Source organism: Panulirus ornatus, chromosome 58, assembly GCF_036320965.1.
Source record: "Panulirus ornatus isolate Po-2019 chromosome 58, ASM3632096v1, whole genome shotgun sequence".
NCBI classification, from domain to species: Eukaryota; Metazoa; Arthropoda; class Malacostraca; order Decapoda; family Palinuridae; genus Panulirus; species Panulirus ornatus.
The window spans coordinates 27,563,356-27,707,534 of NC_092281.1; the positions used below are offsets into that span (position 1 = coordinate 27,563,356).

At 41.3% G+C, this 144,179-nt stretch overlaps 2 protein-coding genes across 2 annotated transcripts in view; one reads left to right on the plus strand and one right to left on the minus strand.

The window, feature by feature from the left end:
* Positions 1-5,141: 5,141 nt before the first annotated feature.
* Positions 5,142-68,024, plus strand: LOC139766690 (sorbitol dehydrogenase-like). Its single transcript, XM_071695611.1, has 8 exons — positions 5,142-5,258; positions 18,717-18,750; positions 33,094-33,258; positions 46,580-46,742; positions 47,238-47,422; positions 51,566-51,741; positions 52,651-52,772; positions 67,816-68,024. The coding sequence occupies exons 1-8, from the start codon at positions 5,211-5,213 to the stop codon at positions 67,964-67,966; spliced, it is 1,044 nt and encodes a 347-aa protein (XP_071551712.1). The 5' UTR covers positions 5,142-5,210; the 3' UTR covers positions 67,967-68,024.
* A 20,957-nt stretch (positions 68,025-88,981) lies between these two features.
* Positions 88,982-144,179, minus strand: part of LOC139766693 (hippocampus abundant transcript 1 protein) — a 237,412-nt gene continuing 182,214 nt past the window's right edge. The window contains exons 4-12 of the mRNA XM_071695614.1: positions 123,548-123,675; positions 114,113-114,290; positions 113,074-113,232; positions 111,179-111,292; positions 105,897-106,022; positions 105,608-105,764; positions 100,219-100,349; positions 95,791-95,956; positions 88,982-92,364 (exon numbers count right to left, since the gene is read on the minus strand). Of these exons, the coding sequence (XP_071551715.1) occupies positions 92,267-92,364; positions 95,791-95,956; positions 100,219-100,349; positions 105,608-105,764; positions 105,897-106,022; positions 111,179-111,292; positions 113,074-113,232; positions 114,113-114,290; positions 123,548-123,675 (1,257 nt within the window). The 3' untranslated portion in view covers positions 88,982-92,266. The remainder of the gene's footprint in view (positions 92,365-95,790; positions 95,957-100,218; positions 100,350-105,607; positions 105,765-105,896; positions 106,023-111,178; positions 111,293-113,073; positions 113,233-114,112; positions 114,291-123,547; positions 123,676-144,179) is intronic.

Here is a 144,179-nt window from a genome sequence, read left to right on the forward strand (position 1 = left end):
ATGATTCGGCTTCTAATCCTCTGCCCCATTTCCTTCCACTCAAAATATGGCATCTGTATTTTACTTGTGCAGGGTCTTCCATAAAGCATATGGCATACCCCTTCCGATTCTAGGGGAGTGCGCCTCTGAGCCAGCCTATTTCGCCTCTTTCTAAAGACCCCAGACTTTCTCTCCCGCTTAGAAGCATGCCTTGGTAGAGTCCATCCCTAAAAATGGAGACCGTTCTAACCCCTCCAACTATCATGCCTCACTGCTCTCATTTCTGCTTTCTCCAGTCTTTAAAACTCTTACTTTCACAAACACTTACAATCCCAATCTCTCCGATTAACAGTATGGGTTCCGCTGTACTTGGTGTACAGTAGATCTTTCCTGAGACTCGCTTTTTGTCGTAGCCATAAATATCCCCAGAGCATTGGGCAGGTTGTGGCAAGTGTCCTTGTTTTTTAAAGTTCCTTCCCTTGGCTTCACTGTGTCTCTCTATTCTCCAAAGCATAGTTTCCTTTCTAGCTGTTCCAACGCAGGAGTCATCAATGACGCAACTTGGCCCTCCTATCTTATTAATAATGGTGTTCCTCACGATTCTCTCCTATCACTCACTCTCTTCTCTCAATAAATGATCTCTCATACTTCTAATGCTATTCACTTATGGTCATAATTCCGATTTACATCCGCCATTATACCTTTCAAATCTATGTAGGTTTGTCTGCATTACCCATGTCCTTATTCAATTTGTTCCATTCATCCACCACTTTCATACTATACACTTTTTTTTTCATGCTTTTTACGTTTCTTACTTAATATATTATTTTCTCGGGTTGAACTTTACATTTCACAGAACTGTTCACTGTCCGTTATCGATTTCTCTTAAAAACTTAAAGATTGTGATCAGGTCGCCCCTTACTCTTCTCTCTTCTAAGAAGAGTATATTTAAAGCTTAGAATCCTTCCCCTGCAACTTGGATCTTCATTCTGACACCAGCTGTGTTGCCCTCTTCTGGACTTTATTTAGGTCTTTGTGCTTCTTTAATGTGCGGTGACCAAACCTGAAAAGCATGTTTTTATTCTGGCCTTATTATGCAGGATATGAATACCTCTCTAAATTTCCTAATGCATGATATTGCTTTAAGGCTATTCTGATATTTGTCAACAGAAGATCTCATAGCATAGATTTTCTCCCTCCATCATCCTTATCTGGTGTGCGACCATCTTCCAAGCCAAAGATAATATAATCAATGTTTAAAAGATAATATAATCAATGTTTAAAAGATAATATAAATGTTTAAAAGATCATATAATTAATGTTTAAAAGATCATATAATCAATGTTTAAAAGATAATATAATCAATGTTTAAAAGATCATATCATCAATGTTTACATCAACCAGCTTCCTGCTTTGCTAATCTAGTTTTGTTGCCCGCCACTTTTCAGTGAGATCCCTCAGTATGGAGGTACCAGCCTGTCTCTAACTTTCTCTTTTAGCCAATAAACACGGGTCCTGTACGCTCTCTACTTTTCTAAACTTTCTATCAATTAGCTCATAAACTTACGTCATTGCTTTACCCCTTACAGTGCATACTGAGTTCCTTTTTAACCCTAACTTAAAAAGAACACGGACAGAGCGGAAGGAGTACACCGTCGAGCTGTACGATTCTTGGACCGAGAAACAAATCCTATGAGAGCAGACTAAACGACTTAAATCTATCTACTTACACTAAAAAAAAAAAAAGAAGGTTGATACTAGTACTCAAAGCTATCAGAGGCTTTGATAATCCTGATCTAACAAACTGCTGTACATTAATTTAGTCTTTCACTCGTTTTACCTCCAGTAGGGCGAAGTAATTCTTCTTGAACAGGAATGTTACGAATATGGCTAAAAGCAGTACTATAGATATATGTTTAATTGATTTGATAAATATTTCACTTCAAGTCCACGACTTAAACCAACTGCGGCTTCTTAGTCACAATGAGAGTGGCATGTTTTTATCTTTGAATTATCTGCATGCCTTCCAACCATTGCCACACTAATGTTTCTCGGATCTTCCACTAACATAAAAAAAAAAAAAAAAACTTGGAGGGACCTCATGGCCTCTTCAGTTTCATGTGTATGATCACGTAATTTCCTGTGTGGCAACCTTTGCCTCACCCCAAAATTGCTGCCGAACTTGTTCCTTATGAACTTTCCTGCTTTCTACTGTCATCAATCTATGTGTGTATGTGTGTGTGTGTGTTCTTTTCCGTAAATGAACAGCCGTGAGGAATATCAAACTCAACGCAAGAATGAGAAATGGTACACAGACTCTTTGTAATGAGCAATCGTGTTCAAGGTCTCAAGAGCATGATGTCAGCCGGTCAGCGAACGCCTCTTCGTCCCGAATCTCACGACACGTATCCGAGTTACGACCTCGGCATAGCAACAACGGTAAGCCTCGCTACTATAGACCCCTGAATATAAAAAAGTTAACCGTTGGGTGTGTAACATACATGGCTACCAGTGAGTGTGAGCAAAAGGTTCCAGTGGCAGGTTAGCTAGCATTTGCCTTGTTAAGAGAGTCAGGGTTGGTGTTGCTAGGCTTGGGATTTTTGGTATCTAGAGTGTGTTGAGTGTTTGCGCACTTACTTGCTTAAGCCTCTCTGCTAATGATAATGCCTACATACTGCCTGCGTTGAGACGTTCTACTTGTTTCCATGTGGGTGCCAAGGAGCGACGATTTCACCGAATGTTAGACTGCAAAAACTTCGAGAATGTTAGACTGCAAAACTTCATCTTACAGGTTTTGTGTTATCACTTCGTTCCCTGGAATGGAGGTCAAGTAGGTATAATCTCTCAGGCTACTCATACATATTATCAAGACATGTCCGAGTGTGGGAAAGTAAAATGCAAAATTTCACATCTAACACAAAGAGTTTCTTTATTAACAACACTAGGCTGACTGAATCATTGACACAAAAGTTACATCCATTATCCACACGAACCCCCATCCACAAAATTGTTTCCCGTCACCCGATCTGAAATAATTTCTCGAGCTCTCATCTTCGTCTAAAATGTCTTTAGCCCTAAGTCACTTCACTCACTTCAGTTGTCCATCTTTTCTGCGGTCTATCTCTTCGTAAACTGTACTGTTTATCTCTCTCTTGATCAGTCTGTTATCTGCTAACCTTGAACATAACACAGCTCAAAAAAATCGTTCAAATAATCTATTCACTACATATTTTAATCTTAACTCCTGTTTCTTATACTAGTATGTACGTTACCCATCTTTACTGCTCTTTTTTTTTTTCAACCTACCCTGATCTTTATGTACATAGATTTCAAATCCATACATCAAAACAGTGACAGTCCAAACTTTTTGAATATTTATTTTTCATTCAATAAAAATTTCAGTGTACCTCCAAAATCCCTTGCAATCAGTCCTCCTCCCCTCTCACCTTAGGGTTTCTACAAACATCCATTCTTAACTTTGCTCCCATATATCAGTTCATCAACAGCTCCCAAAGTTCTGTATCATATATTCTTCTGTTACATCCCATTTTACTTCCAAAACTAGTTTTTTTTTTTCTCTCTCTCTTTAACATTCACTCTGACCATCCTCCTCGGACATGTCAACAAAATGGCCCACCTAATATTATAGCCAGCTCTCAGGTTCAGCTATCAGCCACAGTATCATCTGCGTTTCTCATACCAGAGAGTGGTGGATAAGGCAAAGACCAGAACCCAACACGACATGAAATGAGCCAAAGGGTGGAAGAGTGGTCGCAAGTTCTGGGGACACTGAGGAATGTGTAGACGTAGAGGTCACTATCTGTGAGGGCAAAGGCAGGTCTGTTTGTGAGTATAGTAGTCCTAGCGATGTTATCTATATGCGGGGGGTAGGCCTTTGATCAAACTGTACAGAAGAGGGTGGATGTGCTGGAGATATATGAGAAAAGGTGGTATGAGGAGGGTTGATCGAGTAAGTGAAAAGGGTGGTAGTTAGGGAGACTGGTTGTGATTAAATGGTTTGGATATACGAACAGGATGACTAAGAGGGTAGGTATACATGTCGGGAGAATGAAAAAAAAAAAAAAAAAGAGGAGGTGGAAGAATAGAATGAAGAATGCTTTGAGTGTTCTGGGCCTAAACGTTTATGCGGGAAGGTGTGACTTGAAAGGGAACGGAACACATTGGAGTAATGTATACAAAGAGCAATGTGATGTTAGGCGCCAAACAGAGGCATACGAAGCGGTCGGCGGACTCCATAGAAATGTCTGTGGGACCTGGTTATGGACAGAGGGCTTGAGAGTGGATGAGGTAATGTATGATGCAGTTCGTATTCTCTACAGCAACTCTCCAACAGCTTGTTAACAGGTGTCAAAGCGCATGAAGATGGGCATATCAAATGCAAAAGTCGAAACAGAGTTCATGGTATTTCTTCCGCAGAAATATATATATATATATATATATATATATATATATATATATATATATATATATATATACAAGCTGTAAGATTACCCTTCGCATAATTTCGTGTTTCATCTGCAGGTTCCCGTAATCTATGAAGTTGCAAATAGTCGAGATACAAGTATATATATATATATATATATATATATATATATATATATATATATATATATATATATATATATAATTTTTTTCTAAATCGATAGCCTTTCAACTGACACGAATGCGGAAATGGACTGGTGGGCTTCGGGCCGTCCCACTACCAGGATCATAAAGAAACAGCGGGAAAGGACAGGTGGACGAAGCACGTAACCTAATTGAGGACGTTTATTTCGTATTCACACATGGCAACTGGTACCTGGATACATCATGCAACAACACCTTTTTATTTTGTATACCGTTTCATAAATATTTTGAAGATAAATACTTGACCTAGTAACCTGTGCAAAGTACAAATGCGTTGATACACATGTGCCCCGTTGTCCTAATCCCACCACTACTCCTCATATATTCAGATCAAGTAATAACTTATTTGTTATTGTACTTCGAGTTTTTGGTTTGACGTTTAAACGATAAATTTCGACCGTCTTTACCATATACGCAAATCAAACAGAATACCTCTAAACAAAGAAATAGTTTTGGTAAGATATCGTGGAAGATGCAGACACGGAATCGGACACGATCATCACATCACCCACTTCGGGAGGTAAAAATGACATGCAACATGAAGAGCTCAGCCAGTCTGTGCTGGCGAGGGTACGAGAAGCAACATGGACAACACCTTCGTTGTGATCCAAGGTATCGGGAAGTTGGGATTGGTAAGTACAAACTGCTCAACCACTTACACTGAAGTGTAACATTTGGGAGGTGGTCAAGTCAAATTACAACCTACGTACGCAATGTTTCGGTGACTGTTTTGTGATGCCTAACCCCGCGCAACACAGTGTTGCGACTTATTTTGCAGGCCACCAAATTACTCATGTAGTATATAAGCCCTACAACGATATGCCAATGTAAAACACACACACATACACATACACATACACACACACACACACACATACACACAAACATACACATACACACGCACATACACACACACACACACACACACACACACACACACACAGACACACACGCACACACACACAGACACACACACTTTTTCGCCTTCATCCATTGCCGACGCCACCCTGCTCCAAAGGACACATCACAAGTGCATAAAGAGAAATATATAAAAAAGATATACATTCTCTTCTCCCCCACATCTGATCGCCGTCCCCTGCGTCGGTGAGGTAGCGCCAGGAAACTGACGAAAAAAAAACCCCACATCCGCTTTCTAGTTGTCAAGTGTAATGCACCGTCGCCACAGCTCCCCGTCCAGATCCAGGCCCCACAAACCTTACCATGGTTTACCCCAGACGTTCCACATGACCTGGTTCAGTCCACTGACGGCACGTCGACCACATCGTTATAAATTCACTCAATTCCGTGCACACCTTTCACCCTCCTGCATGTTCAAGTCCCGATCGCTCAAAATCTTTTTCATTCCATGATTCCATCTCCAATTTGGTCCCCGCTCTCATTGTTCCTTCCACTTCTGACACACATATTCTCTTTGTCAACCTTTTCTCACTCACTCTCTTCGTTCGTCCAAACCATAACACACCCTCTTGTGCTTTCTCAGCCACACTCTTTATAACCACACATCTCTCTTACCCTTTCTAATATTACTTACTCGATCAAAACCACCTCACACCACATATTGTCCTTAAACATTTCCAACACATTCACCCTCCTCCGCACAACCCTATCTATAGCCAATGCGTCTCCACCATATAATATTGTTGGACCTACTATTCTTATATAAACATACCCATTTTTGCTCTCCGATATACATATTCATCGCACTTCGCCTGCTTGAGCTTGCATTGCAAAAGAAAGGTCACCTGTGATGAGGCTGTATCATTAGGAGTAAATGCACGTCAAAGAACTTCTCACTCCAAAAGAGGTTTACATTTCCCAGCTACTGGAAGCAGCACAGCCCTGGGCTGCACGAGCCTTTAGAAAGAAGTCCTAGGTAAAACCAGGAGTCTCACACAAAAAATGGATCTGGATAGTTAGAAATAACACACACACACACACACATATATATATATATATATATATATATATATATATATATATATATATATATATATATATATATATTATCCCTGGGGATAGGGGAGAAAGAATACTTCCCACGTATTCCCTGCGTGTCGTAGAAGGCGACTAAAAGGGGAGGGAGCGGGGGGCTGGAAATCCTCCCCTCTCGTTTTTTTTTTAATTTTCCAAAAGAAGGAACAGAGAATTGGGCCAGGTGAGGGTATTCCCTCAAGGCCCAGTCCTCTGTTCTTAACGCTACCTCGCTAATGCGGGAAATGGCGAATAGTTTGAAAGAAAGAATATATATATATATATATATATATATATATATATATATATATATATATATATATATATATATATATATAATATATTGTTACGAATTCAAATATAATATATTCGAGCAAGGTCGCCAGGAACATATATTTGTCACATGTAATCTACTAGTCCTCGCCTTCGCAAGGACGCTAGATTCGTTACGTTTCACAACGGGATAACACAATCAGAAAGTGATGGGATTGAATAAAAAACCAGCATTACAGTAAATCTACTTATAATGAAAGAATGCAGGTGTACAAAGATAAACACATAAATCAGGCACGAAAAATTTAACACTGAACATGAAATTAACATTGAACAAGAGTTAAAATTCCAGATAAGATTTCAAGCCAGGAGGTCTCTTTCCTCTACAACAATTTGTTCGATAACACTACACTTAGATAGACCTGACGCGACACAGTAATATCATCGTCGCACTTAGCTAAACCTGACGTGACACAGTAGTAACATCTTACAAACTGGGGCAGCGGTGGCTACAGGGTTCGAGACATGGAAAGCTCACATTACCTTTGCTGGGCTCGACTGCTGAAGGAATCGAGTCCCAGACGATCGTCTGAGCCTTTTAATTGAGGGACCAGCAGGGCAGGAACAGCTAGCCACGCCTCGACCCACCTTGTTACCCTATGGTGCCACCCTTGATTGGTTATGGGCCTAAGGCCCACTGAGGATTGGAGGAGGGTGGCTCCAAGTGCCACTCCTACTTGGCTGGAGGGCCACTGGTACGTCGGTGATTGGAGAAGGTGTCATCCGTGAACCAGCTGACTGGCTGAAAGGGGGTTAAGCCCGTCCCACAACTGCTTAGAGGTTCCACCTCCTCTTGTCCTGACAGCGACGACACTGTATGGGGCCGTAGGTTGACCCCAACTTGACCTGGTGCCTCGGATGAGAGGCCCATAGTGTCGAGGTGGACTGGACTGATGGCCCGGCGTGGCCATCTGGTTTCCCTCTCGAAGGTATGAAGGAGACCTCAAAATTCATGGTTTTGATTATGGGAGTGAAATCCGAGCCGATAATGGAGCGAAGGCCTTGGCCCTCGCCCTAACATGGAAAGGCACGTAACATACTATAAACAAACATAGAGACGAACACCCATGTTCGTAACAATATATTGGAAAGGATCACAATTTTGCGCGTGATCAAGATGTTCCTATGAGTCCACGGGGAAAATGAAACATTTTCCCCGTGCTCATATATATATATAATATATATATATATATATATATATATATATATATATATATATATATATATATATATATATATATATATATGTGTGTGGGAGTGTTATGCCATTCTTTCGTCTGTTTCCTTGCGGTACCTCGCTAACGCGGGAGACAGCGACAAAGCAAAATAAATTAATATATATATATATATATATATATATATATATATATATATATATATATATATATATCATATTCATATATCATACTTAGTCGCTGTCTCCAGCGTTAGCGGGGTAGCGCAAGGAAACAGACGAAAGAATGGTCCAACCCACCCACATACACATGTACATAATACACGTACACACACACACATATACATACCCATACATTTCAACGTATACATATATATACATACACAGACATAATTCATACTTGTTGCCTTTATTCATTCCCGTCGCCATTTAATTTTCCAAAAGAAGGAACAGAGGGGGCCAGGTGAGGATATTCCAAAAAAGGCCCAGTCCTCTGTTCTTAACGCTACCTCGCTAACGCGGGAAATGGCAAATAGTTTAAAAGAAAGAAAAAAAGATATATATATATATATATATATATATATATATATATATATATATATATATATATTATACTTAGTCGCTGTCTCCCGCAAGGAAACAGACGAAAGAATGGCATAACCCACCCACATACACATGTATATACATAAACGCCCACACACGCACATATACATACCTATATATTTCAACGTATACATACATATAAATACACAGACGTAACATATATACACATGTACATATTCACACTTGCTGCCTTCATCCATTCCGTCGCCACACCGCCACACATGAAAAAACATGCCTCGCAACCGTATAAAATTGTTGGAACCACTATTTCTTCAAACATACCCATTTTTGCTCTCCGAGATAACGTTCTCGCCTTCCACACATTCTTCAACGCTTCCAGAACCTTCGCCCCCTCCCCCACCCTGTAACTCACTTCCGCTTCCATGGTTCCATCCGCTGCTAAATCCACTCCCAGATATCTAATACAAGTCACTTCCTCTAGTTTTTCTCCATTCAAACTTACCTTCCACTTAACTTGTCCCTCAACCCTACTGAACCTAATTAATTTGCTCTTATTCACATTTACTCTGTTTTCTTTTCACACACTTTACCAAACTCAATCACCAGCTTCTGCAGTTTCTTACCCGAATCAGCCACCAGTGCTGAATCATCAGCGAACAACAACTGACTTTCTTCCCAAGCCCTTTCATCCACAATAGACTGCATACTTGCCCCTCTCTCCAAAGCTTTTGCCTTCACCTCCCTAACAACCCCATCATAAACAAATTAAACAATCATGGAGACATCACACACCTCTGCCGCAAACCATCATTCACTGAGAACCAATCACTTTCCTCTCTTCCTCCTCGTACACATGCCTTACATCCTTGATAAAAACTTTTCACTGCTTCTACAACTTACCTTCCACAAAAGCATCTCTATCAACTCTATCATATGCCTTCTCCAGATCCATAAACGCTACATATAAATCCATCTGTTTTTCTATGTATTTCTCACATACATTCTTCAAAGCAACCACCTGATCCACATATCCTCTACCACTTCTGAAACCACACAGCTCTTTCCCGGTTTGATACTCCGTACATGCCTTTACCCTCTCAATCAATACCCTCTCATATAATTTCCCAGTAATACTCAACAAACTTGTACCTCTGTAATTTGAACACTCACCTTCATCCCCTTTGCCTTTGTACAATGGCACTATGCATGCATTCCGCCAATCCTCAGGCACTTCACCATGAACCGTACATACAGTGAATATGCTTGCCAACCTGTCAACAAGTTACTCCCTTTTTAAATAAATTCCACTGTAATACCATCAAAAAACCCACCGCCTTGCATCTTCCGCAAAGCTTTCACTATCCCTGGGGATGTGAGAAAAAAAAATACTTCCCCTGCATTCCCCACGTGTCGTAAAAGACGACTAAAGGGGAAGGGAGAGGGTAGCTAGAAACCCTCCCTTCCTTGTATTTTAACTAAAAAGGGGAAACAGTATATATTTTTATCTATTATACTTTGTCGCTGTTTCCCGCGTTAGCGAGGTAGCGCAGAATATACATACATACATACACACACATATATATTATATATATATATATATATATATATATATATATATATATATATACACACACACACACACGAGTAGAAAGAGAAGCGAGTGAATGTTTTCAAGAGAAGCTTCGCTGGTCTGCGGCAGGGATGTGTGATGTCACCATGATTGTTTAATGTTTATGGATGTGGTGGTGAGGGAGCTAAATGAGTGTGTCTCGTAAACAGAGGCGAAGCTGTGGGGGATGAGAGGGCCTGGGAAGCGAATCATTTGTTCTTTGCTGATCATACAGCACTGGTGGCAAATTCGACTGAGAAACTGCAGACGGTGTTTGAATTTGGAAGAATGCAAGGAAGGACAAATGACCTGTTCTATCTCCAACACCTTTTTTTCCTTTTGTCAACGATTTCCTTCTTTCGACACAGATAACTAAATGCATTCATATGCTGACGACTCAACTCTGCATTCCTCTACTTCTTTCCCTTCTGCTCCTCTCACTTGATCTGCAGCTTGTCTTGGCACGACTTCCTCAATAAACTCAGATTTGAATTGGATATCTCATTGGAGAAGAAGAATTGTGGTTAAATTCAATGCCTCGAAGACCCAGTTTCTGCCATCTTTCTACCGAAAATTCCTCAACTTTCATCTCTCCTTTGGCGGTTCTGCAATTCTACCTTTTGACTCAATAAACATACTTAGTATTACTGTAAGATCCACTGTATCTTGGAAACTCCACAATACGGAAATGGCAGAGTCCACTTCTAAGAAACTGGTAGTCTGTTTAGATGTCGAAATTTTTGTATAGACAAAGGTCACATGACCGTCCTGGTCAACCTTTCCATGTTCTTTAGGGCAACTGCTCCTTGTTTCCTCAGCTGTAGTGAAGTCTGGTTTGGTATAACTTCTCTAGTCAATGGTAACCGCTTCCTTAACAATGACTTGATATATAGTGGAAAGCTTAAAGCTTCTGTGTTTATTTTCCCAGAGAGTTTACTCATATACACATATACGAGAGTCTTGGCGTTACAAAGGACTTCTTTCTAAAGGCTACCGTAGCCTAAGCTGCGCCACATTCAGTAACTGGAAAAAAACGATGGCTTCTTTGGAGTGGGAAGTTCTTTGACGAGATTGTACTTCTAATTATACAGCATCGCCAAAGGTCTTTTCACTCGCGCTGTAACATGAAGCGTGTGAGATTTTCTTCTTTATCAGTAATCATCTTTGCTAATTCCAGCATTCCAGGTTTTAAGGGTTGCAGGCATTCACTTGCACTCAGTGAAGACACATACTGTAACACTTGGGCAATGTCTGGCAAACACTGATGAAGCTGTTTCAACTCCACTACAAACAATATGCATCTTCCTCGAATATCCCTTTCATCAGGAAACTTAAATCGTGTCTTCTTTTCAAACTCGTACTCCAAGTACGGATGTAAGTAGTTCTCAACTGAATCTCCTTCCTTTAAATTTCTGCCTAGGATGAGGACCTTACAACTTATGGAATCAATAAGTTGAATAAATTCACTTTAGCAGTTTGGTTGGATCCTGTACCTCCGCTTCAAACATCTCATTTACACGCTGAACTTCTCCAAGAATAAGCTTCAGGAATATCAGTAAGGCATAGTTTTCTTGTTACAAAACGTCATAGAGGACCTGAGCTGTGTAACACATTTCATCATTTCTTGCCATTTCAAAGTGAGTCTCATGTTAAGCCCACAGTGCAGTATTCTGACACTTGCTGATTCAACTAACAGCCATCGAGTTTGGCTTAGCTGTATTAATTTCAATGGAACGACCATCACTGATCACAGAAAATATCTTGTACCTTGCTTGGGGAATGGCAGAGTAGTAGAAACAATTTTATGTCTCTCTGATCTTAAAATCCAGGTTCCTAGGAAGACACTCTGCTGCAGCATGAGACACAGCTAGCTGTGGAGAATGACACACACACTTGATCAGGATCAGATGAGGAACTTCTAACTTGAATTTAGCATACACTCTACTGTTAACGCCTGTCATCTCAGAAACATTGTCGGTGCCAGCTGCATCATATATCCCATTAGCATTACAGTCAGTCAGCTCAACAAGGTCAAAGAAAGTCACAACAATCTTCTTAGGATAGCGATACCCAGTAATTTCGTTACAGGAATGTCATTACTCTCATCAGTTTAGAAACTAAACTGATTCTGATTGTCTATATTCCTTTTCAAGTCACTCTTAAAATGCGGGGCAATCACATTGCACACAAATGCACTACACTTTGACCTTTTTAACTTGAAATTCTTGCATCCTTTACTGTCTGCATATCACGCTTTGAGATGATCAACAACACGTAACGAACAGTGTTCTGCAATGGATGGTGATACATTTCCTTCAGTCTCCCGTGCGTATTCACTCACTTTTTCAAAGAGAATTGTGGTTTGTCTGAGTACTAACGAATGGCTCTTCAGCTTTCTTGTGTTCTGTTGGCTCTTCAACTTTCCTGTGTTTAGCTGTTTTGTTGCTGTCAATGTAACGAAGTTTGGCAGACAATGGACATGGGCAGTACTTGCAAAGACAATTTGTGTCATCCCCCTCTACTTTTCTTAACCGATTTGGGCCCCGTCTTTCAACCACTCTGCTCTAAAATGTTGAATAGATTAATTACTCATTGTTGTGTTCGTTAAATGTAATGGCTTGCGCGCACACAACCAGTAATGTTACTGTCCTTCATGGCCCACAGATAATTCTGTCACTATCAAGAGTCAGACTGAACCTGAACTGAAAAGGGGACTTCAAGAGGGGGAGCCCACGGAATACACCCGAACTGAACCTGTTCAAAAAAAATTCGAACATGTTCACTTCGATGAAAATGAATTACATGCAATATTTGTATTATTTTTCTTATTTTTTCATGTTTCGATTAAACTTTCAAAATCACATTAACATGTTGTAATTGAATACACAAGAAAAGGAAAGAAAAAAACGCGCCGAAAGAAGTTTTAAGGTGCTAAATACGAAATTTAGACGGTAGATCTCAATAAAACGCGCTACATCCAGCACCAAAAGCGTCAAGTTGGCAACTCTGAGTGTCCTCAACCCCCTCTCACACAAAAAGTGTCTTTTACTTGTGGCCCAACAGTTCATAATGAAAAAAAGAAAAACAAAAAAAAACTTAGGTTTCCTACTTGTAACAGCTATGTATTGACGTTAAATGGCATTTGCCATTTACTAGACCACTCAGCGATTTTATCTAGATCCTCTTGTAATTTTAGCCTATCCTCATTTAATATGGCACTACCGATCTTTTTCTCATCTGCAAATCTGGACAGTAGGTTATCTAACCGTACGTCAATATCGTTAGTAACCGCTGCCCACGGTGATGACTCCCCATTCATTAAGACTCTCTGTTTTCTATCACGTATACAGGATTCTATCCAATTTCTTTTGCAACCAGCAATCCCCAAGGCCCGGACTCTGTGCATCAGTTTTAATGTCGGGAACTTTGTCGAATGCTTTCTGGAAGTCTAGAAAGAGTTGCGAGAGTCATGTGTTATCATATGTTATGCAGGACAAGGAAAAATTGTATGTTTGTGGACAGGGTACCAGCAGTCCACGCGAGGGTGAAGGTGAAAGAAATGACAGCTACCTGGGTCATAGGAGTGCTAACTCAATACGCAGCAGTAACATTGTAACCCTGCCGCTATCCAGGCCCGCAAACCACTACCTACCAACATTTAGATATGTTACAAATGGCATATCTGATACTTCCGTTTCACTGACATTATGTGACGATTCAATAAACAACTACAATGGAAAGCAAACAGCAGTTAACTTGAATTCTTTCAAGACTTAAAAAAAAAAACAATGAGAAATGCCTATGAACGTGATATCAGCAAAGACACAAATGATAAAACTCGTAGACTTGGGTCAAAATATTTATCCGTTTTCAAACACTGCTTTCAACTACTCTCATTCTCTCTACGTGCCCACACTCCTTTTGAGGAAAAGGCACTTTTGCTTCAAAGTACAATAACCCGTAGGTGTCAATCCATCGATCTTGGCCTACTCGGTAGTACAATTGTGACAGAGTAATGGTGGTTTGTAACAGATAAAACCTGTCAACGTGACATTGTTTAGTGACGCATAAAACTGTACTTACACACAAAATATTACTCATAATCAATCTAACAATAAACAGGGTTATCTACACTATACGAGAAAAGTTTGTTTAATAATGTTTCCTGGGTCGATGGAGACGCGAGCCATGCCCAGAATAATTGTCAACACATCTAGAACAATCAATCCCGTACCAAGAATAACCAGCATTGTACCTAGACCCTGGACAGTGCCCAGAGCAACTACCACCCTACACAAGAAAAACCAGCACTGTACCTACAACCACCACCACTATACCAAGAACAACCGATGCTGTACCTACAGCAACCAGCACAGTACCAAGAACAATCACCAGAACACGAAGAACAGCGAGCACAGGACCAGGAACAACCAGTGCTGAACCAAGAACAACCAGCACAGCACCAAGAAAAACCAACTCAGCACCAAGAACAGCCAACACAACATCAAGAAGACTCGATAACATGAAAATATTTACAATTGGTAAATGCAGAGGTAAGACAGGACATGAGCATAAACAACTGTTGGTGGTCGACCAGAGTTGCCAAATCTGTAATGCCACTGAAAGAATGAATTTAAATGGTCCTTCAAGTATTTTACTTAAAAGGCCACCTTAGCATAAATTATTGCTCTCAGTGGTAAGGCAGAGTTTCTGAAAAAAAAAAAAAAAAGGTTCCTTCGATGGAGGTTTTCATATCCACAGCTGAACCAATTTTGAACTCGTAATGATGTGGAAAATACTAATTGCATAACAACAGTGAATTCACCTCAGACAACAGGAAAGGTTTCCATATTAGACAAAATACAAAACTAACATTCTGAAAACCTCCAAATAAAGATGCCTTTCATGGCAACAGACCAACATTCCTCTTGATAGTTCCAAGGTCATGGACGAGGTGGTTGATTACGGGCCACTAACAAGTCCCAGGTGCATCTGTTACACTGATTAGAGAGAGGTAGGTGTGCCTCTGTGCAGAGGGCGTGAAACAACACTCCTGCCAGGGTACACTCTTGACCGGTCTTGGGTGACAATAACAGGTGTGGAACAACGGCCTTCAGTTGCCACTGTGACTAGGCCAATGGTGAAGGAACCAGCTAGTGGAAGTCCTGTTACCAATGCTTTTGTGCGGTGTGGAGATCTCACATGCTGTACAACTCGTCCACCCACAAGCACCTGAAACCCTGCAACGCAGTCATGTTCTAGGGGAGCCCAAGCGATGACCACCCCATCTACACCAACCCTACGTGTAATATGGAGACCTTGTGGTCGTGACACACATGTTGCTTCTACTTCTGAGGATATGCTACCCAAAGGTGATCTTTCTCGCCATTCAGGTGCTGAAGCACAATCAACCAGCACAGCCCCAAGAACAACCAGAACGAAGACCAACCAGCAAAGCACCAAGAACAAACAGCACAGTACCAAAGACAACCAACACAGTACCAAGAACAACTAAAACAGCATCAAGAACAACGAGTACTGGACCAAGATCAACCAACACAGCACTAAGAACAACCAACACAGCACCAAGAACGACCACACAGCACAAAGAACACCAACGCAGCACCAAGAGCTAACAATACTTAGAACAGCTAGCCTGGTACCTAAAGTCACCGTACCGAGAAAAATCGGCACCGTATCTAGAACAACTAGCATTATACCTATAACTGGTACTGTACTTAAGAACAACAGACACCATACTTAGAAACAACTGCTCGTTCGATGAGGTTGTATAATCAGCAAAAAAAAAAACAAAAACAAAGGGGCACCGCCTCATCGAGGACTTTCTCTCCAAAAGGAGCCCACCATATCCTGCACACCCCATAAGGCTGTTCAGAATATGAGAATGAAAGGAGAGAAGTTGAAGGAAATGGAGTGTCTCAGATGCCTGGGAGTGGATACAACAATGGCTACGGAAGCTGAAGTTAAGTCACAGGGTGGGTGAGGGGTCAACATGCTGCCAATGAACTGAAGCATCCGGGGTAAACCATAGGTCTGTGGGGCCTGGTTGTGAATAGGGAACTGTTATAGTACATTACACATGAGAGCTGGAGAGTGGATACAAGCGGATGTGGCCTTTCTTCGTCTGTTCCTGGAGCTACCTAGCTAATGTGGGAAACACCAATAAAAGGATGATATATATACTGTCTATATACTGTCTTTTGGAGCGAGAGGTTCTTCAGCAAACATCTCCACATACTGATATAGCAGGTCTTCTAATTTAAATGTCAGCACAAAAAGGCAACCCTTACAAGTACAACTAGGGTTTCTACAAGACAAGATATCGTCAGATGGGTAAATGACATTCAGAATTTTTTCTGGGTGTTAATTATGATTGCTTGTAACATAAGGCACCCCTAAATACCAATAAAACACACTAAAATTCTAATGAGGGTGGAAAGAGGAAACCCATGCAAGTATGGATAGAATCCCTTTACATTAACCTGTCTCCAAGTATGGATAAAGTCCTTTAGAGGTGAAGTAAGGCATTATCTTAGTTGCTTTTCTCTGGGCCCTTTCACTTCTTACAGTCCAGTAAATAGACTTGAGAGGCATGATCCAGTTTGGTTCCAATACATTTTGTGAACAGTTTACACCCATTTCCTTATCCATAAGCTATACTTATATGCAATCATTACATTTACCAGCAGACAGTTTACCTCTCTACCAATTCTGATGTACAGCTCTGGCAAGAGGCTTGACACAATGACAATTCCTAGGTTTTCTTTCACTGTGTTCTCCCCTTATTTTCTTTCACTTGCTTGGACTGAATTTCAACAACCATTCATCAAACCAACTTTCAGTTTGTCTAAATCCCCTTTTAAACTGGTGCAATTCATTCACACACAAGTTCAGGTAAGAGTCCAGTTAGCTAAGTAAGTAACTATATAAATCTGGAACAGCAGTGGGCTCAGGACTAAACCCGATGGCACCCTACTGGAGACCCCAACCAATTATGAGTGTACTGTACTTATCTAACCTGCATCCTTTGCTCTCTTCTGCGAAGATGATCTATCCTTGCCTGTAGATATTAATCAACCGCTAATGGGATACAGGTTAAAAAGCTTTCTGACAGTTATAGAATCCACAATCTACCCATCCATTTCTCTGATCCTAGACTGAGCTTACCCTGTCGTATAAGTCTGAGATTTGTAATGCATGGTTTCCTTTCACCGAATCTGTGTTGTCTCCAAGGCAAGTGTTTATCCTCTGCAAGTTTGCAAGTAGTCCTCCACTTGCTTTCGTGTTATCTTTTCCAGTGTTTTACAAGCCACACTTTGTGAGGAAGACTGATTGTAGTTCACAACAATTTCCTGATAACTTTTTTAGCCAAGGATCATTTGCCCCCCTTTAATATCACTGGAAGTACTGCCTTTTTTAGTGATGAATAAAAAAATATTTTGACTGGGCAAGTTTAATTGCTTGATTATGTAAGTAATAGTTTCTATACCTTCCAAAGCTTCTCACCTATCCCATCTTGCTGATGCTGGGACAATAGCATCATCCACTACAAAAATACTTTTAAATCTAGCATTCAGCCCCTTACATACCTCCTCCTCATTCTCAATAGTTCTTCCCATTTGCCAGATCAGTTGCTTTTTAACTAACACTTTGTTTCAGATGAAGTAACAAAAAAGGTCTGGAATGTCTTTTGCCTTCCTTTTCCACAAAACTCTTAAAAGATTTTCTGCTACCCCTTCCTTATCTTGCAGTATTCATTTCTTGATCTCATACTTTTCATATGCTAGGCTGACTACACTGTCATCTATATCTCCTTCACATTATATCTCTAGGCTGACTACACTGTCATCTATATCTCCTCCACAGTCCAATCTCTAAGCTCTCATTCTTTTTGACATTCTTCACTTAGCCATGCCTCTCTCCTTTTTGACCTCTCTCCTATCTTTGCATCCAGTGGCAACCTTGTTCTGACCCCTTCATTTTAGATTTCACAGAATCTTCTATGTCAATGGCCTGTACTCTGGCTACTGAGCCACCTTTTCCAATTCATAATCACATTGAACTTTCTCACCTTTAAGTAGATGCCATAATTACATTTCCTATATGGATTTGTCCCCTTCTCTGGTCCCCCTCTTGTGTTCTCTACAACCATAGAGTCAAAATAAAGCATTACATATGTGATTATTGATATATTGTTTCTTCTGTGGTCTTATTGATGACTTCAGTAAATATTGCCTTTATCATACTGCATCACTGTTCTAAAAAAAAGTGGTGGCACCAACATCAGATCTGTTTTTGTCATTAAGCCAACTTCCATATGATCATGTGAAGTTTTTCAGTTGTGATACTTTAAATATTAAGCTTTCCCTGTAACTTACTGATTTTTCTTTCTTCCAGGAGAAGCAACCCATCCCTGAACTGGGCCCAAATGGTAAGTGCTACAAGTAATTCTTCAATCTTATCAGGCTTTTCTTTATTGTACAACTTATTGGTACTGCTAGTTCCAAGTTTCAGAATAGTCTCTCTCCAAAGAATTCATGTTGGTATACATTAGAAGATAAGCCAATGCTTTAAGTACTGTACCATAACAATCTACCTAGGGTATTAAACTCCATGGAAAGTTGATCAGCAATAGACCAAAGTGCATTTCGTGCCAGTCTTTGTAGTTTGTGGCAACATAACCCCAAAGATTTTTTCAAAAGACTTTAAGGGGAAAAAAAAAATTCTGAACCTACCTTAGGTTTGCTAAAGTTTGATATAATTCACATGGGTATGGTTGATGAGGTGTGAGTGCAATAGGTGCAAATTTGTCAAAATGTATTCTATCAGAACAAACAAAAGTTAACAATGAACACATTTAAATATACTGTTGCAAAATACACATCAAAAATAGAACATAATACAGTAATCCAAAGAAGGTGAACAGAAAACTTTTGTCACAAGAGGAGCAGCTAGTCTACAGTGTACTAATATGTACCAATTAGTACAATAAACGCATAAATACAAAATATACAGGATGCTCGAGGACCTTGAAAAAATTCGATTCCCTTTTAAAAAGAATGAGTAAGGAAAGGGATACTTAAATTTATCATAATGTCATTACACCTAATTTACCAAGAACAATATGAACAGCATACTTTGCTACAAGATGATCTGTTAGTCCATGGTGTATTAATATGTACTCATTTGTAAAATACATGAATAAATACAAAAAATTCAGAAAGCCCAAGGACCTTGAAAAACTTGTTTTCCCTCTTTTGTGAAGAATGAGTATTGGAGTCCATACTTACAATTCATTATGTCATTAAATCTAACCAAAGAGAAGTTTCTGGAAAAAAAAGCTGTATTCTATATATAAAGTTACATTTGTGCATAAGCACAGCAACAAATTTGGATTACCTGTGAACAAAAGTAGGAATTAGTGTATGATTTCTCTTAAATTCCCATTTACCCAAATTCATGTATAACTTCTGTTTCTCCACTCAAATTAACAGTGCAGTCTGACAGGCCAATCTTATTCACATTTACTTTCAATACCTTTTTCTCTTTAGCTCTATCAATAAAAAACCTTACACTCCATCCAACACTTCTGATTCAGCTTATGGAATAGCATCCCCTGCATGCAACAGCTGTTGTAACTTCCATTGCTTTCCACCATGTTCTAACTACTTCACAATCATAACCCCTAATTCCACCTTACAAAATGACTAGCATAAAATCAAACAATCATGGTGACATCATATATCCTCTCTATGCACCCCAAAACTTAATTGGAACCACTCACACCAACTTTCACATCTCTTAATAGCATATGCATCATACATGCACACCATAATCAGAACCTCAAAAAATTTTTTCACATGACTTTTAAATCCATAAATACTGTACTCTCATTTTACTTTCAGTTTTCTTCACTTTTTGCCTAAGTGCAATATGTTGGTCTACTCATCATTCACCCCTCCTAAATCCACTTTTTCCTTCATTTGCAGAGGATCCACTTTACACAATCCATTACAGTCACACCATAAACCTTGTTGAATATGCAGTATTTTCTCTCCTTTTATTTCTTTACAGTGGCCTTTTCACTGCCTTTGACCTGTCATCTGGTTCACGACTACTTTCTCACATTGCCATGCAAACTTTCCAAGTCCATTCAGCAGCAGTTTCATTTTCAACCTTTACTAGACCCATGTCTTTTCACAGCTCCACCTAGACTTCAAAGTTCTCCTTTTTCTTCTGTGTTACTTATTGCTCTTCCCCCTTTCTCTTTTGTATGTTTTCTCCCTCATACATATCCTACACTCTCCTAAATTCTTGTTTTATGGTATAAATTCCATGTTTTTCTTACCATCATCCCCAGTCATACCTTTATCATACTTGCCAACATTTACATCATTGTCACAAGCAGTTTCCCTGATCTGTCAGGTATACCTCTGCATTTCACATCTGTTTACCCTGTTTCATTATTGTTTGTTATTCCCACAAAGATTTTCCTTCATTCTTCTCCAGAAACCTCATTAGATTTCCAATTATTCATAAACATCAATGTTATTACATCTTTAAGTGTTTTTTTGGTTCTCTTTTCCTTCATCATCATTTTCAAAATATTTATTTCATCCTATCTTTATTTCTCCACAACCAAATTCATAAGATCTTTATCCCTCTCATCCTTAAGCTGACCTCCTTTACTTGGGAGACTTCAGCGTACACCACAGGATGCAGATGAAATCCTCCCACACTGATTGTAAGTGGGATGAAGCCCCTATATTTTTAATTCTCGACACAGAGCATATTAACAATAATTTTGCTTAAAATTCCATATCATTACCACCATTCTCCAATGACCCAGAATTGTTTTTCACCCTCTATAAGTACATGATTGCTTCATCTGACCACACTTGTAAATGCTTCTCTACTCACTGCACCTTTTCTGACTACTCACATGTGTGCCACTATTGGCATTTCAATATAATTGACTTGAAGAACCTCCAAGAATTATTTTTTCCTTTCATTGAAAAGGCAGTAATTATGGCAATGTATATAAGAAAGGGAGTGAGACTGATTGTAAGATTTATCAAATAATAACTCTCCTTAGCATAGGCTGTGAATGGAAGGACAATGACTGATCACATTACAAGGATCATTGAATCCCGTGGTGAAGCACGTCTAAGAAGGGGAGAGAGTGCATGGACCAACTTTTACACTTAAACAAGCAATGAAGAAAGTTCCATAAAAAAATGAAGTAAGCATTTGCAGCCTTTTTGAATTTATAAAAGGTATATGATAGAGTAAATGAAAAAAGTCCTCTGGGAAATTCTAACTATATATGGTGTGCATAAAAGACTTTTAAATGCTGTAAAGAGTTTCTGTATGACATGAAGTATAACAGTGGGATGACTAACTGTTTGAAATACATATACAAACATTTCAAGGTTGTACAGCATTACTATGGTTATTTCATGCTTTTATGGATGAGGCATTGCATGAGATGATAACGAGGTAGGGTGACAGCAGTATATTACTTAACCATGAATAAACAAACTGTAATTTGCCACCATTCTTATAGGGACCTCTCAATTTACACGTATTTGGTTCATGCTTTTTTAGAACAACATGCAGTGTCTTTTCATACAATTTTTAATTCATCTTGGCTTAAGTTTGGAATAATGCAGTCATCATTGGACTGGCAGCCCTATTTGGCATTGCCAGCACTGTGCAAGAAGCACACTTTCACCACATTTGATGAGGGTGACCCAAACACAGAATGTACTTCAAAGGTAGCCTGAAATGTCTTTGCTGATATCAGGTGCTGCAAAGAAATCCGCCACAACAAGGCAAGTGTATGCTGAACAGACAATACTAGATTTATTTTTGAAGAAAAAGGACATTTGTAAGGAGGAGGACCAGCTAACAACAGCACAAAGTGACGTAACAGCTGAACTCACTTGACAATCACCACCACCTTTCACAAGTACCTCATCTAACCCAGATGATCCCCTTACCTAATAACTCCTCCTCTTACCACATCTCTTTCCATCAGCACCAGCATACAATTCAGGAGTAGCAGTAAACATAACTGTTAGAATTAAGTTTGTCATTTTCAATTCTTACTGACATAATTCATGGTATAGTATATTATAGTATTTCACATACATACTGTAATTTTTCACTAGTATAATATTTGGTATTCTTAATAATAATGAGCTGAGTGAGTGTGTTAGAAGTTTTGATGCACAAGACTGGGTTATAGTGATGGGTGATTTGAATGCGAAAGTTAGTAATGTGGCAGTTGAGGGAATAATTGGTGTACATGGGGTGTTCAGTGTTGTAAATGGAAATAGTGAAGAGTTTATAGATTTATGTGCTGAAAAAGGACCGGTGATTGGGAATATTTCATTTATTTTACTTTCTCGCTGTCTCCCGCGCTAGCGAGGTAACGCAATAAAACAGATGAAAGAATGGCCCAACCCACCCACATACACATTTATATACATACATGTCCACACACGCAAATATACATACCTATACATCTCAGCATATACATATATATACACACACAGACATATACATATATACACATGTACATAATTCATAGTCTGCCTTTATTCATTCCCATCGCCACCCCGCCACACATGAAATAACAACCCCCTTCCCCCGCATGTGCGCAAGGTAGTGCTAGGAAAAGACAACAAAGGCCACATTTGTTCACACTCAGTCTCTAGCTGTCATGTATAATGCATCGAAACCACAGCTCCCTTTCCACATCCATGCCCCACAGAGCTTTCCATAATTTACCCCAGACGCTTCACATGCACTGTGACAGCATGTTGACCCCGGTATACCACATCGTTCCAATTCACTCTATTCCTTGCATGCCTTTCACCCTCCTGCATGTTCAGGCCCCGATCACTCAAAATCTTTTTCACTCCATCTTTCCACCTCCAATTTGGTCCCCCACTTCTCATTCCCTCAACCTCTGACACATATATATCCTCTTGGTCAATCTTTCCTCACTCATTCTCTCCATGTGACCAAACCATTTCAAAACACCCTCTTCTGCTCTCTCAACCACACTCTTTTTATTACCACACATCTCTCTTACCCTATTATTACTCACTCGGTCAAACCACCTCACACCACATATTGTCCTCAAACATCTCATTTCCAGCACATCCACCCTCCTCCACACAACTCTATCTATAGCCCACGCCTCGCAACCATATAACATTGTTGGAACCACTATTCCTTCAAACATAACCATTTTTGCTTTCCAAGATAATGTTCTCGACTTCCACACATTCTTCAACGCTTCAACTTTTGCCCCCTCCCCCACCCTATGATTCACTTCCACTTCCATGGTTCCATCCGCTGCCAAATCTACTCCCAGATATCTAAAACACCTCCCTTCCTCCAGTTTTTCTCCATTCAAACTTACCTCCCAGTTGACTTGTCCCTCAATCCTACTGTACCGAATAACCTTGCTCTTGTTCATATCTACTCTCAGCTTTCTTCTTTTACACACTTTACCAAACTCAGTCACCAGCTTCTGCAGTTTCACATGCGAATCAGCCAATAGCGCTGTATCATCAGCGAATAACAACTGGCTCACTTCCCAAGTTATCTCATCCACAACAGACCGCTCAAAACTCTTGCATTCACCTCCCTATCAACCCCAACCATAAACAAATTAAACAATCATGGAGACATCACACACCCCTGCCACAAACCAACATTCACAGAGAACCAATCACTTTCCTCTCTTCCTACACGTACACATGCCTTACATCCTCGATAAAAACTTTTCACTGCTTCTGACAACTTGCCTCACACACCATATATTGTTAATACCTTCCACAGAGCATCTCTATCAACTCGTATCATATGCCTTCTCCAGATCCATAAATGCTACATACAAATCCATTTGCTTTTCTAAGTATTTCTCACTTACATTCTTCAAAGCAAACACCTGATCCACACATCCTCTACCACTTCTGAAACCACACTGCTCTTCCCCAATCTGATGCACTGTACATGCCTTCACCCTCTCAGTCAATACCCTACCATATAATTTCCCAGGAAATTATATGGTAGGGTATGGTAGTCCTTCTCGCCTTTTTCGATTCTGTACTCAGTCTCTTCTGGTACTTCCTCACGCAAGTCTCCTTCCCAAGCTCACTTACTCTCACCACTCTCTTCACCCCAACATTCTCTCTTTTTTGAAAACCTCTACAAATCTTCACCTTCGCCTCCACAAGATCATTATGAGACATCCCTCCAGTTGCACCTCTCAGCACATTAACGTCCAAAATTCTCTCTCGCGAGCCTATCAATTAACACGTAATCCAATAATGCTCTCTGGCAATCTCTCCTACTTACATACGTATACTTATGTATATCTCTCTTTTTAAACCAGGTATTCCCAATCCAATCCAAAGTGGATGGAGAGAGATGGGTAATTATTGGTGTGTATGCACCTGCGCATGAGAAGAAAGATCATGAGAGGCAAGTGTTTTGGGAGCAGCTGAGTGAGTGTGTTAGTAGATTTGATGCACGAGACCGGGTTATAGTGTTGGGTGATTTGAATGCAAAGGTGAGTAATGTGACAATTGAGGGAATAATTGTTGTATATGGGGTGCTCAGTGTTGTAAATGGAAATGGTGAAGAGCTTGTAGAGTTGTGCTGAAAAAGGACTGGTGATTGGGGATACCCGGTTTGAAAAGAGAGATATACATAAGTATACGTATGTAAGTAGGAGAAATGGCCAGAGAGCATTATTGGATTACGTGTTAATTGATAGGCACGCAAAAGAGAGACTTTTGGATGTTAATGAGCTGAGAGGTGCAACTGGAGGGATGTCTGATCATTATCTTGTGAAGGAGAAAGTGAAGATTTGTAGAGGTTTTCAGAAAAGAAGAGAGAATGTTGGGGTGAAGAGAGTGGTGAGAGTAAGTGAGCTTGGGAAGGAGACTTGTGTGAGTAAGTACGAGGAGAGACTGAGTACAGAATGGAAAAAGGTGAGAACAAAGGAGGAAAGGGGAGTGGGGGAGTACTGGGATGTATTTAGGGAAGCAGTGATGGCTTGCGCAAAATATGCTTGTGGCATGAGAAGCGTGGGAGGTGGGTTGATTAGGAAGGGTAGCGAGTGGTGGGATGAAGAAGTAAGATTATTAGTGAAAGAGAAGAGAGAGGCATTTGGACGATTTTTGCAGGGAAATAATGCAAATGACTGGGAGATGTATAAAAGAAAGAGGTAGGAGGTCAAGAGAAAGGTGCAAGAGGTGAAAAAGAGGGCTAATGAGAGATAGGGTGAGAGAGTATCATTAAATTTTAGGGAGAATGAAAAGATGTTTTGGAAGGAAGTAAATAAAGTGCGTAAGACAAGGGAACAAATGGGAACATCAGTGAAGGGGCTAATGGAGAGGTGATAACAAGTACTGGTGATGTGAGAAGGCGATGGAGTGAGCATTTTGAAGGTTTGTTGAATGTGTTTGATAATAGTGGCAGATATAGGGTGTTTTGGTCGAGTTGGTGTGCAAAGTGTGAGAGTTAGGGAGAAGAGAAGAGGTAGTAAAAGCTTTGTGGAAGATGAAAGCCAGCAAGGCAGCTGGTTGGGATGGTATTGCAGTCTAATTTAGTAAAAAAGTGGGTGACTGTATTGTTGACTGGTTGGTAAGGATATCTAATGTATGTATGACTCATGGTGAGGTAACTGAGGACTGGCGGAATGCATGCATAGTGCCATTGTGCAAAGGCAAAGGGGATAAGAGTGAGTGCTCAAATTACAGAGGTATAAGTTTGTTGAGTATTCCTGGTACATTATATGTGAGGGTATTGATTGAGAGGGTGAAGGCATGTACAGAGCATCAGATTGGGGAAGAGCAGTGTGGTTTCAGAAGTGGTAGAGGATGTGTGGATCAGGTGTTTGCTTTGAAGAATGTATGTGAGAAATACTTAGAAAAGCAAATGGATTTGTATGTAGCATTTATGGATCTGGAGAAGACATATGATAGAGTTGATATAGATGCTCTGTGGAAGGTCGTTAGAAGCAAAGTTTTTATCGAGGATGTAAGGCATGTGTACATGTAGGAAGAGAGGAAAGTGATTGGTTCTCAGTGAATGTTGATTTGCGGCAGGGGTGCGTGATGTCTCCATGGTTGTTTAATTTGTTTATGGATGGGGTTGTTAGGGAGGTGAATGCAAGAATTTTGGAAAGAGGGGCAAGTATGCAGTCTTGTGGATGAAAGAGGTTGGGAAGTGAGTCAGTTGTTGTTTGCTGATGATACAGCCCTGGTGGCTGATTCATGTGAGAAACTGTAGAAGCTGGTGACTGAGTTTGGTAAAGTGTGTGAAAGAAGGAAGCTGAGAGTAGATGTGAATAAGAGCAATCGGTACAGTAGGGTTGAGGGACAAGTCAACTGGGAGGTAAGTTTGAATGGAGAAAAACTGGAGGAAGTAAAATGTTTTAGATATCTGGGAGTGGATTTGGCAGCGGATGGAACCATGGAAGCGGAAGTGAATCATAGGGTGGGGTGGGGTGGGGGTGGGGGTGGGGGGTGGGTGGGGGGGGGTGGGGGGGGGGGGCAAAAGTTTTGGGAGCATTGAAGAATGTGTGGAAGTCGAGAATGTTATCTTGGAAAGCAAAAATGGGTACGTTTGAAGGAATAGTGGTTCCAACAATGATATATGGTTGCAAGGCGTGGGCTATAGATAGAGTTGTGCGGAGGAGGGTGGATGTGCTGGAAATGAGATGTTTGAGGACAATATGTGGTGTGAGGTGGTTTGATCGATTAAGTAATGAAAGGGTAAGAGAGATGTAATAAAAAGAGTGTAGTTGAGAGAGCAGAAGAGGGTGTTTTGAAATGGTTGGGTCACATGGAGAGAATAAGTGAGGAAAGATTGACCTAGAGAATATATGTGTCAGAGGTGGAGGGAACGAGGAGAAGTGGGAGACCAAATTGGAGGTGGAAAGATGGAGTGAAAAAGATTTTGAGTGATCAGGGCCTAAACATGCAGGAGGGTGAAAGGCGTGCAAGGAATAGAGTAAATTGGAACTCATATTCTCACATTTTCATTTTTCACTATCTATCCCCATAATTGCAGCTGTACTTTGCGAGTTCATTATCAGTGCTGCTTATTTATTCTTTTTTTTTTTTTTACTTATCCTGACATATGTAAATTTGGAATTCACATCTGTACATCAGAATTCAGACAGATGCTCCTCTGTGGAAGCTTTTTCATACTCGTGCTAAAAAATTTTCCAGTTTTCAGAAGACCCATTTTTTCTCTCGTGGGACTACTGTTGACCTTAGGTTTCCCATTACCTTTCATACTGTACTATACTCCCAAAATACCGAAACTCATCCACAGCTTTCAGTTTTTAATACATCAACTCATATTACATGAAGGTTTCCCCATTCCTTTCAAAAGACTAGTCTTACCATTATTACCACTTGCTTTCAGTTATATACTTAAGGAGGGCAGACTACCAGCTCTCCTAATTCAAGTATCAGCAGAGCATCATTTTGAGTAAATTTTTTTTTTTTTTTTTTTTTTTTTTAATACTTTGTCGCTGTCTCCCGCGTTTGCGAGGTAGCGCAAGGAAACAGACGAAAGAAATGGCCCAACCCCCCCCCATACACATGTATATACATACGTCCACACACGCAAATATACATACCTACACAGCTTTCCATGGTTTACCCCAGACACTTCACATGCCCTGATTCAACCCACTGACAGCACGTCAACCCCGGTATACCACATCGATCCAATTCACTCTATTTCTTGCCCTCCTTTCACCCTCCTGCATGTTCAGGCCCCGATCACACAAAATCTTTTTCACTCCATCTTTCCACCTCCAATTTGGTCTCCCACTTCTCCTCGTTCCCCCCACCCCCGACACATATATCCTCTTGGTCAATCTTTCCTCACTCATTCTCTCCATGTGCCCAAACCATTTCAAAACACCCTCTTCTGCTCTCTCAACCATGCTCTTTTTATTTCCACACATCTCTCTTACCCTCACATTACTTACTCGATCAAACCACCTCACACCACACATTGTCCTCAAACATCTCATTTCCAGCACATCCATCCTCCTGCGCACAACTCTATCCATAGCCCACGCCTCGCAACCATCCAACATTGTTGGAACCACTAATTCCTTCAAACATACCCATTTTTGCTTTCCAAGATAATGTTCTTGACTTCCACACATTCTTCAAGGCTCCCAGAATTTTCGCCCCCTCCCCCACCCTATGATCCACTTCCGCTTCCATGGTTCCATCCGCTGCCAGATCCACTCCCAGATATCTAAAACACTTTACTTCCTCCAGTTTTTCTCCATTCAAACTTACCTCCCAATTGACTTGACCCTCAACCCTACTGTACCTAATAACCTTGCTCTTATTCACATTTACTCTTAACTTTCTTCTTTCACACACTTTACCAAACTCAGTCACCAGCTTCTGCAGTTTCTCACATGAATCAGCCACCGGTGCTGCATCATCAGCAAACAACAACTGACTCACTTCCCAAGCTCTCTCATCCCCCAACAGACTTCATACTTGCCCCTCTTTCCAAAACTCTTGCATTCACCTCCCTAACAACCCCATCAATAAACAAATTAAACAACCATGGAGACATCACACACACCTGCCGCAAACCTACATTCACTGAGAACCAATCACTTTCCTCTCTTCCTACATGTACACATGCCTTTCATCCTCGATAAAAACTTTTCACTGCTTCTAACTACTTGCCTCCCACACCATATATTCTTAATACCTGCCACAGAGCATCTATATCAACTCTATCATATGCCTTCTCCAGATCCATAAATGCTACATACAAATCCATTTGCTTTTCTAAGTATTTCTCACATACATTCTTCAAAGCAAACACCTGATCCACACATCCTCTACCACTTCTGAAACCACACTGCTCTTCCCCAATCCGATGCTCTGTACATGCCTTCACCCTCTCAATCAATACCCTCCCATATAATTTACCAGGAATACTCAACAAACTTATACCTCTGTAATTTGAGCACTCACTCTTATCCCCTTTGCCTTTGTACAATGGCACTATGCACGCATTCCGCCAATCCTCAGGCACCTCACCATGAGTCATACATACATTAAATAACCTTACCAACCAGTCAATAATACAGTCACCCCCTTTTTTAATAAATTCCACTGCAATACCATCCAAACCTGCTGCCTTGCCGGCTTTCATCTTCCGCAAAGCTTTTACTACCTCTTCTCTGTTTACCAAATCATTTTCCCTAACCCTCTCACTTTGCACACCACCTCGACCAAAACGCCCTATATCTGCCACTCTGTCATCAAACACATTCAACAAACCTTCAAAATACTCACTCCATCTCTTTCTCACATCACCACTACTTGTTATCACCTCCCCATTTGCGCCCTTCACTGAAGTTCCCATTTGCTCCCTTGTCTTACGCACTTTATTTACCTCCTTCCAGAACATCTTTTTATTCTCCCTAAAATTTAATGATACTCTCTCACCCCAACTCTCATTTGCCCTCTTTTTCACCTCTTGCACCTTTCTCTTGACCTCCTGTCTCTTTCTTTTATACATCTCCCACTCAATTGCATTTTTTCCCTGCAAAAATCGTCCAAATACCTCTCTCTTCTCTTTCACTAATAATCTTACTTCTTCATCCCACCACTCACTACCCTTTCTAATCAACCCACCTCCCACTCTTCTCATGCCACAAGCATCTTTTGTGCAAGCCATCACTGATTCCCTAAATACATCCCATTCCTCCCCCACTCCCCTTACTTCCATTGTTCTCACCTTTTTCCATTCTGTACTCAGTCTCTCCTGGTACTTCCTCACACAAGTCTCCTTCCCAAGCTCACTTACTCTCACCACCCTCTTCACCCCAACATTCACTCTTCTTTTCTGAAAACCCATACAAATCTTCACCTTAGCCTCCACAAGATAATGATCAGACATCCCTCCAGTTGCACCTCTCAGCACATTAACATCCAAAAGTCTCTCTTTCGTGCGCCTGTCAATTAACACGTAATCCAATAACGCTCTCTGGCCATCTCTCCTACTTACATACGTATACTTATGTATATCTCGCTTTTTAAACCAGGTATTCCCAATCACTAGTCCTTTTTCAGCACATAAATCTACAAGCTCTTCACCATTTCCATTTACAACACTGAACACCCCATGTATACCAATTATTCCCTTAACTGCCACATTACTCACCTTTGCGTTCAAATCACCCATCACTATAACCCGGTCTCGTGCATCAAAACCACTAACACACTCATTCAGCTGCTCCCAAAACACTTGCCTCTCATGATCTTTCTTCTCATGCCCAGGTGCATATGCACCAATAATCACCCATCTCTCTCCATCAACTTTCAGTTTTACCCATATTAATCGAGAATTTACTTTCTTACATTCTATCACATACTCCCACGACTCCTGTTTCAGGAGTACTGCTACTCCTTCCCTTGCTCTTGTCCTCTCACTAACCCCTGACTTATATATATATATATATATATATATATATATATATATATATATATATATATATATACATATATCCCTGGGGATAGGGGAAAAAGAATACTTCCCACGTATTCCCTGCGTGTCGTACAAGGCGACTAAAAGGGAAGGGAGCGGGGGGCTGCAAATCCTCCCCTCTCATTTTTTTTAATTTTCCAAAAGAAGGAACAGAGAAGGGGGCCAAGTGAGGATATTCCCTCAAAGGCCCAGTCCTCTGTTCTTAACGCTACCTCGCTAATGCGGGAAATGGCGAATGGTATGAAAGAAAGATATATAAGGTGAATGCAAGAGTTTTGGAAAGAGGGGCAAGTATGAAGTCTGTTGTGGATGAGAGAGCTTGGGAAGTGAGTCAGTTGTTGTTCGCTGATGACACAGCACTGGTGGCTGATTCATGTGAGAAACTGCAGAAGCTGGTGACTGAGTTTGGTAAAGTGTGTTAAAGAAGAAAGGTAAGAGTAAATGTGAATAAGGGCAAAGTTATTAGGTACAGTATGGTTGAGGGTCAAGTCAATTGGGAGGTAAGTTTGAATGGAGAAAAACTGGAGGAAGTAAAGTGTTTTAGATATCTGGGAGTGGATCTGGCAGCGGATGGAACCATGGAAGCGGAAGTGAATCATAGGGTGGGGGAGGGGGCGAAAATCCTGGGAGCCTTGAAGAATGTGTGGAAGTCGAGAACATTATCTCGGAAAGCAAAAATGGGTATGTTTGAAGGAATAGTGGTTCCAACAATGTTGTATGGTTGTGAGGCGTGGGCTATGGATAGAGTTGTACGCAGGAGGGTGGATGTGATGGAAATGAGATGTTTGAGGACAATGTGTGGTGTGAGGTGGTTTGATCGAGTAAGTAATGTAAGGGTAAGAGAGGTGTGTGGAAATAAAAAGAGCGTGGTTGAGAGAGCAGAAGAGGGTGTTTTGAAATGGTTTGGGCACATGGAGAGAATGAGTGAGGAAAGATTGACCAAGAGGATGTGTGTGTCGGGGGTGGGGGGAACGAGGAGAAGTGGGAGACCAAATTGGAGGTGGAAAGATGGAGTGGAAAAGATTTTGAGTGATTGGGGCCTGAACATGCAGGAGGGTGAAAGGCGGGCAAGGAATAGAGTGAATTGGATCGATGTGGTATACCGGGGTTGACGTGCTGTCAGTGGATTGAATCAGGGCATGTGAAGCGTCTGGGGTAAACCATGGAAAGTTGTGTGGGGCCTGGATGTGGAAAGGGAGCTGTGGTTTCGGGCATTACTGCATGACATGAGGGGGGAGGGGGATGGTATTCCATGTGTGGCGAGGTGGCGATGGGAAATGAATAAAGGCAAATAGTGTGAATTGTGTGCATGGGTATATATGTATGTGTCTGTGTGTGTATATATATGTGAATATTGAGATGTATAGGTATGTATATTTGCGTGTGTGGACGTGTATGTATATACATGTGTATGGGGGTGGGTTGGGCCATTTCTTTCGTCTGTTTCCTTGTGCTACCTCGCAAACGCGGGAGACAGCGACAAAGCAAAATAATAATAAAAATAATATATATATATATATATATGTATATATATATATATATATATATATATATATATATATATATATATATATGTATAATTTCTTTTTTCTTTCATACTATTCGCCATTTCCCACGTTAGTGAGGTAGTGTTAAGAACAGGGGACTGGGCCTTTGAGGGAATATCCTCATCTGGCCCCCTTCTCTGTTCCTTCTTTGGGAAAAAAAAAAAAAAAAAAAAAGAGGGGAGGATTTCCAGCCCCCCCTGCTCCCTTCCCTTTTAGTCGCCTTTTACGACACGCAGGGAATACGTGGGAAGTATTCTTTCTCCCCTATACATATATATATTATACATATACTTAATCCACCTGAAGGAATAGGGAATGAAATTACCGATAAAAAATCTATCTTCCAGTTTCTTCTTTTATTCCTTGAAGTTTGTCTACAAAATATCTTTGAGTCATTCATATTAAGTCCTTTACCTTTGCATTTCATGGAAAATCAAGATATCATTAAGTATTGTGTGAACTGTTCAGTTAGCATCTTGACTCCAAAATATTGTCTGGATGTCAATGTAGAACATTTCTTACTATTATTTTCATTATGTTTATCATATGATGGTTGTAACTAATCCAATGATGCTCATTCTCCTACTGCTTATACCAAGATTAATAATGACCGCCATATCTTTACTTAGCTTGCCAATATATGTGCATTACAGATGTGCTGATCCGGATATCAAAAGTAGGTCTGTGTGGGTCAGACCTTTCCATGGTGTACAAGGGAAGGTTGGCAGACCAGCTTGTATCACAACCTACTGGAGTTGGCCATGAGGCTTCAGGGACCATTGTCAAGTGTGGTCCTGCTGTCAAGAAACTCAAGTCAGGTGAGATCATGTGTGTGATGAAAGGTGTGGAGCAGCTGTCCAATCACTGTGTTCCCTCTGATAAATTATTTGATTTGGAACAGCATGCCAGAAAACATGTATTATTAATTTCATTACTCTTGATCACTGTTTCCCTCATCAGGGAGACAGTGCCAGGAAACAGACGAAGAAAGACCCACCCACTAATATACAAAAACATATATATTTTTTTATTTTCCATACTATTCGCCATTTCCCGCGTTAGCGAGGTAGCGTTAAGAACAGAGAACTGGGCCTTTAAGGGAATATCCTCACCTGGCCCCCTTCTCTGTTCCTTCTTTTGGAAAATCAAAAAAAAATGAGAGGGGAGGATTTCCAGCCCCCCGCTCCCTTCCCTTTTAGTCGCCTTGTACGACACGCAGGGAATACGTGGGAAGTATTCTTTCTCCCCTATCCCCAGGGATATAAGACAAGGGAGCAAATGGGAACTTCAGTGAAGGGCGCAAATGGGGAGGTGATAACAAGTAGTGGTGATGTGAGAAGGAGATGGAGTGAGTATTTTGAAGGTTTGTTGAATGTGTTTGATGATAGAGTGGCAGATATAGGGTGTTTTGGTCGAGGTGGTGTGCAAAGTGCGAGGGTTAAGGAAAATGAGTTGGTAAACAGAGAAGAGGTAGTAAAAGCTTTGCAGAAGATGAAAGCCGGCAAGGCAGCAGATTTGGATGGTATTGCAGTGGAATTTATTAAAAAAGGGGGTGACTGTATTGTTGACTGGTTGGTAAGGTTATTTAATGTATGTATGACTCATGGTGAGGTGCCTGAGGATTGGTGGAATGCGTGCATAGTGCCAGTGTACAAAGGCAAAGGGGATAAGAGTGAGTGCTCAAATTACAGAGGTATAAGTTTGTTGAGTATTCCTGGCAAATTATATGGGAGGGTATTGATTGAGAGGGTGAAGGCATGTACAGAGCATCAGATTGGGGAAGAGCAGTGTGGTTTCAGAAGTGGTAGAGGATGTGTGGATCAGGTGTTTGCTTTGAAGAATGTATGCGAGAAATACTTAGAAAAGCAAATGGATTTGTATGTAGCATTTATGGATCTGGAGAAGGCATATGATAGAGTTGATAGAGATGCTCTGTGGAAGGTATTAAGAATATATGGTGTGGGAGGAAAGTTGTTAGAAGCAGTGAAAAGTTTTTATCGAGGATGTAAGGCATGTGTACGTGTAGGAAGAGAGGAAAGTGATTGGTTCTCAGTGAATGTAGGTTTGCGGCAGGGGTGTGTGATGTCTCCATGGTTGTTTAATTTGTTAATGGATGGGGTTGTTAGGGAGGTGAATGCAAGAGTTTTGGAAAGAGGGGCAAGTATGAAGTCTGTTGGGGATGAGAGAGCTTGGGAAGTGAGTCAGTTGTTGTTCGCTGATGATACAGCGCTGGTGGCTGATTCATGTGAGAAACTGCAGAAGCTGGTGACTGAGTTTGGTAAAGTGTGTGAAAGAAGAAAGTTAAGAGTAAATGTGAATAAGAGCAAGGTTATTAGGTAAAATAGGGCTGAGGGTCAATTCAATTGGGAGGTGAGTTTGAATGGAGAAAAACTGGAGGAAGTGAAGTGTTTTAGATATCTGGGAGTGGATCTGGCAGCGGATGGAACCATGGAAGCGGAAGTGGATCATAGGGTGGGGGAGGGGGCGAAAATTCTGGGAGCCTTGAAGAATGTGTGGAAGTCGAGAACATTATCTCGGAAAGCAAAAATGGGTATGTTTGAAGGAATAGTGGTTCCAACAATGTTGTATGGTTGCGAGGCGTGGACTATGGATAGAGTTGTGCGCAGGAGGATGGATGTGCTGGAAATGAGATGTTTGAGGACAATGTGTGGTGTGAGGTGGTTTGATCGAGTAAGTAACGTAAGGGTAAGAGAGATGTGTGGAAATAAAAAGAGCGTGGTTGAGAGAGCAGAAGAGGGTGTTTTGAAATGGTTTGGTCACATGGAGAGAATGAGTGAGGAAAGATTGACCAAGAGGATATATGTGTCGGAGGTGGAGGGAACGAGGAGAAGAGGGAGACCAAATTGGAGGTGGAAAGATGGAGTGAAAAAGATTTTGTGTGATCGGGGCCTGAACATGCAGGAGGGTGAAAGGAGGGCAAAGAATAGAGTGAATTGGAGCGATGTGGTATACCGGGTTTGACGTGCTGTCAGTGGATTGAATCAAAGCATGTGTATGGGGGTGGGTTGGGCCATTTCTTTCGTCTGTTTCCTTGCGCTACCTCGCAAACGCGGGAGACAGCGACAATGCAAAAAAAAAAAAAAAAAAAATATATATATATATATATATATATATATAACTTTCTAAAATGGGAAACAGAAGAGGAGTCACGCGGGGAGTGCTCATACTCCTCGAAGGCTCAGATTGGGGTGCCTAAATGTGTGTGGATGTAACCAAGATGTGAAAAAAGGAGAGATAGGTAGTATGTTTGAGGAAAGGAACCTGGATGTTTTGGCTCTGAGTGAAACGAAGCTCAAGGGTGAAGGGGAAGAGTGGTTTGGGAATGTCTTGGGAGCAAAGTCAGGGGTTAGTGAGAGGACAAGAGCAAGGGAAGGAGTAGCAGTACTCCTGAAACAGGAGTTGTGGGAGTACATGATAGAATGTAAGAAAGTAAATTCTCGATTAATATGGGTAAAACTGAAAGTTGATGGAGAGAGATGGGTGATTATTGGTGCATATGCACCTGGGCATGAGAAGAAAGATCATGAGAGGCAAGTGTTTTGGGAGCAGCTGAATGAGTGTGTTAGTGGTTTTGATGCACGAGACCGGGTTATAGTGATGGGTGATTTGAATGCAAAGGTGAGTAATGTGGCAGTTGAGGGAATAAGTGGTATACATGGGGTGTTCAGTGTTGTAAATGGAAATGGTGAAGAGCTTGTAGATTTATGTGCTGAAAAAGGACTGATGATTGGGAATACCTGGTTTAAAAAGCGAGTTATACATAAGTATAATTATGTAAGTAGGAGAGATGGCCAGAGAGCGTTATTGGATTACGTGTTAATTGACAGGCGCACGAAAGAGAGACTTTTGGATGTTAATGTGCTGAGAGGTGCAACTGGAGGGATGTCTGATCATTATCTTGTGGAGGCTAAGGTGAAGATTTGTATGGGTTTTCAGAAAAAAAGAGTGAATGTTGGGGTGAAGAGGGTGGCGAGAGTAAGTGAGCTTGGGAAGGAGACTTGTGTGAGGAAGTACCAGGAGAGACTGAGTACAGAATGGAAAAAGGTGAGAACAATGGAAGTAAGGGGAGTGGGGGAGGAATGGGATGTATTTAGGGAATCAGTGATAGATTGCGCAAAAGATGCTTGTGGCATGAGAAGAGTGGGAGGTGGGTTGATTAGAAAGGGTAGTGAGTGGTGGGATGAAGAAGTAAGAGTATTAGTGAAAGAGAAGAGAGAGGTATTTGGACGATTTTTGCAGGGGAAAAATGCAGTTGAGTGGGAGACGTATAAAAGAAAGAGACAGGAGGTCAAGAGAAAGGTGCAAGAGGTGAAAAAAAGGGCAAATGAGAGTTGGGGTGAGAGAGTATCATCAAATTTTAGGGAGAATAAAAAGATGTTCTGGAAGGAGGTAAATAAAGTGCGTAAGACAAGGGAGCAAATGAGAACTTCAGTGAAGGGCGCAAATGGGGAGGTGATAACAAGTAGTGGTGATGTGAGAAGGAGATGGAGTGAGTATTTTGAAGGTTTGTTGAATGTGTTTGATGATAGAGTGGCAGATATAGGGTGTTTTGGTCGAGGTGGTGTGCAAAGTGAGAGGGTTAGGGAAAATGATTTGGTAAACAGAGGTAGTAAAAGCTTTGCGGAAGATGAAAGCCGGCAAGTCAGCAGGTTTGGATGGTATTGCAGTGGAATTTATCAAAAAAGGGGGTGACTGTATTGTTGACTGGTTGGTAAGGTTATTTAATGTATGTATGACTCACGGTGAGGTGCCTGAGGATTGGCGGAATGCGTGCATAGTGCCATTGTACAAAGGCAAAGGGGATAAGAGTGAGTGCTCAAATTACAGAGGTATAAGTTTGTTGAGTATTCCTGGCAAATTATATGGGAGGGTATTGATTGAGAGGGTGAAGGCATGTACAGAGCATCAGATTGGGGAAGAGCAGTGTGGTTTCAGAAGTGGTAGAGGATGTGTGGATCAGGTGTTTGCTTTGAAGAATGTATGTGAGAAATACTTAGAAAAGCAAATGGATTTGTATGTAGCATTCATGGATCTGGAGAAGGCATATGATAGAGTTGATAGAGATGCTCTGTGATAATGTTCAGGCCCCAATCACACAAAATCTTTTTCACTCCATCTTTCCACCCCCAATTTGGTCTCCCACTTCTCCTCGCTCCCTCCACCTCCGACACATATATCCTCTTGGTCAATCTTTCCTCACTCATTCTCTCCATGTGCCCAAACCATTTCAAAACACCCTCTTCTGCTCTCTCAACCACACTCTTTTTATTTCCACACATCTCTCTTACCCTTACATTACTTACTCGATCAAACCACCTCACACCACACATTGTCCTCAAACATCTCATTTCCAGCACATCCACCCTCCTGCGCACAACTCTATCCATAGCCCACGCCTCGCAACCATACAACATTGTTGGAACCACTATTCCTTCAAACATACCCATTTTTGCTTTCCGAGATAATGTTCTCGACTTCCACACATTCTTCAATGCTCCCAGGATTTTCGCCCCCTCCCCCACCCTATGATTCACTTCCGCTTCCATGGTTCCATCCGCTGCCAGATCCACTCCCAGATATCTAAAACACTTCACTTCCTCCAGTTTTTCTCCATTCAAACTTTCCTCCCAATTGACTTGACCCTCAACCCTACTGTACCTAATAACCTTGCTCTTATTCACATTTACTCTTACCTTTCTTCTTTCACACACTTTACCAAACTCAGTCACCAGCTTCTGCAGTTTCTCACATGAATCAGCCACCAGCGCTGTATCATCAGCGAACAACAACTGACTCACTTCCCAAGCTCTCTCATCCCCCAACAGACTTCAAACTTGCCCCTCTTTCCAAAACTCTTGCATTCACCTCCCTAACAACCCCATCCATAAACAAATTAAACAACCATGGAGACATCACACACCCCTGCCGCAAACCTACATTCACTGAGAACCAATTACTTTCCTCTCTTCCTACACGTGCACATGCCTTATATCCTCGATAAAAACTTTTCACTGCTTCTAACTACTTGCCTCCCACACCATATATTCTTAATACCTTCCACAGAGCATCTATATCACTCTATCATATGCCTTCTCCAGATCCATAAATGCTACATACAAATTCATTTGCTTTTCTAAGTATTTCTCACATACATTCTCAAAGCAAACACCTGATCCACACATCCTCTACCACTCCTGAAACCACACTGCTCTTCCCCAGTCTGATGCTCTGTACATGCCTTCACCCTCTCAATCAATACCCTCCCATATAATTTACCAGGAATACTCAACAAACTTATACCTCTGTAATTTGAGCACTCACTCTTATCCCCTTTGCCTTTGTACAATGGCACTATGCACGCATTCCGCCAATCCTCAGGCACCTCACCATGAGTCATACATACATTAAATAACCTTACCAACCAGTCAACAATACAGTCACCCCCTTTTTTAATAAATTCCACTGCAATACCATCCAAACCTGCTGCCTTGCCGGCTTTCATCTTCCGCAAAGCTTTTACTACCTCTTCTCTGTTTACCAAATCATTTTCCCTAACCCTCTCACTTTGCACACCACCTCGACCAAGACACCCTATATCTGCCACTCTATCATCAAACACATTCAACAAACCTTCAAAATACTCGCTCAATCTCCTTCTCACATCACCACTACTTGTCATCACCTCCCCATTAGCGCCCTCCACTGAAGTTCCCATTTGCTCCCTTGTCTTATGCACTTTATTTACCTCCTTCCAGAACATCTTTTTATTCTCCCTAAGATACTCTCTCACCCCAACTCTCATTTGCCCTCTTTTTATATATATATATATATATACCTGGGAATACCTGGTTTAAAAAGCGAGATATACATAAGTATACTTATGTAAGTAGGAGAGATGGCCAGAGAGCGTTATTGGATTACGTGTTAATTGACATGCGTGCGAAAGAGAGACTTTTGGATGTCAATGTGCTGAGAGGTGCAACTGGAGGGATGTCTGATCATTATCTTGTGGAGGCTAAGGTGAAGATTAGTATGGGTTTTCAGAAAAGAAGAGTGAATGTTGGGGTGAAGAAGGTGGTGAGAGTAAGTGAGCTTGGGAAGGAGACCTGTGTGAGGAAGTACCAGGAGAGACTGTGTACAGAATGGAAAAAGGTGAGAACAATGGAAGTAAGGGGAGTGGGGGAGGAATGGGATGTATTTAGGGAATCAGTGATGGATTGCGCAAAAGATGCTTGTGGCATGAGAAGAGTGGGAGGTGGGCTGTTTAGAAAGGGTAGTGAGTGGTGGGATGAAGAAGTAAGAGTATTAGTGAAAGAGAAGAGGGAGGCATTTGGACGATTTTTGCAGGGAAAAAATGAAATTGAGTGGGAGAAGTATAAAAGAAAGAGACAAGAGGTCAAGAGAAAGGTGCAAGAGGTGAAAAAAAGGGCAAATGAGAGTTGGGGTGAGAGACTATCAGTAAATTTTAGGGAGAATAAAAAGATGTTCTGGAAGGAGGTAAATAGGGTGCGTAAGACAAGGGAGCAAATGGGAACTTCAGTGAAGGGCGTAAATGGGGAGGTGATAACAAGTAGTGGTGATGTGAGAAGGAGATGGAATGAGTATTTTGAAGGTTTGTTGAATGTGTCTGATGACAGAGTGGCAGATATAGGGTGTTTTGGTCGAGGTGGTGTGCAAAGTGAGAGGGTTAGGGAAAATGATTTGGTAAACAGAGAAGAGGTAGTAAAAGCTTTGCGGAAGATGAAAGCCGGCAAGGCAGCAGGTTTGGATGGTATTGCAGTGGAATTTATAAAAAAAGGGGGTGACTGTATTGTTGACTGGTTGGTAAGGTTATTTAATGTATGTATGACTCATGGTGAGGTGCCTGAGGATTGGCGGAATGCGTGCATAGTGCCATTGTACAAAGGCAAAGGGGATAAGAGTGAGTGCTCAAATTACAGAGGTATAAGTTTGTTGAGTATTCCTGGTAAATTATATGGGAGGGTATTGATTGAGAGGGTGAAGGCATGTACAGAGCATCAGATTGGGGAAGAGCAGTGTGGTTTCAGAAGTGGTAGAGGATGTGTGGATCAGGTGTTTGCTTTGAAGAATGTATGTGAGAAATACTTAGAAAAGCAAATGGATTTGTATGTAGCATTTATGGATCTGGAGAAGGCATATGATAAGAGTTGATAGAGATGCTCTGTGGAAGGTATTAAGAATATATGGTGTGGGAGGCAAGTTGTTAGAAGCAGTGAAAAGTTTTTATCGAGGATGTAAGGCATGTGTACGTGTAGGAAGAGAGGAAAGTGATTGGTTCTCAGTGAATGTAGGTTTGCGGCAGGGGTGTGTGATGTCTCCATGGTTGTTTAATTTGTTTATGGATGGGGTTGTTAGGGAGGTAAATGCAAGAGTCTTGGAAAGAGGGGCAAGTATGAAGTCTGTTGGGGATGAGAGAGCTTGGGAAGTGAGTCACTTGTTGTTCGCTGATGATACAGCGCTGGTGGCGGATTCATGTGAGAAACTGCAGAAGCTGGTGACGGAGTTTGGTAAAGTGTGTGGAAGAAGAAAGTTAAGAGTAAATGTGAATAAGAGCAAGGTTATTAGGTACAGTAGGGTTGAGGGTCAAGTCAATTGGGAGGTGAGTTTGAATGGAGAAAAACTGGAGGAAGTGAAGTGTTTTAGATATCTGGGAGTGGATCTGTCAGCGGATGGAACCATGGAAGCGGAAGTGGATCATAGGGTGGGGGAGGGGGCAAAAATTTTGGGAGCCTTGAAAAATGTGTGGAAGTCGAGAACATTATCCCGGAAAGCAAAAATGGGTATGTTTGAAGGAATAGTGGTTCCAACAATGTTGTATGGTTGCGAGGCGTGGGCTATGGATAGAGTTGTGCGCAGGAGGATGGATGTGCTGGAAATGAGATGTTTGAGGACAATGTGTGGTGTGAGGTGGTTTGATCGAGTAAGTAACGTAAGGGTAAGAGAGATGTGTGGAAATAAAAAGAGCGTGGTTGAGAGAGCAGAAGAGGGTGTTTTGAAGTGGTTTGGGCACATGGAGAGAATGAGTGAGGAAAGATTGACCAAGAGGATATATGTGTCGGAGGTGGAGGGAACGAGGAGAAGAGGGAGACCAAATTGGAGGTGGAAAGATGGAGTGAAAAGGATTTTGTGTGATCGGGGCCTGAACATGCAGGAGGGTGAAAGGAGGGCAAGGAATAGAGTGAATTGGAGCGATGTGGTATACAGGGGTTGACGTGCTGTCAGTGGATTGAATCAAGGCATGTGAAGCGTCCGGGGTAAACCATGGAAAGCTGTGTAGGTATGTATATTTGCGTGTGTGGACGTATGTATGTACATGTGTATGGGGGGGGGTTGGGCCATTTCTTTCGTCTGTTTCCTTGCGCTACCTCGCAAACGCGGGAGACAGCGACGAGGTATAAAAAAAAAAAAAAAAAAAATATTTCCCACGTTTGCGAGGTATTGCAAGGAAACAGACGAAAGAAATGGCCCAACCCACCCACATACACATGTATATACATACAAGTCCACACACACAAATATACATACCTATACATCTCAATGTACACATATATATACACACACAGACACATACATATATACCCATGCACACAATTCACACTGTCTGCCTTTATTCATTCCCATCGCCATCTCGCCACACATGGAATACCATCCCCCTCCCCCCCTCATGTGTGCGAGGTAGCGCTAGGAAAAGACAACAAAGGCCCCATTCATTCACACTCAGTCTCTAGCTGTCATGCAATAATGCCCGAAACCACAGCTCCCTTTCCACATCCAGGCCCCACACAACTTTCCATGGTTTACCCCAGACGCTTCACATGCCCCGATTCAATCCACTGACAGCACGTCAACCCCGGTATACCACATTGATCCAATTCACTCTATTCCTTGCCCGCCTTTCACCCTCCTGCATGTTCAGGCCCCGATCACTCAAAATCTTTTTCACTCCATCTTTCCACCTCCAATTTGGTCTCCCACTTCTCGTTCCTCCACCTCTGACACATATATCCTCTTGGTCAATCTTTCCTCATTCATTCTCTCCATGTGCCCAAACCATTTCAAAACACCCTCTTCTGCTCTCTCAATCACGCTCTTTTTATTTCCACACATCTCTTTCACTCTTACATTACTTACTCGATCAAACCACCTCACACCACACATTGTCCTCAAACATCTCATTTCCAGCACATCCACCCTCCTGCGCACAACTCTATCCATAGCCCACGCCTCGCAACCATACAACATTGTTGGAACCACTATTCCTTCAAACATACCCATTTTTGCTTTCCGAGATAATGTTCTCGACTTCCACACATTCTTCAAGGCTCCCAGGATTTTCGCCCCCTCACCCACCCTATGATTCACTTCCGCTTCCATGGTTCCATCCGCTGCCAGGTCCACTCCCAGATATCTAAAACACTTTACTTCCTCCAGTTTTTCTCCATTCAAACTTACCTCCCAACTGACTTGACCCTCAACCCTACTGTACCTAATAACCTTGCTCTTATTCACATTTACTCTTAACTTTCTTCTTTCACACACTTTACAAAACTCAGTCACCAGCTTCTGCAGTTTCTCACATGAATCAGCCACCAGCGCTGTATCATATATATATATATATTGGAAAGGATCACAATTTTACGTGTGATCAAGATATTCCTATTCCTTGAATGGAGAAAAACTGGAGGAAGTAAAGTGTTTTAGATATCTGGGAGTGGATCTGGCAGCGGATGGAACCATGGAAGCGGAAGTGGATCATAGGGTGGGGCAGGGGGCGAAAATTCTGGGAGCCTTGAAGAATGTGTGGAAGTCGAGAACATTATCTCGGAAAGCAAAAATGGGTATGTTTGAAGGAATAGTGGTTCCAACAATGTTGTATGGTTGCGAGGCGTGGGCTATGGATAGAGTTGTGCGCAGGAGGATGAATGTGCTGGAAATGAGATGTTTGAGGACACTGTGTGGTGCGAGGTGGTTTGATTGAGTGAGTAACGTAAGGGTAAGAGAGATGTGTGGAAATAATGTGTGATAATAATGTGTGATAATAATGTGTGATAATAAGAGCGTGGTTGAGAGAGCAGAAGAGGGTGTTTTGAAGTGGTTTGGGCACATGGAGAGAATGAGTGAGGAAAGATTGACCAAGAGGATATATGTGTCGGAGGTGGAGGGAACGAGGAGAAGAGGGAGACCAAATTGGAGGTGGAAAGATGGAGTGAAAAAGATTTTGTGTGATCGGGGCCTGAACATGCAGGAGGGTGAAAGGAGGGCAAGGAATAGAGTGAATTGGAGCGATGTGGTATACCGGGGTTGACGTGCTGTCAGTGGATTGAATCAAGGCATGTGAAGCGTCTGGGGTAAACCATGGAAAGCTGTGTAGGTATGTATATTTGCGTGTGTGGACGTATGTATACACATGTGTATGGGGGGGGGGTGGGCCATTTCTTTCGTCTGTTTCCTTGCGCTACCTCGCAAACGCGGGAGACAGCGACAAAGTATAATAAAAAAAAAAAAATTATTTTCTTATCTATTTCATTACATTTATCTTATTTTTTTAAGGATATTCTCAGCAGTGGAAGGAACTTTGTTACTTAAAATATTTGGGTAAACCAGAATATTCTATTCTAATATACTTAATCGCCGTCTCCTGTGTTAGCAAGGTAGTGCAAGGAAACAGTCGAGGAATGACCCAACCTACCCACATACACATGCATATAAAAGCTCACATGCGCATATATACATACATAAATATTTCAACATATACATACATATAAATGCACAGACATATACATATATACACATGTACATATCCATACTTGCTGCCTTCATCCATTCCCATCACCATCCCGCCACACGAAAAATAGCATCCCCCCACTCCAGCGCGGCAGTGCCAGGAACAGACAAAAAAGGCCACATTCGTTCACACTCAGTCTCTAGCTGTCATGTCTAATGCACCAAAACTACGACTCCCTTTCCACATCCAGGCTCCACACACCTTTACATGGTTTACCTGACACTTCACATGCTCTGGTTCAATTCATTGACAGCACGTCAACCCCGGTATACCACATCGTGCCAATTCACTCTATTCCTTACACGCCTTTCACCCTCCTGTATGTTAAGGCCCCGATTGCTCAAAATCTTTTTCACTCCATCCTTCCACTTCCAATTTGGTCTCCCGCTTCTCCTTCTTCCCTCCATCTCTGACACATATATCCTGTCAATCTTTCCTCTCTCATTCTCTCTCAACCACTCTCTTTTTATTACCACACATCTCTCTTACCCTTTCATTATTTTACTCAATCAAACCACCTCACCACATACTGTCCTCAACCATCTCAGTTCCAACACATCCACCCTCCACACAACCCAATCTATAGCCCATGCCTTGCAACCATATAACATTGTTAGAGCCACTATTCCTTCAAACATAGCCATTTTTGCTCTCTGAGATAACGTTCTCACCTTCCACACATTCTTCAACGCTCCCAGACACTCCCAGATATCTAGAACACTTCACTTCCTCCAGTTTTTCTCCATTCAAACTTACCTTCCAATTAACTTGTCCCTTAACCCTACTGAAGCTAAACCTTGCTCTTATTCACATTTACTCTCAGCTTTCTTCTTTCACACACTTTACCAAACTCAGTTACAAACTTCTGCAGTTTCTTACCCAAATCAGCCATCAGTGCTGTATCAACAATGAACAACTGACTCATTTCCCAAGCCCTCTCATACAGAACAGACTGCATACTTGCCCCTCTTTCCACAACTCTTGCATTCACCTTCCTAACCACCCTATCCATAAACAAATTAACAACCATGGAGACATCATGCACCCCTGCCGCAAACCAACATTCACTGGGAACCAATCACTTTCCTTTCTTCCTGCTCGTACTCATGCCTTTCATCCTTGGGAAAATCTTTTCACTGCTTCTAACAACTTACCTCCCACACCATATACTCTTAAAAACCTTCCACAAAGCATCTCTATCCACTTTATCATATGCCTTATCCAGATCCATGAATGCTACATACAAATCCACTTGTTTTTTAAGTATTTCTCACATACATTCTTCACAGCAAACACTTGATCCACACATCCTCTACCACTTCTGAAACCACACTGCCCTTCCCCTATTTGATGCTATGTACGTGCCTTCACTCTCTCAATCAATACCCTCCCATATAATTTCCCAGGAATACTCAACAAACTTATGCCCCTGTAATTTGAACACTTACCTTCATCCCCTTTGCCTCTGTACAATGGCACTATGCCTGCATTCCGCCAATCCTCAGGCACTTCACCATGATCCATGCATACATTGAATATCCTTACCAACCAATCAACAACACAGTTACCACCTTTTTTAATAAATTCCATTGCAATACCATCCATACCCACCACCTTGCCAGCTTTCATCTTCCGCAAGGCTTTCACTACCTCTTCTCTTTCATCAAACCATTCCTCCTCCACTCCCCTTACGTCACTTGCTCTCACCTTTTGCCATTCTACATTCAATATCTCCTGGTACCTCCTCACACAAGTCTCCTTTCCAAGCCCACTTACTCTCACCACTCTCTTCTCTCCAATATTCTCTCTTCTTTTCTGAAAACCTCTACAAATCTTCATTTTTCTTTAGAACAATTGCATATTCTAAGTTCCAAAAATACCATTATTCATCATTAGACCTGCATCCTTTTTTCCATTATGATAAAAAAAATTAAGTTTTACAATCTGATGACATGAGAGTATTCCTTTCTTTCTTCCTTTAGATATTTTTGTTATTAACATTTTTTGCATTACCAGCTCTTGTCTGATTATGTTAAGAATGTTGCTTTATACCAATGTGAAACTAGGCTATCATCAAAACCTATTATCCAAACAAGTAATAGGACAGTCATTGAAATATACCAATTTTTTCTTTGTCAAATATTTTTGTTTTCTGCTGAAATGGTTGCATACAGATTTAGTATTAGAATTCCATTGTAGTTTGAAGTAAATCTAAGCACTGTTATCATCACCCTTATGAGAAGAGGCGAATAAGGTACTTAAACATTAATGATCTCGTTTAAACATGAACGTTTTCCATACTTTGTGTCTAGGTGATCGTGTAGCCATAGAACCAGGTGGCCCATGTCGTAAATGTGACCTTTGTGTCAGTGGAAAGTACAACATTTGCAACATTGCCAGCTTCCACAACAATGGCATGCTCTACCCAGGCTGCTTGGGTCACTACTATGTACACAATGCTGACCTCTGCTTCAAGTAAGATACTCAAAAGTAAAAATATCTGTAGTCTAAGTTAGCAAGATAACTCTAATAATAATCTTACTACTACTACTACTACTGTTAATACTACTTTTACTACCACTGCTATCTCTACTAACGATGACAAATATATATCAATAATTCATATCAGTGTAGTATTTGCTTTGATATGGCAAGTATCACTGTTTATAAAATTGTACTGTCACTGATTCAATATTTATGCTAGTTATAACCTATTTAACTGGAGAGATCTTTGCATTCCTGTCAAAGTCTAGGAACTAAATTTAACTCAGGACCATAAACATCTCCAGGGTGCCAATCCATGATACCAGTTTGTTGTCTTGTTGAATTAAAATTCACATATGCTCTGCAAGCTAGTCAGGATAACACATGAAACAGTTTCATGCAGATGTCAAATTTAGACTAAAGTCCACTGAATCCCACTCTATTCAGGGTCATAGCTTTTTCCTGATTTTTTATGTATTATGACAGATTACCTGATAACGTGAGTGATGAGGAGGGTGCCCTCATTGAGCCTCTGGCTGTCACAATTCATGCTTCCCGAAAATCAGGGGTCAAACTTGGTTCATCTGTTCTAATTTGTGGTGCTGGACCCATTGGTCTCCTGTCTCTCCTGACTGCAAAGGCCATGGGAGCTACAAACATCCTTGTCACAGGTGAGGTCATCCAGGGTCCTGAAAGTTCCCATTTTGACAAATCAAAAATATAAGAAAATATTGATATTTTTTATTTCATTTATTTATTTTTATTCTAAAAGTCCTTTTAATTAAATTCTTTCCAAACTTTCACATTTATGAAAATTAATTACATCATTATAAACTTCAAGAACAAAAATAACAGTCACAATTCATTTAATGAGAAAGCTTCTGGGGCTGTCTGAAGTATATCATGCATGTCCCCTCCCTCAAATGAAAAGTCTACAGAAATTTACAATATCCTCCAAGTTTGAATACATATACTTGTCTGGGATTATGATGCAATATTTACTTGTTATATTTTAGCTACATGAATTATATGAAAGGAAAAACCTACCTTGGAAGATTTTTTTCTTCCAAGATGTTTTCTTTTTCTGGAAAACTTGGAAAAAAAAGTTGACAGGACTGAAAACTGTTCAGGATGAGATGGAGGTGATGCATAGGTAGTTGAAGACTACTTTTCTAGAGGCTGCCATTGCCAGTAAAGAGTGATGTACATCATGTTTTAGGTGTGCCAAGAGAGGTTTAGCATGATGGAGCGAGGATCTCAGAAAGCTGGCAGGGGAAAAAGAGAGTTCAGGGGGTGAAACTAATTCAGCCATTTGAAAGTAATGAATGGGGGACAATTAATCATAATTTGCTGAATAAAAGAAAAACACATGTAGCAATAACATAAAGCATATGAGGATCCTGTAAGAAAAATGAATTGATTTAATAGGGAATAACATATTGTTCTAGGAGGGAAATCAAAGAAAAGAGGTATGTGTGGAGAGCAAATGCATAGTGGACAATTTTGGAAGAATGCTGGTAACAAAATACTAAATTAGTAAGATGAAAGGAGAATGTTCAGATGAAGATGAAAAGAGACAAGTCTTTAGGTACAGTAGGAACACAGGTAAGGTTAGAGAAATGAACATCTGGAAAAGGAAGATATTACAAAGGGGGAAGTAAGGCTAGCAATAAAGGATAGAAAAGCTGAGGGTATAGATATGATGGTAAGCAAAATGGTAAAGAATGGAAATGAAAGTGCTGTGGAGTGCATCTGAAAAGTGGTCAAATGCACATGATTGGATGAATGAAACAGTTGTTCCACTACAAAAGGAAAGGTTAGTAAAAGTGATTGTAAGAATTATAGGGGAAGAAATATCCAAAGAATAGCCCACAAAAGAGGATAGTGATAAGTTACATTAACATTATTAGTGGACCCCTTGCTGGTACAGAACAAGGAGGGTTTAGGAAAGCAAATGGGTGTAGATCTTTGTGCATAAACCAGTAGTGGAGAATGTTTTAAAGAAAAAAAAGACTATGTGACATTTAAGGTTTTATGAAAAGCAAATGATAAGTTGAATAAGTAAGTAGGCACTCTGGGAAGTTTTGACTGCATATGGTGTGCTTGGAAGACTTTTGAATGCTGTTAAAAAACTTTTAGAGTGGAAGTAAGGTATGTAAGGCAGTAAGCAGGGTATGAATAAGTAGTTTGATATAAATGAGGAAATGCTTAAAGGCTTTGTAATGTCACAAAGGTTATTGTTTTATGGATGAGACACTGCATGAAATGAGAGCAAGGTGGGGTGACTGTGGTGTGATACTTTTCTTGGGTGAAACAGAATGGATGTTGATGCAGTTGTTCTGTGCAGCTGATGTGTGTTAGCTAAATTCGAGTTAGTTGTGAATGGAAAGGTAAGCTGGTTCAATGCTGTATGTGGGAGGAGAATGCTGAAAGTGAAAGCAGATAATGATGCTACCTTTTGAAAAGGATTGGAAGTCAGACTGTAAGATCAGGTTATATGGTGAAGAACTGCAAGTTATGGACTAGTTTAAATATTTGAGAATAAGTGTGGTAAGGGTGATAGTGGAAAAGCTAAGGCTGCAAATAGAGTTATGCATGTTAGGAAAACCGAGGTTTTACTGACAAATCTAGAAACTGGGAATAATTTAAGTGCAATGTGCAAGAGCTTGCATGAAGAGGTACTTGTTCCATAGGTTATAAGAGCAACAGAGTTCGGTAATGTGTATTACTGTTAGAATTGGGTGACTATACAAAGTGAAGAATAAAGATGTGAAAGGTTTTGTGGTGTAAAGAAGTCATTAAAAAGGCATATGGATGAAAGTCTCTTTGGAGGTTTAGTTATATAAAATGCATGGCAGGTGGTAGATTGCAACAGAAGATATACAGCAGTACAGTTGAAGGTGCAACAAAGGAGGTGTAGACTGTAGAAGACATGGATAAAAGCAGTGAGAGAACTAATCAGAGTTCAATATATTTGCAAGAGTGATGGATAAAAGTAGTAGGATGACTGATAAGGCCTTGATATATTTCAGATGAGGATGCCAGACAAATGATTTGAAATCAGAAGCAATAAAAGAATTTTGTGTAAGGAGTTGGTGTGAATGGACACATTGGTCTCACTTTATTAATCAACTTACTGTTTAAAAGTGAAAGTATGAAGCACTTTTGTAAGTGAAATCCATATTTCTCTTTAAACACAGGGCTTGGGTTGAGGATTTGTGCAAATGATGTTATAGAGGCTGTACATACCTGATCTACCCCTAGTACTTTGAGAATGGAGCAGTAATAATCATAATTTAAAAACAAAAAAGCTAGCCATCATTACTTGGGTTTTCACAAACTAATCCCTTGCTTTAAGCAAATATTACTACAGTACAGTTATAAACAAAAAAAACTGTCTAGTGTCTAGAATTCTTTGTTAGTGGTTGAAATCACTATTGACCTTTTTTTATACAAGATAATCTTCTTGAGTTCTGAATAATTTAGATCTATGGTACCTCTTAGAATGAGGACAAGGTGTCTTGGAAATATCCACAAAATTTCAAATGTTTTGAGTTTGAGGCTTTATTTATACATACTAGCAGTGAATAAGAGCAAAGTTATTGGGTACAGAAGGGTTGAGGGACAAGTCAATTGGGAGATAAGTTTGAAAGGAGAAAAACCGGAGGAAGTGAAGTGTTTTAGATATCTGGGAGTGGATTTGGCAGCAGATGGAACCATGGAAGCAGAAGTGAGTCACAGGGTGAGGGAGGGGGTGAAAGTTCTGGGAGCATTGGAAAATATGTGGAAGGCAAGAATATTATCGTGGAAAGCAAAAATGGTTATGTTTGAAGGAATAGAGGTTTCAACAATGTTATATGGTTGCAAGGCGTGGGCTGTAGACAGGGTTGTGTGGAGGAGGGTGGATGTGTTGGAAATGAGATGTTTGAGGACAATATGTGGTGTGAAGTGGTTTGATCGAGTAAGTAATGAAAGAGTAAGAGAGATCTGTGGTAATAAAAAGAGTGTGGCTGAGAGAGCAGAAGAGGGTGTATTGAAATGGTTTGGTCACATGGAGAGAATAAGTGAAGAAAGATTGACAAAGAGGATATATGTGTCAGAGGTGGAGGGAACAAGAAGTGGGAGACCAAATCGGAGGTGGAAGGATGGAGTGAAAAAGATTTTGAGCAATCGGGGCCTGAACACGCAGGAAGGTGAAAGGCAAGCAAGGAATTGAGTGAATTGGAATGATGTGGTATACTAGGGTGTACGTGCTGTCAATGTGAAGGCATGTGAAGCATCTGGGGTAAACCATGGAAAGTTTTGTGGGGCCTGAATGTGGAAAGGGGGCTGTGGTTTCTGTACATTATACATGACAGCTAGAGACTGAGTGTGAACGAATGTGGCCTTTGTTGTCTTTTCCTTGTGCTACCTCGCATGCATGTGTGGGGAGGGGGTTGTCATTTCATGTGTGGCAGAGTGGTGAAGGGAATGAATAAAGGTAGCAAGTATGAATTATGTACATGTGTATATATGTATATGTCTGTGTATGTATATATATGTATATGTTGAAATGTATAGGTATGTATATGTGCGTGTGTGGACATGTATGTATATACATGTGTATGTGGTTGGGTTGGGCCATTCTGTTTCCTTGTGCTATCTCGCTAACGTGGGAGACAGCGACAAAGTATAATAAATAAATACTAGCAGTGGAATATCTATTTATGCTGTGTGCAATGTGTTTTCATAACCTGAAGCAATTTTGAATGCATGAATGCGGTCAGGCATCCCTAAATCTGAGCTTTTAAGACTGATCACTTCACTGGGTACAGATATCAAGGAGAATCGCCTGAAGACTGCCACAAAAATGGGTGCCAATCACACACTGCTGGTAGATGATAGTGACCCTAAGAACCTAGCCAAGAGAGTGGAGGAGTTGATGGGTTGCATGCCAGAGATCACCCTGGAGTGCAGCGGTTCTCAGTCTGCAATAAGCCTTGGCATCTATGTAAGTTAGAATCATCTAATACATTCATTGACATGAATGTGGTTCTCCTTGCAGTCATTAAGCACATTTAAACTACTCCGGCTGGCAATTGAGACACTGACTAATGGTATTGGAAGCACTACTAAGTTTCACTGAGAAAGACATGAATATTGGACAGGTTAATCTAACTGGAGACTGTAGACAAAGCAACCATTATATTGGGTCTAAGAGAGCTCCACTGCAAACCCGCTATTACCACTATGGTGTGACACCCCTGTGCTAAACATAAAAATTGGTAAATACCAGATCCAAGGACACAGTCCCTCATTTTATCCTTATTTCCAATCTGTTTTCTTCTGTTATTTGGTGCTAATGTACGAAGTGTAACACTTTGCCCAAAATGATTCCTTCCTGCATTTATGATATACTTTCTCCTATGTAGTATTATACAAGTAATTAATATCTTAATGCATAAACTTATCAGAGAGATTTTTGTAAACTTATCAGAGAGATTTTTGCACTATATATGCTTGTGCTTCTGCTGTGCATGAAAAGTCATCTTTGATGCCACTGGAGTTCAATCTTGTTGAAGACCTTCACACTCCAAAGGAGTCTATCTTTTTCATGCTACTGATTGTAGCATGGCTTTGAAGCTGCAAAAGCCCCTAGAGAGGAGGCACGACTAACTCGTTCATAAATTATCTATAGCTTCTAAATGCAGATCAAAGTATCTTTGTTCAGTTTACCAATCAGTGATCCCAATATAAAATCTTCATTTTCTTCATCATTTTTCATGCTTCCAATAACAAACAATCATGAGAGAGGTGCTAGACATCTGTGTTCTGAGAATATAAAAAAGAATGCACCTTAACAATGTGAAAGGAACATGTAGCATGTACATGTGGTATATATACCACTGTTTCCTTACAGGCCACAAAGTCGGGTGGAGTGCTGATGGCAGTGGGTGTTGGACCAACTGAGATGACACTGCCCATTACCCATGCACTTGTGAGAGAAGTGGAGATCAAGGGAGTATATAGGTACATAAACTGGTAAGTGAATTTTATGTAATTCATTATACTCTATGTAACCTGGTTATGTTCTTCATTACTTTCAATGGTACCATTGTTATGAAAATGAGAGAGTAGGCTAATCTAGCAATATTAGCATTAAAAACTGTTTACTTATCATTACATCTGAACTAGATATTACTTTTTTGGTGCTATGGATTTTTCATCCATATTCTAAAGCAAGAGGAAATTGCAATAAAAGATCATTATCAATATTTGCCATTTTTGTAATGATTCAGGTACTCAAGCTATTGTTCAGTAATGAGTGAAATGTTGGCATGTTTCAAAACTTAAAAGAAATTTCCAAGTGCAAACTACAAACTCAAATAAACTCTCTATATGTTTGATACAGATATGCAAATTTAGGGTTGCTGTGGTCTTTGGTGGTCCAAAAGCTATACGGTAGTCCTGATAGTTTGTTTTACATTTAAACACTATTTCACTTCCTGAGGCAACAATATTATTGAATATGTATGTACCATAAGTAAAGCACTACATAATTTGTAACATTACATATTCTGTGTACATTTCTTTGTGAAAAATGGCTCTTAGACACAATACCCTTATATACTGTGCATACTATTGAAAAATTAAGCAAATGTGAGATTTGCTTTGATGGGCAAACTAAAGCTTGAAATTAATAAAAAATCATTATAAAAAAAATATGAAAACTTCATTTTGTATGAGACACCAAGCAAGATTACTTGTTTGATGATATTCACTTGGAGTTTATTACAAGACCAAACATACGAGAGGTCAAAATATTTGCTTTTCTATATGTAGTTCAGCGTATAATTTTTCTCTTATGAAGAGGCTAATACAGCACAAGCAAAAGTATATTACAATCATGACCATCCTATACCTTATTCAATTTACTACACTGTTTTAACACTTTTATCTGAATGATTACATTCTTCTTCTATTCAGTATGCCACATCAGAAATCATTACAGAGTTTTATATATAGAAGAGTGAATCATCTGGGTTTGCTAACCCCTTCAAGTGCCTTGCATTTGATGAAACTTATGGCTTAAAAAACAGCATTGTCTTCCTCTTAGAGACAATCAGGCAGCATTGTTCCAATTTCAAGTTTTGAAGTATGAAAAAACTCAAAAGATTTCTTTGACCTTTAGGGTTCTGCCCTATCTGTCTTTATCTGTTTACATCCTGATGCTCATTCCCTTTAGGAACTCCCATGAAGAGTCTACACTTACATGCCTCCCTCGCATACACCATTTCAAGCATTCTTCCATCACTTCTCTCCCTTCAGTACTCTTCCACTCTATTTCCCCATACCACAAATGTAAACTTCTAGTCTTACACTCTCTTCACATGCTCAAACCACCTCAAAATATTATATTTCATCCCCTCTATCACAATACCATTCATTCCCTTTGTATTACCTGTCATACCAAATCTCTCACACATCCCCTTATTTCTTTTGTCATTCCACCTAGTCATACCACATGCTCCTCTCAAATAGCTCATTCCCACTGCCTTGATTCTTGACCTATGACTCACTCCATGCCCATGTTTCAGGTGCATAAGTTAGGGTCAAAAGAATTATGCTGTCCCTTTATCCTTTCTCAACTTCCATACTTAACCTCTACTCTTCATTATTCTGTCAAGGGACCCAATGACTCTTCCACCCTGTACAGCTCTCTCCTTCATCTCTCCTTCCATATCACCAAACTTACCCACAATAGCTTTTAAGAAATCAGTGGTTGGAATTCTATCACTTACAAAACCCATATCTCTTGAGCCCAAGGTCCTGCTTTAACTGTCTAGCACCTCAAGTCAAGATGTCTGTGTATAGACAGGATGATTTGCTCATAAATTCCATTTATGTTATGCTAAATATAACACAGCAATATCCCAGTGGCCCAGAATGAATTCAATGTGAGGTCGGGTTGGGCACCATATTACTCATGTACCAGCTAGTTAGGAGCAAATTCAGTCCACTGGTAGTGGTGAGTCAGATGCAATATGGGTCATGTAATATTTTTTTGTTATTCCTGGAGTACTGGTTTTAAAAAAAGACAATAGCTTTGGAAGATGTTTGTTTTTCCTGTGAGTTATCAGGATTTTGCCTAACCCACAGTACCACTGTAGATCAACATCAATTAAGTACATATATGTCTTTCCTTTGTCATGCTTTTTACTTAAAACTTTTATTCATAGGCATGTTACTTGAGACATGAAATGTCCATGCATTTATTTAAGTTATAATTCTATTTACTTATCACTTGTCCCCAATTACATGTCTGTCATGAATATACTATATACTTTATTATTTTCATTCTTTGTATAACTTCGTGTCGTTGGTTCTCAGTGAATGTAGGTTTGTGGCAGGGGTGTGCGATGTCTCCATGGTTGTTTAATTTGTATATGTATGGGGTTGTTATGGAGGTGAATGCAAGAGTTTTGGAAAGGGGGGCAAGTATGCAGTCTGTTGTGGATGAGAGAGCTTGGGAAGTGAGTCAGTTATTGTTCGCTGATGATACAGCGCTGGTGGCTGATTCATGTGAGAAACTGCAGAAGCTGGTGACCGAGTTTGGTAAAGTGTGTGAAGGAAGAAATCTGAGAGTAAATGTGAATAAGAGCAAGGTTATTAGGTACAGTAGGGTTGAGGGTCAAGTCAACTGGGAGGTAAGTTTGAATGGAGAAAAACTGGAGGAAGTGAAGTGTTTTAGATATCTGGGAGTGGATTTGGCAGCGGATGGAACCATGGAAGCGGAAGTGAGTCATAGTGTGGGGGAGGGGGTGAAAATTATGGGAGCGTTGAAGAATGTGTGGAAGTCGAGAACTTTATCTCGGAAAGCAAAAATGGGTATGTTTGAAGGAACAGTGGTTCCAACAATGTTGTATGGTTGCGAGGTGTGGGCTATGGATAGAGTTGTGTGCAGGAGGGTGAATGTGCTGAAAATGAGATGTTTGAGGACAATATGTGGTGTGAGGTGGTTTGATTGAGTAAGTAATGTAAGGGTAAGAGAGATGTGCGGTAATAAAAAGAGTGTGGTTGAGAGAGCAGAAGAGGGTGTTTTGAAATGGTTTGGTCACATGGAGAGGATGAGTGAGGAAAGCTTGACCAAGAGGATATATGTGTCAGAGGTGGAGGGAACAAGGAAAAGTGGGAGACCAAATTGGAGGTGGAAGGATGGAGTGAAAAAGATTTTGAGTGATCGGGGCATGAACATGCAGGAGGGTGAAAGGCGTGCAAGGAATAGAGTGAATTGGAATGATGTAGTATACCGGGGTTGACGTGCTGTCAATGGATTGAACCAGGGCATGCGAAGCGTCTGGGGTAAACCATGGAAAGTTGTGTGGGGCCTGGATGTGGAAAGGGAGCTGTGGTTTCGGTGCATTATCACATGACAGCTAGAGACTGAGTGTGAACGAATGTGGCCTTTATTGTTTTTTCCAGGCGCTACCTCACACACACGAGGTGGGAGGGGGTTGTTATTTCATGTGTGATGGGGTGGCGATGGGAATTAATAAGGCAGACAGTATGAATTATGTACATGTGTATATATGTATATGTCTGTGTGTGTATATATATGTATTCGTTGAGATGTATAGGTATGTATATTTGCGTGGGTGGACATGTATGCATATACATGTGTATGTGGGTGGGTCGGGCCATTCTTACATCTCTTTCCTTGCGCTACCTCGCTAACGTGGGAGACAGCGACAAAGCAAAATAAATAAATAATAATAATAATAATGATAATAATAATAATAATAATTTCCCTACCCCTCTCACTTTGCACACCACCTTGACCAAAACACCCTATATCTGCCACTCTATCATATAAACACATTCAACAAACCTTCAAAATACTCACTCCATCTCCTTCTCACATCACCACTACTTGTTATCACCTCCCCATTTGCCCCCTTCACTGAAGTTCCCATTTGTATTCTTGTCTTATGCACTTTATTTACCTCCTTCCAAAACATCTTTCTATTCTCCCTAAAATTTAATGATACTCTCTCACCCCAACTCTCATTTGGCTTCTTTTTCACCTCTTGCACCTTTCTCTTGACCTCCTGCCTCTTTCTTTTAAACGTCTCCCAGTCATTTGCATTATTTCCCTGCAAAAATTGTCCAAATACCTCTCTCTTCTCTTTCACTAATAATCTTACTTCTTCATCCCATCACTCACTACCCTTTCTAATCTGCCCATCTCCCACACTTCTCATGCCACAAGCATCTTTTGTGCAAGCCATCACTGCTTCCCTAAATACATCCCATTCCTCCCTCACTCCCCTTACGTCCTTTGTTCTCACCATCTTCAATTCTGTACTCAGTCTCTCCTGGTACTTCCTCACACAAGTCTCCTTCCCAAGCTCACTTACTCTCACCACTCTCTTCACCTCAACATTCTTCTTTTCTGAAAACTCCTACAAATCTTCACCTTTGCCTCCACAAGATAATGATCAGACATCCCTCCAGTTACACCTCTCAGCACATTAACATCCAAAAGTCTCTCTTTCATGTGCCAATCAATTAACACGTAATCCAATAATGCTCTCTGACCATCTCTCCTACTTACATACATATACTTATGTATATCTCTCTTTTTGAATCAGGTATTCCTAATCACCAGACCTTTTTCAGCACATAAATCTACAAGCTCTTCACCATTCCCATTTACAACACTGAACACCCCATGTATGCCAATTATTCCCTCAACTGCCACATTACTTACCTTTGCATTCAAATCACTCATCACTATAACCTAGTCACGTGCATCAAAACTACTAACACACTCACTCAGCTGCTCCCAAAACACTTGCCTCTCATGATCTTTCTTCTCATGCCCAGGTGCATATGCACCAATAATCACCCATCTCTCTCCATCCACTTTCAGTTTTGCCCATATCAATCAAGAGTTTACTTTCTTACACTCTATCACATACTTCCACCACTCCTGTTTCAGTAGTAGCGCTACTCCTTCCCTTGCTCTTGTCCTCTCACTAACCCCTGACTTTACTCCAAAGACATTACCAAACCACTTTTCCCCTATACCCTTGAGCTTCGTTTCACTCAGAGCCAAAACATCCAGGTTCCTTTCCTCAAACAAACTACCTATCTCTCCTTTTTTCTCATCTTGGTTACATCCACACACATTTAGACACCCCAATCTGAGCTTTTGAGGAGGATCAGCACTCCATGCATGACTTCTTCTGTTTCCCCTTTTAGAAAGTTAAAATACAAGGAGGGGAGGGTGTGTGTGCAAAGTGAGAGGATTAGGGGAAATGATCTGGTAAACAGAGAAGAGGTAGTAAAAGCTCTGCGGAAGATGAAAGCCGGCAAGGCAGTGGGTATGGATGGTATTGCAGTGGAATTTATTAAAAAGGGGGTGACTGTACTGTTGACTGGTTGGTAAGGTTATTCAATGTATGTATGACTCATGGTGAGGTGCCTGAGGATTGGCAGAATGCTTGCATAGTGCCATTGTACAAAGGGAAGGGGATAAAAGTGAGTGCTCAAATTACAGAGGTATAAGTTTGTTGAGTATTCCTGGGAAATTATATGGGAGGGTATTGATTGAGAGGGTGAAGGTATGTACAGAGCATCAGATTCGGGAAGAGCAGTGTGGTTTCAGAAGTGGTAGAGGATGTGTGGATCAGGTGTTTGCTTTGAAGAATGTATGTGAGAAATACTTAGAAAAGCCAATGGATTTGTATGTAGCATTTATGGATCTGGAGAAGGTATATGATAGAGTTGATAGAGATGCTCTGTGGAAGGTATTAAGAATATATGGTGTGGGAAGTATGTTGTTAGAAGCAGTGAAAAGTTTTTATCGAGGATGTAAGGCATGTGTACGTGTAGGGAGAGAGGAAAGTGATTGGTTCTCAGTGAATGTAGGTTTGCAGCAAGGGTGTGTGATATCTCCATGGTTGTTTAATTTGTTTATGGATGGGGTTGTTAGGGAGGTGAATGCAAGAGTTTTGGAAAGAGGGGCAAGTATGCAGTCTGTTGTGGATGAGAGAGCTTGGGAAGTGAGTCAGTTGTTGTTCACTGATGATACATCGCTGGTGGCTGATTCATGTGAGAAGCTGCAGAAGCTGGTGACTGAGTTTGGTAAAGTGTGTGAAAGAAGAAAGTTAAGAGTAGATGTGAATAAGATCAAGGATATTAGGTATAGTAGGGTTGAGAGACAAGTCAATTGGGAGGTAAGTTTGAATGGAGAAAAACTGGAGGAAGTGAAGTGTTTTAGATATCTGGGAGTGGATTTGGTAGCGAACGGAACCATGGAAGCAGAAGTAAATCATAGGGTGGGGGAGGCAAAAGTTCTGGGAGCGTTGAAAAATGTGTGGAAGGTGAGAACATCATCTCGGAAAGCAAAAGTGGGTATGTTTGAAGGAATAGTGGCTCCAACAATGTTATATGGTTGTGAGGTGTGGGCTATGGATAGAGTTTTGCGGAGAAGGTTGGATGTGCTGGAAATGAGATGTTTAAGGACAATATGTGGTGTGAGGTGGTTTGATTAAGTAATTATAGGGTAAGAGAGATGTGTGATAATAAGAGTGTGGTTGAGAGAGCAGAAGAGGATGTTTTGAAATGGTTTGGTCACATGGAGAGAATGAGTGAGGAAAGATTGGCCAAGAGGATATATGTGTCAGAGGTGGAGGGAACGAGGAGACGTGGGAGACCAAATTGGAGGTGGAAGGATGGAGTGAAAAAGATTTTGAGTGATCAGGGCCTGAACATGCAGGAGGGTGAAAGGCGTGCAAGGAATAGAGTGAAGTGGAACGATGTGGTATACAGGGTTGACGTGCTGTCAATGGATTGAACCAGGGCATGTGAAGCGTCTGGGGTAAACCATGAAAGTTCTGTGGGGCCTGGATGTGGAAAGGGAGTTGTGGTTTCGGGGCATTATTACATGACAGCTAGAGACTGAGTGTGAATGAATGTGGCCTTTGTTGTCCTTTCCTAGCACTACCTCGCACACATGAGGGGGAGGGGGTTGTTATTTCATGTGTGGCATGGTGGCGATGGGAGAGAATAAAGGCAGACAGTATGAATTATGTACATGTGTATATATGTATATGTCTGTGTGTGTATATATATGTATACTTTGTGATGGATAGGTATGTATATTTGCGTGTGTGGACATGTATGTATATACATGTATGTATATACATGTGTATGTGGGTGGGTTGGGCCATTCTTTTGTCTGTTTCCTTGCGCTACCTCGCTAATGCGGGAGACAGCGACAAAGCAAAATAAAAAAAATAAATAATAATAATGATAATAATAATAATAATAATAATAATCCACAATAGACTGCAAGTATGCAGTCTGTTGTGGATGATAAAGCTTGGAAAGTGAGTCAGTTGCTGTTCGCTGATGAAATAGCGCTGGTGACTGATTTGGGTGAGAAACTGAAGAAGTGGGCGATTGACTTTGGTAAAGTGTGTGAAAGATGAAAGCTGAGAGTAAATGTGAATAAGAGCAAGGTTATTAGCTTCAGTAGGGTTGAGGGACAAGTTAATTGGGAGGTAAGTTTGAAGAGAAAATTGGAGGAAGTGAGATGTTTTAGATATCTGGGAGTGGATTTACCAGGAGATGGAACCATGGAAGCGGAGGTGAGTCACAGGGTGGGGGAGGGAGTGAAGGTTCTGGGAGCATTGAAGATTGTGTGGAAGGAGAGAACGTTATCTCTGAGAGCAAAAATGGGTATGTTTGAAGGAATAGTGGTTCCAACAATGTCGTATGGTTGTGAGGCATGGGCTATGGATAGGGTTGTGTGTAGGAGGGTGGGTATGCTGGAAACAAGATGTTTAAAGACTATGTGGTGTGAGGTGGTTTGATTAAGTAATGAAAGGGTAAGAGAGATGTGTGGTAATAAAAAGTGTGTGGTTGAGAGAGCAGAAGAGGATGTATTGAAATGGTTTGGTCACACAGAGAGAATGAGTGAAGAAAGATTGGCCAAGAGGATATATGTGTCAGAGGTGGAAGGAATGAGGAGAAACGGGAGACCAAATTGGAGGTGGAAGGATGAAATGAAAAAGATTTTGAGCAATCGGGGCCTCAACATACAAGAGGGTGAAAGGCGTGCAAGGAACAGTGAATTGGAATGATACGGTATACCAGGGTGGATGTGCTATCAGTGGAATGAACCAGGTTATGTGAAGCATTGGGGTAAACCATGGAAAGTTTTGTGAGGCCCGGATGTGGAAAGGGAGCTGTGGTTTTGGTGCATTACATATGACAGCTAGAGACTGAATGTGAACAAATGTGGCCTTTTTTGTCTTTTCCTAGTGCTACCTCGTGTGTGTGCGGTAGAAGGGGATGCCATTATGTCTGTGGCACGGTGGTGACGGAAATGGATGAAGGCAGCAAGTATGAATATGTACACGTATATTTATATATATATATATATATATATATATATATATATATATATACATATATTTCATTTATTTATTTATCATGCTTTGTTGCTGTCTCCCGCGTTTGCGAGGTAGCGCAAGGAAACAGACAAAAGAAATGGCCCAACCCACCCCCATACACATGTATATACATACACGTCCACACATGCAAATATACATACCTATACATCTCAATGTACACATATATATACACACACAGACATATACATATATACACATGTACATAATTCATACTGTCTGCCTTTATTCATTCGCGTCGCCACCTCGCCACACATGGAAGAACATCCCCCTCCCCCCTCATGTGTGTGAGGTAGCGCTAGGAAAAGACAACAGAGGCCACATTCGTTCACTCTCAGTCTCTAGCTGTCATGTAATAATGCCCGAAACCACAGCTCCCTTTCCACATCCAGGCCCCACAGAACTTTCCATGGTTTACCCCAGACGCTTCACATGCCCTGATTCAATCCATTGACAGCACGTCGACCCCGGTATACCACATCGATCCAATTCACTCTATTCCTTGCCCTCCTTTCACCCTCCTGCATGTTCAGGCCCCGATCACACAAAATCTTTTTCACTCCATCTTTCCACCTCCAATTTGGTCTCCCTCTTCTTGTTCCCTCCACCTCCGACACATATATCCTCTTGGTCAATCTTTCCTCACTCATTCTCTCCATGTGACCAAACCATTTCAAAACACCCTCTTCTGCTCTCTCAACCACAATCTTTTTATTTCCACCTTTCTTACCCTTACATTACTTACTCGATCAAACAACCTCACACCACATATTGTCCTCAAACATCTCATTTCCAACACATCCACCCTCCTGCGCACAACTCTATCCATAGCCCATGCCTCGCAACCATACAACATTGTTGGAACCACTATTCCTTCAAACATACCCATTTTTGCTTTCCGAGATAATGTTTTCGACTTCCACACATTCTTCAAGGCTTCCAGAATTTTCGCCCCCTCCCCCACCCTAAGATTCACTTCCGCTTCCATGGTTCCATCCGCTGCCAGATCCACTCCCAGATATCTAAAACACTTTACTTTCTCCAGTTTTTCTCCATTCAAACTTACCTCCCGATTGACTTGACCATCAACCCTACTGTGCCTAATAACCTTGCTCTTATTCACATTTACTCTTAACTTTCTTCTTTCACACACTTTACTAAACTCAGTCACCAGCTTCTGCAGTTTCTCAAATGAATCAGCCACCAGCGATGTATCATCAGCGAACAACAACTGACACTTCCCAAGCTCTCTCAACCCCAACAGACTGCATACTTGGCCCTCTTTCCAAAACTCTTGCATTCACCTCCCTAACCCCATCCATAAACAAATTAAACAACCATGGAGACATCATAGACCCCTGCCGCAAACCTACATTCACTGAGAACCAATCACTTTCCTCTCTTCCTACACATACACATGCCTTACATCCTCGATAAAAACTTATATATATATATATATATATATATATATATATATATATATATATATATATATATATATATATATATATATTTTTGCTTTGTCGCTGTCTCCCGCATTTGCGAGGTAGCGCAAGGAAACAGACGAAAGAAATGGCCCAACCCACCCCCATACACATGTATATACATACATCCACACACGCAAATATACATACCTACACAGCTTTCCATGGTTTACCCCAGACGCTTCACATATATATATATATATATATATATATATATATATATATATATATATATATATATATATATATATATATATATATTTTTTTTTTTGCTTTGTCGCTGTCTCCCGCGTTTGCGAGGTAGCGCAAGGAAACAGACGAAAGAAATGGCCCAACCCACCCCCATACACATGCCTTGATTCAATCCACTGACAGCACGTCAACCCCGGTATACCACATCGCTCCAATTCACTCTATTCTTTGCCCTCCTTTCACCCTCCTGCATGTTCAGGCCCCGATCACACAAAATCTTTTTCACTCCATCTTTCCACCTCCAATTTGGTCTCCCTCTTCTCCTCGTTCCCTCCACCTCCGACACATATATCCTCTTGGTCAATCTTTCCTCACTCATTCTCTCCATGTGACCAAACCATTTCAAAACACCCTCTTCTGCTCTCTCAACCACAATCTTTTTATTTCCACCTTTCTTACCCTTACATTACTTACTCGATCAAACAACCTCACACCACATATTGTCCTCAAACATCTCATTTCCAACACATCCACCCTCCTGCGCACAACTCTATCCATAGCCCATGCCTCGCAACCATACAACATTGTTGGAACCACTATTCCTTCAAACATACCCATTTTTGCTTTCCGAGATAATGTTTTCGACTTCCACACATTCTTCAAGGCTCCCAGAATTTTCGCCCCCTCCCCCACCCTAAGATTCACTTCCACTTCCATGGTTCCATCCGCTGCCAGATCCACTCCCAGATATCTAAAACACTTTACTTTCTCCAGTTTTTCTCCATTCAAACTTACCTCCCGATTGACTTGACCATCAACCCTACTGTGCCTAATAACCTTGCTCTTATTCACATTTACTCTTAACTTTCTTCTTTCACACACTTTACTAAACTCAGTCACCAGCTTCTGCAGTTTCTCAAATGAATCAGCCACCAGCGATGTATCATCAGCGAACAACAACTGACACTTCCCAAGCTCTCTCAACCCCAACAGACTGCATACTTGGCCCTCTTTCCAAAACTCTTGCATTCACCTCCCTAACCCCATCCATAAACAAATTAAACAACCATGGAGACATCATAGACCCCTGCCGCAAACCTACATTCACTGTGAACCAATCACTTTCCTCTCTTCCTTCACGTACACATGCCTTACATCCTCGATAAAAACTTTTCACTGCTTCTAACAACTTGCCTCCCACACCATATATTCTTAATACCTTCCACAGAGCATCTCTATCAACTCTATCATATGCCTTCTCCAGACCCATAAATGCTACATACAAATCCATTGGCTTTTCTAAGTATTTCTCACATACATTCTTCAAAGCAAACACCTGATCCACACATCCTCTACCACTTCTGAAACCACACTGCTCTTCCCCAATCTGATGCTCTGTACATGCCTTCACCCTCTCAATCAATACCCTCCCATATAATTTGCCAGGAATACTCAACAAACTTATACCTCTGTAATTTGAGCACTCACTCTTATCCCCTTTGCCTTTGTACAATGGCACTATGCACGCATTCCGCCAATCCTCAGGCACCTCACCATGAGTCATATATATATATATATATATATATATATATATATATATATATATATGTCTGTGTATGTACATGTATGTATACATTAAAATGTATAGGTATGTATTTGTTCGTGTGTGGGCGTTTATACATATAAGTAAGCATGTAGGTGGGTTGGGCCATTCTTTCGTCTGTTTCCTTGCGCTACCTCACTAACGCGAGAGACAGCGACTAAGTATAATAAATAATAATAACAAAAATAAATGAGAAGTTGATGACAGAATCCAGGAGAAAGTGTGAAAGGAGGAAACTGAAAGGAAATGTGTATAAAAGCACGGTTATTCGGTTTAGCAGGAAAGAGGGACAGACTTGCTGGGGAGTGTGACTGAATGGAGAAAATTTGAGGAAATAAAGTGCTTTAGATAATTAGGAGTGGACATGGCAGCAAGTGGAACCATGGAAACAGAAGTGAGTCATAGGGTAGGTGATGGGGGAGTGTAAAGGCTCTGGAAGCACAGAGGAATATGTATAAAGAGAGGTCATTATTTGAGAAGGTGAAAATGGGCATGTTTGAAGGCAGAGTAATCCCAATGATGCTGTATGGATGTGAGGCATAGGCTACAGATAAGGATGTGTGGAAGATGGTTGAGAAAGCTTATGAGTGCAGTTGAGAGAGATGAAATGGATTGGTCATGTGGAAAAACTGAGTGAGAATAGGTTGACAAAGAGGATATGTATGTCAGAAGTGTTGGGGAGGAGAAGAAAGAGACCAAATTGGAGAGGGAAGGACAGAGTAAACAAGATTTTGAGTGATTGGGGCCTGAACATGCAGTTGGGGGGAAAGATGTGCACATGTTAGAATAAACGGGAACTATGAGGTATACAAGGGTCAACTTGCTATCAATGGACTGTAGAGCAAGGGGAAACTATGGAAAGGTTTGCAGGGCCTGGTTGTGATGGTGGCTGTGGATTTAGTGCATCGCATATGACTACTAGAGAATGGCCGAGAGTGAATGCAGCCTTTCTTTGTCCATTCCTAGTGCTACCTCCTTAACGCAGGAAATGGTGAACATGTATGAAAAAGTATTATAAAACATAACAGACATCTTTATACCTTACTAGTAGATGAATACATTTTACCAAAACTTGCTGTTGCACCCATGTAGACTTCTGTCCATAAAATGGCATTCTCTGACCACTACGTAATGCAGTCTTTGTTAGCCTCATAACCTGAAGCCTTTGCCTCAGCCCTTCATCAGGTACATTTTCTTTCGCATGTTTCTTCCAGTAAAGGCAGGTCTTGTCATGGTTTCATACTGAATCTGGTATGTGACCTTTCTCCTCTATAATTTTCTGAAGTTCCATTTTCATGAACTCTACCGCCTCTACATCTGCTATTGCAGCTCACCTAACAGAATCACATTTCTTAAGCTGACCCAACACGTCAGACAAAATTATGGATAGTAACCTTACTTTCACTGACTGGTGGTGTACCTTCTTTCTTGTTGATCAACTCCTCTAGAACCTCATTGGCTTTACTTTTAATAATTTGCTCAGTCATAGTAAACTGTTGCATCAACATCTCTTAGATCTTAATTTTCATGGCATCCTTCATCTTCACATGTCAACATCCTGAGATACATTACCATCTTGAAAATTAATAGCCAAGAAAAGGTTTTCCTTACAGATTTGTTTTTCTTTATGATGCAGTTGCTGCTGTCTTTAATGCCATAACAGTAAACAACTGCTGGAGCACAAGACCAATTTCATTCAGTTTCTGAACTTTTCCTTCAGGGTAAAGGTCTTTCTTACTCTCCTGACACTTGTAGAGATGAATGGTTCAAGTGGTTAGAAGTGTAGAAATATACAAGTAGTAAGCAATATCTCCTCTATTTGAAAGCTAGCAAAAAACTAAAGGGGTGGACAGCACTTTGTGCCCAGCTAGGCTAGGGTTGTACTGCGATGGCTCATGTCATAATGAAAAAAGGAAGAAATTTAGATGCTCTTGCTACATCAAGACTTGTTATATTAAATCATAATATATCACAAGTTACTTTTATCATAAAAGAAAGTGTGTCTCACTACATATGCATGTATATAATACACATTCTTCCACCACAGTGTGGACACTCCCAGAGTTTGCAAGAAACTAAAGTTAGAAAGGTAACCCTTTTTACATTTCTGCTGCAAGAAGAAAGACATGAATTACCTGGTAGCTATGCTTAAACCTAACTGCTGCAAACAGGCCAAACACCAAAATCTTGTGTGAAGGAAAAAACAGGCTGTCAGAATTATGGTGTAATTCTAGTATTTTTGGTGTCCTAGGTGAAGTACCTCCTTTATTCATTTGTAAGATAAGACTGATTTATCACTGTGGGCTCCAAATTTTACCTGAGGAAACATCTGATGAATTTCAGGCACGATGGTTGAGAAATTCTTCTAGTTATTGTTAGTGGATGATACTTTGAACTGATTATTTCAAAAGAAAAGTTCTTGTTTTAGAGAATCAAAGTATTTAGGTAACAGGTATGTTTAGCTGGGCCAAATCTATGTTCCTTGATATGTAATACAGTACTTAAAGGTACAGAATTGATATATAATACAAAGTGTCCGAAGGTAAAGAAAACTTCTAATTATTCAACATATCCCAGCAATATAAATCAGGATTCAACTGATTCCCCATTATCCAAGAGAAAAACAAAAATTTGGACCTCTAGATAGAACTTGCAGAATCTCTCCAGTTAATTATCTATAATTTTTTTATACTGTTGGAATCCCTAACTGCATTACTTTTTTCGGTGAGGTGATCTCATTGCTGCAGTATGCGTTTTATGGGAAACAATGTCATCTCTTAGCAAAGTCAATCAAAAGATACAACAAAATTTTGTCAGGCAGCATTAAAGAGAAGAATGAGCATATGGTGCTGGGTAAACAGAACATCAACATTAAATGCAAAGGAAAAGGTTACCTAAGCCTTGGCTATGCTCTGAGCCTGACATGGATAAGCCAACTTTATTCAAATTTTCACTTTGCCCACTAATACGTTGCAAGACCTTGAGGATGAACTAAATAATATTTTTTTTGTGTGTGTGAGTTATACAATGTACAGTATCATATAATTAGTCTATATAGATTTTTCCAGTTTTAATATATCTTTAACATAGTACTATTATAAATGTCAAGGTATCTGACTTTTCCAGTCATAAGACTTGCTATGAATGGCAGGGTGGCTGGATAGTCAGCTTTTCATAATTTTTAGAAAAGTTATGGAAGTGTGTGTTTGCAAGTGTATGATGGATTACTAGGTATCATCTATCTAACTCATTTGTAACTCAAATTTGTGTGTGGAAATTTACATCTTTTTCTCTTGTTCAAGTTTTCCTTTACTCTCCTCCAGCTATCCTCTTGCCATTGACATGATTGCCAAGGGACTGATTGATGTTGGACCACTCATCACTCATTCCTTCAAGTTCGAGGATTTTCAGAAAGCCTTTGAAATGTTCCACACAGGTGAAGATGGCGCTATAAAATGCATGATCTGCATGTGATGTGGGATATATTGTCTGCCAACAATCAATAAATTTTTGGTTCCAAACCAAATTTCAATAGTCTTTTTTTAAATATCTAGATACCTGTAATATGTTGTAAGTGAAAAGTTCCCCAACTTTACACCACCCTTACCTCTTAAAAGCTGGCTTACATGAAATGTTGGTCATGACTTGGATGAAAAAATGTTCATATTTTCCATTTGCCAATATAAAATGAGGTGGGGAGAAAGAATTCTAACTATGTATTCCTTGCATGTCATAGAAGGTGACTTAAGAGGATGGGAGCTGGGGCTGGAAACCCTCCCCTTCTTGTATTTCAGTTTCTAAAAGAGGGAACAGAGGGAGCCAGGCAGGGAGTGCTCATCCTCCTCGAAGGTTCAGAATGTGGTGTCTGAATGTGTGTGGATGCAACCTAGATGAGAAGAGAGAAGAGATAACAGTAAGTTAGAGGAAACAAAGCTCAAGGGTAAAGGGGAAGAATGGTTTGGAAATGTCTTAGGAGTAAAGTCAGGGGTTGGTCAAAGGACAAGAGATAAGGAAGGAGTAGCACTACTCCTACAGCAGGAGCTGTGGGTGTGTATGACAGAGTGTAAGGAAGTAAATTCTATATTGATGTGGGTAAAACTGAAAGTGGATGGCAAGAGATGGGTGATTATTGGTGCTTATGCACCTGGCCACGAGATCATGAGAGGCATGTGTCATGGGAGCAGCTGAGTGAGTTTGTCAGCAGTTTTGATATACGATACTGGTTATTAGTGATGGGTGATTTAGATCCGAAGGTAACTAACGTGGAAGTTAAAGGTATAATTGGGGTGCATGGGGCATTCTGTGTTATTAATAGAAATGGTGAAATTCCCCGATATAGTATGGAGGTAAAACTTGAATGGGCTCCCCATGGTGTCATATGGTTTTTAAACTTTCAAAATTTTTTGGAATCTTAAATAAAAATATGAATAGCTAGACTTTAATACCGTCAATGACTTTTGCTTATATATCCATACATCTCCTGTCACACAGCTCAAACCACTAAAAAATGTTAATATGTAAAAAGAGTAAAATTTCAATGAGTTATAACTTTTAAGAACAATAAGTATGATTCCACAATTAAGTGAATAGTCTCCCTGAGCGTTAACTATCCCTGAGGATAGGGGAGAAAGAATACTTCCCACGCATTCCTCATGTGTCATAGAAGGCGACTAAAGGGGATGGGAGCAGGAGGCTGGAAACCCTCCCCTCCTTGTATTTTAACTTTCTAAAAGGGGAAACAGAAGAAGGAGTCACGCGGGGAGTGCTCATCCTCCTCGTAGACTCAGATTGGGGTGTCTAAATGTGTGTGGATGTAACCAAAATGAGAAAAAAGGAGAGAGAGGTAGTATGTTTGGAGAAAGAAACCTGGATGTTTTGGCTATGAGTGAAACGAAGCTCAAGGATAAAGAGGAAGAGTGGTTTGGAAATGTCTTGGGAGTAAAGTCAGGGGTTAGTGAGAGGACAAGAGCAAGGGAAGGAGTAGCGCTACTCCTGAAACAGGAGTGGTGGGAGTATGTGATAGAGTGTAAGAAAGTAAAGTCTAGATTGATATGGGTAAAACTGAAAGTAGATGGGGAGAGGTAGGATCGGTGATTATTGGTGCATATGCACCTGGGCATGAGAAGAAAGATCATGAGAGGCAAGTGTTTTGGGAGCAGCTGAGCCAGTGTGTTAGTAGTTTTGATGCACGAGACCTGGTTATAGTGATGGGTGATTTGAATGAAAAGGTGATTAATGTGGCAGTTGAGGGAATAACTGGTATACATGGGGTGTTCAGTGTTGTAAATGGAAATGGTGAAGAGCTTGTAGATATATGTGCTGATAAAGGACTGGTGATTGGGAATACCTGGTTTAAAAAGATATATATACATAAGTATATGTATGCAAGTATGAGAGATAGCCAGAGAGCGTTATTGGATTACGTGTTAATAGGCGCGCGAAAGAGAGACTTTTGGATGTTAATGTGCTGAGAGGTGCAACTGGAGGTATGTCTGATCATTATCTTGTGGAGGCGAAGGTGAAGATTTGTAGAAGTTTTCAGAAAAGAAGAGAGAATGTTGGGGTGAAAAGAGTGGACAGTAAGTGAGCTTCGGAAGGAGACTTGTGTGAGGAAGTACCAGGAGAGATTCAATACAGAATGGAAAAAGGTGAGAACAAAATACGTAAGGGGAGTGGGGGAGGAATGGGATGTATTTAGGGAAGCAGTGATGGCTTGCACAAAAGATGCTTGTGGCATGAGAAGCATGGGAGGTGGGCAGATTAGAAAGGGTAGTGAGTGGGATGAAGAAGTAAGATTATTAGTGAAAGAGAAGAGATAGGCATTTGGATGATTTTTGCAGGGAAATCATGCAAATGACTGGGAGATGTATAAAAGAAAGAGGCAGGAGGGCAAGAGAAAGGTGCAAGAGGTGAAAAAGAGGGCAAGTGAGAGTTGGGGTGAAAGAGTATCATACAATTTTAGGGAGAATAAAAAGATGTTTTGGAAGGGGGTAAATAAAGTTTGTAAGACAAGGGAACAAATGGGAACTTAAGTGAAGGGGGCTGATGGGGAGGTGATAACAAGTAGTGGTGATGTGAGAAGGAGATGGAGTGAGTATTTTGAAGGTTTGTTGAATGTGTTTGATGATAGAGTGGAAGATATAGGGTGTTTTGGTTGAGGTGGTGTGCAAAGTGAGAGGGTTAGGGAAAATGATTTGGTAAACAGAGAAGAGGTAATAAAAGCTCTGCGAAAGATGAAAGCCGGCAAGGCAGCAGATTTGGATGGTATTGCAGTGGAATTCATTATAAAAGGGGTGACTGTATTGTTGACTGGTTGGTAAGGTTATTTAATGTATGTATGATTCATGGTGAGGTGCCTGAGGATTGGCAGAATGCTTGCATAATGCCACTGTACAAAGGCAAAGGGGATAAAAGCGAGTGCTCAAATTACAGAGGTAAAAGTTTGTTGAGTATTCCTGGGAAATTATATGGGAGGGTATTGATTGAGAGGGTGAAGGCATGTACAGAGCATCAGATTGGGGAGGAGCTGTGTGGTTTCAGAAGTGGTAGAGGATGTGTGGATCAGGTGTTTGCTTTGAAGAATGTATGCAAAAAATACTTAGAAAAGCAAATGGATTTGTATGTAGAAGGTATATGATAGAGTTGATAGAGATGCTCTGTGGAAGGTATTAAGAATATATGGTGTGGGAGGCAAGTTGTTAGAAGCAGTGAAAAGTTTTTATCGAGGATGTAAGGCATGTGTAAGTGTATGTAGAGAGGAAAGTGATTGGTTCTCAGTGAATGTAGGTATGTGGCAGGGTTGTGTGATGTCTCCATGGCTGTTTAATTTGTTTATGAATGGGGTTGTTAGGGAGGTGAATGTAAGAGTTTTGGAAAGATGGGCAAGTATGCAGTCTGTTGTGGATGAGAGAGTTTGGGAAGCGAGTTAGTTGTTGTTCGCTGATAATACAGCACTGGTGGCTGATTCATGTGAGAAACTGCAGAAGCTGGAGACCGAGTTTGGTAAAGTGTGTGAAAGAAGAAAGTTGAGAGTAAATGTAAATAAGAGCAAGGTTATTAGGTACAGTAGGGTTGAGGGTCAAGTCAATTGGGAGGTAAGTTTGAATGGAGAAAAACTGGAGGAAGTGAAGTGCTTTAGATATCTGCGAGTGAATTTGGCAGCGGATGGAACCATGGAAGCGGAAGTGCATCATAGGGTGGGGGAGGGGGCGAAAGTTCTGGGAGCGTTGAAGAATGTGTGGAGGTCAAGAACACTATCTCGGAAAGCAAAAATGGGTATGTTTGAAGGAATAGTTGTTCCTACAATGTTATATGGTTGCGAGATGTGGGCAATGGATTAGAGTTGTGCAGAGGAGGATGGATGTGCTGGAAATGAGATGTCTGAGGACAATATGTGGTGTGAGGTGGTTTGATCGAGTAAGTAATAATGGGGTAAGAGAGATGTGTGGTAATAAATAGAGTGTGGTTGAGAGAGCAGAAGAGGACGTTTTGAAATGATTTGGTTACATGGAGAGAATGAGTGAGGAAAGATTGACCAAGACGATATATGTGTCAAAAATGGAGGGAACGAGGAGAAGTGGGACACCAAATTGGAGGTGGAAAGATGGAGTGAAAAAGATTTTGAGTGATCGGGGCCTGAACATGCAGGAGGGTGAAAGGCGTGCAAGGAATAGAGTGAATGGGAACGATGTGGTATACTGGGGTCGACGTGCCGTCAATGGATTGAACCACGGAATGTGAAGCATCTGGTGTAAACCATGGAAAGTTCTGTGGGGCCTGGATGTGGGAAGGGAGCTGTGGTTTCTGTGCATTATTACATGACAGCTAGAGACTAAGTGTGAACGAATGTGCCCTTTGTTGTCTTTTCCTCGCGCTACCTCGCGCACATAAGGAGGGAGGGGGTTTTTATTTCATGTGTGGCGGGGTGGCGATGGGAATGAATAAAGGCAGACTGTGAATTATGTACATGTGTATACATATGTATATGTCTGTGTGTATATATACGTATACGCTGAGATGTATAGGTATGTATATTTGCGTGTGTGGACGTGTATGTATATACATGTGTATGTGGGTGGGTTGGGCCATTCTTTCGTCTGTTTCCTTGCGCTACCTCGCTAACGCGGGAGACAGCGACAAAGCAAAATAAATAAATAAATAAATAAATATATATATATAATATATATATATATATATATATATATATATATATATATATATATATATATATATATATATATAAACAGTTGGATTGGGCAGTGGGTGATGTTAAGAATGTGCAGTTTTTACGTCAGTCACTGTGGTGTGCACTGTGAGTGGGAGGATGGCTGATGTGTGAGCACTAGTTGTGTTGAGCAGTCAAGTACTGTTTCAGTCCAGTACTCTGTTTTGCGTGGGTGCAACTTTGTTATATTCGCTTTTAAAAAGGGTGTGTGACCAGGCAAGAGAGGCATTTCTTTTTTTGAGTGGAGTGGATAAATTGTAGAGGATACTTAGGGATTCTTTGTCTTGTCCAAAAGACAAGTCTTACTAAATTATTTCCTTTGATTTCCTTTGAGAAAGACAAAACCATAACTGCATATAAATATTCCAATAATGTCTTGCATTCATGTTAATTTACTGTATATAGTGCATGTGTATTAAGGAGTGTGTGTATGAACTCCGATGCATGACGGAGAGTGAGTGGGATGTGGGTGGCACACCCATACCCATGTGACACATTTATAATTTTTCTTACGAAGTGTTCACCTTTAAATATACTGTACACTCAATTGTGTGAATCTGCTGCCAGCAAGAGGGAGGGCTTAAGCAGTAGAGTGATGGCCCATCCCAAGACCCATTCAAATTTAAGGCATACTCTGACTACAATTTCTTGTATAACTACTAACAGTGAGAGGGAGGGCTCATATGGGTGTATTGGCACCTCCAAATACCTAGAGCTAACTCGTGATCCCTATCCTTGGAACAACCCATCACGGGTAATAGTTGGCTAATGACAGCAGCTACTGAAGGTGGTACTACCGTCCTGACTGAGGTACGTTAAGTCATGCCCGGACCCATCTTACACCCTCCATGCTAGGATTACTGGTCTTGTTTTCTATCAAAATGGGACTATTGGGCTAGCCCTTCCATCTTCTTACAAACACCATAACGCCTATTCACACCTTGCTTATTTTTTAACGTAAACACTCTTGCCAACTCCTGTTCACTCAGATATTCTTAAGTATAATAAGACGAGTCCAAATCTATGGTCCCCGACACCATGTGTTGCTAAAAATCTCTGGGTTTCCGCCTGATTCTATTGCCAATGAGAGGGAGGGCTCTGACAGTAGTAGCACCCGCCCCTCCAGCGACCTTTCCCTCTCTGTTAAACATTCCTCTTTTTCTATTCACCATACCAACATTTGTGGTCTCTCCTCTGTTGAACGCCATCAGTCTAGTACCTCTCCTAATATCTTACTTCTCGCTTTAATGATGTTCTCACTTGTCCCTTTTTCGTATCCAACTATAATCACTCATATTTCCGGCTGAAAGGTGGTTTGTGCTTATTCCAACATCAACACTCGTGTTGCACTTCTCAAGAACCTCGAGTCCCCAAACTTTAATGTTATGTGGCTCAAGGCCCGTCTCCCAACTACCACACTTTTCCTCTGTTTAGGTAATAATATTACTCTCTTAGTTCTATAAATCTAATATCTTTCTTCGACTACCCAAACTCCTGCCCTGAGACTGTGGCGTCCTGTCACCCGCAAGCAGATAACCTCTACCTTGGGGATTTCAACGTTCACCACACGGGGTGGTTGAATTCCTGCTATATGGATGGTGGAGGGATTGAAGCCCTCACGTTTTCCATTCTCATCGATTAAGAGCACATTACCTCCCGATCGCTGTGACTACTCTTAATACTTGATCTGTTTTTCACCTCCAGTCCATCTCCGCTGTAACTACATAATCAAGCCCCCAATTTGTTCATCTGATAACACTCGCATAAATGTATCCATCTTACCAGCACCTTCCCCGCCATCAACCCCTTCTAAGCGTAAATACAGGCACTAAAACAGTGTCCTTCATTTTCTAATATTCACTATAAATTATGCAAACTCATCAGGGAACGTTTCACATCGTAATATTCACCATTTACTTCATGACCCCGTCGTTTTAAAGAAAAAAGTACATAGTAAACATGTTATTACGTCCTATCTATTACTACAAAATTAAAATGAACAATCTACGACCTCTGAGCACGACAGAACAACCCTTTGGCATAATGGTACCCTTAAGCAAGGCCGACCCTTCCTATACACGTTCACAGCGCAGGACCCCGATCGATAAGAGGGTATCCTAGGCCCAAGCGTTATATGGCAGCCTTCAGAAAGGCTCTCTCAGACACCCTAAAATGTTCACCTTTTTAACGTTGGGATGCCACCGGCCAACCCTCCCCCACACACTTTTTTTTTTGGGGGGGGGGTGTAAGGGCTCTCAAAATACTGTTTAGGGCCCTCAAAAAGATAAAGCCGGCCCTGCCCTTTAGGGTCAAAGTTCAAGCCAAGTGTATACTCAAAGGATCCGGGCTATGTGCTCACTAAACTCTACCACATTTTGAATGTCAACTGCGAGAATGATTAGTATATATTAAAAATACTAAATATTCTTTCCAGTCATAATATTTTCTGACCCACTGTTTTAGCGTTATACTTGAATAAAAACGTATTTCCTTGGATAAAGAGGACTTCATGAAAGTGAACCCTTATCCCAACAATCGTACTATCTGGCATCAGAAGAAAACCGCCTACAAAATAAATGTCCCGTGTTCCCCACAAGATTATCCTGTCATGATGTTCAATAAATCTAAGAAAATTGGACACGACCATCACAACCCTGTACACGGGCGGCTATACAGGTGTGGGTCAAGAGAAGGAGAGGGGCGAATTGTGAGCTCGCTAAGACAAGCTGAGCTCAAAACATGGGTAATTTCTTAGTGCACACTGTATCTTTAAAATTTGCACTTTTGATCTATTTGGATACTGAAATGTCACTGCGACAAATCTCAAAATTGAATACACCGGTTGCACTCAGTCACTAATTGTCGTAAATCTCAAAATTGAATACAACGGCTGAAATTAAGTTAATTTTACTAAATGAGAAAAAAAAAGAAAATCAATAAAACTTATTAGACTATCTACATAAATATCTTACGTGTGTTTTGGGTAGAGGGGGAATCTAACAATGATTCACTAGTCACTGGTGTAAATCAATTCAGTAAACATTTATCTTTCCTTACGACGGGTTAAAAGGGTTAATTTACCTGAGAATATATTAACTACCTCTCGGTTTACTGCACACTATACAGCTCAAGGTGTGGGCTGCCCCCAGTTACTCCCACCCTCTCCTCCCTCAATAAGCCTAGAGGCCCACATAAGCCATGACAGTAACCTGACTTCCTTTAAATTTCTATCCAGCCTCTGCCGACACTTGCAACTTAACACAGACAAGCAGTCGTCATTACTCCTACGCCATTAAAGGCACCCTAGTACATAACTACAAATTTCTACTTACCAGAGCAATAAGACGTGAGGCGATCCTGCCATCCGCCAGCAGAGTAATATCATCTCTAGTCACCAACTGGGTTGCTGTAACAATGGCCTCTACTCAAAAGGTGCATTGCTTTCCACATAGTGAGCCCACTTGCAAAGAGAAAACTTTTTGAAAGTTATCATACCCAGCCCGACGAGAAGCTTTCAAGTCCTGGGCACTCTGGATGAGCCTACCCGGATAGTTGGTGGTTGTTTGGGCTTTATATCGATCGATTTCACAGGGTTACTGCGGCCATTAAGCTTCATGGTATAACCCCCGAAGTGTATGATCCCGCACACTGTTAATCTTCAAGTATCTAAAACAATTTTCGAATTACTGTACCACACACACTCACCACAGAACCTAAGTCCGACAACTCGAATTTGTACTTCTTAACTGATGGTGAATCGTAACTCGTCTGTCGTTGTGACGCTTGGAAGCAAAGAAAATACACCAGGAACCGTAACTACGGTACATTCCTCTTACTTTAAATGTGACGTCGATGGTCACGAATGCAACGCCATCTGAGGTTAAACGGTGCAAACCAAAAGTAATGATTACAAAAAATGGTAAAGTTATCATAACAGAAAGTCGCTCATGTAGCGGGGTGACTATAAATAAAATTTCATGGGAAGTATGGTGGTTTAAAGTTGTCTCTCCATAATGTCATGTCGGTTAAAGTCTCTCTCTCTCTCTCTCTCTCTCTCTCTCTCTCTCTCTCTCTCTCTCTCTCTCTCTCTCTCTCTCTCTCTCCATAGCGATGTACGGAGCAAGATAATAAACTTGCTTACAAGGAAAAAGTCAGCGTGGTTTTTATCAGAGGTCACAGACCCAACAAAGTAAGAGAGATGAGTAAGGACTACGGTTTGCAGGCAAACATCGTCAAAAGAGGCTAGGGAGTATAAGATATACGTGATGCTAATGTCATACAAAATATTTTACATGAATTTGGATTGATTGGTGATGAATAGAAAAAAAGAGTTCAGGTGATAAACAAACTTAGAGTAATGGGGTAAAAATGTACTAAAAAGATAATGTTTGACCTGATCTGCCTAGACTCTAGATGGATAGATAATAACAAGAAGGAAGAGGGAAGACAAAAGAAGGATGAGTGGCCCTCCCAATGAAGGACAATATTTTCATGATATATTGATGGATTTTAATAATCTTTGTGAAACATCAATATCTTAAAAATAAAAAGTTAACACTCATCGATCAGGATCCCATTTATCTGGCTTCCAAGGAATTCTTGGAGGATGAGAACAAAGATTACTGCTATTGTGTTGTTATAAGTTGAATGCGTAGGTTTCTATGTAGATTTTCAAAGCCACTGATGTGTACCGAAACTTGAGATTACACTTCACAATCCCACAAAGAACTGCCATGTTTTGTGCGATTCTTGTCCTTGTGCAATGCTTTTGACACTGTTCCAGGTAATTTGATCTTGAGCACTATTTTTCTTGGTGATATTTTTTCATGACTTTTCTCTGAGTTGTTACATGGCACATACCCAGCAAGATCCACGACTCCTCGAACCTAGCAATCAACCATGACATTTTTTCAGGGGTGTTTAGCCTGTGTTGATGTGCGACGGTTCAGTAAACATTGTAACCTTTCCAGAATTTGTACGCTTGTTCTTCACATCTATCATCTCCATTAGCATATTTTTCTATTGTAAAAATTACTTAGATAGAGAGTGACCCTGACAAAATGATGTGGTACTGGCAGGCAAGAACTTAACATTCAAGGGTTTGAGTAGGTTACCAGAGCAATTCTTTCACAGTGGATAGGGGCACTGTTTTGGAGTATACATGCTTAATCGCAGATTCCTGAGTTTGCAAGGTAATGCCAGGAACAGACGAAGAAATGCTGCATGTTCTATCGTATATAATACCCCCTATCCACAGTCAGGTCCTACAGACCTTTCTATGATTCCTTTCAGCCACTTCACATGCTCTATGTTCAGTTCATTGACAGCACGTTGACTTCTACATTTCACCCTCCTACATGTTCAGGTCCTACACACTCAAAATGTTTTTCACTTCATCCTTCCATCTTCAATTTGGGCTACCCTTTCCCCTTGTTACCTTCACTTCAACACATTCTCTTCAGCTCTCTCAACCACACTTATCATTACCACACTTCTCTGTTCCCCTTTTATTACTTACTCGATATGCCAACCCCAATGCATATTGTCCTTAAACATTTCAACACTTCTAACCTCCTCCACACACTTTTATATATAACCCGTGCCTTGCATCCATACAACACTGTTGGGACTACTATACCTTCAAACACCCATTTTTGCCATCCCAGATACTGACTTATCTTTCCACACAGTCTTCAGCACTCCAGGTACCTTTAACTCCTCTCACCCACCTGATGACTCATTTCCAACTACCATGGCACCATTCACCATCATGTCCACTCCCAGGTATCTAAAACTCCTAACTTCCAAAATATTTTCTCCATTCAAACTCACAATCCAACTAAGCTCTCTCTCTCTACCCTGCCAAACCTAATAACCTTGCCCTGTCACAGACCTACTTCCACACATACTTTACACCCACTGAAAAAAAGTTTCACTGCTTCTAGCAGTTTTTCTCCAAAACTGTATCTGTATCAATCCTCTCATATGCTTTCTCCAGATCCCTGTCACACAAACCCTTCTGTTTCTCAAAATATTTCTCATACTCATTCTTTTAAGGAAAGACTTAATCCACACATCCTCTACCACCTCTGAAACCACACTGTTCCTCCTCCATCTGATGCTCTGTAAATGCCTTCACCCTCTCAGTCACTACTCTCTACCTATCTATCTATATCTTTAATGCCTGTTCCCTCCAGGAATTCCCTCAGCAGAGTGGCCATGGCAAAAAATCTCCATAACTAGTGAAATCCTATGCCTCACCCTTAACAAGCCACTGGAGGAGGGCAACTCTAGCGCAGTGTTTCCAGAGGCTCCTACCTAATGTTCCTACCTACTTCTGTCTAATGTGTCTACTACATGTTTCTGCTCAATGTTCCCATCTACTACTTAATGCTCTCGCCTAATGTTCCTACCTACTACTTCTACCTATTGTTTCTACTTAATGCCCCTGCCTAATGTTCCAACTTACTACTTTTATTGCTTCTACCATTTTGCCAAAAAGGCAGGGCTGGTGCATTGCACTAACCACTAACTGGAATAAAATCTAGTTACAAAAAATGAGTCATGTGAGGTTTGTTGTCAAATGTTATGTGTGACAAGGAGAGATTATTTGTTTGTGGACAGAATGCCAGCAGTCCATGTGTGGGTGAGGCAGAAAGAAATCACAGCTACCTGGCTCAGAGGAGTGCAACTTGACAACCACTAAAGTACTGGCTGTCACTAACCCTCCCGATACCAGGTAGTAATGGTAATGTACCTCCCTGGTTGGTGGCTGCCTACCAACTAATACTCTTCCATGCAAGTTACTAGGTACACCTAACAAACTTATACCTATGTAGCTTGAATACTCATCTTTGTCCCCCTTGCCTTTATATAATGGCACTATACAAGCATTCTGCCAATCCTGTCCTGGAACACTGTTGCAGTTTTCTAAATTTCTTTGTTACAGTACCAGGAGGCTGGTATATGGATCTTGAAGATCCCTCTTAACACCTTGAGATTTGAAAGAATGGCTAAAACAAGAGAAGAAATGCATAACCAGCAACTTTGCTGTAGAAAAGCAATCAAGTATCCTTGAAGCCTGGGATAGCAGTTCCATCCTTTGTGAGAAAAATCCAGACGTGCATTTTCTTCCAAAAAGTTCCGAGATGAGGTTGTGACTCGCATAAAAAACACTTAAAGTCTAGCATGTGTGTCTTTTAACCTCCGCTTGGCCAAAGCAGCCAGGTACCCTACCTGGGGTTCAAATCCAATACTTACATGGAAGGAGTGCAAATGACTGGAAGATGTATAAAAGAAGTGGATGGTAGTGGATCTTGAAGATCCCTCTTAACACCTTGAGATTTGAAGAATAGCAAAAACAAGAGAAGAAATGCATAACCCCCAACTTTGCTGTAGAAAAGCAATCAAGTAGCCTTGAAGCCTGGGATAGCAGTTCCATCCTTTGTGAGAAAAATCCAATCGTGCATTTTCTTCCAAAAAGTTCCAAGATGAGGTTGTGACTCACATAAAAAACACTTAAAGTCTAGTGTGTGTGTCTTTTAACCTCCACTTGACCAAAGCAGCCAGGTACCCTACCTGGGGTTCGAATCCAATACTTACATGGAAGGAGTGCAAATGACTGGAAGATGTATAAAAGAAATGGAGGAAAGTGCAAGTGTTGAAAAAGAGGGCATATGAGAGTTGGAATGAGAGCATCATGAAACTTTACAGAGAATAAAAAGATGTTTTGGAAGGAGGGATATAACATGTGTAAGACAAGAGAACAAATGGGAACATAGGTGAAGGGGGAAAGGGGATGTGATAACAGGTGGTAATAATGTGAGAAGGAGATGGAGTGAGTATTTTGAAGGTTTGTTGAATGTGTTTGATGATAGAGAAGAGGTAATGAAAGCTTTGTGGAAGATGGAATCCGTCAAGAGGCAGGTTTGATGGGATTGCAGTGGAATTTATTAAGAAAGGGGGTACTGTGTTGTTGACCGGTTGGTAAGGATATTCATTGTAGGTATGGATCATGGAGAGGTGCCTGAGGATTGGCAGAATGCATGCATAGTGCCATTTTACAAAGACAAAGGGAATAAAGGTGAGTGTTCAAACTATTGAGGCATAAGTTTGTTGAGTATTCCATGGAAATTTTATGGGAGGGTATTGACTGAGAGGGTGAAGGCATGTAAAGAGTATCAGATTAGGGAAGAGCAGTGTGGTTTCATTAGTGGTAGAGGATGTATGAATCAGGTGTTTGCTTTGAAGAATGTGTGAGAAATACTTAGAAAAACAGATGAATTTGTATGTAGCATTGATGGATCTTGAGAAGGTACATGATAGGGTTGTTAGAGATGCTTTGTGGAAGGTCTTAAGAGTATATGGTGAGGGAGGTAAGTCGCTAGAAGCAGTGAAAAGTTTTTATCAAGGACGTAAGGCATGTGTGCGGGTAGGAAGAGAGGAGAGTGTCTAATTCCCAGTGAAGGTCAGTCTGTGGCAGGGGTGTGTGATGTCTCCATGATTATTTAAATTGTTTATGGATGGGGTGGTTAGGGAGGTAAATGCAAGAGTTTTGGAGAGAGGGGCAAGTATGCAGTCTGATGGGGATGAGGGGGCTTGGGAGATGAGTCAGTTGTTGTCTGCCAATGATACAGCACTAGTGTCTAATTTGAGTGAGAAACTGCAAGAAGTTGGTGACCGAGTTTGAAAAAGTAAGAGAAAGGAGAAAGTCAAGAGTAAATATAGATAACAGCAAGGATATTACATTCAGCAGGGTTGAGGGACAAGTTAGTTGGGATGTATGTCTGAATGGAGAAAAAGTAATGAAAGGGTAAGAGAGATGTGTGGTAATAAAAAAGAGTGTGGTTGAGAGAGCAGAAGAGGGTGTGTTGAAATGGAATGGACATATGGAGAGAATGAGTGAGGAAAGATTAACAAAGAGAGGTGGATTAAACAAGAAGTGGGAGACCATATTGGAGGTGGAAGGATGGAGTGAAAAAGATTTTGAGCAATTGGGGCCTGAACATACAGTAGGGTGAGAGGCATGCAAGGAATAGAGTGAATTGGAACAATGTGGTATACCAGGGTCGATGTGCTGTCAATGGACTGAACCAGGGTATGTGAAACATCTGGAATAAACCATGGAAAGGTCTGTGGAGCCTGGATATGGAAAGGTTGCTGTGGTTTTGGAGCATTACACATAGCTAGAGTATAATTCCCAGTGAAGGTCAGTCTGTGGCAGGGGTGTGTGTTTTCCTGGCACTGCCTTACTGAAGCAGGGGGTAGCAATGCTGTTTCCTGTGGGATAGGTTAGCACCAGAAATGGATGAAGGCAAGCATGAATATATACATGTGTATATAGGTATATGTATGTATGTGTATATGTATATTTGTATATGTGCATTTGGATGATTTTTGTAGGGAAATAATGCAAATGAGTGCGAGATGTATAAAAGAAAGAGGCAGGAGGTCAAGAGAAAGGTGCAAGAGGTGAAAAAGAGGGCAAATGAGAGTTGGGGTGAGAGAGTATCATTAAATTTTAGGGAGAATAAAAAGATGTTTTGGAAGGAGGTAAATAAAGTGCATAAGACAAGGGAACAAATGGGAACTTCAGTGAAGGGGGGTAATGGGGAGGTTATAACAAGTAGTGGTGATGTGAGAAGGAGATGGAGTGAGTATTTTGAAGGTTTGGTGAATGTGTTTGATGATAAGAGTGGCAGATCTAGGGTGTTTTGGTCAAGGTGGTGTGCAAAGTGAGAGGGTTAGGGAGGATGATTTGGTAAGCAGAGAAGAGGTGGTAAAAGCTTTGCGGAAGCTGAAAGCTGGCAAGACAGCGGGTTTGGATGGTGTTGCAGAGGAATTCATTAAAAAAGGGGGTGACTGTATTGTTGACTGGTTGGTAAGGTAATTTAATGTATGTATGATTCATGGTGAGGTGCCTAAGGATTGGCAGAATGCTTGCATAGTGCCCTTGTACAAAGGCAAAGGGGACAAAGGTGAGTGCTCAAATTTCAGAGGTATGAGTTTGTTGAGTATTCCTGGTAAATTATATGGGAGGGTATTGATTGAGAGGGTGAAGGCATGTACAGAGCATCAGATTGGGGAAGAGCAGTGTGGTTTCAGAAGTGGTCGAGGATGTGTGGATCAGGTGTTTGCTTTGAAGAATGTATGTGAGAAATACTTAGAAAAGCAAATGGATTTGTATGTAGCATTTATGGATCTGGAGAAGGGATATGATAGAGTTGATATAGATAAAGAATATATGGTGTGGGAGGCAAGTTGTTAGAAGCAGTGAAAAGTTTTTATCGAGGATGCAAGGCATGTGTACGTGTAGGAAGAGAGGAAAGTGATTGGTACTCAGTGAATGTAGGTTTGCAGGGTGTGTGATGTCTCAATGGTTGCTTAATTTGTTTATGGATGGGGTTGTTAGGGAGGTGAATGCAAGAGTTCTGGAAAGAGGGGTAAGTATGCAGTCTGTTGTGGATGAGAGAGCTTGGGAAGTGAGTCAGTTGCTGTTCGCTGCTGTCACAGCGCTGGTGGCTGATTCATAAGAGAAACTGCAGAAGCTGGTGACTGAGTTTGGTAAAGTGTGTGAAAGAAGAAAGTTAAGAGTAAAGGTGAATAAGAGCAAGGTTATTAGGTACAGTAGGGTTGAGGGTCAAGTCAATTGGGAGGTAAGTTTGAATGGAGAAAAACTGGAGGAAGTGAAGTGTTTTAGATATCTGGGAGTGGATTTGGCAGCGGATGGAACCATGGAAGCAGAAGTGAATCATAGGGTGGGGGAGGGGGCGAAAATTCTGGAAGCCTTGAAGAATGTGTGGAAGTCGAGAACATTATCTCGGAAAGCAAAAATAGGTATGTTTGAAGGAATAGTGGTTCCAACAATGTTGTATGGTAGCGAGGCATGGGCTATGGATAGAGTTGTGCGGAGGAGGGTGTGTGTGCTGGATGTGAGATGTTTGAGGACAATATGATTGTGAGGTGGTTTGATCAAGTAAATAATAATAGGGTAAGAGAGAGATGTGTGGTAATAAAAAGAGTGTGGTTGAGAGAGCAGAAGAGGGTGTTTTGAAATGGTTTGGTCACATGGAGAGAATAAGTGAGGAAAGATTGACCAAGAGGATATATGTGTCAGAGGTTGAGGGAACGAGAAGTGGGAGACCAAATTGGAGGTGGAAAGATGGAGTGAAAAAGATTTTGAGTGATCGGGGCATGAACATGCAGGAGGGTGAAAGGCGTGCAAGGAATTGAGTGAATTGGAATGATGTGGTATACCGGGGTCGACGTGCTGTCAATGGATTGAACCAGGGCATGTGAAGCGTCTGGGGTAAACCATGGAAAGTTCTGTGGGGCCTGGTTGTGGAAAGGGAGCTGTGGTTTCGGTGCATTATTACATGACACTAGAGACTGAGTGTGAATGAATGGGGCCTTTGTTGTCTTCCTAGTGCTACCCTGCATTCATGAGGGTGGAGGGGGTTGTTATTTCATGTGTGGTAGAGTGGTGATGGGAATGAATAAAGGCAGACTATGAATTATGTACATGTGTATATATGTATATGTCTGTGTGTGTATATATATGTATACGTTGAGATGTATAGGTATGTATATTTGCGTGTGTGGACGTGTATGTATATACATGTGTATGTGGGTGGGTTGGGCCATTCTTTCGTCTGTTTCCTTGCACTACCTCACTAACGCTGAAGACAGCGACAAAGCAAAATAAATAAAAAAAATGTGTGTAACATGAGTAAATGGGTCATTCTTTGTCTGTTTCCTGGCGCTACCTTACTGACACAGGAAATGGTGATCAAGTGAGAATCTGCAGAAGTTGGTGACTGAGTTTGGAAAACTCCCTAATCACCCCATCCATAAGCAAATTACACAACCATAGGGACATCACACATCCCTGCTGCAGATCAACCTTCACTGGGAACCAATTGCTCTCCTCTCTACCTACTCATACACATGTCTGACATCCTTGATAAAAACTTTTCACTGCTTCTAGCAACTTGCCTCCTACACCATATACTCAGCAAAGCATCTCCATCAACCCTATCATATGCCTTCTCCAGATCCATAAATGCTACATACAAATCCATCTGTTTTTCTAAGTATTTCTCACACACATTTTTCAAAGCAAACACCTGATCCACACATCCTTAAACATTTCTGAAACCAAACTGCTCCTCCCCAATCTGACACTGTACATACCTTCACCCTCTCAATCAATACCCTCCCATAAAATTTCCCAGGGACACTCAGCAAACTTATGCCTCTGTAGTTTGAACACTCACCTTTATCCCCTTTGCCTTTGTACAGTGGCACTATGCCTGCAATCTGCCAATCTTTGGCACTTCACCCTGATCGATACATACACTGAATATCCTTACCAACCAAATACAGTGAGGAATGTGGCTGTTGAGGGTGTAATTGGTGTACATGGTACCCCATGAGATGTGAATGGAAATGAAGAGCTTATGGATTTGTGTGCTGACAAATGACTGGTGATTGGGAATACCTGGTATAAAAAAAAGATATAAGTGAGTCGGAGAGATGGTCGAAGGGCATTATTGGATTATGTGTTAATTGATAGGTGTGTAAAAGTGAGACGTTTGGATGTAGTGTACTGAGAGGGGCAGCTGGAAGGAAGTCTGATCAATATCTTGTGGGTGAAGATTTGTTGAGGTTTTCAAAACCGAAGAGAATATTGGGGAGAAGAGAGTGCTGAGAGTAAGCGAGCTTGGAAAGGACACTTTTGTACCAGGAGATATTGAGTTTAGAATGGCAAAAGATGAGAGCAAATGATGCGAGGGGAATGGGTGAGAAATGGGATGTATTTAGGGAAGCAGTTATGGCATGTGCAAAAGAAGCAAGTGGCATGAGGAAGATGGGAGGAGGGCAGATTAGAAAGGGTAGTGAGTGGTGGGATGAAGAAGTAAAGTTGTTAGTGAGAGAGAAAAGAGAGGCATTTGGATGATACTTACAAAGAAGGAATGCAAATGACTGGGAGATGTATAAAAGAAGTGGCAGAAGGTCAAGAGGAAGGTCAAAAAAAGGGCAAATGAGAGCTGGGGAGAGAATCATTAAATCTTTGGGAGAATAAAAGATGTTTTAGAAGGAGGTAAATAATGTGCGTACGACAAGAGAACAAATTGGAACATCAGTGAAGACGGCAAGGGGCAAAGTAATAACAGGTAGTAATGAAGTGAGAAGGAGATGGAGTGAGCATTTTGAAAGTTTGTTGAATGTGTTTTACGATAGAGTGGCAGATGTGGGGTGTTTTTGTCGGTGTGGTGTGCAAAGTGAGAGGGTCTGGGAGAATGGTTTGGTTAAGAGAGAAGAGGTAGTGAAAGCTTTGTGGAAGATGAAATCTGGCAAGGCAATGGGTTTGGATAATATTGCAATCAAGTATGATAAATGAATATATAAACTTTTATCACTATACATATTGACTGTTTCCAGTGTCAGCAAGGTAATGTCAGGAAACAGATGAAGAATGGCCCATCCACTCGTATACATGTATATATACATAAATGCCCACATATGCAAATATACATATACTTTTTCTTTCGTACATATTTGCCTTATCCCGCATTAGCGAGGTAGTGTTAAGAACAGAGGAGTGAGCCTTAGAGGGTATATCCTCACTTGGCCCACCTCTCAGTTCATTCTTTTGGGAAATTATAAACAGGAGGGGAGGATTTCCAGCCCCCCACTCCCTCCTCTTTTAGTCGCCTTCTACGACACTTCCTGAATATTCATCTACATATCAACATATACATACACATATGCAGACATGTACATACATACACATGTACATATTCATACTTGCCTTCATCCATTCTTGATGCTAACCCACCCCACAGGAAACAGCATTGCTACGCACTGCTTCAGCGAAGTAGTGCCCCGGAAACAAGACAAAAAAGGCCACAGTCATTCACACTCAATCTCTAGCTATCATGTGTAATGCACCAAAACCACAGCTCCCTTTCCACATCCAGGCCCCACAGACCTTTCCTTGGTTTACCCCAGACGTTTCACATGCCCTGGTTCAGTCCATTGACAGCACGTTGACCCTGGTATAATACATCGTTCTTTTTCACTCTATTCCTTGCATGCTTCCCACCCTCCTGTATGTTCAGGCCCTGATAGCTCAAAATCTTTTTTACTCCATCCTTCCACCTCCAATTTGGTCTCCTTCTCCTTGTTCCCTTCACCTCTGACACATATATCATCTTTGTCAATCTTTCCTCACTCATTCTCCTCATATGTCCAAACCACTTCAACACACCCTTTTCTGCTCTCTCATCCACACTCTTTTTATTTCCACACATCTCTCTTTACTTTTCATTACTTACTCGATCAAACCACCTCACACCACGTATTGTCCTCAAACATTTCATCTCCAACACATCCACCCTCCTCTGTACAACCCTATATACAGCCCATGCCTCGCAACTATAAAACATTGTTGGAACTACTATTCCTTCAAACACACCCATTTTTGCTCTACAAGATAACATTCTCTCCTTTCACACATTCTTCATTGCTTCCAGAACCTTGGCTCCCTCTCCCACACTGTGACTTACTTCTCTGGGGATAAGGGAAAAGGAATACTACACACATCTGCACGTCTTATAAGGCAACTAAAAGGGCCAGGAGCAGTTGTGTGTACGTATGTGTGTGTTGAAATCCTCTCCTTCTGTATTACTTTCCAAAAGAGGAAACAGAGGAGGGAGCCAAATGAGGATGTTTTATTCTCCAACATTCAGCCATCTTTTCTGTACACTACCTTGTTGATGCAGGAAATGGCAAACATGTATGAGATAAAAGTGTGTGTTTGTGTGTGGGTTTCTTCATCTGTTCCTCAGAAGTTAGGACATAGACTATTAGTGAGCTTTGAAGAGGGAAGTAGAAGTGACTGATGACAGTGGAGAGGGTAGTTGTGACTAGAAAAAATGTAAGAAAAGGATGGAGTGAATATTCTGAAGGACTGCTAAATGATAGATGATAAAAAAGGCAAATGATGTGTGTCTGGGATGAAATGGCATATCGAGTGAGAGTTATGGTAATTGTTTAGGAGAAAGCCTTGTGCAAGATGATGATGCATGGAAAAGCATTAGGAATAGTGGGGAAACTGTGTGTTAAAATAGAGGGATGGACTAAGGAGATGGAGGGATGGAGTGAAGAAAGCTTTGGGGGAGTGGGACCTGAACATTCTAGAGAACGAGGCATGCAGATTGAAGTAATTTGGTACACTGTATGGGGACAACATGCTACCCGTGGGCTGAATTAGGGTATATAAAGTCGAGAGGGTAAACTCTGTGGAGCTTGGATGTGGATGCTTTGTTTTGATTTGGGTACATTAGAAATGAAAATCTAAAGTTGAATGTGTGCAAAAAAGGCCAATACTTTTTTTGTTCTTGTCACAAACTTGGTAAGTGAGAGGGGCATTTGGGAAAATAAAAATCCAACTCACTGAAACTAACTCGTAAGATCCAGTTTTCAGATCAAACAAACACCAAAGTGCACAGCCAACAGTACAACATTGTATAACTTCAAAAGTAACTAATGAATCTGATGTGTTTCCACAGACCTTGGCAACAAATTTTCTTCATATAGGCCAGAATCATTATCAACTGGAGATCCTGAGGCACTAAAAAAATTCCCTATTCAACTTTCTAGTGTTCTAGACTGAATGTCTTCACAAACACTAACACACCACAATATAGATATGTAAGAATTTAAGAAAACACTCAAAAGGACACAGTGAACAAAGTTTATCAACTGTTAACTTCATGTATGTTCATTTTATGACTGCTGGCAACAGATGATGAAGGGTCTTGCTTAACAGGCTTTGAGTGACACCACTATACTTGCTTTATTCCTGTATGATTAATTATACAACCCTGGAACCTCATTTATGAAGCTTCTACAGCTATGGGGAATTATTTACAAGCAGGGAAATGATGAATTCCTTTGAAGCAAGTAGGTCCTTGACAAGACTGTATTCTTTTCTATTTACTTATAATAACACATCCTTGCCAAAGGCATCTTTCTGCTTGCAGTGTAACAACAAGCAGGGAGAGTATAGTAACATTTGTTTTATTCAGGCTCATTTTCAACCATCAAATATCAATTGTTCCAAGTCAGAAATTATCTAACATAAAACTGAATGATGATCAGCAACAATACCCCTTAGTTGCACATAACAAGAGCATGAGCTTTATTTGCCTATGGCATTTGAAGAAAGGATTCGGTGGAGTGCAGGTTAAAGATATGCATTATGTTATGGTAAGACTGGCTTTAATTTTCCTATGGAAGGTCATACTTCCAGTCATACAAGTTATGCATTACAGTGATACCTCTTACAGGGCAGGGCCACAATACTGTGGGAGTCATATGATGTAAAGAGGAGACAGATTAAGGCAGAGGAACACAATGAGTACTGCACCCTTGGTGTAATAACTGACAGCATAAAAAAACAGGAGTTTCATGATGGGTGTATATTTCTATGATTCTGAAAAACAAGTAGAAGATAGAGATTACTATACAGGCAGCCTTTGGAATCTATAACAAGAAAGACTTCCGTGGATTAAAACTGTATATCATAATGCAGAATGAAAACCAATCCTGTTCATGCCATCCAGCTCAATAAATAACATAAGAATGATTCTAGGGCCAGAAGATCACTGTCAGGTACTTGGTTTACAAATACATTAAAAGAAATTCTTACTGATCAGAACCAATAAAGTTTTCAATAGTTTGATATGTTTGGAGTTAACAATAAGCAACTGAATCAAGACTGAAATCTTATCTTATTTATTTTTGTAGCAGACTCGGGATAAAAGCAATTTGCAAATGTTTGTCATTTTCATGCTATTGTGCTTCACATTAATATTGAACTCACACTAAATCCATGAGAAATGAGTATTTCCAGAAAATGCTACAACTTTGAAATGAGTAGTAGCTGGATGAACTATGTACTGCATTCCATTTCAATATTAGTATAAAATGTACTGAAAGTCAGGTAATTGCAATAAATAAAAACAACTGACCTGTATAATTCTGCAACCTTTTTTTCTATTACATAAAAATGCACTTACAATGTTCAGGAACTCTACACAAAAACCACCAGCAGTTCTGTAAATTAATATCAGATCTAAATGAAGTGAAGTATAAGGCTATTGTAGTTTTCGTCATCAGCTGGAGCCTTGCCCTGCCCCACTCTTAGGGTGCACTGGAATCTTGAACAACCAGCAGGGTGTGACAAGTGTCAGTATATAATACTATCACAAGGAAATTTTCATCAGTTGCTCTGAAATGTATGCAAGAGCGACCAGAAAATTATCATACAAACTAGATTAACAGTATTTGTACAAACAAAAGATCATAAACAATTTGCAGAGCTTTGCAAAAGCACACTATTAATGCAGTAGAAAAAACTTTTCGGCACCGAATAGGGATCCATATGTTTAACTCACAAATTACAAGTTTCAAATTTGAAGTATCTACATGTACAGTACAGAAGAGAGAGGAAAATATTTGATGAGTCTCCGGTGATGAAACCACACAAATGACAAAACCTCCCTCTCTCTTCCAGCATAAACTGTATATAACTGTTTTCACCTCCTTTTGATGCACGGAAAGCCTCTATCCACGGAAATCTTACTATAAAATAACCCACTTGATTACCAAGTGATCATTAAAATAAAAAAAAGCTGACTACACGTTAAACTTGAGGGAGTATTAGCATACTGCTGTATCACTTCACCAGAAGACTCAGTAACATGTAGTATAATACAGAGACCTATTATGACATATCACAGGGTCAGCATGAGGCAGTGTAATGTGGGCTGACTTGGGTAAGATTTTATCTATAGTAGAGTTGTCTTTTAAACAACAATAGTGAAGATAAATCAATTATAATGTACCTTTTCAGAGTGAAAGATATTATTGGATAAATTAACTATTACTAAAAAATAAAATAATTCAACTTACTTGTGACATTAAACTACATAATCTTTTCTAACTGTCTAGTGCAGGATCTATATTTCTCATTCTTAGATGTTTTAATGCACTAGGGATTGAAAAATAAAGATATGATTACGACATACTGACTTTGGAAATTTGATGAACAGTATAACAATTGTGTGTAAAGCAGAAGCCAATCAAAAAACTATAAGGAATATTTGATACTTCTCAAAAAATGAAAGCACTGCTTTTTCTAAAGAATAGCTATTTTCACACAACACTCACACTGTTTATATAAAGGACGGTTTTTAGCAAACATGATATCACTGCTATATTGTTGTACCCTATGGCTATATTTAAAGAAATAAAAAAATAAATAAAATAACTGATTAATTTTATAAATAACAAACATTAACATTTCATATCCTAAAAAATGTTTATTAGCCACATCCACTAATTACAGAACATTAAATTCTGCTATAAAGAGACTTAAGTAACCAACAGTGTTCAAGAAAGCAGAAGAGTCAGAACAGACGATATTGTGATGACACAAAAAGGTGAAGGATGAGGGAGCCAGCAGTTACTATACAAGGTGCTACTTATCTATAGGCTAATGCTGACACAGCCGTTCTTACCATAGTATCTTCAAATAGAAAATAAAAATTCATCTGTTGAGGTCCTATCAGTTCTATGTATAAAATCTAAAATCTTTTATTACAATGCACACATACATGAGGACAGGAGATTATATATACACATATGTATATAATTGTCCTTAATGACGGTACGAAAAATGACCACAGTATCATTACTCACAACTCAAAACCAACGTAATACAGCCACTGTTCTATACCTATACCTTACCACATTGTCTTTCCTTGGTGTGGTTTGCATGCATAAGTTATCACAAGATGATAGGGCTTTCAACCCTCAGAGTTCCAAATTAGCAGCATTTAACAGCACCAGTTACAATGCCTGTATAATCAAGCAAACAACATTTGGTCCATCATTGGGAAAGATGAGCACATATGAACTGATGTTGAAATTCAGAAAGAAAAAAAAATGAAAATGTGTTTATTCATGTATGTATAAAACATTACTTATAATGTATGATTAGTGTATACTTGATGATATGACAAAAATTATCCCCTCCTACAGTAGACTAAATAAAACCTTGATAATCAATACAACACAGAAAGCATGAAAAATTCAACATCCAAACTCAATATTTCCACCAGCACCAATGCATACCATGAATTCTACATTGTTTGTGACACTGTAAATAATCATTTACAACCAACACTACTCCTATTCTGTTGCCAGCTGGTCCATATCACCCCTCAAAATTTCCACTGGAGTAAGCACCACTTAGAAATGGGCATTTTTCAATGTACCCTTCTCTGTCTTTCCTTAGCAAGTGAATTGTGAGAATGTTATGAAATTTCCTGTCACCAAAAATTACGTGTCATGTCACATCTCTGTAGAACATGGCCACTGCACTATAGGATTTGCCCTAATTCAGGCAATCACAATGCAACAGAGGTAACGAGTCACATTTTTTGTTTTGTTTTTCATCACTATTAAGCCGTATTGTGCTAGACAACACCTGTTTCATCCATAAGGGGTAAAGATGCTGCATCCAAACTATCTTTTCTCTTGTGACCTCTTTCATAGCTCATTTCTAAACTGCTTCCTGTAAATGGAAAATCATAAATCAACAAAGAAAACGTTACAACATACCTATACATGGTTACTATTTCTAACATGCACTAATGTGGAAAAACATAAGCAGAGTACCATCCACAGGAAGTCTGAATTTCAACATTCCATCAACCAAACACACTGAAATTTCTATCCATCTACCTCTTTATCTATCATCTTTATTCCCAATCTAAAGGGGTGGGTTCAATCCTCTGACAGAACATTTTCCATTTTACCACCACTCTAATTGACTCTAACCCATGCATGCTTTTCACCCTCCTGCACGTTCAGACTCCAAGCACTCAAAATCTTATTCACTCAATTCTTCCATCTCCAATTCAGCCTTCCTCTTCTCTTTGTTCCCTCCACTTTTAACACATATATCATCTTATCAGATATATGGCAGATATAGGGTGTTTTGGTCGAGGTGGTGTGCAAAGTGAGAGGGTTAGGGAAAATGATTTGGTAAACAGAGAAGAGGTAGTAAAAGCTTTGCGGAAGATGAAAGCCGGCAAGGCAGCAGGTTTGGATGCTATTGCAGTGGAATTTATTAAAAAAGGGGGTGACTGTATTGTTGACTGGTTGGTAAGGTTATTTAATGTATGTATGACTCATGGTGAGGTGCCTGAGGATTGGCGGAATGCGTGCATAGTGCCATTGTACAAAGGCAAAGGGGATAGGAGTGAGTGCTCAAATTACAGAGGTATAAGTTTGTTGAGTATTCCTGGTAAATTATATGGGAGGGTATTGATTGAGAGGGTGAAGGCATGTACAGAGCATCAGATTGGGGAAGAGCAGTGTGGTTTCAGAAGTGGTAGAGGATGTGTGGATCAGGTGTTTGCTTTGAAGAATGTATGTGAGAAATACTTAGAAAAGCAAATGGATTTGTATGTAGCATTTATGGATCTGGAGAAGGCATATGATAGAGTTGATAGAGATGCTCTGTGGAAGGTATTAAGAATATATGGTGTGGGAGGCAAGTTGTTAGAAGCAGTGAAAAGTTTTTATCGAGGATGTAAGGCATGTGTACGTGTAGGAAGAGAGGAAAGTGATTGGTTCTCAGTGAATGTAGGTTTGCGGCAGGGGTGTGTGATGTCTCCATGGTTGTTTAATTTGTTTATGGATGGGGTTGTTAGGGAGGTGAATGCAAGAGTTTTGGAAAGAGGGGCAAGTATGAAGTCTGTTGGGGATGAGAGAGCTTGGGAAGTGAGTCAGTTGTTGTTCGCTGATGATACAGCGCTGGTGGCTGATTCATGTGAGAAACTGCAGAAGCTGGTGACTGAGTTTGGTAAAGTGTGTGGAAGAAGAAAGTTAAGAGTAGATGTGAATAAGAGCAAGGTTATTAGGTACAGTAGGGTTGAGGGTCAAGTCAGTTGGGAGGTGAGTTTGAATGGAGAAAAACTGGAGGAAGTGAAGTGTTTTAGATATCTGGGAGTGGATCTGGCAGCGGATGGAACCATGGAAGCGGAAGTGGATCATAGGGTGGGGGAGGGGGCAAAGATTCTGGGAGCCTTGAAGAATGTGTGGAAGTCGAGAACATTATCTCGGAAAGCAAAAATGGGTATGTTTGAAGGAATAGTGGTTCCAACAATGTTGTATGGTTGCGAGGCGTGGGCTATGGATAGAGTTGTGCGCAGGAGGATGGATGTGCTGGAAATGAGATGTTTGAGGACAATGTGTGGTGTGAGGTGGTTTGATCGAGTAAGTAACGTAAGGGTAAGAGAGATGTGTGGAAATAAAAAGAGCGTGGTTGAGAGAGCAGAAGAGGGTGTTTTGAAATGGTTTGGGCACATGGAGAGAATGAGTGAGGAAAGATTGACCAAGAGGATATATGTGTCGGAGGTGGAGGGAACGAGGAGAAGAGGGAGACCAAATTGGAAGTGGTAAAATGGAGTAAAAAAGATTTTGTGTGATCGGGGCCTGAACATGCAGGAGGGTGAAAGGAGGGCAAGGAATAGAGTGAATTGGATCGATGTGGTATACCGGGGTTGACGTGCTGTCAGTGGATTGAATCAGGGCATGTGAAGCGTCTGGGGTAAACCATGGAAAGCTGTGTAGGTATGTATATTTGCGTGTGTGGACGTATGTATATACATGTGTATGGGGGGGGTTAGGCCATTTCTTTCGTCTGTTTCCCTGTGCTACCTCACAAACGCGGGAGACAGCGAAAAAAAAAAAAAAAAAAAAAAAAAAAAAAAATCATCTTATCGAACTGTCCTCAATCTTTCTCTCCATTTAAACAAATTCAGCACACCCTCTCCAGCTCTCTCAACTATACTCTTCTCATCTCTACACCACTCTTGTCAGATCATTACTTACTTGATCCGAAAAAAAGCATATTTCATAATTATCATTTCTATTGGTAAAACAGTCTTGTAAAATAATAAATATAGAGAGAATCTTACGTTAAAATCATCAGCATTACATATTAAGGGCTGGGGTAATATTTTTTCAATAGAACACTAATTCTCTTTTGAAGGTAGGTACATCAAAAGTACTTGAAATATTCCTAGGTGATCACCTGGTAATCCCCATATAACTTAAGTTTATAATTCATGCATAATTGATGTCCCTTATACAGTAATATAAAAATCCATACTTTTGTGAAAGAATGTTAAAATACCTTTCCACAATGCAAGGTTCAAAGGGTCACAATTTGCAAACTAATGAAGATATCTAACAACTTTTCTTTTTTTTTTTTAAAAAGGAAAATATCAATGTAAAGGGCACTTTTCACTGCAATATTATCAAAGAAATACCTATTCTGATTATATGTTTCTCTGCAATTTTTTTTTTTTTTTTTTGGCATGCTGACACATTTGCTTATCAAAGGCATACTTTAAAAAGGGGTCATAAAGAAAAACTGCAACACTTCATCCATCCTGGTGATGATCCATACCTATCCTTTGGTAGCAACAGAATTTTTCTACCAGATGGGATGTGCAACTTCACTTTTTCAAGCATCTGGCAGTAAAACTAGTTAGAATGATGACTCCCCACCAGATGAAACTAGTTCAGTCTTCAAGTTAATCCTCTTCTGCTTTAATTATTTCTGACTCAAGTGGAAAATACTATTACTGAAATTTTCTTTCTATAGCTTTATACGTTGTCAACACCTTAATTATTTGCAAAAAGAAAATATAAATCTTCAAGAACTTACATTATACAGGGTATCAATTAATTCAAAAGGATTCCTCATTTCTGCACTTACTACATGCTATGCAGCAAATGCAACATATCTGTTTCTTTAACCTCAATATTGACCTCTTTGGCTGACTTTGAACCAATCTCTTTTTTCTCTCTCTGGCACATTAACTTCCAATCCTTTACATCTCTTAAACAGATAAAGAAAATCATCACTTTAGCAGTTATTGTACAATGAACAATGCTATGTTCAATCTCTTACAGTTTTACATACCTGACTGTTTTCGACTTTTGACAGAAGCTCCTTCTGGAATAAATGCTGCTACCATGAGTGCGCAAATGACTAATAATGCTCCAAATACAAAGGGAGGACCTGGTACAAGATTTGGACTACTAGTAATGTGTTGAGTTGTACCATTTCCTGAAGCTGACCCATTTGGCTGAAACAGAAATAACGAATATCAGTAACAGTTACCTATAGTATTCTGCAAAATCTTTTCATTACAGCCATTTCATATGCAAAGAAAATAGATTTCATATCAATGGCCTTTGTTCCCTTTAGTGATGTTCTCTTGTTCTCACAATTGATAATCTTTCACCTCAACTTTTAAACTCAGGCCTCTTTTATAATCCCTGCACCCTTCTATCATCCACCTGCTGCTTTCTCTCATACATCTCCTAATCATTTGCTCTACTTCCCTGCAAGTAACATCCATATACTAATAACTTCCTCATCCCACCACATACTTCCCTTTTTCACATGACCACATCCCACTTTCAAGTTACACACTTTTCTCGCATTTATCTAGTACTGCTTTCCCTGATACCTGCTATTTCTCAGTGACTCCCCTAATTATGCTTACTTTCAACTTTTGCCATTCTTCACTCACTCTCACCTAGTATCTCCTCATATGGACCCATTTTCCAAGCTCACTCATCTCCACCAACTTTTTCCCAACCACATCATTTCCTATTTTTCAAAAGCCTCCAAAAACTTGAACCCTTGCCCCCACCAGGAGTGATATAATGTCCCAACAGCTGCCCCTCTCACTCACATGTACTTAAGTATGTCTCCTTTTTTAAACCAATTCTTTTCTATCACTAGTCCTTTTACAGCATAAAACTTTGTAAGCTATTCACCATTTTCATTCATAATGGGCAATCTATGCCTCCCAGTTATACTCTCAACTGCCACATTACCCACCAATGCATTCCAATCACCTATCAATTACACTCAAACTGTTGCATCACAATTTCTGACACAATCACTCAGCTTCCAAAATACTGTCTTTTACTTCAATCCTATCACTACATGGGGCAAAAGCAATAGCAGCTTCTTAAGACTCTGTAATACACTTCCACTTTCACCCTACATCATTTTGGGTCTCAATTTCTAACTGTTTCACACATCCTCACAACTCCTCTTTCAACATTATAGTGCTACTGCTTCCTTTGCTCTCACTCTTATGTCAACCCTAGCCTTTAATCCTAGGTCATTTCTATAGCCTTTTTCCCACTTCCCATTTAGCTTAGTTTCACTCAGAGCCAGAATATCCAAGTTTCTTTCATCAAACATGGTCCCTATCTCTCCCTTCTCATCCTGGTTACACCCATGCGTATTCAGACATCACAGCCTAAGCCTTTGAGAGGGAAGAGCACTTCCTGCTACTAGACTCCTTTTTTCAGTTTCAGGCATTGAAATACAAGGAGATGAGGGTTTCCAACCCCCAGCACCTGCCAATTTTAGATGTCTTCTATGGTATGCAAGGAATAAGTGGGAAGAATTCTTTCTCCAAAATCCATAAGTAGTTTACCAAGCAGAATCTGGAAAGCATGTTGTTGGAAAGCACTAGTTGTTTCACCTCTACCTGTGCAAACTATGTGTCCCATCTCTACAACCCAATTTTTCCATCATTCTTGAATACATACATAAATATTATTTCATGGGTTAGGTAATACTCTACCAGAGAGAATGGTGTGGAGAAAATAAAATCTACTATATAATCAAAGGAGTGAATGTTGAAGAATATATTCCCATGCTTGCTAACTCATATGTTTCAGTGCTTACAAGCTATTCCATCTCTACTTGCTGTTTTCTCCCTGACTTTTGAAAATATCTAAATAATAATTAATTCATGAGATAGGTACCAGCCTATGAAATAATTTTGCATTAAAAACATATGGTAGAAACATACAACTTACTCATGGCAACTGAGTGTTGTGTGGGGGCCACTCAGGGAGTGGTGGATGGCTCTGCCCAAACTACAATGCAAGAGGCCTAGGAGTACCTATGCTCTGAATCTTGCATCAATAAACATGCCAACTTTTGATAATTCTTTTCTTCTGATCACATGTGCCTCCAATATGACTAAAACGTAGTTGTATGGTTTACTACATGAGTATCCAGTAAAATGGAAAGAGTCAATGTGTTCAAGACCAGTGCCCCATCTTCTATCCTGTGACTTAATTCAGCACCTGTGGTTCCATCCACTGCAATGTCCTGTGATGTCCTCAAAGTCCTCCAAACTTTCACTCACATAAATAAAAAAAAGCTGTCAAAACCCACCGTCTACTTTAAATCAAAATCAACTTTCAACTTTCTTTTCTTAAAAACCTTCCCAAATTCTGCAACCAGCCTCCGGAATTCCTTTCTGAAATCTGCCACCATAGCAACGTCATCCACAAATAGTGACTGATTACTTCTTATGCTCTCATCTCAAACATTCTGCAGATGTGCTCATAGATAAGACCAGCTTACTTACTTCCGTTACCAGTTCCTACATAACCAGAAAAATCAGTCATGACAATATCATATACCCCAGATGGAAACTAACCTAAACTTGGATTCATACACACTCACACTCCTCCCCCTATATTCACATGCATGACCTCTTCTCCCATAAATAATCCTCATTGAACTTAGCAATTTTCCATTTACTACAACTTCCACAAGGCATCACTGTCAATTCTATCATATGCTTTCTCCACATCCATAAATGCTGCAACCATACAAGTCTTTTCTTCCATTACTTTTCAGAGGCTCTATAAAACCAACACCTGATCTACACAAGCTTCTCCAATATGCCTAAGAAGGTATGCTAGAAAAAATGTAAATGTGTAATTTCAATATCAAAATTATACCTCACGTTAAGCCATACCTACAACAAAGATCCTGACTTACCATTCAGCAACACTGTAACACTTTTCTTGACAACTTAACAACCATCTCATCCACTCTCAATGCTTTATATCATTTCATCATGAACATGGTTTTTACTTCTCTTTTACTTTCTCTTTCAAAGTGACTTTGAAGCTCCACATTCCACCTTGTCCAAAATACACCACATCCACTTCAGCAATCGTTTAAAATACTTAATCGCATTTTCATAGCTTTGTCTGATACCATATCCCACCAATAATTCTCATACTATTGATTTCCTTCAAGAAATCTCCCAGTTTCTCATCTGATGTCTTCTCTGCCTCTTGTACTTTTCTCTTAGTCTTCCCCTGCTTTCTCTTGTATTCTTCTGAATCACACAGACTCCTTCCATGCAGATATTGACCTTAAAACTATTTTTCATTTTATTATTAATTCAACTTTCTCATTACAATATGAATTACCCTTTCTCATTATAAGTTTACACACCATCATTTATGTACAACACACTTCATCTGCATGCTTAAGCACTACTTCCCTAAATATCTTCCACTTTTCTTTTACTCCCATAATTTCAGCTTCTCTCTTCCTTTACGGTTTTTCAGCCTATCTCACTTAGTATCTCTACACCCAACTTTTCCAAATTCTCTTATATTCATCACTTCTTTTATGTCTATGACATTTCCTATTTCCTTAAACCCACAACCAACTTTTCCACTCATCTCTACAACAAAAGATTAAAAAAATTCCACTTACATCTTAATACCAATGGACCTCTCCATTCCTACTCACTTAAGCATGCTTCTGCATCCTTTCCCAAACCAACTACTCCTAATTGCCATTCTTCTTTCAGTACACAACTGCACAAGCTCTTCCTCATCCTCATTCACATCACACCACGTTCTCCAATGTTCTTCAATAACCATGTCACCCACTAACACAATCAGGTCTCCTTGTGCTACACTGTGATCCCTTGTGTCAAAACTGCCAAAGCGCTACATAAACTCCTCCCATACTGCATTCTTTTCATCTCGCCTTCCCTGATGCATAAGCAAAGACAATAAACTAAATTTCATATTTCATTCTCATTCTAACCTTCCATAACCTTGAACTCAACTCCATGCAGTCTTTAATAAAGTTCCACAGCTCATTCACGTCTGCCCAACAGCCCATTTTCCCTCATTCTTATGCTTTTGCTAACTCCAGACTTTACCAACATGAACATTCCTTCGTCAGTTATTCCTGATCTTTGATTTACTCAGAACCATAACATCTAGGTTTCTCTCATCAAACAAAGCACCTTTTCCTCCCTTCTTTTCAACTAAGTTGTACCCATGGAAATTCAAACACCCTAGACTGAGCCTCCTAAGAAAAACTCGTTGCTTGTCTCCTTGAGCATATATATTCATTGATTTATTTAAAAGAATAAAAAAAAATCAAGTGAATGCTGTCCAAACCCAATGCCTAGCTCAGAATAAATTCCTATTCTTCCCCAAAGAATAACTGATCAAAAGTGCTAATATGCAATTTAATATCTATTCTTACTCTGTGTGTGCCATCATCTGGCAGGTCTGGGTTGAGATCCACATGGAAGAGATAGAAGATGAAACCAAACACTGCAGGACCGAGGCCAGAGCACAGCCCCCTCATGCCTGTGATGATACCCTGAACCACACCTGGAAGTAGAAGGAAACAACAAATCAAATGAAAATAATTGGTACCCCGAAGCAAAAACAACTTATAAGATTAAGTAAATGTGTAAGAGATCATGTTAGTATTTACAAGAATTTCTGGAAAACTGTGTACTACAAGCCAATCTTATTAACCCTTGTTCTACCACAATCTCCTTCAGTAATATCTTTCTAAACCATGGAGATGTCTCTGGTGCTAAGCTGCTGATGGAAGATTCTGGTTGCAGCATATTATACATAACAACTAGGGAGAAGATGTGTGCCCATGAAGCAGTTGTCCATTAATTTCTGCTGCTACCTCAATTGGGCTGGAGAATCAATCAGGTATTTTCAGAAATTTCCAAACTATCCAATATACAATGGTGCTCAGATGGGATGCATTCTGGGCTTTGGGAGAAAAATCATGTACAAAATTCTAGTGTACTTTCTGTAAGAATTGCATAGCTGAAAAAAAAAAAATTCAACAGGTGCACTTACCATTATCGTCTTATCAAAATACATAGCACTTTTCTATTTTATACTGATTTTCACACAATTCCCTACAGAGACATCTTATCTGACTCATAAATCAAAAATACAGAAATAATCACATTACTAAAACATGCTAAATGCTCATAATTACAATGTTAATAAGCATTGTTTGATATGTGCTCTTACCATTTATCAACTATTCAAAATATAAACCACAATCAACAACACAGCACCTCCTTTCTAAAGAATGTAACTGCAATCCCTTCTACTCTGGCTATCCTGCCACACTTCATCTTATGCAAGGCTTTTAATACCTCTTCTTGTTTTAGCAAACCACTTACCATGGCCCTCTAACTTTGCATTCCTCCCCAACCTAAACATCTGCCACCCTATCATCAAACACATTCAATAATCTTCCAAAGTACTCATTCCATCTCATCTCTGTCTGTCACCACTTTCCCCATTTGCCCTCATCACCATATTCTTATATGTTTTCTTGTTTTTCTCACACTACTAACTTCCTTCCACAATATATAATTTTCCCTGAAGTTTGCTGATATTCACTTATCCCACCTCTTATTTGCCCTCTCTTTCAGCCACTGCACCTTCCTCTTGACCTCCTATTACTTCCTCTTGTAAATCTCCCAAGCATTTGCACTCCTTCCCTGCAAGTAACATCCATACACGTCTCTACTCCTTGACTAGCAACTTAACTTCATCCCACCATTCACAATCTTTTGTCACCTGCCCATCTTCCACCTTCTGCATACCACATATTTCTCTTGCACATGCCAGGAACTGCTTTCTTAAATACTTCCCATTCTTCACTCACTTCAATAACTTCACTTACTTTCACCTTCTGCCATTATCCACTCATTCTCTTCTTGTTCCTTTTCCACACAAGCCTCTTTTATGAGCTCACTCACCTTCATCACTCTCTTCCAACCCATACCATTTCCTCATTTCTGAAAGTTTCCATAAACCTTCACCCTTGCCTCCACCAAGTAATGATGAGACATCTCACCAGCTGCCTCTCTCAGCATATCCACAAGTCTCTTCTACATCCCTATCAATCTATATACAATCCAAAAATGCCCCCTTACCATCTAACCTACTCATCCATTAATGTATGTCCCTTTTTTAAACAAGATTTTCATAATTACCAGTCCTTTTTCAGCACATAACTCCACATGCTGTTCATCATTTTCAGTCACATCACTGAGTACTCCATGCCCCCAAATTATACCCTCAACTTCCAAATTACCCACTTTGTATGTAAATCATCCATCACTAATATCAAATTCACTCAGCTCCACCTAAAATGCTTACCTCTAATCATGTCACGATGCATAAGCACTAATCACCCACCTCTTGTAATCCACTTTCGTTTTTCTCTACATCAGGATAGAACTAACGTCCTCAAACTCACATATTCCCACAACCCCTACTTCGGCAGAAGCAATGCCTTTCTTTAGCTTTTATCCTCTCACTAACTCTGACTTTACACCTAAGACAACCCCAAACCATCCTTATCCCTTACCCTTGAGCTTTATTATATTCAGAGCTAGAACAATTAGGTTTCTTTCCTTAAACTAGTGAACTCTCCCTTCTTCTCATCTTGGTTACATCCACACACATTCAGACATCTAAGCCTAAGCCTACAAAGAAAATAAATACTTCTCACTCAATATCAATTATTTATATTTATTTTATTTTATTTATTTTGCTTTGTCGCTGTCTCCCGCGTTAGCGAGGTAGCACAAGGAAACAGACGAAAGAATGACCCAACCCACCCACATACACATGTATATACATACACATCCACACACGCAAATCTACATACCTATACATCTCAATGTATACATATATGTACACACACAGACATATACATATATAAACATGTACATAATTCATACTGTCTGCCTTCATTCATTCCCATCGCCACCTCTCCACACATGGAATAACAACCCCCTCCCCCCTCATGTGTGCGAGGTAGCGCTAGGAAAAGACAACAAAGGCCCCATTCGTTCACACTCAGTCTCTAGCTGTCATGTAATAATGCACCGAAACCACAGCTCCCCTTCCACATCCAGGCCCCACAGAACTTTCCATGGTTTACCCCACACGCTTCACATGCCCTGGTTCAATCCACTGACAGCACGTTGACCCCGGTATACCACATCGTTCCACTTCACTCTACTCCTTGCACGCCTTTCACCCTTATGTTATTATGTTATGTTATGTTAATTATGTTCTTTTTAACTTGATTTTTCATTTCTTTGATCTTTTCTTAGTTCTTCACACACCTATTTGTCTCTCCTAGCTTAGCAAGGCCACATTAAGAATAAACAAATGAAAGGCACATTTCCATACACCCACTTTCTTACTGTCATGTCTAATGCACCAAAACCAGAGCCTACCATTCACAAATGAGGCTTATGTATTATGCCATAGTTTATCTTGATCACTTTGTATGCCCTGGTTCAACCCAGACACTGCACATTTACCCCAATACACCACAATGATCCAATTCACTCTATACCATGCCATCCTTAATGTTCAGGCCCTGATAACCCAAACCCTTCTTTACTCCATTCATCCATCTTCCTACTGTCCACTTCCCTCTTCACTTCAGACAAAAAACAACATCTTTGTCAGTCTTTTTTCCTTCATCCTTTCCATGTGTCCAAACCTTTTCAGCACAACTTCCTTGGCTATCTCAGTCAGACTGCACTTACTACCACACATTCTCTAGAACTAATATGCTTTACAAAATCAAACCAAATCATACCATACATTACTTTCTTTAATCCAACAATATAAAAACATCCAGGTATCTGATTTTTCCATTCATCTACCTCAACACAGGACCTAATATGGTTGTTTAATCAGATTTCCACTGTACTATAAAAAAAAATGTAAAGAAGGTATGATAACATCAATTCTATGAGGAATGTTTACTTAGTGAATAGATTGAAGAAAGAAATAGGTAAAGAATACTTTCCATGTATTCCGCGCATGTTGTAAGAGGCAACTAAATGGGGAGGGAGCGAGGGGCACTGGAAGTCCTCCCCTCCAGTTTTTTGCTTTTCCAAAAGAGGGAACAGAGGAGGTGGCAAAGTGAGGATTTTTCCTATTAAGCCTCAGACCTCTGGTCTTAACATTACCTCGCTGGTACGGGAGATGGCGATTAATATGTAAAAGAAAAAAAAAAAGAAAAAAAAGCTGAATTGCATTACCTACATGTGCAAGAGGAGATGAAGGAAGTGCAAAGATACACTAAAAAGGTCATCTGACTGAGGTAAATAACAGCTGATTCAGCATGTAGAGAGAAGCACGCATTTTGACACGAAGAAAAAGCATGAACAACCATACAATAAATGAAGATTATTACTTTTTTTTATAAAAGACTAAAAGTTTATCAATAAAGAAAATAAAATCACTGCAACATACAATCAACAAAATTAATAAACCTTTTGAAACTCAAACTAAAGACATCATTTTCATTCATATGACAAACTTGAAGGTCTGCACAACATAAACACAGGGCGTACCTGTTTACTCTTTCAGTGTCATTAACCAAACTGCATATAAAAAAAATTCTCACTAATATAGCATGTAAATTACTTTAAAATTTCAAATTTGCCACAATGTTTTCTAACTCTCAAGCACAACTCAGTGGCCACCAGAGTTGTGACCTTTAAGCTACAAAAAATAGTAAAAGCATTCTGATACACAGTTATGTATCATGAGTCACAGGACATGCCTAAGGCTTATATGTGCTTGATACTCTACAATCAAAAGATTCCTTTCCATGTCTGTATTATCTTCTGTATTTTGTGTAAAACATTCTATCCCATACAGGAAGACAGATAACGATATAAAAATAAATTTAGCCCTGTAAATTCCACTGAACCATTGCTACACTACCACATATAACAGTGGACAGAGTTTTCAAAGAATCTAAATTCTAATAATCACCGTTTCCAACTTATACTTGATGGAATGATTGGCATTCTGGTTTTATTCTATATCAGCTAAAATATATAACATTCTGCTTTTGTTTTCAAACATATTCGCAATTTTCTGCATTAGCTAGGTAGTGTTAAGAACAGACGACGGAACTGTAAAGGGAAAACCTTCCCTTTGCCCATTCTCTGTTCCTGCTCTTGGAAAAGTAAAACAGGAGGGGAGGATTTCCAGCCTCCCAATCTCACCCCTTTTAGTTTCCTTCTATGACACACAGGGAGTACATGGGAAGTATTCTTTCTCCTTTTAATCCAATAAATAAAATAAAATAAAATTCATAAATATATTCTATCAGTTATCTATGCACATCGACTGCATAGTTATCAGCAGAAACTCGTGATGGTGGCAACATTGACAAAAACTTGGCAAAAACTATGCAATACCTCCTAATAAATGGTGAGTAACTGAGAATGATAGTCCTGTGAAGATATTTCGCATCCATATGCACCACCACTGAACCAAATCCAAAATTTTACCTTGAAATTGAGTTGGGAAAATTCACTGCATCCAAATATATGTGGAACAAATGCCTAGTTTTGACAAAAATTAGCTCTGAGTGCTTAGAGGGTTAAAGCTGTACTAAGCCCTCTGGCCCTGCATCTATACCCATCAAGATGGATGTTTCAGTCCTGCTTCACTTAAGCAAATCCTCAGAATTTTATCCATGACTTTGCAAGTGGAAGGATCACAGTGCAATATGAGGTACATAAAAGGCAAGTGCTTCAAAAGTACTCGTTACATACCCTGCTTGTCAACATCAGTGTGAGTGCTAACATAGGCACTAATGGCAGGGTAGGTAATGGAAGATATAGATGCTAGAAGCCCCGCTGCCCACATCATCCAGATCTTGGAACCAAACCCATACCACATGAGCTGTAGCATCTCAAAGACTAATCCCACCTGTAAATAATATGGTATTTCAATTTTCATATTATATTCACTGGTAAAATCTAGAAGCATCTTATGAAATTACTTAAGAGATAAGAAAATCTACAAATATCTAATGAAAAAATAACAAACAATAAATCTTACCATGATAACATGCTTGTTGGAGAATTTCTTCATGAGGAGACTAAGAAGTGCAGTCTGAGCCACAACAGACAGGATCCCTACTACAGCTATGAATGTTGCCACCATTTCTGGTGAGAAGTCCATTACCTGTCAAAATACAATATTTGCTGTGTGTTATGATATGGCAAAATGATATCTACCACACATACTCACACCCAAAATTTACATTATTTCAATGTTCTCAACTTAACAAACAGCTAACCCAACTCCTAGCCCACTACCTCCGAAGGCCAACATTATCTTTTGCACATCAGTATTGCATGCACAGATTATCTGGAGTACACACGCCTACATTCATATGTGGTGATTGAGTCTGGGATATGTGTGGATGGGTGTATTTGTCTGCTGTCATGGTAAATTTCTTGTTTTCTAATTGCTTTTTCTGTCTATGGTGGGTAAAATGAAGTCCAGTGAAGATGAGATTGTAGTGAAGATAAAGGCATAGTGAAGATGGCCTTTGACAGGAATTGTAAAGTGTGTCAATGGCCACTTATGTCAAGGGTGTAATGAAGGTGAGATTGTGAAGATAAATGTGTAACGAAGATGGCCTCTGAACTGTAAGGTTAGGGTAATTGTGTCAAAGATGTAGTTAAGATGACATCTGATATGACCCTTATGGGAAGATCAAAGACCAGTATATTGAGGATGTAAATAAGATGAGGGTGTAACGAAGATGGCCTCTGAACTGTAAGGTTAGGGTCAATGGCCAATTGTGTCAAAGATGTAGTTAAGATAACATCTGATATGACTCTTATGGGTCAGGTCAAAGATTTGCAAAGGTAAGATCAAAGACCAGTATATTGAGGATGTAAAGAAGATGAGGGTGTAATGAAGATGGCTTTTCTAATTTGAATATTCATTTCTGTTCCCTCTTGCCTTAATACAGCGATGCTGTATCTGATGAAGTCTTCAAGGGTCTTCATCCCTACAGCTCAGGTTGGGTTCAGACTGTTGGATTTGGTCACTGGTTGACCAAGCATCAGATAGAAATAGTCATTAGGAACATTAGGTAGGAGCCTCTGCAAACAATGATTGTGCTAGGCTTGCCCTCTGCCAATGGCCTGTTAAGGGTGAGGTACTAAAGACTATGAAGTGGCTCTTTAGCTGTGGAGACTATGTTGTCATGGACACCCCTTTGAGAGAGTTCCAATTGGAACCGGAATCAGATATAGATAGATAGCTGTTGAGCGCCACAGCCCTCAGGCCTATAAAGCCTCTACAGCCTGGTTGATTTGGTACACTTTGTATGCACCTGTCCACTGCACTTTTAAACTTATCAACTGTGCATAATATCTTGTTTGTGATGGTAACTGACAGGTTGTTGAAGAGTACTGGGCCCAGGATGTTTAAGGTGTTCTCTCTCTCTTTGGATTTCAGAGGTAGTATTTTCCAAAGACTTCCATGTGTGTCATGCTATCTGACTCTGAGCCATACAGACACTGAAAATCCTGACTACTAGTCATGTAGATTTGAAATCAAAGGAAATGGTATCAAGGATGAAGAGAAGATGAGGGAGTAATGAGGATAGAATGTAGAGAAGATTAGGGTGAAGTTCAAGAGGCCTTTGACCTGACCTATGGGACTCTGTCAAAGGCAAGGATGTCAAATTTGTAGCAATAATGAGAGATTAGTGAAGATGGCATATGACCTGATCCCTAACATGATATAAACTATGTTTAAGGGCAGCATGAGGTCAGCTAAAGAATAACCAGCTTGTGGTCAGCCAAAGAATAATATTTCACCTAATCCACTCAACTCACACAGCCACCAAAAAAAATATTCAGACCATGGGAGAGAAGTATTTACATAATAAAGTAAAAGGGATCAAAGTTCCAAAACTTTATCTTAAATAATTTCCCATCCTAACACCATGCCACCAAACAGTCAGCAAAAAGCACATTTCACAAGGATAAATTAAGCAATATACCCTAAACTTCTACCAAAAAGTTGCAGACCTCATCATGCCAAGAAATACATTCACACAAAATCACTCACCTTCAACAGAAACCACAGAATAAATCCAAATAAAACATTATCATCATCAACATAAACCTTTTGCTACTACAGTCCTAATGTCCTCTGTACTTTATGCTGGATGTTTTTAAATATCCAGAAAAACACCACCATAAGTTTGTCATTATGGCTAACTGGAATGTTATTTTCAAAACAAAATGACAAACAACTCAACATGAGTCTTCAAGGAGGATGATAACTCCCCACTTGGCTTCTTCCTCTCTTCTATCACTTAGAAACTGAAATACAAGAATATTCTTCCCCCTGCTCCTGCCCCTCTTAGTCACCTTCTAAAATCTGCTAGGAATACGAAGGTAAAGTTCTTTCTCACCTATCTCATGTGGTAAGGAGACCAAACTGGAAATGAAAGGATGGAGTGAAAAAGATACTGAGTGCTTGGACCTAGATGTGCAAAAGGGTGAAAGGTTAGCATAGGATAAGGAGAACTGAAGCACTGTGGTATAAATAGGGTGACGCATTATGAATGGATGGAACCAGGGAATATAAAGCCGTCATGTGAATCCATGGAACAGTCCATGAAACCTGGCTATGGACAGGGGGCTGTGCTTTTGGTGATTATACATCACAGCTAGAGCAAATGAAGTCTTTTCTTTGTCTGTTCCTGGTGTTATCTTACTTGAGAGAGAGAGACCTGGTTGGTGAAATACCATTTACACGTGTTATGAACTCTCACTTATGCTACTCCACTGCCAGGCGTATCAGGTCATCCAGGGGTATGCCTGACATATGTGCTGTGAAGAATGGTAATTTTGGAAATGTTTATGTTATAAACAAATATGACTACTAAGGGCCTTCATTATTAATATCTACTACTGTGTAAAAGTGTCACAGATTCACAAATAATTAAATAAAGTCAAGGTACATGTCTTGTATTGGCCTCCTTAACATCTCCACACAGACTGACTGGTATATAAGAAAAAATCTAGGCTGCAGCATCTCATAAAAATGTATGGAATGCCACAACAAGCAAGGCAGAATTGAGACGATATGATCAATTAAAAAAAAAAGTTAAGATGAATGGCTTGAGATATTCTTTGACTGAAAGGGGGGGGGGGGGGGATTCACTGAGGTAGAAAAGATAATTCAAGGAACAAGGTGTATGAAGAAATTATCAGCATGAATGCATATGAGGATGTGATCCCAGGGTTTGGAAGAGACTTCACATGAATAACCCTGTTTTACTTCCCTTATGTTACAAAAAATAATGAACATCCAAAACCTGACAATATTACTTCCAGCAACAATACTTTAATCTAGTTTTAAATGGAATACAGGCAGAAGATATGAGAGAGAGAGAGAGAGAGAGAGAGAGAGAGAGAGAGAGAGAGAGAGAGAGAGAGAGAGAGAGAGAGAGATATGGCTGGTGAAATACCATTTCCATGTGTTATGCACTCTCACTTATGCTATTCTACTGCCAGGCATCTGAGGTCAACCAGAAGTACTGTCTGGCATAAGGGTTATGAGGAATGGTAATTTTGGAAATGTTTATGTTATAAACAAATATGACCAATGAGGGTCTTCATTATCATTATCTACTATCTGTGTAAAAGTGTCCCAGATTCACAAATGATTAAATAATGTGAAGGTACATGTCTTGCACTAGCCTCCCTGACATTTCCACACAGGCTGACTGGTATATAGGAAAAAAATTAGCATCTCTTAAAAACGTATGAAATGCCACAAAAAGCAAGGCAGAATTGAGATGATATGATCAATTAAAAAGAAAAGCTTTAAGATGCATGGCTTGAGATAATCTTTGAGTGAAAGGAAGAAATTAACTGAGGTGGAAAGGATAGTTTAAGGAACACAGTGTATGAAAAAGTTATCAGCATGAATGCAGATGAGGATGTGATCCCAGGGTTTGGAAGAAACTTCACATGAATAACCCTGTTTTACTTTCCTAATGTTATATAAATAATGAACATCTAAAAACTGACAATATTACTTTCAGCTACAATACTTTAATCTAGTTTTACAGGGAATACAGGTAGATCTCCAGTTCATATTCTCTAGGAGCAAGAATGGATGGATTTCATTTTCATTTTTTTTCAGATATGATCTTTCTGGTGGGATTTTTCCAGTTTTTGTAAGTTATTTGTATGTAATGTGAGTAAATATACACTATATGAAAGTATTCAAGAAACTCTCTTTTATGTAATTACCAAAGCTATAATCAACCAGTTCAATTTACCAAAGAATAATTTGATGCCACCAGAGAGAGAGAGAGAGAGAGAGAGAGAGAGAGAGAGAGAGGGGGGGGGGGGGGGGAGGAAGAGGGAGGGAGGGAGGAAGAGAGGGAGAGGGAGGAAGAGAGGGAGAGGGAGGAAGAGAGGGAGAGGGAGAGGAAGGAAGAGGGAGAGGGAGGGAGAGGGAGGAAGAGAGGGAGAGGGAGGAAGGGAGGGAGAGAGAGAGAGAGAGAGGGGGAGGGATAGGGGAGGAGAGAGAGGGAGGGAGAGAGAGGGAAGGGGAGGGAGGGAGGGAGGGAGGGAGGGAGGAGGAGAGAGAGAGAGAGAGAGAGAGAGAGAGAGAGAGAGAGAGAGAGAGAGAGAGAGAGAGAGAGAGAGAATAATCACCTTCAATTTAAATTTCAAACTCATCAGGCACTTTATGGGAGTTTTGAAGGCAGAGGCATCTGGAATTTCAATGTTTATGGACAGGAGATCCCCTACATGTACTGGAATAAGTTTTAACAGAAATTTATGATCATACCAGCCTGAGGTAGACAAAGAAGCAGGAATACTGGCCAGCCTCTGGCAGGTAAGACAAGAAGACCGACCGACCGAGAGAGAGAGAGAGAGAGAGAGAGGGGGGGGGAGGGAGGGAGGGATGGAGGAAGAGGGAGGGAGGGAGGAAGAGAGGGAGAGGGAGAGGAAGGAAGAGGGAGAGGGAGGAAGAGGGAGAGGGAGGAAGAGAGGGAGAGGGAAGACGAGAGGGAGAGGGAGGAAGGGAGGGAGAGGGAGAGAGAGAGGGGGAGGGATAGGGGAGGAGAGAGAGGGAAGGGGGGAGAGAGAGAGAGAGAGAGAGAGAGAGAGAGAGAGAGAGAGAGAGAGAGAGAGAGAGAGAGAATAATCACCTTCAGTTTAAATTTCAAACTCATCAGGCACTTTATGGGAGTTTTGAAGGCAGAGGCATCTGGAATTTCAATGTTTATGGACAGGAGATCCCCTACATGTACTGGAATAAGTTTTAACAGAAATTTATGATCATACCAGCCTGAGGTAGACAAAGAAGCAGGAATACTGGCCAGCCTCTGGCAGGTAAGACAAAAAGACCGACACACTGATCAACAGTACATTACGGTCTTTGCTCACTTTCCACAAAGCCTGAAATAACAACATTATATTATTTTCATAGTTTAGTAAAAGGCCTTGTGTGTGGACACATGAAGGACACTAATGTGAAATAAACAATCAAATTAGCTTATCAGCATGATGTAAATGGGTAAAGAGCAAGACAGGTTGAAAGGCAATGAGAAAACATATAAGGTACAAGGGGGAGGAAGGCTCTGGGAAAGTCAGAAAATGAACAAAATAATCGTAGTTTGATTTAATAGTTCTGAATATTCTAAACTGCTGTGAACAGAAAAATGCATACAGAACACAGAACTTATGGAGTTACAGCCTAACACATTTCATGTAGTTCCATTCTCATTGTACAAGGTTCTAAGTGAAATATAAGGCTTCTACACTCATCAATGCACTCTAGCTTTCCTTCCCTTTTGGAAACATGCATTGGTACTATGTCAAAGAAGGGTGATGTTTCTAATTCTTCCAATATTTGTTAACTTCTACTATTTTCAAAGTCTTTAAACCCCACCTTAACATCCATTTCATTAAACATCATGACTCTTATAGTCTTCTCTCTAATCATCAGAATGGTGATATCCATTCTTATCTGACTAATGAATGTTCATCATCTCTAAGACAGTTTGGGACTCAATACTGTAACCCTTGACATGTCAATAGCTTCTAACAGGGTTTGATTTAGGGGTCTTGTCTTCAAGCTCCCCTCTTTTTCTATTAACAGCAATGTCCCTTAAGGTTCTGTCCCATCTCTAACACTCTTCTCTTTACTAGTGATTTCCTTTCTTCAACAGATAATTCCACCACTCACCATGGTAAATATATGTGGTATCAACATAACACCTAACCTATCTTGGAAATCCTACAATATGCAAATAGCTATGTCTAAGAAACTGGAAGTCCTGTTCTAAAGCCATAAGTTCCTTTTTTCTGAACAGCTACTCCTATTATACAAAAGCCAGATCCAATCTTCTTGTAAGAAGTACTGTTCCCACATGTGAGGAGGTGCAAGTTATACAGTACATACGAGCCAGACTCGAGTCCAAATCAATCCAGGTTATCAACTCTACAAACCTGATAACAAAACTATACATACATGGCCTACTCCACATGTCTTGATCACTTTCCTTTTTTTATAAATATCAGTGAATCTTAGTTTTTGCTTCTGAGAACCAGCTATTTGTGTGTCCCCGCCATTACCTAAACCATGAAACTTTGCAGTTTACTGCATCACACAATAACAATGTGGTTAAAGAAAAGTCAAGGGTTGGTTGTTGTGGTACCTATTCTTTCCCTAAACTGCAAAGCTCTGGATCTTTTTTCACCCTCAAGACTTTTCCTTTTTAAAAGTTAGATGTTCCACATTGTAAAAAGTTAATATAGTTTTTCTTTTTCTTATCATTTCTTCCTCTCACTGACCCTACTCATATTTCAACTATGCCTAGCTTTGATGTGGACTTCTGTTTGTGACTGAAGTCTTCAGCATAAAATGGGTAAAAAAAAAAAATCCTGTGGCAAGTTCACTTATAAATCATCACTGATAAAACATTATCATCTATTAATTCTTCATCATTCACAACCGTACTCAACTATGGCTGTTGGGGGTCTACTGTAGTTCTATCTCTGAACTAAAGAGATCAGTGATCTGATACAGTTTACTAGTCTTTCAAATTGTTAATAAAAGTGGACAACTTTTTTTTATTACAGAACACTTATAAGCACTGCACAAACTAATATACACCACAGAAAAAAAAAATAATAATAATTACCAGTAAGGAAAATGTTTAACTGAACCTTCTTACCGAGAAAGGGTCTGCCTGTTCCCAGGAGATGTGAGCACTCCATGAGGAGGATAATCTTAGCTTTTCTGGTAAAGACTCAGGTACAGCCACAAGTATGAAGAACACATCCAGTATTGCTATAGCTGTTGCAAGACCTACAACAAGATCATCACTGTGTACCTGCCAAGAAATTACACAAAGGTTAATATTTAGAATCATTAGTGTAAAACATTATAATTAATATATAACTATATATAATATATATATATATATATATATATATATATATATATATATATATATATATATATATATATATATATATATATATGTTCTGCATCATACTTCTCTGTAAATTCCTTTTCCCTCTATTCCCAATCACTTCTCTCATTTATGCCTTAAGTCTTTTAATTCATACCAAGTCTTTGGCCTCTTAAAACCAAAACACTTAGAGAACATCATTTTCAAAGTTTACATTTTAGCTAATTCATGACAATTCTCACTCTGCTTGCAAGTCCTGACAAAAACTGTTCAATCAATGCATGCCATAACAACATTATTTCCTCTTCTTTACCCATAAACAGCCTTTTACTCTCTACATACTGTGGTGACAACACATGCATTCATTTCCATACATCTCTGGCATAACCCTTCATCTGTTGATTGTACTTCATCTGCCTTACAACAGAGTAATACCCTAGGTTTATCTATGCTGAAATATGTCTGAAATGTTTCATCTTGGCTGATGTATAAAACAGACTGCTAGGCTTTGTCTTTTCACATGCTTAACCCTTTGTCTTTTCATATGCTTAAAGCTCTCTATCTCTTTTATATCTTAAAGTTAGTTGAGAAAATAAAAATATATTATAAATATGACAAATTTATCAAAAACAATGAAAAGAAAAATTTTGGAGGATGCAATATGTTGAACAATTCATGGTCTATGCATTTCAGTTTCTACACAAGGTTGGAGTCCTTGTTTTAATACCTTCTTCAACATTTTATGTCTGCATTTTACAGATTTATAATAATTAATCAAAATAAAAGAATAATTCCTCACTTTCCCTAGGTAAGCTCCTAATGCAGGTGAAGTGACCAAGCTTGCAGCAAAAGTGGCTGAGACAAGACCGTAGGCACTGCTGCGCTCTGATTCATCAGTGACATCAGCAACATACGCGAAGACAATACTAAATGTGACTGCAAAAACACCTGACATACTGATGAGGGCAAAGTACCACCTGGAAATAATAAACAGAAAAAAATATTCTGAACTGTGAATTATCATGATAAAATAACTGTCATTGCAATTAATGCTAAATTAACCTCATTCTTTAATCAGTTTCTCCTTACATATGTACTTGATTGCAAATGCACACAATACTTCTGTAATGCATTGTAACAGAAGAACAAAAGCAAAGTAAAAGAAAAATGCCAAAGTACATTACAAATATATTACAATGCCTCCCAAATACTTGGCCCAGGATGCAATCATTATTTCTGTATTAGAAATAACAAACAAAACAGAGCTAGTCTTTCATCAACATTCCTCTGAATATAATTGTCAAAAGAATATCTGGAAACAGTTAGAGTCAGTCCTTGATTAGTATTGCCATGGTTTTAAGAGCATACATTGTTTGCCAAAGATGTGGCGACTGTCCAATTCCCTATGACTGACAAAAACAAAAGCTCCTCCTTTAAAAAAACATAGGAGAACAATGACCTTTACAGTAAAATAAGACATTATCTAATTTTCCAAAGCAGATCAACATGCTGATGATGGTGCAAAAGTGCACTCACTTCCAGAAAGTAAGAATTATTGTTAAAGATTCATTAAAATGGAGAAAATTAAAAAACTTTCTGTTTCACTTCTTACTTGCTTGATTAGAAATATATTTTTTTTTTTTCATACTATTCGCTATTTCCCGCGATAGCGAGGTAGCGTTAAGAACAGAGGACTGGGCCTTTGAGGGAATATCCTCACCTGGACCTCTTCTCTGTTCCTTCTTTTGGAAAATTAAAAAAAAAAAAAAAACGAGAGGGGAGGATTTCCAGCCGCCCGCTCCCTTCCCTTTTAGTCGCCTTCTACGACACGCAGGGAATACGTGGGAAGTATTCTTTCTTCCCTATCCCCAGGGAATGAATATTTATACATTCATTTATATTTACCCCAGGACGAATTTCTATGAAAGAGTCCAGGTGTTGCCTAAGACCTTAACAAAGGCTCCTGCAGCCCAAGGCTGTGCTATTTCCAGTAATAAGGATATGTAGATTCCTTTGGAATAAGTTCTTTGACAAAACTGTACTCCCAATGATGCATGCTTGCCTAAGGTGACTTTCACTTCCAGCCAGAGCCCGGTAACACCAGCGGATTAACAATTACAATACAGTTTTTGGCTGGAAGATCACCATCAACATTAGATGCCTACAAGTATGTTCTTAATTATGGAAGAAAGACAAGAGTTTACATGAGGATGAGAGGGATTCTGGAGAAAGTATAATGAAGAATTATAATCATATTTGTGTACGTGTACGTGTAGGAAGAGAGGAAAGAGACTGGTTCTCAGTGAATGTAGGTTTGCGGCAGGGGTGTGTGATGTCTCCATGGTTGTTTAATTTGTTTATGGATGGGGTTCTTAGGGAGGTGAATGCAAGAGTTTTGGAAAGAGGGGCAAGTATGCAGTCTGTTGGGGATGAGAGAACTTGGGAAGTGAGTCAGTTGTTGTTCGCTGATGATACAGCGCTGGTGGCTGATTCATGTGAGAAACTGCAGAAGCTGGTGACTGAGTTTGGTAAAGTGTATGAAAGAAGAAAGTTAAGAGTAAATGTGAATAAGAGCAAAGTTATTAGGTACAGTAGGGTTGAGGGTCAAGTCAATTGGGAGGTAAGTTTGAATGGAGAAAAACTGGAGGAAGTAAAGTGTTTTAGATATCTGGGAGTGGATCTGGCAGCGGATGGAACCATGGAAGCGGAAGTGAGTCATAGGGTGGGGGAGGGGGCGAAAATTCTGGGAGCCTTGAAGAATGTTTGGAAGTCGAGAACATTATCTCGGAAAGCAAAGATGGGTATGTTTGAAGGAATAGTGGTTCCAACAATGTTGTATGGTTGCGAGGTGTGGGCTATGGCTAGAGTTGTGCGCAGGAGGGTGGATGTGCTGGAAATGAGATGTTTGAGGATAATACGTGGTGTGAGGTGGTTTGATTGAGTAAGTAATGTAAGGGTGAGAGAGATGTGTGGAAATAAAAAGAGTGTGGTTGAGAGAGCAGAAGAGGGTGTTTTGAAATGGTTTGGTCATATGAGGAGAATGAGTGAGGAAAGATTGACCAAGAGGATATATGTGTCGGAGGTGGAGGGAAGGAGGAGAAGTGGGAGACCAAATTGGAGGTGGAAAGATGGAGTGAAGAAGATTTTGAGTGATCGGGGCCTGAACATGCAGGAGGGTGAAAGGCGTGCAAGGAAGAGTGAATTGGAACGATGTGGTATACCGGGGTCGACGTGCTGTCAATGGATTGAACCAGGGCATGTGAAGCGTCTGGGGTAAACCATGGAAAGTTCTGTGGGGCCTGGATGTGGAAAGGGAGCTGTGGTTTCGGTGCATTGTTACATGACAACTAGAGACTGAGTGTGAACGAATGGGGCCTTTGTTGTCTTTTCCTCGCGCTACCTCACACACATGAGGGGGGAGGGGGTTGTTATTCCATGTGTCGCGAGGTGGCGATGGGAATAAATAAAGGCAGACAGTATGAATTATGTACATGTGTATATATGTATATGTCTGTGTGTGTATATATATGTGTACACTGAGATGTATAGGTATGTATATTTGTGTGTGTGGACGTGTATGTATATACATGTGTATGTGGGTGGGTTGGACCATTCTTTCATCTGTTTCCTTGCGCTACCTCGCTAAGACGGGAGACAGCGACAAAGCAAAATAAATAAATAAATAAATATTGTTTTATTCATGTAATTTGGCATTACTGTTCTTTTAATAATTTACAAAAAGGTCTTCAGCCCTGTTTTACCAAAATGTTTCTATCCTACTGTCTTATAATGCAGCCCTAATCTATACCACCTTGTCTTTGGGAGAACCATTTTGATTACAGTTGCATTTTCCAAGAATATACTGAGGATGTTAATCAAGGACTTACTGTAACTGAGTACAGAATGGAAAAAGGTGAGAACAAAAGGAGGTAAGGGGAGTGGGGGAGGAATGGGATGTATTTAGGGAAGCAGTGATGGCTTGCGCAAAAGATGCTTGTGGCATGAGAAGCGTGGGAGGTGGGTTGATTAGAAAGGGTTGTGAGTGGTGGGATGAAGAAGTAAGATTATTAGTGAAAGAGAAGAGAGAGGCATTTGGACGATTTTTGCAGGGAAAAAATGCAAATGAGTGGGATATGTATAAAAGAAAGAGGCAGGAGGTCAAGAGAAAGGTGCAAGAGGTGAAAAAGAGGGAAAATGAGAGTTGGGGTGAGAGAGTATCATTACATTTAAGGGAGAACAAAAAGATGTTTTGGAAGAATGTAAATAAAATGCGTAAGACAAGGGAGCAAATGGGAACTTCAGTGAAGGGGGCTAATGGGGAGGTGATAACAAGTAGTGGTGATGTGAGAAGGAGATCGAGTGAGTATTTTGAAGGTTTGTTGAATGTGTTTGATGACAGTGGCAGATATAGGGTGTTTTGGTCGAGGTGGTGTGCAAAGTCAGAGGGTTAGGGAAAATGATTTGATAAACAGAGAAGAGGTAGTAAAAGCTTTGTGGAAGATGAAAGCCGGCAATGCAGCAGGTTTGGATAGTATTGCAGTGGAATTTATTAAAAAAGGGGGTGACTGTATTGTTGACTGGTTGGTAAGGTTATTTAATGCATGTATGATTCATGGTGAGGTGCCTGAGGATTGGCGGAATGCTTGCATAGTGCCATTGTACAAAGGCAAAGGAGATAAGAGTGACTGCTCAAATTACAGAGGTATAAGTTTGTTGAGTATTCATGGTAAATTATATGGGATGGTATTGATTGAGAGGGTGAAGGCATGTACAGAGCATCAGATTGGGGAAGAGCAGTGTGGTTTCAGAAGTGGTAGAGGATGTGTGGATCAGGTGTTTGCTTTGAAGAATGTATGTGAGAAATACTTAGAAAAGCAAATGGATTTGTATGTAGCATTTATGGATCTGGAGAAGGCATATGACAGAGTTGATAGAGATGCTCTGTGGAAGGTATTAAGAATATATGGTGCAGGAGGCAAGTTGTTAAAAGCAGTGAAAAGTTTTTATCGAGGATGTAAGGCATGTGTACGTGTAGGAAGAGGGGAAAGTGATTGGTTCTCAGTGAATGCAGGTTTGCGGCAGGGGTGTGTGATGTCTCCACGGTTGTTTAATTTGTTTATGGATGGGGTTGTTAGGGAGGTGCCTTTGTACAATGGCACTATGCAAGCATTCTGCCAATCCTCAGGCACCTCACCATGAATCATACATACATTAAATAACCTTACAAACCAGTCAACGATACAGTCACCCCCTTTTATAATAAATTCCACTGCAATACCATCCAAACCCGCTGCCTTGCCGGCTTTCATCTTCCGCAAAGCCTTTACTACCTCTTCTCTGTTTGCCAAATCATTTTCCCTAACCCTCTCACTTTGCACACCACCTCAACCAAAACACCCTATACCTGCCATTATATCATCAAACACGTTCAACAGACCTTCAAAATACTCATTCCATCTTCTCACATCACCACTACTTGTTTTCACCTCCCCATTAGCTTCCTTCATTGTACTTCCTATTTGCTCCCTTGTCTTACGCACTTTATCTACCTCCTTCCAAAACATCTTTTTATTCTCCCTAAAATTTAATGATACTCTCTCACCCCAACTCTCATTTGCCCTCTTCTTCACGTCTTGCACCTTTCTCTTGACCTCCTGCCTCTTTCTTTTATACATCTCCCACTCATTTGCATTATTTCCCTGCAAAAATCGTCCAAATGCCTCTCTCTTCTCTTTCACTAATAATCTCACCTCTTTATCCCACCACTCACTACCCTTTCTAATCTGCCCACCTCCCACGCTTCTCATGCCACAAACATCTTTTGCGTAAGCAATCACTGCTTCCCTAAATACATCCCATTCCTCCCTCACTCCCCTTACCTCCTTTGTTCTCACCTTTTTCCATTCTGTACTCAGTCTCTCCTGGTACTTCCTCACACAAGTCTCCTTCCCAAGCTCACTTACTCTCACCACTCTCTTCACCCCAACATTCTCTCTTCTTTTCTGAAAACCTCTACAAATCTTCACCTTCGCCTCCACAAGATAATGATCAGACATCCCTCCACTTGCACCTCTCAGCACATTAACATCCTATAGTCTCTCTTTTGCGCGCCAATCAATTAACACGTAATCCAATAACGCTCTCTGGCCATCTCTCCTACTTACATATGTATACTGAAAAAGGATTGGTGATTGGGAATACCTGGTTTGAAAAGAGAGATATACATAAGTATACGTATGTAAGTAGGAGAGATGGCCAGAGAGCGCTATTGGATTACGTGTTAATTGATAGGCACGCGAAAGAGAGACTTTTGGATGTTAATGTGCTGAGAGGTGCAACCGGAGGGATGTCTGATCATTATCTTGTGGAGGCGAAGGTGAAGATTTGTAGAGGTTTCCAGAAAAGAAGAATGTTGGGGTGAAGAGAGTGGTGAGAGTAAGTGAGCTTGGGAAGGAGACTTGTGTGAGGAAGTACCAGCAGAGATTGAGTGCAGAACGGAAAAAGGTGAGAGCAAATGACATAAGGGGAGTGGAGGAGGAATGAGATACATTTAGCGAAGCAGTGATGGCTTGCACAAAAGATGCCAGTGGCATGAGAAAGGTGGGAGGTGGGCAGATTAGAAAGGGTAGTGAGTGGTGGGATTAAGAAGTAAGATTGTTAGTGAAAGAGAAGAGAGAGGCATTTGGACAATTTTTGCAGGGAAATAGTGCAAATGACTAGGAGATGTATAAAAGAAAGAGGCAGGAGGCCAAGAGAAAGGTGCAAGAAGTTAAAAAGAGGGCAAATGAGAGTTGGGGTGAGAGAGTATCGTTAAATTTTAGGGAGAATAAAAAGATGTTTTGGAAGGGGGTAAATAAAATGCATAAGACAAGAGAGCAAATGGGAACATCAGTGAAGGGGGCTAATGGGGAGGTAATAACAAGTAGTGGAGATGTGAGGAGATGGAGTATTTTGAAGGTTTGTTGAATGTGTTGGATGACAAAGTGGCAGATATAGGATGTCTTGTTCGAGGTGGTATGCAAAGTGAGAGGGTCAGGGGGAATGGTTTGGTAAACAGAGAAGAGGCAGTAAAAGCTTTGTGGAAGATGAAAGTCAGCAAGGTGGCGGGTTTGGATGGCACTGCTGTGGAATTTATTAAAAAAAAGGGGGTGACTTGCATTGTTGACTGGTTGGTGAGAATATTCAATGTATGTATGGTTCATGGTGAAGTTCCTGAGGATTGGCAGAATGTATGCATAGTGCCATTGTATAAAGGCAAAGGGGATAAAGGTGAGTATTCAAATTACAATGGTATAAGTTTGTTGAGTATTCCTGAGAAATTATATGGGAGGGTATTGATTGAGAGGATGAAGGGATGTACAGAGCATCAGATTGGGGAAGAGCAGTGTAGTTTCAGTAGTGGTAGAGGATGTGTGGATCAGATTTTTGCTTTGAAGAATGTATATGAGAAATACTTGGAAAAACAGAAGGATTTGTATGTAGCATTTGTGGATCTGGAGAAGGCATATGACAAGAGTTGACAGAGATGCTCTGTGGAAGGAATTAAGAGTATATAATGTGGGAGGTAAGTTGCTAGAAGCAGTGAAAAGTTTTTATTGAGGATGTAAGGCATGTGTATGAGTAGGAAGAGAGGAAAGTGATTGGTTCCCAGTGAATGTCGTTTTGTGGTGCGGGTGCGTGATGTCTCCATGGTTGTCTAATTTTTTATGGATGGGGTTGTTAGGCAGGTGAATGGAAGACTTTTGGAGAGAGGGGCAAGTATGCAGTCAGTTGTGGATGAGAGGGCTTGGGAAGTGAGTCAGTTGTTGTTCGCTGATGATACAGCGCTGGTGGATGATTCGGGTGAGAAACTGCAGAAGCTGGTGACTGAGTTTGGTAAAGTGTGTGAAAGAAGAAAGCTGAGAGTAAATGTGAATATGAGCAAGTTTATTAGGCTCAGTAGGGTTGAGGGACAAGTCAAATGGGAGGTAAGTTTGAATGGAGAAAAACAGGAGGAAGTGAAGTGTTTTAGTTAGATATCTAAAACACTTCACTTCCTCCAGCGGATGAAACCATGGAAGCAGAAAAGAGTCACAGGGTGGGGGAGGGAGCAAGGTTCTTGGAATGTTGAAGAATGTGTGGATATCGAGAATGTCATCTTGGAGCAAAAATGGGTATGTTTGAAGGAATAGTGGTTCCAACAATGTTATATGGCTGCGAGGCGTGGGCTATAGATAGAGTTGTGCGGAGGAGGGTGGATGTGCTGGAAATGAGATGTTTGAGGACAACATGTAGTGTGAGGTGGTTTGATCGAGTAAGTAATGAAAGGGTAAGAGAGATGTGTGGAAATAAAAAGAGTGTGGTTGAGAGAGCAGAAGAGGGTGTTTTGAAATGGTTTAGTCACATGGAGAGAATGAGTGAACAAAGATTGACAAAGAGGATATATGTGTCAGAGGTGGAGGGAATGACGAATAGTGGGAGACCAAACTGGAGGTGGAAAGATGGAGCTGAAAGGTGAGCAAGGATTAGAGTGAATTGGAACGATGTGGTATACCGGGGTCGATGTGCTGTCAATGGATTGAACCGGGGCATCTGAAGCGTCTGGGGTAAACCATGGAAAGTTCTGTGGGGCCTGGATGTGGAAAGGGAGCTGTGGTTTCTCTGCATTATACATGACAGCTAGAGACTGAGTGTGAACGAATGTGGCCTTTGTTGTCTTCTCCTAGGGCTACTTTGCACACATGTGGGAGGAGAGGGCTGTCATTTCATGTGTGGCGGTGGCGACGGGAATGAATAAGCGCAGATAGTATGACTTATGTACATGTGTATATATGTATATGTCTGTGTGTGTATATATATGTATACATTGAGATGTATAGGTATGTATACGTGTATGTGTGTGGATGTGTATGTGGGTGGGTTGGGCCATTCTTCTGTCTGTTTCCTTGCGCTACCTTGCTAACGCAGGAGACAGCGGCAAAGTATAATAAATAAATAAATAAATAAATATATCCCTAGAGATAGGGGAGAAAGAATACTTCCAACGTTTTCCCTATGTATCGTAGAAGTCGACTAAAAGGGGAGGGAGCGGGGGGGCTGGAAATCCTTCCCTCTCGTTTTTTTTTCAATTTTCCAAAAGGGGAGCAGAGAAGGGGGCCAAGTGAGGATATTCCCTCAAGGGCTCTAACCTCTGTTCTTAGCGCTACCTTGCTGACGCAGGAGACAGTGACAAAGTATAATAAATCAATAAATATACATATATCTATTTTCTTATACTTACATTCACCATTGCCCGCATTAGAGGTAGCATTACGAACAGAGGACTGAGCCTAAGGTAAATCCTCCCTTGGCCCCCTACTGTATTTTTCATTGCCATGTTCCATGCATTGGCATTTTCTTAAGGAGTGCATTTCATATGAGTGTGGTACACATGTTCACATACAACATATATCTTATGAAGCTGCTGGGGAAAATGTTTCAGACAAATCCAAATGAAACAGTTATTACATATACATTATCATTTGGATACATCCAAATTTTATAGCAAAAGGAATAAGTCTGCTTAAAATATTTCTAAATGTTAACCATGTTTATAAGATCCGCCTCATTAACCTTAATCTCTAATCTAGAGGAACCAAAATATTATCTAAATCTATCAATAACGTTACTTATTGTTTATGCAAAATAAGGACCCATAATGAAGTGACATGCTATTATCATTACTCATAAACAGTTAATGGTATTAAAGAAACATGAAGAAAACTGTTCTAGTACTAACAGTGTGATAAAACTTGTAGCAATGATGAATGATTCACAGACATATCCAAATTTATGATTGGAGAGATGCAATTCAAGTGCCATGGTAAATAACCATGGATGCTTTATAACCCACCTAAGGTTTAAGCCGGAAATGTTAAATACAGCACACTTTACACTACAGAAACACTGGGTTTCTTTTAACTACCTTCCACAAATGTATTAGATGATACAGTCATCACATCTTTCAAACACAAGAATCTAGTCTATATACCCAGCAATAAAAGTGTAAATCTAATAGTAATGTGCTATACTTCATTCTAGACATACAGGCTTTGATCTACAATGATCAGAACAGTCATCTGACAAAATATAGTAACCAGTGAAAAATCTTAAGATGTTACTATTCTCAAAAAATCTAAAAATCTAAAACTTACGGCCAGTGCTTATCACAAATACTGCCAACCTGAAGACACAGTACTAACATACTTTAACTTACCATGTATTGATCTTCATGAATGGGATGGGCAGGCAAGTGAAGAAGACAGTGATGAATAGGAAGAACTTGCGACCCCATAAGTCTGAGAGAGCTCCAATCAGTGGAGCACTCAGAAAGGAAAGCAGACCCTGTAGACAAACATTAAACATTAAACAAATTTGTCTCCATGAACAGGAAAAAATTATGAAATCCTTTAGACATAGAATTATATTAACATACTGAAAAAAGCTCTTTGTAACTGAAGACACTGTAACCATGTGAATGTAACAATGTATGAATAATGAAGAAATTTAGAAGAAATAATTTTTACAATATTCATCACAACCACAGCAAAACAGTGAATGGTTTACAATCAACCATGGTAAAACCATGTACCATCCTCTACATCAATAATAACAAAACCAAACTTGTTACAGCTCTCATCCTCCACCATAACCCATGCCAGAAAAATGCAAAAACATCTGCAAGCAACCTAGATAAAACAACAAAACATTCTTCACCAACAGATAGGGCAAAGCAAGTAAAATTTTGCATCAACACCTAATGCTGAACAATGAGACATTACCATAGCCTGCCCCAGAAGCCCTTCTATGGAGCTCCTGATGTGTCAAAGGTTAAAAAATTTGGTGATATGCATTTTACCTATGTGAGGTGAGTGTAAAACATTTTAGGAGTAAACGCTTAGTGCCTTTAGTGCTGAAGCTGCATCGTGGGAATAGAGGTCTTGTGATACGGTGAAACGGTGTTTGTAGTGATGCAGAGATGGGTGGAGTGCAGGGCACAGACGAGGTAGAATAATTTGTACAGGAGTCCCTTACAGACGATAGTCTTACCATTTTACCGATGATGACATAAAATTTTCAGTATTAACAGTTGTCCATGGCACAACCATATTTCCATGCACTGTGCAAGTGTTATGTGGCTGCAAGCAGCTAGTGGCCCAGCTCAGTGGACCACCACATTTAAGGAAATGTAGGAGGTGCACCATAAGCAGAGGGTATGCTAAGACAACTGTCAAGGTAGCCTTCTCTCCAGCATAACTGGCTGGTTGCTTTGTGGGAGTATGGAGGTATGGCATCAATGGTAAAATACTGCCATCAAACTAATACTTCTCAGTTCTGTACATCATTATAATTCTTTCATAGAATAATCATGTTTTTAAGTATGACATGCTTTTATCTAACCCTGAGGTGTTCATTACATGACTTAAGTGTCTCAAGGTTCACTTACCCTAATCCACAATTTCTCATAGGCCCTGTACTGTGGGGGTTTTCAGGGACTTCTGTATATGTCTGTGGAATGTGGTGTTAGACTAGTGTACATCTAGTAGGAGAGTTCATCAGGTCATTTCAATGTGTATATGTTTTATCACTGTTGTGGTGTGTTGCTGGCTGTGGGAGATCTGTGAGTACAGGTTGCTCAAGTGCATAGGTATTCTTTTTTTCTACTTGGGGTTAATGATCAGGTACAAAGTGGTCTGGATGGGAAGGTTTATTGGGCTTTTTCAGAAATGACTGACATTACGCAACATATACAATATCACCTGAAAATTATATCTGCACTATTCTTTAACAATTATGTCAGAAAAATCCCTGGAAAAATAAAGATAAACAACAAATGGCTGAAGAATCTACTATCCTCTACCATGAACCACACTTGCAGTGCACTACAGCAATAATGGCAAAACAATATTTTTAACATCCCTACAATAAGACAAAGGGAATTTCCGATAAAGAAAGTCCCCTTTTTGGCATAAATACAAGTCAAGGAGGCCTGGTTTTGATGGGATGCTGTAGAGCTAATATATATGAATCAGCACATACACTTACATAACAAAAGACAATGGGTGAGAAACTGAAATGGGGTGGTGGTAAAGATGGACGAGGAGTGGATGTAGTGGCAGAGGTGACAGTGATGGTAGAGAGTGAGGGGACAGCAGAAATGGTGGAATGAATGGTTGTAAAGGATGTGGCAGGAATGGTGGAAAAGGAGGTGGCAGAGATGGTGGAAATGGTGCTAGAACATGTAGGGGCAGAAGTGGTGGTACTAGTGACTGCAAAGGTGGCAATAGTGATGACAGAGCTGGACATAAATGGTGGTAGTGGTGTTAGTTGAAGGGATAACAAAAGTGGTTGAAGACGTGGTGGCACAAGCCGAGGTAAAAGTAGTGGTAAAGATAGTGGTAGCATTGGTTACTAAGGGGGTGCCAGAAATAGTGGAAGAGGTGATGAAAAAGGAGATAGTAGTGGTTGTGGTGGCTAAGGTGAAGGAACAAATGGTGGCAAAGGAGGTGACTAAAGTGGATGAAGCACTGGTGACAGTGGTAGAAGTAAATGTTGTTACAGAGGGGGTTTTAAAGTTGGATGCAAAAGGGGCAAATACTAAAAAGAGCTGGAGTGATGGTGATGGTTGTAGTGGTGGTGGCAGAGGCAGCAGTAAAGGGGATGGCATAGATGGTGGCACAGGTAATTGTATGTGGCATATGTGGCTGTACAGGTTGTGTTGGCAAAGATGATGACAGACGTGCTTGCTATGGTGGCAAAGATGGAAGTGCAGATGACTGCAGAGGTTGTAGAGGGGATGGCCCATGTTGTGTTAAGAGTTCAGGTAGTGTTGGCGACAAAGAGTGTGGTAGAGATGTGAAAAGGGTGACTAAAGAGCTGGCACGTGTGATCGTAGAGGTGACTTCAAAATTAACAGAGACCTACCTTTCCCTGTAAGGAACACAAATAACAGGGAGCACAAACTAAATCATATACAAGTCTGGCAGAGCCCTTGACCTTTCACCTTTTGTGCTAGGGGTCACACTAATGCTGCTGATGAAATCTACCCTGCTGAATCATTGTACTCAACAAAATCCTCCCCAAACCAACAAGTGCCGCAGTGACCCCGACCTCTGACGCCAAAATTAATGGCAATCTTTCTTTTTCTTCCACTCGTGAAATGTCAATCTGGGTGCCCTACTTTGACGGGTAGATCTGCGCTCAACAACATGTACCATTGCGCCCGTACATCAAATAGTATATGAGCATTAAATTCGGACCAAAAACTTAACCAGTCAGTGAAGTATGAAATGTATGTCAAGGTATGCTGTTTCTGGTAGCATGCTTAAGCGCTCATCAGCATTCATCTGCATATGAAGTTGCACGACCGTACATCAAATAGAGGCTGAGTAGATTGGGACAAAGCCCATGGATGTGTACGCGAATGCGTGTCATGGGGAATCCAATAAACAATTACTCCTCTACGTTGTCAAGGCGAACCAAATTACAACAATGAGTTTGGGGACAAGAAGGGAGGTCCTATGAACAGGAGGAAAAAGGAATAGAGAGGCACAAGACAATCTTTAAATTCCCAAGTAAGCACGATGAGCCAAACAATGTACCGTCATCACGATTGTCTCTCATAAATTCTAAACATGTTAGGTTTGTTAGCTTACGTTAGAAATACCCCATTTCGCTATTCGTCCAATTTACTAATAGCGTGAAACACACACAATAACTAACACTTTACTAACTAAAAATTACCTTCCTCCATCAATCATAGGAGTTTTAATAAAATGTCTGTATATTCCACCAACTAAAACGGTAAAACAAGATAAGTTTCTTCCATAAACGAAACCTAGAAAAATTAGTATAATTCTAACCCACTTACTATATATCATTTTTGGCAGCTTTTCGAACTTTATCAACTATGGCTGAATATCAATGTAACACTCACCAAAATTAAGTAATCGGAAAAGGTCCATCACCTATGGCTGAACCGAACTGCCCGAACAATGCAGTATCCTGCACCACCGCCATCCACGGCAACGTAATACAGTACCACCATCTACCTTCTACAAACAATGGAATATCGTCATCAACCATAGTTGGAAAATGTTTGCACCATCTTGCAACGCTGACAGTAATCATGCGGGCAACCTGTCCATCAACAATCATTAAAGATAACGAAGATATTAACATTCTCCACTATCTATTAATAGTGGTGAGAAAGGCACGAGTATTCCCCTCATCATCAACCACGACAGGTCAATGCTGATAGCATCAATTCTTCACTATGACCCCAGTCAGAATACGGAGGTGAGAGGGAGGAGGGAGCACGGGAGGACATGAGAACAAGGGTCCGCGGGATGCGGGCATACTGGCGCCAGGATGCTGCCAGCCGGGTTTGCCGCTGGCTTTCCGGAGAATTCAAACGTCGCTCCCTCCCTCCCTCCTGCTTGGGTCTTTCATATTTCAGAATTGCACGTGACCCTCTTCCACTCAGGGAACGCTCACAGAACTTAATATCTGGACCAGATAGAAATGAGGTCAAGCAAGTGCATTTTTATGAAATTTCGGAATAGCGCCTCTTCCCATTTACCAATTGTTGAAGATCTAGGCATAAAGTTCAAGAATGGAAGAGATAATATGGCAACATAAAACAGCTGCTACTAAACGGAAGTGGAGTGCGTGGATAAAGTGGAACACACAATCAAACATGTAACAGGTGGCCAAACAGATGATTAAAATTCCCGGGTTGCCGAACGTGATTAATAACCTGGTACCAATATATGTAATCTCTGAAGTGGGAATGAACCTCGTAAACTGGCTAGTATTACAGATAACAATCAACGGAGAGCGCGCCGTAAGTGAGACACAAGAGAAGTAACAGCCAGACCTGGTGAATTTAGCGCTTAACGGCTCACCATTTACAAGCACAAGGCAACGAAAGTTTAATAAGTTACAAAGAATAACAGGTTTAGTTTAATAACTTACAAGGTATAACAAGTTTACCAGTCTTTTTCATTCTTTGACATATATCTGCAACGCAGATGGTATTTTCTGCGGAGGGTGGCCATCAAGCCATCGAATGCCTGGTAAACATAATGGCAGAAGGGAGTGGACCGGCATCAAACTGAGAGGTTCCTCCTCTTACTTGTCCACTATAGGATGCTAGTGACATATAATGTAGTGCAAGCACCTTACCGTATTGTGGATGGGACCCTTTTCTTTTGAGAGTTTTGAAATCTCAATGCTGCAACATGATAACAAGTCTCGCACTCAGGTATAGGTTTCCAGAGCAACATCACCATCACCACAAACTGACAAAAGCTGTGGCTCCCACAACACCACAATCGATGAACACAACAAGAAACTGTGGATCCAAAAGAAACATCCCACTTAAAGCCTCTTTATTCCCGTCTCCTCTCTCTATACCTCTCACTCCCGTCCTTCCTTCCCACCACCTCGTCTCTCCACCTATTCTCCTCCATGCTCTTCCTTTCCTTTTCCCGCGCCAGCCCCCCATCTTGGCCAAATCAATTAGGGGGCCCGGCCACCGACCCGGTTTTGGCGAGCCATCCCGGCACCAGGGCAGAATCCCCCTCATAACGTATCCGCCTCATGTTTTACATGAAACATTCCATATCTGACCCAAACACAGCTGCCCGCATCAACCAACCTTAAAACCCAAAAGTTGGGAATATCAATTGCTATATATGCTGAAAACCAATAACTGTACATACATTCCTAACAATAATTACACAATTTTTGAATGACAATTGTGCGTGAACTATATATATACTATGTATATAATATGTGTATACATTACACGATAACTGAAAAGGGGGTATTCTCAGTGCCAGAGCCAGTAAATCATACACAATATACAGTTTGAAACATTATGATCACAAGGCAGCAAGCATTAGGGCCAGCCATATGCACACGTAAACCTAAAATAAATATGCAGGATAATGTATATATAAAAAAAAAGACTGCCTATCTGTACCATAGTTAGTTGGGCACTCAGTACGGCAGTTACTTTAATATACATATTTATCTTTTCATACTTACCTTTCTTGGAATTATTACCTGGAAATTCTAAGTCGTATCCTCCAGTAAGTCTGTATCGACCGGGATCGCCAAGATGATGCCACATCATTTTCCTAACTTTGTTTTCAAGGATGGCGGGGGATTCTGAGTAATTAGCCCACTGCAATGCCTCGCCATCCCCTAAAACTGTAACTACAGCAACACCCTAAATAATACCCAAAGCCATATTTCCGGGTAAAGCATAAGAAACTCCGCCTAAACCCACAGGCATAATGGCGCACACGGTCACGCCAAAAACGCCGCCCAACCCGAAACCAAACCTCACCGATGACCCGCACCAATCATCTCAACGTTACCGCCTTGTAACAATCTTTATAAAAAAGTTAAAGTTATAAACAATCGAATATATATATATATATATATATATATATATATATATATATATATATATATATATATATATATATATATATATATATAAGCAGGCTGGGAAGAAACATCTCTAGCCTCAGCGTTATTTTTCCTGGCTCCATAATTCTGCCCATCCTTCAGAAACCCGTCTCCCTTCCCTCAGTCTCCTATATTTTCTTCCTGCCCTACTACCACGGCCTGCAACAACAGTCAAAATATCCGACCTTATAAGGTCTTTTCTTTGAATCAATATGGCCGCCGCGGGGGAAACCTGATATAGCAAAAGCGTATTCAGGAAAAATGAAAAAATGGAAAAAAAAATTAGTTTCTCATCGATTACTATGGATTTCACCCAGTCTAAACCTGAATGAATTTAGTTTCCGATAATTTTCTCAACCATAATTCAAAGCAGAGAAAATCAATGACCCAAAACGCGGGAAACGACGGACAAGAATGAAAAAAGAAAACGTAAATCCACTGAAAATGAGTAACAGAAGTGGCGTATTGATAGTATCAATAACAACAACCTCCCTCACTAACTGGATATGAAGACATATTCTGATGGACGCTCACATATCTGCACGATTCCTGACATATTCTGGTGGATTCTTACATATCTGCACAATTCCTGACATATTCTGGTGGATTCTTACATATCTGCACAATTCCTGACATATTCTGGTGGATTCTAACATATCTGCACAATTCCTGACATATTCTGGTGGATTTTCACATATCTGCATTATTCCTGACATTCTGATGGATTCTCACATATCTGCATTATTCCTGACATATTCTGATGGATTCTCACATATCTGCATAATTCCTGACATATTATGATGGATTCTCACATATCTGCATTATTCCTGACATATTCTGGTGGAGTCTCACATATATGCATTATTCCTGACATATTCTGGTGGATTCTCGTATATCTGCACAATTCCTGACATATTCTGGTGGAGTCTCAAATACCTGCATAATTTCATTTAAGAAAAAGTGTTCTAATCAAATACAGACTTGATCTTATGGCATAGTTCACAGTGGAACAGTCAAGAAACAAACTGTTTTACTGGATGACTTTATAATCATTTCATTCATATCTTTCACACGCAACGTTTCAATAACTTATGATCAATCTTTCATTTATGATTAGACTTTACTGGTACTGTACGAATGAACAACACTCATCATGCTTACCTGGGCCAGAGCCCCATGTGTTCTGGCAACATAAGCACCGCCCCCCATCCACGGGGCCCTGACACTAGGTGACAACATAACACTCAACCCGTCATCTTACCAATATTGTCGCAAATGAAAAATCTCACGTAAAATACGGGAAAAGAAAAGAAAGAAAACGCAGAACGCAATGGTTGGGCCTTGGGCCTTAACACCTTTAATGTGTACTGCAATTACCTGAGTGACGTGTCATATGTATTAGTGAGGGCAATCAACAACACTGTGGCAATTTGAGAAATGCCAGACTCAACATCTGCATCACTACAAGAGTATTCCACACCAAATATTTGGTCCCGCAGTGTTTCTCGTCTCCTCTTCCACTCCTACACCAGTTTCCTTCCAACCTCCTATAAGTTCCCACTTCATTTCTCATGTTCGACCCTTGTTTTCCATCCAAAATATTCCAAGCAGTTTTACGCAGCTCGACCCCGTAACCTATATGCTCTGTTCGTCGTGAGATTCAATAATATTCCCGGGATCTCCCACAAATTCCCTTCGTCCATTATCCTGAGCCAGTGCGGGAGGAACGCACAACTCCTCCTGCTCCACCGTCCTTCCTGGGTTGGCGCTTCCCTCGCCCTCACCCCCACCATTCCGGACCCTCTGGAGCCAACCCCAATTGCGTTCTTATCGACTCCAACCTCCCTGGGGAAATTAGTCATTGATATTTTCCAGTATGGTGTCCTTGGTCATGTTCTGGTCCTTCCTACTCGAAGTAGAAAATCTTGAATTCCTGAAGTAGCTCCATCCTGCTCTGTTGCCGACTTGAGGGCACTGTCGTGGCTCCCAGCACCTCCACCTTCCTGCCAGTGAGTGGGAGGGTGTGTGGGTGTGGGGCCGGGAGGTGGCAGCCTCAGCAGATATCCTCATCACCGCTCTCCCCACTACCACCCTTCTCCCCACCACCACCACCCGTTAAAGTTGTTGTACCCGAGTTGGGGTGCAAGTGGGTCGGCAGGCTGGCGTCGGCCGGGCCGGGCCGGGCCCTCCTGGATCACGCCGTCAACATGTGAGACACACACCCACAACAAACCCTAATTCAAGCCGACAACAGAGAGAGAGAGAGACAGCAACACACACTCACACACACACACACACACACACACACACACACACACACACACCTACTGCAGATCTTCAAGCACCTGAAAGCCTATCATTAAGCAACTAACTTATTTCCCCTCAGTGGCAAAAGTAGGTCAGAGGTTTCAGAACCGGGGCGTGCGAGTGCCTGAGAGGGAGCTGGCATCGTGACTGGAGTCTGGAAGAACTGGCCCTACGCTGCTACAGCTGCCAGGCCACCGGTGAACTAGCCTCGTAACGAGTGACACCTGGGCCGACGCATGTGCTAGCAGCCTGGGTCACGTGCTTCTCATCATAACCAGCGCTTACTTTAATCTCGTGTGTCGAGGGTAAAACATGCGGCTGGACGTGGAGCATTTTGTAAAGGTGGACCGCCACCATCCACCAATGAGGGATGGGTTAAAGATATGGCAGGGAAAAACTGGAGGACTTCACGGGTAAGAGGAATACGTACGTACCGGTGATACAGGGGAAATATGGGAAGTAATTCTGAAGGAAAAAATACTGAGGGAGGAAATTGAAGTGTCGGCCAAAAGGAGAAAGATCATTCAGTTACGAACTTATCACATTACTCAAGACCCAACATAGTGTGGCGTGGACAAGACATTACAGGCACTCAACCATCTCGAGTGTATTGAGGTACAGGTACAGGCGACACGGTCACGAAAGGTGACATCAATGAGGTTCAGGGGCTTCCTAAGCCTTGATACAGGTGTTGGAGGTCCTTAAGTCTGCTCGTGTCAAGAAAGTAGTGATGCTGTTCATGAAACTCGATGACTGGCGATCTCAAGTCGCCTTGTGTTTACCATACTCGGGTACCGTGATTCCAAAATACACATGCGATCGAGGAAGCAAAAAGTGGACTAGAAAAGAGTAGACAGCACCTGTCATAATACATGATGGTCATACTACCTGCTCTCTCTGAACATCTCTCTTCGTTAACCTTGGTCATCACTGGCATTCAGAATCAGTACTGGGCTTACACATATAACTTAATACTTAGGTTAAGGTGGCATCTAGCTCAAAACAACTACTATCGCGGTCAACAGTATTTTTATCCAGTTTCTGAAGCATCGCCTTCATCATGTTCTCGGAGATCTACGTGTGAGGGAATCCACAACACTGATTTGAACCCCCTTTACCAATACAGAGCACAAACCTGGCTTCAGAGATAATCATGCTACATTCTAGTCTCGGATTATTTGGGGCAAACGGTGAAGACAGAAAATCAGGAGATAATTAAACTGCCTGTAGGTGTGGTTTCCTCGAATCCAATAACGAGGAGCAATGGCGAACTATTCAGCAGCTGCGGCCCAAGGTCATGACGACTGAACACAATATCAGAGGATACCCCAAGGAACTGTGCGCCCAGACCTCTTCTTTGAAAAGACTTTACTGAGAACAACATTACATATTGGTTCAAGGTAAGAGCATTACTTGGGTAAGGTAAGCATCTGTGGAAATGAACATAGCGTGCAGCCTGTGTGGTGCTCGAGGAATGGTGATGACTGAGTGAAGGTGGTGACTGACTGAATGAAGTGTGGGCGATGACTGAATGAATTAACTCAGGTTGATGATTATGTGTGGGTGGTGATAACGTGTGTCCTAAAATTTCAAAACACTCGGCACCTGGAAATTGAAGTCATGACACGGAAACCACTAAAGAAGAAAATACAGACGACACACAGCAACACTTCCATACCACAATAACTTTTTTTTTTTTCCCCCGGCCATATAGAACTAATAGTGGTCTGCGATGCTTAGGGTTTGACGAAGGTGAAGGAGGCGCCACCGTCACAAATGATGACAGAGGGACGAAGACGAGCGCCTGAATGGCGAAGTACGAGGACTCATGGATGCTCTACCGGGACCAAAAGAAGATGGGTCATGCAGGAACGGAGATAACAAAGGAGCGAGTACTGCTGTAACCACGAGGAGGGAACGAGGACAAGGCTAGGACAGGTGTGCGCCACAAACACCATGGCATGAGCAACCCAGCTCGCTACATACTATCGCCTACAACCTCAATGAATTTAGTCCTGCCACCTCACTATCCCGAGAGGTTTGATCTTCAACCGTAAACATTTCCAGCCACAGTCACAAACTGCTTGAAATCTTCTCCATAGAGTCCGATAAACCCCGGCCCAGAGTGGCCCCACGAAGAACAAGGGGAGAGAGTGGTCGCTCAGTGCCTAGACTAGCACTGGGGTCTGACACCCTTTGTGACCTCTGTTAATCCTTTTGCGCTACTGCTCACGGGATAAACATGGGCTGCACAATAAAGTTGCAGGCGACAAAGGCACAAATCAGATCAATAAACTACCTAGCTCCCCCTCCGTGCCAGAGTGGTTTGTGGTTGAGCTGGGAAAGCTGGGTCGTCCACTGCGTGGACTTGATGCCCCAACACCCTGGACACCTGGCTTCCTCCTGACGGTGCGCACGTCTAGCGACACGTGTTCATCCCGGCTCTAAAGGGATAACAATCACCAACAGAGTCGGCAGGTGTGCGGCTCCACGCCAGGTGTGATCATAGCTTCCAGCATAATGCGTGGGTACATCTGACCTCGCCAGTCTGTCTATCAAGACAGTAAGGGGAAGAGGTTAGGTGAAGATAACATTAAGGAATCCAACAATACACCAACAGTGCGACATATACCGGGGTTTCACCAGCAGTGCCTTGCAAGTGAGGGAGAGGGAGGAACCGGGAGGAGGCCCGTGGGGTCGCCAGCGTCAGGTGCTGTCGGCTGGACGGTGGGGGTAGAAGGCAGCACATCCCAGACACACCGTCTACCACCACAGTACAACAGGCGGCCATTCACTTGGCCAAGATAGCTGGTCCCGCCACTACAATAGCCATTATTGTAGGCTGTGGCACAGGGAGCGGCCCCAACCGCCTGCCACACCATCCAAACAGTAACAGCACAATGGAGGCTTTCACGGCCACACCTCACCACAGGGCAGGGCAACAATGGTAAAACGGTTTCTGAATGTCGCTCGCACACCTCAGTCATCCACCTGAGTACAAGACGGCACGAACCTTCAACATGACGGCACGAACCTTCAACATGACGGCACGAACCTTCAACATGACGGTACGAACCTTCAACATGACGGTACGAACCCATCATGACGGTATGAACCCATCATGACGGTACGAACCTTCAACATGACGGTACGAACCCATCATGACGGTACGAACCCATCATGACGGCACGAACCCATCATGACGGTACGAACCTTCAACATGACGGCACGAACCCACCATGACGGTACGAACCATCAGGACAACCATTACCATGACCCCCATCATCTGGGAATAGCCAACATGACGTCAACACCAGGACAACAATTATCCTGATCCCACCAACAGGACAACAGCTACCCTGACACCACCACCAGGACAACAGCTACCCTGACACCACCACCAGGACATCAACCCTGACACCACCACCAGGACAACAGCTACATTGACCTCACCACCAGGACAACAGCTACTCTGACACCACCACCTGGACAACAGCTACACTGACCCCACCACCAGAACAACAGCTACCCTGACCCCACCACTAGGACAACAGCTACCCTGAAACCACTACCAGGACAACAGGTACCATGACCCCCACCATCAGGACAACAGCTACCCTGACACCACTACCAGAACAACAGCTACCCTGACACCACCAAGACAACAGCTACCCTGACACCACCACCAGGACAACAGCTACCCTGACCCCACCATCAGGACAACAGCTATCCTGACACCACCACCAGGACAACAGCTACCATGACACCAACATTAGGACAACAGCTACCCTGACACCACCATCAGGACAACAGCTACACTGACCACACCACCAGAACAACAGCTACCCTGACCCCACCACCAGAACAACAGCTACCCTGACCCCACCACCAGGACAACAGCTAACCTGACCCCACCACCAGGACAACAGCTACCCTGACCCCACCACCAGGACAACAGCTACCATGACACCACCACCAGAACAACAGCTACTATGACATCAACACCAGGACAACAGCTACCATGACAGCACCACCAGGACAACAGCTACCCTGACAGCATCACATGGACAACAGCTACCATGACACCACCACCAGGACAATAGCTACCATGACACCACCGCCAGGACAACAGCTACCCTGACATCACCACCTGGGCAACGGCTACCCTGACATCACCCCTACCAGGGCAACAGCTACCCTGACACCACCACCAGGACAACAGCTATCCTGACATCACCACCAAGACAACAGCTACCTAGACACCATCACCGGGACAACAGCTGCCCTGACACCACCACCCAGAAAACAGCTACCCTGACATCACCACCAAGACAACAGCTACCATGACACCACCACCAAGGCAACAGCTACCCTGACACCACCACCAGGACAACAGCTATCCTGACATCACCACCAGGACAGCAGCTACCCTGACATCACCACCAGAACAACAGCTAACCTGACACTACCACCAGGACAACAGCTATCCTGACACCACCACCAGGACAACAGCTACCATGACACCACCACCAGGACAACAGCTACCCTAACATCACCACCAGGACAACAGCTACCATGACGCCACCACCAGGACAACAGCTACACTGACATAACCACGAGGTCAACAGCTCCCATGACACCACCACCAGGACAACAGCTACCCTAACACCACCACCACCAGAACAACAGCTACCCTGACACCACCACCAGGACAACAGCTACACTGACACCACCACTAGGACAACAGCTACCCTGACCCTACCACCCGGACAACAGCTACCCTGACACCACCACTAGGACAACAGCTACCCTGAACACCACCACCCGGACAACAGCTACTCTGACACCACCACCAGGACGACAGCTACCCTGACACCCCCACCCGGACAACAGCTACATGACCCCCACCACCAGGACAACAGCTACCCTGACACCACCGCCCAGACAACAGCTACTCTGACACCACCACTAAAACAACAGCTACCCTGACACCACCACCCGGAAAACAGCTACCCTGACACCACCACCAGGACAACAGCTACCCTGACACCACCACCAGGACAACAACTACCCTGACTTCACCATCAGGACAACAGCTACCCTAACACACCATCAGAACAAAAGCTACCCTGACACACCACCAGGACAACAGCTACCCTGACACCACCACCAGGACAACAGCTGCACTGACCCTACCACTAGGACAACAGCTACACTGACCCCACCACTAGGACAACAGCTACCCTGACCCCACCCCCAGGACAACAGCTACCCTGACACCACCACCAGAACAAAAGCTACCCTGACACACCACCAGGACAACAGCTACCCTGACACCACCACCAGGGCAGCAGCTACCCTGACACCACCACCACCAAGGCAACAGCTACCCTGACATCACCACCAGGACAACAGCTACCCTAACATCACCACCAGGACAACAGCTACCCTGACATCACAATCAAGACAACAGCTAACCTGACACCACCACCAGAACAATAGCAACCCTAACACCACCACCAGGGCAACAGCTACCTTGACACCACCACCAGTGCAACAGCCACCCTGACATCAACACCAGGACAACAGCTACCCTGACATCACCACCCGGACAACAGCTACCCTAACACCACCACCAGGACAACAGCTACACTTACACCACCACCAGGACAACAGCTACTCTGACACCACGACCAGGCCAACAGCTACCCTGACACCACCACCAGGACAACATCTACCCTGACACCACCACCAAGACAACAGCTACCCTGACACCACCACCAGGACAACTACCCTGACACCACCACCAGGACAACAGCTATCCTGACACCACCACCAGGACAACAGCTATCCTGACACCACCACCAGGACAACAGCTGCACTGACCCTACCACCCTGATAACAGCTACACTGACCCCACCACTAGGACAACAGCTACACTGACACCATAACTAGGACAACAGCTACCCTGACACCACCACCCGGACAACAGCTACCCTGACACCACAACCCGGACAACAGCTACCCTGACACCATCACCCGGACAACAGCTACCCTGACACCACCACCCAGAAAACAGCCACCCTGACCCCACCACCAGGGCAACAGCCACCCTGACACCACCACCAGAACAAAAGCTACCCTGACACACCACCAGGACAACAGCTACCCTGACACCACCACCAGGGCAGCAGCTACCCTGACATCACCATCACCAAGGCAACAGCTACCCTGAGATCACCACCAGGACAACAGCTATCCTAACATCACCACCAGGGCAACAGCTACCCTGACATCACGATCAGGACAACAGCTAACCTGACACCACCACCAAAACAATAGCAACGCTAACACCACCACCAGGGCAACAGCTACCTTGACACCACCACCAGTGCAACAGCCACCCTGACATCACCACCAGGACAACAGCTACCCTGACATCACCACCAAGACAACAGCTACCATGACACCACCACCAGGACAACAGCTACTCTGACACCACCACCAGGACAACAGCTACCCTGACACCACGACCAGGCCAACAGCTACCCTGACATCACCACCAGGACAACAGCTACCCTGACACCATCACCAAGACAACAGCTACCCTGACACCACCACCAAGACAACAGCTACCCTGACACCACCACCAGGACAACAGCTACCCTGACACCATCACCAAGATAACAGCTACCCTGACACCACCACCAGGACAACAGCTATCCTGACACCACCACCAAGATAACAGCTATCCTGACACCACCACCAGGACAACAGCTATCCTGACACCACCACCAGGAAAACACACCACGTGTGAGACGCATCCCACAAGGTCACAGGGGAAAAGCGTGACGTCAGCAAAGTCGATGCCGAGCGGGAGTACAAACGGGAGGGATAGGGGAGCATGACGTCAGCAGTGGGGGAGGAGGAGCATGGCGTCAGCAGTGGGGGGGGAGCATAATGACGTCAGCAATGTTGAGGAGAAGCATGATGTCAGCAGTGGGGGACGAGGAGCATGATGTCAGCAGCGGGGTAGGAGGAGCATGATGTCAGCAGTGGGGGGAGAACATGACGTCCGTAGTGGGGGAGAGGAGCATGATGTCATTAGTGTGGGGAGGGTGGAGCATGACATCAGCAGTGTGGGAGTAGGAGCATAACGTCAGCAGTGGGGAAGTAGGAACATGACGTCAGCAGTGGGGGAAGAGGAGCATGACGTCGGCAATGTGGGGAAGGGGGCATGATGTCAGCAATGAGGGAATAGGAGCATCATGTCAGCGGTGGGGGAGGAGGAGCATGACGTCAGCAAAGTGGGGAAGGAGAAGCATGACGTCAACAATGTGGGGAAGGAGGAGCATGATGTCAGCAGTGGGGGAGAAGGGGCATGACGTCAGCAATGTGGGGAAGGAGAAGCATGACGTCAGTAGTGGGGGAGGAGAAGCATGATGTAAGCAGTGGGGAAGGAGAAGCATGACGTCAGTAGTGGGGGAGGAGAAGCATGATGTAAGCAGTGGGGAAGGAGAAGCATGATGTCAGCAATGTGAGGAAGATGCATGTTAGCAGCAGGGAAGGAGAAGCATGATGTCAGCAGTGGGGGAAGAGAAGCATGATGTCAACAGTGGGGGAGGAGAAGCATGATGTAAGCAGTGGGGAAGGAGAAGGATGATGTCAGCAATGGGGAAGGAGTAGCATGAAGTCAGCAGTAAGGAAGGGGAAAGGCTGTCACAGTGGGGAAGGAGAAGCATGATGTCAGCAGTGGGGAAGGATAAGCATGATGTCAGCAGTGGGGTAGCATGAGAAGCATGATGTCAGCAGTGGGGGGAGAAGCATGACGTCAGCAGTGGGGGGAGGAGAAGCATGATGTCAGCAGTGGGGGAGGATGAGAAGCATGATGTCAGCAGTGGGGTAGGATGAGAAGCATGATGTCAGCAGTGGGGGAGGATGAGAAGCATGATGTCAGAAGTGGGGGGATAAGAAGCATGATGTCAGCAACAGCATTTCCTCATGAAGCACTTCCACAGAACTGTGGTGATCTTCCATAACTTTCATCATTTCTTCATTTCTACTTTGGGGATCATTTTTCTTCCATTCTGCTCTGGATTACAATAATCACTTCATTTCCTGTGGATCGCTGGTGTCGTCAACCATGGGTTTACCAGGCATGATGCCAACTGGCTCTTGTGTCCTTGGGGAGACTAACCTATTCCATGGCCAGTGGGGTGGAGGGAGTATAATGTCATCAGTGGGGAGGCGAGAGAGGGTCATGATGTCAGCAACTAGGAGGCGAGAGAGGGTTATGATGTCAGCAATTAGGAGGCGAGAGAGGAACATGATGTCAGCAGTGGGGAGGCGAGAGAGGGGCATGATATCAGCACTGGGGAGGCGAGAGGAACATGATGTCAGCAGTGGGGAGGCAAGAGAGGGTCATGATGTCAGTAACAGGGAGGCGAGAGGAGCATGATGTCAGCTGTGGGGAGGCGAGAGGGGAGCATGATGTCAGCTGTGGGGAGGCGAGAGAGGAGCATGATGTCAGCTGTGGGGAGGAGAGAGAGGAGCATGATGTCAGCTGTGGGCAGGCGAGAGAGGGGCATGATGTCAGCAATGGGGAGGCAGGAGCATGACGTCAACAAGGCAAGGGAGCACAGAAGACACCCAGCGGGCAAGATCAGCGTGCACAGGCCCTTAAGGCTCAGGTCAAAGGCCAGGCTATCATACTCAAGGGCCGTATCGCCCATGATTAAGGGCCGACATATGTTCACATCAGCTGCTTAGAATACCGTGATACGCTTCATCTGTTAGACACAATGTTACATATGTTGCACAAGAGGGGAAATTACAATGATCTCCCAGTTCATGTACTTTTACGCTCACTTACACACACATTATATATATATATATATATATATATATATATATATATATATATATATATATATATATATATACATATATATATATATATATATATATATATATAATGTTGACTGGTTGGTAAAGTTATTTAATGTATGTATGACTCATGGTGAGGTGCCTGAGGATTGGCGGAATGCTTGCATAGTGCCAGTGTACAAAGGCAAAGGGGATAAGAGTGAGTGCTCAAATTACAGAGGTATAAGTCTGTTGAGTATTCCTGGTAAATTATATGGGAGGGTATTGATTGAAAGGGTGAAGGCATGTACAGAGCATCAGATTGGGGAAGAGCAGTGTGGTTTCAGGAGTGGTAGATGATGTGTAGATCAGGTGTTTGCTTTGAAGAATGTATGTGAGAAATACTTAGAAAAGCAAATGAATTTGTATGTAGCATTCATGGATCTGGAGAAGGCATGTGATAAGAGTTGATAGAGATGCTCTGTGGAAGGTATTAAGAATATATGGTGTGGGAGGCAAGTTGTTAGAAGCAGTGAAAAGTTTTTATCGAGGATGTAAGGCATGTGTACGTGTAGGAAGAGAGGAAAATGGTTGGTTCTCAGTGAATGATGGTTTGCGGCAGGGGTGCGTGATGTCTCCACGGTTGTTTAATTTGTTTATGGATGGGGTTGTTAGGGAGGTGAATGCAAGAGTTTTGGAAAGAGGGGCAAGTATGCAGTCTGCTGTGGATGAGAGAGCTTGGGAAGTGAGTCAGATGTTGTTCGCTGCTGATACAGCGATAGTGGCAGATTTGGGTGAGAAACTGCAGAAGCTGGTGACTGAGTTTGATAAAGTGTGTGAAAGAAGAAAGCTGAGAGTAAATGTAAATAGGAGCAAGGTTATTAGGTACAGTAGGGTTGAGGGACAAGTCAACTGGGAGGTAAGTTTGAATGGAGAAAAACTGGAGGAAGTGAAGTGTTTTAGATATCTGGGAGTGGATTTGGCAGCGGATGGAACCATGGAAGCGGAAGTGAATCACAGGGTGGGGGAGGGGGCGAAAGTTCTGGGAGCGTTGAAGAATGTTATATGGTTGCGATGCGTGGGCTACAGATAGAGTTGTGCGGAGGAGGGTGGATGTGCTGGAAATGAGATGTTTGAGGACAATATGTGGTGTGAGGTGGTTTGATCGAGTAAGTAATGAAAGGGTAAGAGAGATGTGTGGTAATAAAATGAGTGTGGTTGAGAGAGCAGAAGAGGGTATTTTGAAATGGGTTGGTCACATGGAGAAAATGAGTGAGGAAAGATTGACAAAGAGGATATATGGGTCAGAGGAGTAGGGAACGAGAAGTGGGAGACCAAATTGGAGGTGGAAAGATGGAGTGAAAACGATTTTGAGTGATAGGGGCCTGAACACGCAGGAGGGTGAAAGGCGTGCAAGGAATAGAGTGAATTGGAACGATGTGGTATACCGGGGTCGACGTGCTGTCAATGGATTAAACCAGGGCATGTAAAGCGTCCGGGGTAAACCATGGAAAGTTTTGTGGGGCCTGGATGTGGAAAGGGAGCTGTGGTTTCGGAGCGTTACACATGACAGCTAGAGACTAAATGTGAACGAATGTGGTCTTTGCTGTCTTTTCCTAGCGCTACCTCGCGCACATGCGGGGGGAGGGGTTGGAGACTCGAGGGAAGGACTTCTCTCCCTAACCGTGCTTGACGATGATCAGACATGCTGCGCCAGCGTCAGGAAAACATCATACAACCGTGGTAGATCACCCACCAGTGACCTGGCCCGCACCTCCCCACAGAGGGAACCCAGACCACACGCTAAACACACACACACACACACACACACACACACACACACCTCTCTCTCTCTCCCTCTCCCCTTATCACACCATAGGTTACTAAATCTTTCTCGCTCTGCTCTCTCCTAGGATGCCGCACCTGTTGTTTACCCGCCTCCAATCACGGGGATCCACTTCCATTTCGAGACATCGTTCTGCAAACAAGGTGGAGTGGTTTTCCCCTGATCAGCAGGCAGGCTGTAGCTAAACATGTGTATCAACTCTAGAGCCTGGTTCATCCGGCACGTCGTGTGGGAATGTACAAGGCTCCTTTCTCCAGGATTTCCTCAGATCAATCACTATTGTCTCGCGTACCTACCGGCGGCGAGGGCCAATGTCCCACTCGCTGACAAGCCCTCCTCCTCCTCCCTCTATCGTGCCATCATTACGTTGATCCTAAATCCTGACGTGTTTTACCACCATTAATGGGGCGGTATATTGAGCAGACTGGGACCCATAACCGATTTACATTCCATGTATAACGTCACGAAACATGTCTCCCGGGCAGGTAAATGACGGCCGACCTTCTCTTCCTCCTCGAGACAGACATACAGACAGGGCGTGGCGGAGCACAATGATATCAGTGGTCAGATCTGACGCGTGGCGTGTGGCGGGTCAGGGGGTCGACCGGCCACTCTGGAGCCATCCTGCCGCCCCACGACTGCTGCAGGGGCTGACCTCACCATCTGTAGGGGAGGGGAAGGGGAGCTCTTCCAACACTCGCAAGGGGTACCACACTCGCGACCTGTATGATCTTCATTCGCTGTAGGAGGCACAAAACTCACCACCGGACACAGGATTCCCATCCGCTGTAGGGGGAGCCACACACAAGTGCCGCAGGATGAAGCTCAATCCCTTGCAAAAACAAAAAAGTCTTTGATCTTCGAGGACCACACTGGCAGCGGGGTATACCCATATTCACAGTGTAGAATACACACCACTCTCTTAAGAAGCCTCACTCACTCTCAGCTACACCAAACTCTTCCTGCCGCACCTGACTGAAAGAAGAGGAGGAGGAGTGTGATAGAAAGGACAATCCGTCGCCACTTAACCTTACCCCCGCACCTTCTGCCTACTGAGCTCCGGGTTCCCTCAGTGATGGATGACTACATCAACACCTCTCTCAGGCAGGACTTCAATCTAGTTCGCTTCACATGAAAGAAAAATTGGATCTAAAAGTCTTTACAACAGCATAAGAAATGTGATGTAAACTGAAACACCAACAAAAGCAAATCAGTTCTATAATCAAAACTCACCAAATAATAAGGTCATCTGTACTTGATCGCAACAGCCAGAAACCATAAATAAAAAACGAAGATAAATATAGAAAAAAAAACTTGCCAATAATGTAATATCACCTTGGGTCATGAG

Bases quoted from the DNA above. Each gene is read 5' to 3' on its own strand.
- LOC139766690 (XM_071695611.1), top strand. From the start codon at position 5,211: ATGGACAACACCTTCGTTGTGATCCAAGGTATCGGGAAGTTGGGATTG. The intron at 5,259-18,716 runs GTAAGTACAAAC...TCTTTCTTCCAG, and splicing joins GTATCGGGAAGTTGGGATTG to GAGAAGCAACCCATCCCTGA. The intron at 18,751-33,093 runs GTAAGTGCTACA...TGTGCATTACAG, and splicing joins CCCTGAACTGGGCCCAAATG to ATGTGCTGATCCGGATATCA.